The sequence below is a fragment of the Alexandromys fortis genome, unplaced genomic scaffold (assembly GCF_014885135.2).
Source record: "Alexandromys fortis isolate MF-2015 unplaced genomic scaffold, M_Fortis_MF-2015_v1.1 scaffold_44, whole genome shotgun sequence".
Classification (NCBI taxonomy): Eukaryota; Metazoa; Chordata; class Mammalia; order Rodentia; family Cricetidae; genus Alexandromys; species Alexandromys fortis.
Window position 1 is genome coordinate 9,114,022 of NW_026067921.1, and position 130,963 is coordinate 9,244,984.

The following is a 130,963-nucleotide window of genomic DNA, read 5'->3' on the forward strand; positions in this document are numbered from 1 at the left end:
AATATGGGAAAAGCGGGCTGCCGCGGTCACGTTCGCCTCCCCCGCTCCCCGGGTCTACGCTTCCCGCCAGTTCTCTGGCCCAGCTGGCTTAGTGTTGGGTGAGGGTGCAACCCTATCCTGGTGGGCAGCCAGATCGCCTTACACTGCCTGGGGCCAGAGCGGTGTCAGAGCTGGGCAATCTGAGCCGGGCCAACAGATGGAGTTGCTTGGGGTGGCGGTGGGGGTCACCATCTGTAGGGCCTGCTTCTGTGATGCCACGAGGAAGAAGTGCCCTGCTTGGCTCCTAGCACACCCTCGGGGTGAGACCTCTTCTGGCAGAATGGGGCCTGGCCTTCTGCTACGGGCTTCCAAGGAGGCAATGCCAGCCAGGCAATGAGGATGTCCCTTTCCCAAGATGGATATTTATTTTATGAGGGACACTGTCCCTAGAGTCCACCTGAAGCTCACCTCTGGCCATGCTGAGAGGAGGGGAAACTAGGACTGTTTGACCGTGGAGCGCTGGGGAGGTTCTGGGGCAGGGTCAGTTGTGGCCTTCATAGCCACACTGGTGGTTTCCCCCATCCTTAGATTCCCCAGCCCATGCCTGTGTCAGATAACATTGCTATATATCTCCCACAACCACATGGGACGAGCAGTTTAGAGCCAGCTTACAGATGGAGAATAGAGGCCTGGGGAAGAGCGCCAGGCTAGAGGTCCATGGGGAGTGAGTGGAGCAGGGTTAATGTGGCTCTTCAGCCGCCACAGGGTACTGACCCCAGTGGCCTTGCTCTGTGGGGATTGCTTCCACACCCCAGGGCTGGGTGAATCTTGCCTCTGACCCTGAATATATCCCTGGTCTCTGAGGTGAGGCGAGAGCTGGACCTGATGCAAGGCTGGGAGGAGCCCACCAGCTGGGTGACCGGCAGGCAGTGGGGTCAGCTGGCTGACCTGGTCCACTGACCATCTGGTAGCCATCATACCTGAAGTGACTGGGCCGGCATCTGATGAGGCTGCTTCTGCCTGGGGAACCTCAGGCAAGGGCTGGTCACTCAATCCCCTTACAGAGTCATTTTAGGTTGCTGAGCTAAAGAGGGCTGGTGTGGTTGAGACTAGAAGTTAGAAATCAGCCAATCCAGCTAGCTGCCCATCAGGAAGGGCCAAGCTTCCAGGGCTGCCTGCTGGTGCCCAAAGGAGGGTGTGGGTTAGCCAGGCTCCCCTGAATCTCTGCTAGTGTGTCCCGTGCAGAAGGCCTTCTGAGAACCTGTGGAAAGGGGGCCGGTTGCTTATTTCACAATAGGAAGAGACTACTGCCCCGGTGAAGGCTCTTCCAGGTCTTGCTCTGTAGGCCCTGGGTCTCTGGGAGACTTGGCTTTGGCTGTTTGAGTCCACACCTAACTCTGAGTCCCTTCCATATCATCTCCACTCCGCCCACCACTCTGAGAGCACTCCAGGCTGGTTCCCTGACCCCCCACAACCAAAGCAGCCTCAGACCCTGGGTGGTCCCACCGGGAGAGGCTTTGCTGAGCCCTCTCCAGCAGGTGCAGGCATGGCCAATTCTGTAGTTCCTGCCAGGCTGGAACCTCTGGGGCCTGCAGTCCCAGAGGACGACCTCAGGCCATAGCTCTCTGGTTCACCCACAGTAGTGCCTGCAGGTGTGTGGAGGCTACCAGGCTGGCTGGACTCCCCAGGGAATCAGCTTCCTGAGGACCATTTGGTAAGGGCAGGTGGGAGAGGGCTCACCTTGTCAAGCAGGATCGGCTTCTTCCTGGCTGTCTGTGATACAACCAAGGATTTACCCTCTCAGAGGGCACCAAGTCAGCTAGTGAGGTTTAACTCCTCTGGCACCACTCTGCCCTGAATTTTTTGTGTGTTCCAGGCACGGTGGCCCCTGTGTGCCTGGGTTACTGGGTTACTGCTTTGGGGGCAGCAGGCCCCCTGTTGCCTAGTGTTGGGTCTGCCTGGGCCTGTGGCTCCCCAGAGCCCCTGAGCAGTGGATTTTCCAGACTAGCCCTCCCCCATTGCTCCATTCGCTTATTCAATCCAGGCCATTATCCAGGTCCCTGCACCAGCTCTGCCGTCCTCGGGCTCTGGAAATGTGATCTGGCTCCATTGATCGCAGGCAGGCAGCGGGGACTGTCTGCTCCCAGCCTAGGTAGCCTGGCCTGAGATTGAGCAGTGGGGGGGGAAGGGGGGGATGGGACAGGACCCTCTCATTCACACTGGGGTGGAGGGAGTGACCCACTCAACCAAGTAGCTTTGCTGAGTCTTTTCTGATAAAAATGGCTGGCCTGTGGGAAGTATGGGACCAAGAAACGCGGGTCCCGCTCCTGTCCCCAAAGGTTTCACTTACTCTAGGTCAAGGATTCAAGGACCTTCCTTGCCAAGTAGATCACCTAGACCTTGAACTCAGGACTGGGATCACGTGCGTTGCCCACAGTCCTGGCCCAGCTATAACACAAATTTCTTGCTGGACAGTGGCATCTCAGTCCTCAAGCCTAGTACACTGGCAGCACCCAGCCTCAGAGTGTCCTGGCTTTATTTGCAGCTCTGTCCTTCCAAGATGTCATCCTGGAATCCTTGGTCCACCTTGCAGAGCAGGGAGGACAGGAGGGGTTGTGGCCTTGCTGTCACGGGCCCTGTGAGCCAGCAGCTCCCCCGGGCCGCACCTGTTTGGAAACGAACATACATGATGTGTGGGCAAAGACACGTGCTGTTACTGGGTAAGTTCCTCGAAGCCTGGAGGAGTGCGTGGGTCCTACGGAAGGATGGGTAAGGAGATTCTTCTCTTGGGACAATGCTGTGTGTACAGGTTATGCAGCTGTGTTTGGTTGGCTGGCCCTGCTGGCCTGCAGTGGTGGCTTCCTATGCTCTCCAGAGAGGGTCTTAGCCTCGGTGCTCCTCTTTCCCAGCCTCAGGGAGGAGGCCAGGGGCCGAGCACTGGCTGCCTGTGACTTGACAAGGAGGTGGGATATGTGAATTAACTCTTACTTCCCTCCCTGTGGAGTGGAGCAGCTGGGGAGCTTTAGACTCTGGGGAAGAGATAGGACTGGATTAAACAGGATGTCACCTGGGGCCCTTGGTAGATGGCAGAGCTGGCGGCCTACAACTCTCTCCCTTGGTTACCAAGCAGGAGACTCCCTGGCCTAGAGCACAGCCAGTCCCTAGCCCCTGCTGTCAGGTGCCTGGGGTGGAGTCACCCTCTAGAGCGAGTCCCTTTGAGAGCAATGGTTGTGGCTCCATCACTGCCTAGCGAAACCTGCAAAGGGACCGCGGGTCTCAGGGGGTTTCCATGCTGGAGCAGCTGGACAGGACCATATATCCTGGACCTTTGGTCTTAACTGTGGGGATAGAATGCCCTCCTCAACCGCCCTAATATCTTCTTCTTCAGCACAGGCTCCCTGGTCTGGCCTCCCACCATTTTTGGCAATGGTAGAACTCACACCGGTGAGGTAATGGGACCCGGTGGTTCTAGACTTGCCAACTATGGTGTAAGTGCTGAGCTGCCAAAGGAGGGTCTGCACCATGCTGGAACCTGCTCGTCACCAGGAAGGAGGAGACCACTGGCCCCAGACCAGCAGGCAGTGGCAGAGGGTGGGCGCAGCTGGAAGTGACCCTTAGTGTTTCCCTGCGCCCCCCTGAGGTCACAAGTCTTCAAGTCAGCTGGGAAGCCTGCCTCCGAGCCCTCAGGAACTGGCAAGGGCTTGGGATCCAGCCTTGCTCCAGGCTTGTTCCTCTTGGGGAAGGTGGGGAACCCTAAGCTTGGTGAGGAAGGGACATTGGTGTTCAAGAGCGCATATCTGGTTCTCCTAGGTGATTTATCTCCCCCCCCTCAGCCCCCAAGGGCTGTTTTCTCAGGTAGGCGTCTGATCCATGCCTAGAGTGTGGTGTGGGTCTCTCCGGGCTTCCAGCTATGGGGATAAGGGTGGAGGTGGCAGGTTGTGTGCACTCAGACATCCAGAACCCAGAGGAGCAGAAGGAACGACGGCTCCACGTGGAGGGAGCATGCTGAGGTCACCTGCATAGGAAGACAGGACTGGGTTCTGGAACTACAGCCTCCGCCAGCCCTGAGCTCTACTTTGCAGACAGACTGCTCATTCCTCTGAGCCCGTGTTCCCAGAGGGAGTCACTCAGGCTGTGCCGACAGCCTAGGCTGGAGGTTCGCACAACTCTGCCTGGGAGCTGGGGTGAGTGACAGTTCTCAGAGGGCAGAGCTTGGTGGGTGGGCCTCACGGGTGATTCCCTGTCTTTTAAGATGGCCAAGACATCTGACTTGGGGCTATAGGTGTGCATGCGATTGTGCAATGCACATCTGGGTGTGTGACCCTCAGTTAAGGCCTTCCCTTTCTCTGAGGACAGCCCAAACCTCTACTCGGTTACGGTTACGGCAGCTGAACTCACTCTTTCCTCCTCTGCTCTCAGGTCATTAGTGGCTCCAGCCTCTGGGGCTGATGGGAGGAGTACAACCTCTTCCCTGCCCCTGGGCTGTACAACTCCCTAGGAAGAGATAGGCCAGGGAGCAGGGACCACCCCAGAAGAGAAAGGTACCTTTCTTCCACGCACTCAGGGTGTAGGTGGGAAGAGGCTGGGCTGTTTGGTAACCACACAGGCCTCACCCATCAGAGACGGGCTTAGCACTGCGCTGTGCTAAAGGCAGGCCGTTTTGATCAACTTTAGAAGACTTTCACCGTTACTCTGCTGCATTTGTACCGGTTTCTCGCCTCTCCTTTGTTGCGGACTCCATTTATTTGTACAGTGTTTGTTAAATCAAGGCTCACTGAATTTTTTGTTCTTTTGTGACAGGGTCTTGCCATGTAGCCCAGACTGGCTTCAAACTTAAGATCCTCCTGTCTCCACCTCCCGAGTTCTGGTATTGCAGAATCTATCATTAGGCAAGTAGGTTTTTTTGTTTTTTGTTTTTTTTTTTTTTTTTTTTTTTTTGAGACAGGGTCACACTATGTAGCCCTGGCTGTCCTGGAACTCACTCTGTAGACCAGGCTGGCCTTCATCTCACAGAGATCCACCTGGTGCTGGGATTAAAGATGTGTGCCACCATGCCTAACAAGGCAACTGTTTTGTAGGTCATATTCGTTCTTGGAACTGAAGGCTATGGGAGCCACAGCAAGCAGTGGGGAAGAAGCTTGCTTTATGAGAGGGGTTTTTGTGGGAAATCAGAGGAGCAAATGGAGCCGCGGTTCCAGCATCCTGGAGCAGGGAAGGCTGATTGCCATGGGCTCAAGGTCTACGTTCCAAGGCATCCGAGGCTATAGAGCAAGACCCTGCTGCAGAAAACAAGACAGACCAAGTCCAGGGTCAGTGGAGGGCACAGGGTTAATCCAGAGGGGAAGTGGAGGATAGACCACAGAGGGAACTGGGCGGTGGTGGTGCACGCCTTTAATCCCAGCACTCGGGAGGCAGAGGCAGGTGGATCTCTGAGTTTGAGACCAGCCTGGTGTACAGAGTGAGTTCCAGAACACACTCCAAAACTACATAGAGAAATCCTGTCTCGAAAAACAAACAAACAAAAAAGTACTACCATACCTGGGTATGGTGGCCCATACCTTTGATCCCAGCTCTGGGGAAGCAGAGGCAGATGAATCTCTGGGAGTTCAAGGCCAGCCTAGTTTATGAGTGAGTTCCAGGACAGTCAGGGCTACACAGAGAAACCCTGTCTCAAAAAACAATTATTACTGAATGGGACCACTTGCTGCGTGCTGTGCAGGGCGTAGGTGAGCGGAGAAGGGGAGGTGGGCCAAAGGGCAGTGAGGAACAGGGGGACTTGAGTTCTACCAGAAGGGGCTGGGTGGTGGCCCTTTTGCCCCTGCAGGTAGCCCTGTCCTATCCTGAAAGCTGTGGTTGTTGGGGATGGAACAGAAACAGGGTAGTGACCCAGGGACAGTCACTACCTCCCCTCTGGGCTTCCGCCCTGCCACAGGCTGCTAACTGTTCTCTAAGCTGATCTCACCAGTCGCCTTCCCTGGGTTATGACCTGGTAGGACTGGCCTGCTCTGGGCTCTGATGTCCTCTGCTGGCCAGGAGGAGGCAAGTGAGTTTCTCAGACCTGCTCCTCTTCCTGAGGTCCTTGTGCTTTGGGGCTCTCTGCAGCTGTCAGGGGCTCCCCACTTCTGAGCCTGATGATTTCACCCCCAAAGGCCAGGAGTGGGCCAGGAGTCTCAGTCCTGTTTTTTGTTTTGTTTTGTTTTTTAATAAAGACACCTTGTCCCCACCCCAGACAGGTTCTCTGTGTACCCTTGGCTGTCCTGGAACTTGCTCTGTAGACCAGGATGGCCTCGAACTCAGAGATCCACCTCCCTCTGCCTCTCGAGTGCTGGGATTAAAGGCGTGCACCATTACTGCCTGGCTCCTTTTCTATGTTCTTATTGTGTTTATTTATTTGGGGGAGAGTACTATTGTACACCTGTGGAGGCCAGTACAACTTGCCAGGGTAGATTCTTTCTTACCCGTAGGTTCTGGGGATCAAACTCAGGTTGTTAGGCCTGGTGGCAAGTGCTTTTACCTACGAGCCATCTTTTATGAAGGCCTTCCTTTTGAGACAGGATCTCACCAGCTGGACTGGCTAAACAGCAAGCTCTGGGGATCTTACCTCCAGTCATTATGGTGGATATGCACTGGGGTTACAGGGGCAATGCAGCTAAGCCTGGCTTTTTCTTAACATGGGTTCTGGGAGTCCAAACTCAGGTCCTCACAGTTTCACAGCCGGCTTCTAACTAACAGCCACACCCTAGCGCATCCTCCCCCATCTCAGGATTTATTTTTAGATGGTCTCGTGTGGTCCAGCCTGGTGCTAAACTCACAGAAGCCAACGATGACCTTGGATTTATGACCCTCCTGCCTCTACCTCCAGTGCTGGGACTCCCTTGGAAGGCCTCCCTGGCTCTGACCTTCCAAAAGGAGGCTGTGTCCCAGGGCCGGGGCTGGCAGGTGTTTGTAGCGGGAGGACTAAGGACGGAAGCCTCCCTAAAGTAGCTGTCCAGAGCAGGGAGCTGGGGCCTGGCTTTCAGAGCACAGGTAAGTATTCCGAGGCTAATGGCCTTTTGACCCCCCAGGGAGAGGCTCAGCCTGGCCTAGCCTGGCCAGCAGCTGGGTGAGCATACACTGGGCTTGTCTCTGCTCACATTAGAGGGTGTGTTTGGATGGAGGCCTTCTACATTTAGCTGGGCTGGGGAGGTGGACCAGGTGAGGCGATACCTGTGCAGGGTGGGGAGGATATGGGGCAACCACACCCAGTACAGACAGGCTCAGCACCTTGACACTGGGTCCTATGGTTCGGGTATAGACAGCAGCTAGATTGGGCGTTAGAGGAGACAGGATAGGAGTGGGTGGCAGGAGGAGCAGCTGGTGGCCACGTGGCAGGGCACCCACAGGATGCTGCCTTTGGCGAGTGGGCTCAGTCTAGAAGAGCTGAGGAAAGTGCCCTGTTGAACCTCTTCAGTCATTTGGCGCTATGGTAGAGCCTGGGGTCAAATGTCAGGCTGGTACAGGACAGCACATCTCTGGAAGCGAGTTTTACGCCTTTTGAGGATGTATGTAGGACAGTGTCTAGAGATCTGTCCATTGTTGGCTGTGGGGGAGGAGCCACTGGCAAGACAAAGGCCAAGGGCGTTGAACGCAATAATCTGTCAGTAGAAGCCAGGCACAGGGGCATTCTTGTGATCTAGCTCTCTGCAGGCTGGGGCAGGAGGCCTGGGCTACAGAGTGGGGCCTGTTTTGAAAGGTGTCAGCTGAGAAATGGCATAGGATGACCTCTGAGAGCAAGGACAGCACCCCAGTGAGGGTAGAGGAAAATCAATTGCACAAAGGCCGGACCTTGAGACAGGGATGAGCTGAGGAAGGTCTCTAGATGCAGTGACTTTGGCAGAGCATGTATTTGTGTGGGACAGTCCTGGAGGAGGTGGGTGACCATCCCTGTGCCCTGGTCAGGTTCCAGCACCTTTTTTTTTTTTTTTTTTTTGTTTGTTTGTTTTTTCGAGACAGGGTTTCTCTGTGGCTTTGGAGCCTGTCCTGGAACTAGCTCTGTAGACCAGGCTGGTCTCAAACTCACAGAGATCTGCCTGCCTCCCGAGTGCTGGGATTAAAGGCGTGCGCAACCATCGCCCGGCTGTCCCAGCACCTTCTGAGTGCCTTTGATCTGAACCAGACCAGTGGCAGCGTGTGTACCTAGGGGACTCTTGTGGGTTACTTACTTTGCTCTTGTACACTTAGAGAGATATTTAATCTTCTAGCCTCGAAGTTGTGACTCTGTGATAGAATTTGCTTAGTTTGGGTGAGGTCATGGGTTCAAGTCCCAGCACAAGAAAGAGATCTTGGCTGTTGGGTTTTGTGAGGAGTGCTGTCCTGGAAATGGCATGTGTTCTGTGTTTGATGGAGGCCTTTCCACTGCATTTAGAGACACATCAGCCCTTGCCAGGAACAACTTACCCAGAAGAGATGGGAAGTTGAGGCCTCAAGAGCACAAGAGGAGGTGCTCTGGGCAGAGGAATGGGGGGGCATCTCTGTACCCCCAGGACATCCTTACTGGTAGGTGGAGCCTCGGTGGCCTTAGAAGGATGACTGATCTGTTCACAAAGATGACTTTGCAAGGGGCAGGGGTGTTGCGGTGGGCTGCTGACCTTGGAGACGGTTGACAGCAGAGCTGTCTTTAGGTCAGTTTCTCCTCTAGCGGGGTCTCAGTCCCTGTGCCCGGGGCATCACTCAGCTAGCTCGCCTCATTCTCTGAGTGCCGTGGCGGGAGAGCTAACACAAAGCACTGATTTCAAAACAGATGTGTCTTTTCTCACACTGCAGATGCTGGGAGCTGATCCTCTGTCTCAAAGTGGGTTCGTCCTGGATGTGGGTTCTGGACGCCATTACGGGCAATGGTATGATCGGATCTTCCCAGAATGAAGGCATCCCCCCTGCAGTAGTTCTGCAGAGTTTCCTGGAGTGAAGTCTGACTGGAAAGGCAGAATGCAGGCCTATGAGTGGTGGTAGGGGCAGCCATTACGGCTTCCTCTTCCCAGCCGGAGCTCATGCCCATCTCTACCAATGGATAGTTCTGGAAGTCTCCTGCGTGTGCTCCTCCAGACCCAGTGACATCATCTCCTGGGGGTCCCTGCCATTTTTGGAAGCTAGTCTTCTAACTCCCCAGCTCTTCTGGGAAGGTGGTGTGGGAGCAGGGTGCGGAGTGGGAGCAGACATCTTCGGGACCAGAAGAGGAAGGCTACTGTCAGTAGAGGAGGCTGCAGGAATCCCCCTGCATCGACAGGAGGGGGCGGGTGGGGCTTGTCTTTTCAGGGAACCAGACTTGTGTCTTTTTTTTTTTTTTAAGATTTATTTATTTATTATGTATACAACATTCTGCTTCGATGTATGCCTACACGCCAGAGGAGGGCACCAGATCTCAGTACAGATGGTTGTGAGCCACCATGTGGTTGCTGGGAATTGAACTCAGGTCCTTTGGAAGAACAGCCAGTGTTCTTAACCTCTGAGCCATCTCTCCAGCCCCCCAGACTTGTGTCTTAATTTTGTGGAAATATGGAGCCTTGTTGCAGACTAACCTACAACCCTGAGGTGCCGTTTGTTTATGGACAAAAAAGGCGCTTTATCTGGTCAATCTGAACGCAGAAACTCCTTTACTGTGCTTGACTGACTATCTTCTTGGACATTTGGAGTGAAGTTCACAACTGTAAACGACTTCATTCTCAAGCCAGAGTTCATTCCACTGATTGTCTGTCTGCGGGAGTCAGTCAGGTCCTGACGTGCTGGCCCCAAGGGTACCTGTCTCTTGCAGATGTCTTCCTGGCCCAGAACCTCCAGGACTGGGGATGGAGGGTGGTGGGTAGGAGGGGGACACAGGAAAGGGGTGGAGAAATCTTTAAGCACTTCCCTCACGGCCAAGGAGAAGAGCAGCTGCCACTTCCGGAAGGTCTTGGAGGCATCCGGGCAGGCACCTTGGCTGCAGGGTGGTTTTGCTGCCTGCTTCTAGGTCGGTGTTTCTCCTGAACCCGGGTTCTGGTGTGGGGAAGAAGTCTCTGTCCTCACTTGTATCTCTGAGCAGCGTCCCACAGAGGGGAAACCTCACATCATTTCTTGTTGCCACCATTTCAGAAAGACCCAGCTAACCGGTTCCCTCCTACCTGTTCTAGTCACAACCTAGAACAGGCGCTTGAAGACTCCTCGCGGAGTGAACCCCTCTCAGAATACCCTTGCAAAGGAGGTATTTTGAAGGTTTTCAAATCCTAAGGGAATAAAGCTATCCCTTAGCTATGAAATGTGGAGGATTCCGAATATACCATAACTTAGGCCGGGCGGTGGTGGCGCACGCCTTCAATCCCAGCACTCAGGGGGCAGAGGCAGGCGGATCGCTTCAAGTGGAGGCCAGCCTGGTTTACATAGAGGATTACTGAGATCCTGTTTCAAACTAACACTATTTTTTGTTTGTTTCTTTTTGTTTTTTTTCAAGGCAGGGTTTCTCTGTAGTTCTAGAGCCTGTCCTGGAACTCACTTCAGTTTGAGACCAGGCTGGCCTCGAACTCACAGAGATCCAAGTGCTGGGATTAAAGATGTGTGCCACTACCTCCTGGCCCAATCTTGCTTTTCAAGACAAAGTTTCATATAGCCCAGGCTAGCTGGCTTCATTATGTAGCTAAGGCTGGCCTTGAAGTCTGAATCCTTTTGACTTCATAAATCAAGTGCTAGGGTTTGTGCTACCATGCCTTTTTTTTTTTTTTTTTTTTGTTTTTTTTTTTTTTTTTTTTGTTATTTTTGTTTGTTTCTGAGGCTTTGTGGCTCTGGCTGGCTTGGAATTTGCTATGTAGACCAGGCTGGCCTCAAACTCCCAGAGATCCACCTGTCTCTGCCTCCTAAGTGCTAGGATTAATAAAGGTATGTGCCACCACTGCTTGGACTTCCTGTCTTGTTTGAACCAGTGACACCATTTAGCCTCTTCAGACCAGATCTAATGGAACCCTTTATTCTACCAAGGTTGACTTGAGTTGGTATGTGTGCGGTTTCTGGTCTCTGGCTTCTTATTCATGTTGATTTCCTCTTTAAACATAAATATCTTTCATGTAACCTGCTCCAAGACATTTTTTTTGAAAAAAGTACTTAAAAATGGCCTCTAATTGTAAAAATTGTAAAAATGTCCTAAAATTAGATTGTGATGGTGTATAGTTTTATAAAGCACCAAGGTTACAGGGATGGTGGGCACGGGAGGCTGGGGCACACTGTTGTCATAAGGGCTCCTAATGTACCGACTCAGACTGGTACAGACCTCAGGCTCCATTTGGGCCATTAGGCCCCATGCTCCTTGGTGCTGCCTTTGCGTCACAGCCCTGATCCCCCCTGGGTTTGGACTTTGTGGCTGAACCCCTGGCCACCACTGAGTGGGTCACAGTGGGCATGTATCCCCAGCTGGTCACCAGACTACACTCTCCAACACTGTAGCAGAGAGGCGAGCTTCCCAGGGGCTGCCAACTTCAGGGGAAGCCTCCAACTCCAGCAGGTGGATGGGAGCCTGGCCACCTGCACGGTCCTTCACAGATGAGGTCATCCTGGCATCCTTCCGGTCAGTCTCAGCTGGATCAGATGGGTGGAAACAGAAGCCAGGCCCCATGGTCATCAGAGGCCCCACCCGAGTCCACTGCATAGATTGCTCACCGTCTGGAATGCCAGAACGGGAGCCAGCTCAGTTTAAGTTGAGGAAGAGCATTTGGAGGTGCCATGTGACCCCGGGCTTCTTCCTCCCTCTGGACAGGCATTTGAAACATAGTTCATTTTATTTGTATGTCTGTGTCTGCATGTGTACCCTTGTGCCCATCCTGGAGCTGGAGTTACAGGCAATTGTAAGCTGCTGACCAAACCTCTGCTAACTGCTCAGCCATCTCTCTAGCCTCTCTGGCTAGGCCTTCACCTTGACAGGTAAAAGGGATTGGGTGCCTGCTAAGCTATCCTCAAATCTAACGCTACCTTGCACCCACGGGCAAGCCTGTGGCTTAGCCCCAACTGACTTCACAATCCAGTGACTTCCATGTTTGGCCTGGCCTCCTTGTTTGATACCTCTTGAGTTTTGTTGCTCAAGTGGGTCCTGGAGCTTTTAAAGATAACAAAATCTGGTGGCAACAAGGCCCTTCAGCCCTTGCGGGTCTGAATTAAATCGACATTTTTACACCAAATTGTTCAACAGTGTATAGTGAGACCCTGACTCTATATAGAATCTACTCTACTATGCAGTTTGTTCTGTGTGGCCTGAGTGCCGGCATACACAGTAAGGCTGCTGGAGACAGTCACACACGTGTACTTCAACCCTCCATTTGTGAGTTCACACTTAGTTGGGGAAGATGCTGAGTCTCAGTGGCCACAGCTGTAAGCTGGGCTCCTCACAGCTGGAGCGGACAGAGCTGAGGGTCAAGGCGTCTGACTGACGGCACCGTGCAGAGCCGTTTACAACACAGTACCGTAGGACTGTTTAACGGTTAGCATCTTTCCTTTCTGAGACATGGTCTCATGTAACCCAGACTATACTTAGTAGCCTTTTTCTTGTTTTTGTCTTTTCTTGAGGCAGGGTCTCTTTCTGCATAGCCCTGGCTGTCCTGGAACTCACTGTATAGCTGGCCTTGAACTCAAAAGATCCACCTGCCTCTGCCTCCCGAGTGCTGGGATTAAAGGCGTGAGCCACCACCTCCTGGCCCCACTGCTAGTTTCTTAAAAGGTACATAAATCCAGAAGAAATTTAAGTGGAACCCAGTGAATTAATTAACTGATTAGTTTTTGAGGCTGTGTCTTACTCTGCAGCCCAGCCTGCTCTGGAAGTCTGTATCCAAACTGGCCTCTAATGGCAATTCTGTCAGCCTCCCACACACTGGGATTTTGCACATGGGCCATCACACCTGGCGGGACCCAGTTCATTGAGTTTTGCTCCCAGTCCTCCCTCCACCAGCTGTGCTGGGTTTTGAACCTGGGGCCTTGCAAATGCTAGGCAGGTAACCTGCAAGAAGCTGCACCCTCAGCCTCACGACTTCATCTACAAGGGCATTAAATTTGGGGGAAGGCACCTAGTTCTCCCCACAAATTATAGCTCAGCCACTTAAAAATACAACTGTGCCCTTGCACACGCCACATTTCCCCAGCTCAAGCATATGAAGTAATATTTCTGGGCACGGATTCTAGGCTAGCCCGTCCTGGCTCTCTCTGGCTGAGTGAACTTGGTGTGGTGATTTAACTTGCCCTATTTGGAGCTCGTTGCGCAGGATGATAGTACTTCATCCAGGTTTAGTTGGTTAGTAGCGTAAGGACTGAAAACTGTTGTTATTGCTCTAGAAGTCCTCTAATTGCAGGCAAGCCTGTGTTCATAGTAAGGACTAGGAGCGCCTGTGGCAGGGTTAGGGCCCAGCCTGACCTCACCTGTCTCCTTAAGGCGGCTCCAGAGACCCCAGGTTCTCTGTGGACCGCCCTACCCCCACTCACCCTGCAGATGATACTACCTTACCCCTTCTTTTCCTTCCCTGCTCTGGAGAAATGCATTTCAGGCCCTAGCACTAAAAATTAAAAAAACAAACAAACAACAACAACAACAACAATAAAAAAAAAAAACCACTCAATGGTCTTCAGGAGGGAGAAGCTCCTGAGGAAGCACAGCCCCAAGAACGGATGGCAGGTGGAGAGCCTCCACTCTGTAGCTGCTTCAGTGCAGCCGCAGCTCAAAATTCGGGCTCCTTTCTATCACCCCACCTTCTTCTTTGTGTGTGTGTGTGTGTGTGTTTTGAGACAGGGTTTCCATGTGTAAACAGGTTTGGTGGTCCTGGAACTCGCTCTGCAGACCAGCAGGCTGGCCTCAGAACGCACAGATATCCGCCTGTTTCTGCCTCCCAAAGGATGGGACTAAAGACGTGCACCACTGCCCAGCTTCCTTACTTCAAGGGCTGCAGGTGTGGACAATGATCTCAGCGACAAGCAGCTGAGGCCTGGGCCAGTGACCTGTGTGACCCACAGCTGCAGTGTGGGGTGGGGGTAATGGGGATGTGGACCCTGTTCCACAATCAAGTTGGTTTCCTCCCAGATATGTCTGGCGCTCACCACCCTGGTTGTACCCTGCAGCCCGAGCTGCTCAGCGATCTCAGTTTGGTCACTGGAGTGTAGAGGACCCCAGCGTCAAGCACACCAGGGCGAAGCTCTAGCTGCAAGACCACCAAGAATTCCTAGATCACAGGTCTCTTGGCTTCTGTGAGCTCCGGATACCTGTCTGCAGCACAATGACGGGCTTTTTAACATGGTGGATGCCCAGGATACAACACACTGGCTGGCGCAGGTTCCACTCAGCACACTCCAGGCCCCACCATGTTGGGCTGTGGCAGTCTGGTAACAGGACCATCTTCTCTTTGTTCCTGTGAGTGCTGGACCAAGGGCTTTGTGCACACTGGGCAAATGTTCTACGACTTAGCTACAACCCATTCCCTCTTCTCATGGACAACTGCCGTGTGTGTGTGTGTGTGTGTGTGTGTGTGTGTGTGTACTCACACGTGTCATGCTACACACGTGGAGGTCAGGGGACCACCCTAGGAAATCAGTTCTCTCCTATGTGAGCTTCAGGGACCAAACTCAGATCATGAGGCTTGGCAGCAAACATTTCTAACTGGCCAAGCTACTTCCCAGGCCCACGCCAGGCTTTCTTTACGTGGGACATGCCAGTATTTGTGAATTTAGCCTAACAGACCCTCAGGTCAGCTCTAGATGACAGAACAGATTGTGTTGTGCCTGCAGAGCACATTCTGAATTTTATCTTGCTAATAAAATCACATTTCATATAAAACCCGATTCCCCAGATCCTTTTGAAAGTAGCAAGGCCTACTGCCTTCGAGGTGACATTCAGCTAGAACCAATTTTGGAGACGCTATCCATTGGTTGCCACTTCGCCTGTCTCGTGCCCATCTCTACGGCTGCTCTTCCTCATTGACTAGACTTAGCTGGCCGCTGGGAACAGATCAGTTTAGTGGCCCCCGGCTAGTGGCTTAGGCAGGAGTGGAAGGAGAAGCTTGGCATCACCTGTGGAAGACAGTGTCGACAGAAGCCTGGAGGAAGGCACTGTCTGGGTCCGGCTGGCAAACAGCAGGCTAGTAACAAGTGTCTTGGAAAGGCTGATGCCCAGATAACCTGTGTTCTGGGCAGCTGCACCCACTCTGGCCCACCCTCTCTGGAGAACATGGATGGCGTATGCACGCGGAAAGAAGCAGGCACCTGACATTACTGAGCCAAGGTTAAACACCAAAGGAAAACGCGTCCTTGTTTTGTTACTCTTTAATCCTACCAGAAGGAAACGCAGAGCCGTCTACCAACAAAAATGGGCAGAGAACGGGCATTCGGGCTGAGTACGAAGACCAGAGACTTTTGGGAAGTGTCCAAGCTGGGGTGTGGCAGGAGACAGCGGAGAGAGTGGCAGTTGCCACCTTAAAACAGCGAGGGAGGGAGGTCTGTGGCTGTGTGAGAAACCAAGACATGAGAACATAGGAACAACGCAGGGCCTCGTGCTCTGAGGACATTCCTGGATCAAACACTCACTGGGGGGACCCTCCACACCCCTCGAGTGGAGCCCTCACACTGTGACCTTGAGGCTTTCTTTTTTCTTTCTTTTTTCTTTTTTGAGACAGGGTTTCTCTGTAGCTTTGGAGCCTGTCCTAGAACTTACTTGGTAGACCAGAATGGCCTCTGCCTCCCACGTGCTGGGATTAAAGGCCTGCACCACCGCTGCCTGGCTTATCATGAGGTTTGCTGTTCCACAACACCGTAATAGAGAAAACAAGAGTTCACCCAGCACACTCCTGGAGCCTCCCGGATCCCCTGGAACGTTCCAGGTAAAGACCTCTAGTGCACATCTTTTCAAAAGGACAATGAGCCACCCTCCCCTACCCCCAAGAGGCCGAGGCTGCTGCAGAGAGGGGCACGTCTTATTGCCACATTTAAACTATTTATTGAATGAGGCAGTTTAGACAGAATGGAGAACAACACAGAATCCATGCTCTGCTACTGGGGTCTTGCTTGTTTCTTCTTGGCAATTTCTCAAACTATTGGGAGGTTATTTTACCACAAAGGAACACGGACCTTAAAGCCCCTGAACGGCTTCACAATATATGATAAAAATAATTAAAAAAATAACAAATTGTAGAACCAGGACTGTTTATATGCAAATCTCCCGCTCCTCCCCCATTACGTACAGAAAAGAACATACAAAAAACATTGGATAGTTTTATATAAAACAAGCAAATATAAGAAGAATTGGAAACTTTTCTCAAAGGCTGAGCAAGACATGAAGAATCTTTTAATGTCTCATTAAAAAACAAAAAAACCAGAACAGCACATTAAATACAGTATCACACACATGGGAGGACCCGGGAGGAGGGAGGAAGAGTTGTCCCTGTATGCGAGGAGCGGAGATTTGGCTTGTCAAGAAGTCAGATGAATTAGCCCCTGTAAACTCGGGGCTGGTGGCTGAAGAAGCACAGGCCACACCGGCAGAGAAGGCTCAGTCCAATCCACTCTGGGAGCAGGAAAGCTGTGCCAGGCCTGGGCTGCCGGGATGTGCCTGGGAAAACGGTCCTTGCAGAGTCCTCCTGGAGCAGGGCCACACCAGGAACATGGTCCCTTTTCTCCTGACGCCCTATGACGGCCAGGCCAGCCTTCAGGCAGAGGTCCTTTGCGTGGCAGTCTCCTCTGCTAATGTACTAGATAGTGGGAGAGCACGGCTCCCATGGGTGCACCCTGGTTTAAGTTTTCTCCCTCCTTCCCTTCCTGCTCTCCCATACTCTCCTCAATCTCTCCCAAGCGCACACACAGACACGCACACACACCCCTGCATTTACACCCGCCTGCTCCACAAGCATTTCCTCAGCCCCCCAACACTCCTGTTGCCTTCAGTTCACAGGGAACTGGTTCCGGACTGCCCTGGCAACCAGAGCAACTCTTTATTAGTCACCAGACCAAGGATTCCCGGGAAGGGAGGAGGTGGGAACCGGAGGGCAGATTTCTTGCCACTGCCAGGAGCCTGTAGGGCATTTACCTGCCTGAGGCAAGGTCAGCACCTGGGCCAGCCTGAAAAGTCTCTGCTGGCAAAACGCGTGGTGACTGGACTCCCATAAGCACTTTCTGGACCGCATTGCGTCCCGGATCTTCCTCCCCTCGCTTGAATCTGGCAGAGTTCTAGGCGGCCACTGGGAGGCAGCTTTGGTGAAGGACGTGGTCACCTCTGCCTGAGTTTGTCAGTAGCTCAATGCATGACCCTGGTATGAACGAAAACCAGGTGACTGTGTCTGGCCATGTACCCTACCACCCACTAAACTGGGTGGGTTAATTGTCCACAGTTCACCTTGATTTCATACAGTTAATTCCATGCGGGTTTCATACATATATATGTATGTACATATATACTTTATACACATATGCAAATGTGTATGTCCATATGTACACATATACATATATTCACACTCACACATACACACACATAAGTATACACACGTTTCCGCACAATATGTCCGGCCACAATTTGGCTTTTTTGGGACAGTGAAATCGGTGTGGTTTCTCGCTCCACCAAATCCCAGAAGTGGTGCTTTAAAAAAATGTGATTCCAAAATCTGCTGCCTTTCCTTTTTAAAAAAAAGGTTACCAAAACTTTTCTTTCCAAGCCGAGAGACTTAATTCCATTTGATTGCACCTCTGCAAACATGTAAAAAAATTGAAGTAGACTAGAAAACGATGCCATGATAGGGCTGCGTGTCACTGTTCCAATGTCACCACTTCCACAGCCTGGCCGTCCATGGTGACTGCGCTGTCCGATATCCTGGTGGTTACTGGGGCCATGGCCACCTGCACTGGCCCGTTGCCTTGGGCGAGGCTGGTTACCACAGTCTGGTACATGCTCACAGGGATCTGGACCAGGCCTGGAGAGACAAAGCAAGACCATTGGTAGGGCTGGTGCTCAGGACCCAGGTGCTGGCGGGGGCAACTGGCGCTGTTCCTTCAGGCTGCCAGTGTCTGCCAGCCCCAGCTAGTGACTCACCTGCCTCCCAGGCACAGATAAGTTTCAATTCTTTTCTTTCCTTTAAGTTAGAGAGGGGCTGGTTGTGGGGCCCACGTTGGCCTTGAACTCTGGATCCTACCATCTCAGCCTCCTATATGCTGTGTGTGTGTGGGCCATGGCAGTTCGTTTTAGTTCTTTAAGAAACTTCTAGGAAAGAGAAGTGTGGAGACACTTCCACACAGACCTGCCTGCCTCCATCTTTAGCAAGCCAGCCATAGGTCGCCCGCCGGCTCTGATCCTCTGCTACGCTGCTGTCTCTTTCAGCTCTCTAGTGCCCAAGCTTGAGCTTCCATCAGCTTGAAAAGAAAGAACGAAAACACACATTTCTGTCTTCTACCTTGTTGTTTGGCCACTGGTCCATCTATGCCCCTTCCTCCAAAGTCAAGCGTATAGAAGAAACAAAACCAAACTAAACTAGCCTATTTATCTACTAATTTTAGAATTTCATAGGCTGGTATAATTTTAAAACCATTTTAGGGTTAACTAAAAAAAAAAAAAAATCAACAACAACCCCCCTCCCCAAATCTATCATCTCCCAGCGCCACCACTGCACAAACAACCAGCATGGAACCTTCGAGAAGGGTGGCCCAGTTCCAGTTAAGTTGGTCCAGATAATTATGCGCTTTGGTCTTGTCTTCCAATTGTCAGGGAAGGGCTGTGCTTGGGAAGCTGCACAGCACAGGAGCAGTTCTGTCAGTGAAGCAGAGCTATAACCCCTGCCTCAATCCCCGCGGGATCTTCCAGGAAGGCGGAGGAGGCTGATAGCAGGAGTTAGTCATGAGTGTTTAGCTGAGTGGGTTGGTAACACCTAGACCACTCAGACAGGACATCTGAGATTTAGCCCGAAGAAAATACTTCTAGTGAGACAAGGGGAGTGGAGTGGCTGTGGTAAGACGTAGCTAGCCCTAACGTCCACAAGCTGCCTAGCTCTGGCCCTGGACAACCTGGGAAGCAGCATTCTGATGTATCCCTCTTAAGGGGCACAGAACTATACAAAGACAACTTAGGAAGAAAACAAAATAAATGCTGGCACAGCCTAGTATCCTCAGAGATTGTCTTAAAATGGGATGCTGTTAAAAACAAAACAAAGCAAAACAAAAAACAAACCCACACCTGCTGTGGGAGTCTGAGACAGGAGCATCACCTGAGGCCAAGAGTTTAAGGCTAGCCTAAGACACAACATAGGGAACTCCATTTTAGAAATACAAAATATAAGCAGGGCGGTGGGGGCGCACGCCTTTAATCCCAGCACTTGGAAGGCAGAGGCAGGCGGATCTCTGTGAGTTCGAGACCAGCCTGGTCTACAAGAGCTAGTTCCAGGACAGGCTCCAAAAACACAGAGAAACCCTGTCTCGAAAAACCAAAAAAAAAAAAAAAAAAAAAAAAAAAAAAAAAAAACAAAAAAAAAAAAAAAAAAAAAAAAAAAAAAAAAAAAAAAAAAAAAAAAAACACCTAGAAATACAAAACATAGAGTTGGGAGTATAGCTCAGTGGAAGAAATCTTACCCAACGCTAAGTTAGATCCCTATAGCCACAAACAACAGCTACTCAAACTAACCAGTCAGTCAGTCAGCCAACCAATCAACCATCCATCCATACAAGAAACCAGCCAATCAACCAATCAACCTCAAACCCCAAGACTTGTGATGGGGTATGTCTATAATCCTAGCATCCAGGAGACTGAGACAGGAGAATTATGAGTTTGAAACCAATCTGGGCTACACATAGACCCTGTCACATAAGAATAAGAGCAGCAACAACAAACCCCTAAACAACTCCTCCAAAATCCTACAACTAACTAGAAAAATGTGAGGTATTTTAAAAATAAAAAGTATAATAAATTAAACACATTCCAAAAGTTGTAAGATAACAAAGAAATCTTCCAAATTGAGAAAAGATTAGAAAGTAGGGAAATTAGAAAACACACAAGAAAACTTCTGTTACTGAGAAAATGAACTTGTCACGGAAAAGGCCACTTGGTACACCTGGTACAATGGATGACGAGAGACCCAGACACCCAGACAAATCTCAGAACATGAGGGAAACAGTGAGAAGCCCAAAAGATTCCAGAAAGAATGAAGTATGGAATGGAAGCATATGAAAAAACTGGGCATGAGAATAACACTGGACTCCGTGGTAAACCTAGAAGCTAAGATGATGGAGTCATGCCTTCAAGTACTCTGGCTCAAGCATTCCAGAATAGCCTGCAGCCTAGAATCCCATACCCAGCTACAGTGATCTGTATCAACTACAGACCACACAGCTTTAGATAGGGCTCAACACTCGGGCTGCCCACGCACACTTTCTCAGGAAGCTTGGAAGAATGTGCACAGAAACTTCAGATGGCAGCCACACGGACTTTGGAGACCCTGAAGAGAGAAATGGGAGTGAGGCAAGGAACAGAGCTGGGCCTCAGCGCCAGGAGCCACTGGAAGGAGCAAAGCCAGGTACTGGCAGTTATAGTAGGCCATGGCACTGCTTCTGTGCCCAGTCCATATTCAAGTACCAAGACTGGTTATCTATCTAGCAGCTCGACTTTAAGACCCCCATAAAAGCGGCCATGAATTTGGGTCCCCTCTCATGCTCTCCAGCTGTATGTGACTTTATGCGGTACCATACTTGGGCTGGTTTTATCAAGCTCTTTGATGCTGCCAGAGGCTGCAATCCTGGCTAGAGTCGTGGCACCTGGGAAGTAGAGGCGGGTGGACCTCTGGGAGCTGGAGGCAAATCTGATATACACAGTGAGTTCGGAGTCAGCCAAGGCAAATAATGAGACCTTAACTCAAAAGAGAGAGAGAGAGAAGGGTGGAGTGGGGGAGGCGGAGGCTTTGGGCCAGTTAGTAGGCCCAGTGAGTGAGTCCTTGTCACCAAGCCTGATAACCTGAGTTCAATTCCTGGAACCCATGTGGTGGCGAGCACTCACTCCTACAAGTTGTCTTCTGACCATCACCTACATTTGGTGGCATGCATCCACGTGTGTGTGCCTGCCCAGGTGGTGGAGGGAGAGGGGGATCCAAACCAAAAGAAATCAATGCAAAAGAAAATCTGATTTCGTAGTATTAACTGTGTGTGAGCATTTTCTAGCAATTAGCCTTGCCAATTTAGGGATAAGCACTTGATGGCACAACACGAAGCAGGGCTTGACAGGTTGGTTTTGATGACAGTCATTTTTGAAACCCCACTTATACAGGTGTGTTAACAAGACAAAGGCGGAGTCAGTGAGAGTCCAGGGAAAAGCCAGCAGAGGAAGGAACGAGAGCTGTGACTTTGGGTTTCTTCTGAACCAGACCAAATGGGTTTTGTTTTGGTATTTTTGAGACAGGGTTTCTCTGTAGCTTTGGAGCCTATCCTGGCACTAGCTCTTGTAGACCACAAGAGAACACAGAGATCTGCCTGCCTCTGAGTGCTGAGTGCTAAGATTAAAGGTGTGTACCACCACACCGCCAGGCTCCAAATGGCTTTTAAGTGCTGAATCAATTCTGTCCCTTCACCCTGCCTTGCCACAGAAGTTACTTTTATATATACAACGTTGCTTAGCCGTCTAGTCTCCCAGTCAGTGATGTTAACATGAGCCCAAAGCCCACAGCAGTCTGCTGCTTTGGCGGGGTGCTCAGGGCACTCAAGATTGCTCTAGGCAATCTTCTTGCTTTGAGGCAGGATCTCAGTATGGAGCACAAGCTGGCCTTGACCCTTCGATCCTTCTGCCAAGTGCTAGGAAGAGAGGCTGCGCCCGCTAGGCTTCGGCGTGTAAAGGCTTTGATGCACTTGATCTTCACACAAGCAGCTCCATGCTAGTGCACCATGACTTCTGTGGCACCTGTCCTTGACCTGTTCGCTGGTTCTTCCAGTCTCTGCCCTCCAGTGGTTTGGGTCCTTTTCCCTGGTAACTCCATGGCACTGTGCCCAGTCTTCTACAGAGGAACAATCTTACATATCATCATTGTTTGCATATTTTGGTTTCAATTGATTGCAAATTCCTTAAGAAGTGACCAAGTCTATCACCGAGTCCCTAACAGTGAGCAGGTGCTCCACGCATTTTCCCACACTCACAAATGAAAACTCAAATGTCAATCACAGCTAAGACTGGTTGCTTCAGGGTGATCTCAGCAATCAGTAGGGCTGCCTCAAGTTCAAGACCAGCCTGGAATAAATAGTGAGACATTTTCTCCTAAAAACAAAAACAAAGTAAAAATACCATCCCCAAGACCTATCCAAATAAAATCATTTTTACAGACTGCATTTTGTGTATTTCACATAACTCAGGGAAGAAGTCAGTTCAGCCCCAACAGCTGAGTTCTGAAATGACTTCCACAGAAGCCGTCTCAAGGTGAGTAACTGTGACAGGCACCACATAGCTTAAAGGAGTCTCAAAGACAGAAATTCCATATACAGGGTCATTGCATAACCTCAAAGGCCTTGAAAACAACTCCTGCCTTTTTTTTTTTTACACGTACATTTGGTCTACATCCACCTTAAATAACATAAATGTATCGCCATTTTCATGTGCTGATTTTAAGATCTCTCTCCCACACAAACACCCACGCAGGCATTTGGACATGGGATTAGATTAAATCTCCCCAGTCTCTGACCTAGCAGCCTTTATGTCCACGGCATGGGGGAGGGGCCGAAAGCGTTGAAACCCAGTACACACTAAGTCAGGCGGCTGCCCTTGGAAGAGATGATTAAATGCTGAGGTACAGTAATCAGGCTGGGAGTGTCCCTGCATCTGCTCAGCCTGCCCCTATTAGCCCTAATCTAGGGGCACATGCTAATCCATACTTGCGTTCTGGGTCATTTCAATTGATTAAGCAACAGGAAGCCCTTCATGTTCTACTTTAAGGGCCTGAAGTTCTTTTTCCTTTTCAGGGAGACCCAGTGCTGTCTTAGTAACCAGACTCCTTGCTGTGTGTGGCTGCATGCTCCTGGATTTGTGCTAGGACCCCAGAGAGGGATGCAGGATAAAATCTTTCATAAATGAGCACTCTATCAGCAGAACCTTGGACCTTTGGACCTATCAGGAAGGCACAGACTCACAATATCCTCAAGACTCGCTTCCAAAACGTCAAAGTCACACACATACCAGAGTTTAGCAAATCTAAACTGTTTCTTTAAATTCAAAGTTAATTATAATTTTGTTTTGTTTTTCGAGACAGGGTTTCTCTGTGGCTTTGGAGCCTGTCCTGGAACTAGCTCTGTAGACCAGGCTGGTCTCGAACTCACAGAGATCCACCTGCCTCCGCCTCCCGAGTGCTGGGATTAAAGGCGTGCGCCACCATCGCCCGGCTACCAAAGTTTATTATAATTTGACCTGAGCTGGTATCAAATTCATGGCACTCTTCCTGTCTCAGCCTTCCAGGTGTTCTGATTACAGCTATGATGCCCAGCTGTAAATCATTTATACAATCCCAGTACCTGGGAGGCAGAAGCAGGTGAATTTCTGTATGAGGCCAGTCTGGTCTACACAGCCAGTTTTAGGTCCATTAGAGCCACAAAATGAGACTCCCCCACAAAAAAAGTCTACCAAAAAACAAAATGCAAGGACAAGCAAGATGGCTCAGCAGGTGAAGGTGCTTACCACCAAACCTAACAACCCAAGTTCAATCCCCAGGACTCACGTGAGGGAGAGAATGGACTTCAATAAGTTGTTTTCTGATCTCCACCTGTGTGCTCTGGGATGCGCGCCTGTGCACGTGACACGCACACACCGAACAAGTAATGTGATACCAACAACACCCAGCAGTTACAGATCGTGGAGTTAGACTTCCAAGATAAGCACTAGAGCCGGGCGGTGGTGGTGCACACCTTTAATCCCAGCACTCAGGAGGCAGAGGCAGGCGGATCTCTGTGAGTTTGAGGCCAGCCTGGTCTACAAGAGCTAGTTCTTGGACAGGTTCCAAAGCTACAGAGAAAGAAATCCTTCTCAAAACAACAACCAAAACCCAACCAAAAAAACAAAACAAAAACCCAAACAAACAAACAAACAAAAAAAACAAAACAAAAAAAGATAAGCAAAGGCAGGAGGATTTGAAGTCAGCCCAGGCTACAAGGTGAAATCATGTCTCAAAGTCAAAACCAACCCCCACACCCCAAAGCCTTTTCATGCACCAGAACACCCTCGACAACTAGCAATCCTTCCAGGGCTCACTGCTGCCTCTTCAGGCTCCATGGTAAACCATGGCAGCAATGTCCAAATGAGAACAGAGGTGAAAGGGGAATTCAGGGAGCCAGGTCTCACCACTAGGATCTAATTAACACTCTAACCCCCTGAAGGAATGGTTAGCCCTAGGAAATGTTTCCTCTGAAATGAGACCTAAGCCTGCCCTGTCTTGATAAGCAGAGACACGGAGCCCCGCCTTCCCTCTCCTCCTTACCTCAGTACAGGGCAATTACATCCTTCCCGTTGCTCAGGTTCAAGTTTCTGAAGCCTCCCTCACCACCCTTGACTTCACATCCTATACACAAACTTCTGCCAGCTCTTCTTCCTTTCCCCCTTTTAAAAAAATGTTTTTATTAACTTGTGTGTCTATATGCATCCGTGTAAGCAAATGGCAAGTGTGAGGTACCCCCAGAAGCCAGAAGAGGGTGCTAGGTCCCTTGGACCAGACCCACTGATGCTCATGGGTTCTTCGTTAGGACAGTGAGCACTCCTGACTGTTGTGTCCACTCCAACCAAACTCTCCTTCCAAAAGGAAACCAGAACTCAACTTCTATTTTAATGTAACAATTTTTACAAGATTACAAGAGTCCCACGGCAACTATGTGCCTTCAGGTGTCAGACACTTGAGCTAAAAACAAAACTACCCCGAAGTCAAAACCAAAACCATACATATGCTAAAGAGCTAAAGTTTATTTCTTTTTCAGGTGCTGAGGCGAATTAAATTTGAAGAAGATAATATCTCCATCTTCAACAACGTAAGTTCTGCCTTGTTGTCTGTACTTCCCAGCAGCCATAGCTGCATTGTCAGAACTTTCCTCTTTAAGATCTTCGTCTTTCATTACTTCCGCCATAATGAATCCCTTTCCAAAATCTGTGTGAATCTTTCCTGCAGCCCGAGGAGCCTTCACGGCTTTCCTGATGGTCCATGCATGCACGTCATCTGGGCCTGCAGTGAGAAAGTATTCTAGTTGGCGTGCAGTCAACCCAGCCTTAGTGGTCTCCGGTAAAGCACTCAAGCTCATGTCCGGGTACTTCTGCTTCTCCTCAGCACTTTCAGTAACCCAGGGTAGTCTCAAACTCTCAATGCTACTGCCTCCGCTTCCGCTTCCCAGATGCTGAGACCACACAACCACCATGCCAGGTTAGCTGGCCCCAAATTCCTGGCACTGTCCCTCCATCACAAGCATGTTTGTTCCGGCAACACCCTAAATGCTACACACACTTGTTCAGGCACATTTCCCTGCCCTAGGGCTCTTTTTCTTTTTGAGACAGGGTTTCTCTGTGTAACTGTCCTGGCTGTCCTGGAACTTGCTTTGTAGACCAGGCTGGCCTCAAACTCACTGAGATCCCCTGCCTCTGCCTCCCAAGTGCTGGGATTAAAGGTGTGCGCCTCCACTGCCCGGCCCCTCCCTGCCTAGATTATTCCTGCAGATTGAAGTCAGACTCTTTTGACAATCCAGGGGGTTTGAGCAGACACACAGTTCACTCTGTTCTCTGCCTCCTGTGATGTCGTGGGCTGCACCATTCACTCAAGCTCGTATGGACCTGCCCTGCTTTCGAGTAGCTGCTGGGTCTCTCTTTAGAAGTCTGCTCGTTTCAGTTGCTGACAGGCCTGTCACTAAATACTGAGCAGCCTAAGCACAGTAGCGGCTCACTAATGGGACACATTATGACAGAATCGATCACGTTCTTCGCGACTCTTTAGAAACTGGGTTCCACCCCTTACAGCCCTGCCCTCTGCAGACTGCTTTGCTCTTTGCTCTGCTCTAGAATGACCCGCTTTCTTCACAGCACCCTTAAGGTGCTGTGGTCAAATTTTTGTGGAAATCTAGGACTTTGCATGGGAAAGCCACTTTACCCTATAGGCTATCTTATTAAAGGGTTCTTAGTCACAAAGACCTGTTTGGTTTCTGTCCTTCAAAGTCTGTGGGCATTAGCTCCCTTATATGTAAAATGCTAATTACTAATCTCACGGGGATGCTGAACCCTTGGAACAGTGTCCGGCACACAGAGGTCTACAGTACTTGTCCGTTCCTTTTCAAGACGACTGTGAGAAGTCTAGCGCTCCCAGGGAGCAGCACACGAGTGGAAACAGCACACACTTTGCAACATATCATTTGCCAAAGGCCTCCAAAATCACGGATCTGAGCTAAAGGCCGTGGAATCACGCAGAGAGAAGCAGCAGGCAATCTCCATCTGCAGCACAGCAGCGGTCTCAAAAGCACGGGAACCATGTGAGGGAGACAAAGCAGCCCCAACCCAGTGCACAGGTGATCGAGCAATCCTGGGCAAACTAAAGTTAAACACAGGACGGGGGCGGGAGCTGGGGATGTAGCTCTGCAGTAAAATACTTGTCTAACATATGCAGGCCTCTGGGCACAATCCCTGGCGCTGACCTAAGTGTGTTATATATACGCGTGATCAGGTATAATATATTATCAACAACTCTTCAGCAGTAAAAAGGATAGACATGAACCAAACAGAACCCAGGGCATCAGGACTGGCTGGCCACTAGGCACCACAGCTTGCTCTCCCCGCACCCCATGACAAGATAGGGCAGGGCAGACAGCTTTCAGAAGAATGGGCCTTTCATTTGCCCTCCAAGCTGGGAAACCTTTGGGAATTGTTGTTTGCTGTAATTCAACCTTTCAGGCCAAAGGTCTTGTGAGTTGGCTGTGGAAATACCTTTAGTTGGGAGAACATGGATGGTCATGAGAGAGAGAGAAAAAAATCTACACAAAATAAACACAATAGGGCTGGAGAGATGGCTCAGTGATTAAGAGCATTGCCTGCTCTTCCATAGGTCCTGAGTTCAGTTCCCAGCAACCACATGGTGGCTCACAACCATCTGTAGAGAGGTCTGGCGCCCTCTTCTGGCCTTCGGGCATACAGACAGAATATTGTATACATAATAAATAAATAAATAAATAAATAAATAAATAAATAAATAAATAAATAAATAAATAAAAACACAATAGTTGGTGGAAAAATTTATTTTTTTCTTTTGGAGACAGGTTTCATACTGTAGACTTGGCTGGTCTGGAAATCACTATATGGTGTAGGCTGGCCTTACACTCAGCTATCCTCCGGCCTCAGTCTCCTGAGTGCTGCAATTACAGGTATGAGCCACCACACTTAACTGAGAAATGATTCTTAAAACTAAAAGGAAATGATGTTGTAATGCCTTCTGTATTTATTTTATTCTTTATTTTTTGTCTTTTTAGACAGGGTTTCTCTGTTTAACAGCCCTGGTTGTCCTGGAACTAGCTCTGTAGACCAGGCTGGCCTCAAACTCAAGAGATCCACCTGGCCCTGCTTCCCAAGTGCTGGGATTAAAGACTTGTGCCACCACACCTGGCTTCCTTCTGTGACTCGTTAACTAGAAGGCTAATAATATATATAGAAGAACACTGGTGGAGAATCAAGTCTATGACCAGGACAGATAATGAACAAGAAAGAGCTGGAGAGATGGCTTATTTCTCAGCACCCACATGATGGCTCACAACTAACCTCAACTCCAGTTCCAGCGAATCTGATGCCTTCTTCTGACCTGCGGGCACCATTTGCACATGTGTATACATATATGTAGGGAAAACACTCATTCATACAAAATTAAATATATCTGAAAAAGTGGGGGAGAACAAAGAATTAAACCAACCACTCTCCCGTCATAAAACTTCTCAAGTTCTTGCCAGGTGGTGGTGGCGCAGGCCGTTACTCCCAGCACTTGGGAGACAGAGGCAGGTGAATCTCTGTGAGTTCAAGGTCAGCCTGGTCTACAAAGGACAGCCAACACTGTAGAGAGACCCTGTCTTGAAAAATCAAAACCAAAAAAAACTTGTCATGTTCTTAGGACAAGCAAGGGGAGGAAAATCTTTTTCGAAAAAATACACCAGTGGCTGATGTCTAAAGAAAGGCACCATCGCCGGGCGATGGTGGCGCACGCCTTTAATCCCAGCACTCGGGAGGCAGAGGCAGGCGGATCTCTGCGAGTTCGAGACTAGCCTGGTCTACAGAGCTAGTTCCAGGACAGGCTCCAAAGCCACAGAGAAACCCTGTCTCGAAAAACCAAAAAAAAAAAAAAAAAAAAAGAAAAAGAAAAAGAAAGAAAGGCACCGTCACACAAATCAAATTAAGACTGGTTACCTGGCAGGGAAGGTAGTCCAGCAGGTGGGAGACAGAGGCGGAGGTCTAAATGAAGACCAAACAGAAAGAAGACGGACAGAGGGCAAGAATAGAAAGTCATGAAAAGAATGCCAACCTCAAACTGAAGAGAGGCCCAGGCAGCCCTATGCTAGCAAGGCAGGGAGCAAGGGGCCATTTAGCCTTCATTTGTGTGCTGTCTTGGTAGAAACTCCTCTTGCCCCCGACATAAATAAAGTATTAAAACTGAATTTATCTTTAATTTTTAGTACATATATCTCAGAAGAGAGCTTGGAAATATACACTCATTATTTCCTCTTGACCACTGTGGATATGCTCGGGAACACTATGAAATGAGGTCTGGGCTTTGGTACTGGATCCCCTGTGGTTCTTATCCTGTAGACTGAACTCTAGGCTTGCTGACTCTAAAGGCTCTCCTGAAAATATAAGCAGGGACCAGCCTTCAATTGGAATGTGCAGAATTGCCAGGCGATGGTGGTGCACGTCTTTAATCCCAGCACTCGGGAGGCAGAGGCAGGCGGATCTCTGTGAGTTCGAGGCCAGCCTGGTCTACAGAGCTAGTTACAGGACAGGCTCCAAAGCTACAGAGAAAGAAACCCTTCTCAAAAAAAAAAAAAAAAAAAAAAAGGAATGTGCAGAACACAGCTCAGAATGTGTGTTCACACTACACAGAGAAGGCAGGGGAGTGAGAGCAGGGCTACAAACCACACAGCAGTGGTTTGCATCTGCTCAGAAGTCACCACGCTGAGTTTTACTGCAGAGATGAGGAGTTCCCCGGAGTGCGGAAAGGAGTGGTAACTGGACAATTTCACAGCTCGACAGTCACCCAGAAAGACAGCTACCTCAGTAAAGCCTCATCTTTTCCGTAAAAACAGTCACTTTTTATTGGGTGTCAATTGTGAGGGTAGGAAATGAGTCAGCAAAGTCAGCAAAAACGGAGTTCCCCACACAGGCACTGGGGCGAGGCGATCGTGGTTCAGAGTGCACCCTGGGCACTGTCCCCTCTTCAGTGGTTATATGGTTGCTGTTCAGGTTTGGTTCTTCGTAGTTGAAAAGGATGTAGGCTGCCAGCACCAAGCCACCCAAGCAGCACTTCCTTTCTTCTGACTCCTGCATGTGTTGTAGTGACCTCTTTGGAATGCTCCACAATGCCTTTAGGAGTGAAATCCCATATCCATGGCTAGCACGGCAGCTGCTTCACTTTGACATCTAAAGGTTTCTTTTTCTTCTTCACTGGTAGGACTGGCACCATCTTGGAGTCCACGTATTCGCCAAGCCTAGTAAACTTCATCTTGACCGGAGAGTCATTCTTTCTGAACTGTGCTTGCATAGCCAACTTGTCTCAGAGACAAGGCTTTATAGCAAGGACTCCAGCCAATCAACAACCAAAAGAGCAACAACACTAAAGGTAGCAGTTAGCAACAGTTACTAAAGCTAGTAGGTGACTAGGTGAGGGAGGCTGTATCGTAGGGAAGGAGGGCATCCACGGAAGACAGCCTGGGAAGGCCTGCTGCAGTTACTGTGCCCTCAGCTGCTTCCTTCTCTCCCCACAGATGAACCCACCTGCAGCCTTCTTGCCAGGATCCACTTGGAACCTCCATAGTCTGCCATAAAAAGGCCTGACAAGAACATAGAACTGTTAAAAGGCACTGGCCAAGATGGTCCACCAGAACCTGCCAGACTTCTGCAGCTTCCCATACACCCCAGTGCACAGCGTTCTGTGAAACAGTGACCAGACCCCGTTCATCTGAACACACCAGCTCACTGAGCATGAATGGTGTACGTGTTTACAAAAGTGTATCTTACAGCCAGCTCCTACCTGGGCCAAAGGGGAGTAGATGACTCCCGCTCACCTCCTTCCTAAAGTAGCCTTTTGACATGGTTTTCTTGTAGCAGATCTACCTTCCTAATTACGTCTTCCTTAAGCTAATATGAAAACTAATTTGTGTTTCCTAAGCTCCTAGCAGCTGGGCCGAGAATGGTGGGGATGGCCTAGGCTTACACTGGCCTGCTTAGCTCGAAATTGCCCAAGGATTTAGAATGTGTCACAAGCAATCTACATGAGAGATAATCTGTATGTGACAGCTAAGACTTCTAACTGTCAGAGTTGACCTGTGCTAAGTAACATTACATGCATTAGGAATACATTAGAAAAATAAAATACTGCAGGGCAGTGGTGGCGTACGCCTTTAATCCCAGCACTGGGGAGTCAGAGGCAGGCAGATATCTGTGAGTTCAAGGTCAGCCTGGTCTACAAGAGCAAGTTCCAGGAGAGGCATCAAAGCTATGGAGAGCTGGAGAGATAGTTCAGTGGTTAAGAGCATTGCCTGCTCTTCCAAAGGTCCTGAGTTCAATTCCCAGCAACCACATAGTGGCTCACAACCATCTGAAATGAGATCTGGTGCCCTCTTCTGGCCTACAGGCAGGATACTGTACAAATAAACAAACAAACAAATCTTTAAAAAAAAAAAGCTACAGAGAAACCCTGTCTTGATAAACAAAAAACAAACGGGGGAAAAAAAGAGAAAAATAAGATAGTCTAAACTTGAGATAACAGTATTTATTTTATTTGAGCCTTCTCCCAGGAGACAAAGCAACCACGTAGTGGCTACTGGAAGCAGAATGAGGAGGAATGATTAAAAGCCACTTACACATTGGGCTTAAAGTCTACTGGGAAGGGAAGGTGCCAACAACCTACATTTGAACTTTTTGCTGTCTATACAATGTCACTTCCTACACATTTGTGGCCCCCGAGTTTCACATGGCCTCTTGTTAGAGGCTGCTCACGAGAAAAGTGTTCTCTAGTCCTCACAGCTGGGCCATCAAAGCTGAGGGGAGAGAAGAGAAGGCTGGGGAGAGGAGTTGAAAACAGACATTCATTCCTGCTGGTGGTGGTGACACACACCTTGAGTCTTAGCACTGGGAGGCAGAGTTGGGTGGGGTTCCAGGATTGCCTGGTCTACAGAGCGAGTTCCAAGCCAGCCAGGGCTGCACAGAGAGTCTGTCTTAAACAAAACAAAGTAGGCATTCCTAAAATCAGCATTTCCCCTTCCTTTTGTGAGGTTGGTGGTGAAATTCTTGGAGGTAAACATTTTGTAGAACTTGAGAATACAGTCTGGGTAGCATAGCTAGAAGGAGGTATTCTACATGTTCAGACACTCCTTCCTTTCTCTCTCTATTTTTTTTTTATTATTATTTTTAAAGATTTGTTTATTTATTGTGTACACGGCGTTCAGCCTCCTGTAGGCCAGAAGAGGGCACCAGACCTCATTACAGATGGTTGTGAGCCACCATGTGGTTGCTGGGAATTGAACTCAGGAAGGACCTCCGGAAGATCAGCCAGTGCTTTTAACCACTGAGCCATCTCTCCAGCGCCTGCCCCCCCCCCCCTCTCTCTCTCATGTTTTCTTGAGACAGGGTTTCTCTTTAGCTTTGGAACCTGTCCTGGAACGCGCCTGCCTCTGCCTCCTGAGTTCTGGGATTAAAGGCGTGCACCACCACAGCCTGGCTTCCTTCCTCCTCTTTCACCAAGACTGCACTAGATACTCCAAGGACTCTAAAGCAACCAACACATTTCCAGTTCAGACCAGTGTCTCAGAGAATTCCTCATGACAGGAGACATTCAGTCTGTGTGCTCGCTACCATATGGAGGGTGACTAAGGAATCACATTTTAAATCTTATTTCATTTTAATTAACCTAAATAGTTACAATATTAAAAACCTTTCTAGAGTTTCTAGTATGCCGATTCCACATCATAGATGTGTATCAGTCACACACACACACACACACACACACACACACACACACACTCACACACACACAGAGACATACACCGTGGAAGAGCTGCCTTTGTTTAGATGGAAACTCAGTCTGAAAATGGACACTTTGTATTACCCAGAAATATATTTCCTGGACATTTCCTTGTTTTATACCACAATTCTTTCTTTCCTTTTCTTCCCTACCTTATCAATTTAGGTTAACATTTTCTTGCTCCTTGGGCCTGCCCAGGAGAGACTACACCATCATTACAAGCACCTAGTACCTTAGGTGCACCTTATGTTAGTACTGAGCACCACGGAGAGGCTGGGGCGGGCAGAGTCAGAAGAGCCAATCTGAGAGCACTGCCTTTGTTGCCCTCTCAGAGTCGATGTCTCTGTTCCCATACTTAGATCCCTTCAGTGATTCTCAGATCCAATTGCTGGCTTTACAACAGCAAAGATTTTTTTAAAAAATCAATTTCACTTTGAAAACCCCATTTAGGTTTTCAAAATCTCTAAATTGGAGCCCTTCTGACAATGAAGATTTGGTGTAATTATAATGTCACAGGCAATTGTGCTGACAAAGCAGAACCAGCATGTCTTCTTGCTGGGCCCTTGCTCTCAGTCTGACCAACAGGAGGAGAAAGGGGCTTTGTCAGGAGCAGATGTGCAGTGGGAGGCCCAGGAAAGCAGATCTATTGAATGAAGCAGGTGCCACTTAGACATTCATAGTCCCGACTCCAGCCACAGCCTTCCCTTCATTTGATACCCTACTCCTGGAGGAGACGGAGAGAGCGCCACACAAAAAGGAAGCATGCTTATCCTGCTCAGACTACTTCTCCTGCCAGACTGCTGCTGCTGGGCTCTGCACATTTGCTCTTTATTAAGCAAATGGAATAGCTGGATGCAGGGAAGTGAATCCTGTATTTATACAGGTAACCTGAGAGTCAGAAGGCCCCAAAGCAACCACACTGTGCTGTGCAAGTTATTAGAGTTAATAACAGGCATGCTGACATTCCTTCAAAGTTCTAACAGAAGCATAAACTAGAGGAAGGTCTTCTCTTTTACCCAAGATCTTTGAGAACTTTATTCTCCAAAAGCTTGTCCTGTTATGATGTGGGTCCCTGTGTGAACAGTAGCTAAGGCCCCTTGTATACAATTACTAAACCTGCAAGAATATGGAGAAAAACCAAATAACTACTTTCTAATCATGAATCCAACAGAAATGACTACAATTAAATTTGTTCAATTATGTATCTTAATTTGATATTAAAAAAGAAAAAAATCTCTTTGTAGAGTACTGACTTTTAAGTGTGTCAGGCTGGCTTGCTGGCATCTGCTAATACCCTTTGGAGTGCTAAGGAACCAAATGGAAGGCATCTAGCTTTAAACATTAGAACAGCTAAGCACTACATTTGAAGGCCATAGCACAGATCAAATGAGCACTTAGAGTAGAGATGAAGGCACAACAGTCTAACATTTCACACAAAGGATCCCAACGCACACTAGCAGTCTACCATCTTAAGGTAGAGATGAGAATCAATTTCTCATTTTCTTTCTCTCCCTCTTTCCTTCCTCCATTCCCTGCTGTGCATCCCAGAAAGGTCAGAACTTACGATGTGGTCTATACCCAAACTTGTAAGCTCCCTGCCTCAGCCTCCTCAGTGCAGGAATTACAGGTAGAACAACATGCCATACTAAACGATGTGCTAGCCCATAGGAAGTGACAGGAGATCTTGCAAAAGGCACTGTTACTTCTTTTGAAGGTGTCCACAGCACTCTGTTTGCAGGGGCAGAGTGAATAGCTAGGTCCCAGGGACAGGAAGGCCTGAGACCTCAGAAGAACACAAACCCGGCATGCCTGAGGGATATAATTCCATCCGAGGCTTCCTGAAGTAGGCTCTTGCCTCCCTTCCCTGTTAAGTCCTTTTTCTCTAGTGACAATGGTAGTTACTTCCACAGTGGTAACTGAGGGCAGATATTATGCGCATAGACATCCCAGGCACTAAAAAACTGCGACAAAACAGTTTCTGCTGTCCCTTAATTAGTGTAAATATTACACCTCCCTGGATGGGAAAAACTGAAGAGTTAGGAAAACTACCTTCTATACAGAGCTATTCTGGAAGGCACTTTGGATTTCAGAATCAGAAGGGAGGGAGAAGAGGCTTCTGGGATGAAGACTCACTAAGTAGTAATGGCTACTTTCAGACTCAGGACCCTCCAGGCTTTCCATATTTGGTTGTGGGTACCACTACAAATGCATTAGGGCACCTGGCTCCAAGGACCTATAACTACAAGGAAGAACTCGCACTAACATGAGGATTCTAAGCAGAAATAAGCAAGTGGCTGCGCCATGAAGAATGGAGCAGACTAGGAAGTGGGACTAGGTGTTGCCACTGTCTCCTGCCTCAAGTTTTCCTACTCTGCTGTCTGCAGTCTGTGAATTACTGTCGTCATATGGGTGAAGACATATGGCTTTTTCTTTTCTCTGTTTCTCTCCTTCTTTTTCTCTTAAACAGACAAACAAAGCAAAGCTGTGATAGCCAGGTGGTGATAGTGCATGCCTTTAATCCCAGCACTTGGGAGGAAGAGGCAGGGCGGATCTCTGTGAGTTCAAGACTGGGCTGGTCTACAGAGTGAATTCCAGGAGAGTGAATTCAGAATGGCTCTAAGAAGAATCATTTTTATTTGGGTTGTTCTTTAGCCTTCTCTAGAGTCTGTGATACACTTCCCCCAGGGAGTGTCCATTTTCAAGTCAGGACTTTATTCTATCATTATTAGTCTTCCTGATAATAAACTTTCTGATTTAAAAACAAACAAAAAAAATCTTATTGGCTTACTGGCAGATACTTTGAGTTTATCAATACACAAGTGACAAGGATCACAAGAACACACACAGAAAGAATGAAGAATGGTCTGGCCAGCCACCATTAGCTGGATGAGGAGGACACCCAACTCTAATCCGGAGTAAAACCCAACTCTAATCCGGAGTAAACCGTACAGCACTCTAGGTGAAAAGTGTCAGCACAGAAGAAAGTCAGAGCCATCGGGATCGTTCCCACATCACACCCGTTGTCTGAGTTCCTAAGAGCAGATAAAGATGACCGGCTTTTGCCTGAAATCAATGAGATGAGGCACAAGGCACTAGTTTAGTTTGATTGAGAAAGGGACAAGCCCAGGTCAAAGGTCCTCAGTTAGGCAAGCACTGGCTTGTTTGGGAGACTAATGATAGCTTTTTAATTAATTAATCTACTTATTATTATTTAGAGGGGGTTCAAGACAGGGTTTCTCTGTAGCTTTGGAGCAAGTCCTGTAACTTCCTCTGTAGACCAGGCTGGCCTCAAACTCAAAGATCCGCCTGCCTCTGCCTCGAGTGCTGGGATTAAAGGCGTGCGCCACCACTGCCCGGCTTTTTATACTATTCTTATCATATTGCCTAGGATGTTCTCTAACTCATGGGCGTGAGTGGCCCTCCATTCTCAGCTTTCTGAGAAGTAGGACTACAGGCACGGTCACTATGCTTGGCTGGAACTATGGGCTCTTGGGGCGTAGATCACAAATGTGCTCTTATTAAGAATATAGCCAACAACATGAAGACTACTAGACAAGAGGCAACTTCCAGCACTGCTAATGAATAGCAGAGAATGTGATTCAATATTATTATATTGCCCATCTATTCTCTCTAAGTTTGTCACCCTGAAAAGGGGAGGCTGGGGAGGAGAGTGACAGCACCTGTACTTGAGGAGAATGTCCTGGCTAGAGAGCCTACCTTCCTCTCTGAGTAGATGAGGAAGGGAAAAGGTAAAGAAACAGAGGCAGGGTCCTAGCCACAAAGGGAGCTTTTCCTTACTTCTCTGCATGGTCCACTATATCCTGAATACACAGGTGTAAGATATCCTTTATCCTGCAGTATTCTGGCTAAAGCCAACCCTATGTCCACTCAGGTTAGTAGAGGAAAGCCCCCCAGCCTCAGAGAGAAGAGCCTGTGGTTGTAGTATGTAATTTGGGAAACTGCTTCTCAGAAGTGCTAATAGCTCTGGACTTCCTACATCTCTGTCCCCAGGAGAACTGAATACTCTCCTATTGCAAAGAGGACACGGCACTGTGTCTTCCTTAGACTCCCCGACTAGCAGGGTACCAGCTCTTACGGGCTGACTAGGAAAACAAACAGTGCTAACCCCCCCCCCCCCCCTTCCTCCAGACAGAGTCTCATTGCATAGCTCTGGCTGTCCTTGAACTCATCGGTCTGCCTGCCTCTGCTTCCCCAGTGCTGAGATTAAAGAAGAGTGCCACTATGCCCAGCTGAAAGTTTTCTTTCAGGCACTTAATGCCAAAAAGAAACTTTCTGTATGAATAGGGCTGGTTGTTCTTTGACCCAGACTTCTGAGGCACAGACCTGGGAAGCCCAGATCTTGGCCACTGTCTCCCAGAGGCTGCTGAAGTGGATCCAAAGAGCTGGGCTGGGGCTGTAAGCCTTTGTCACCATAATTCTATGAACTTTATCCCTTTTGTTTATCTGGGATAGTCACCAATATCCAGGAGGTCAAAGAGCTGGGAAAGAAGGGCGGGGTGGTGGCAGGTTACTGGCTAAATCCAGATGTTCTTGCTAAGGCCACACACATAACAAGAAACAGGACCCATAGGACCAACCAGAAAAGTGCCTTCATCACAGCCTGCTGTATAGCCTGGGACAGACAGTGACGTGGTGGAGCCTTTATGGGTGTCAGTGCATTCTATCCACATGCAAATCTCTGCCCGCAAGACAGTAAAGACAGGAAATGCCCCACAGCAAATTCTAAAGTAGTCCTCAGCAAGTCTCATTTATCAAAACAGCTAATTTTTTAAAAGCAGTCCAATTAGGTAGTCATTATAGAGGCATTTTCCTTCAGGGAACCTCAAGGATCCTATTAGTAAGAGGAATCAGAGGACCCTCAACTTTCCTAGGCGTCAACTGCCGAGCTATGAAGAAAATCTAAAACCAAGCTCAACCTCTTCCTAAAGGGTTTGTTGCCGGCTATATCAGGAAGGTTTAAGTGGAAAGAGGGAATAAATTCAATAAAATATTTATGATCTCTTACCATTAGCATCTTGGACTCCAGTAAGTGCTCCAACGGCTGCTGCAGTTTCTCCAGACAGGACTATCTGTCCCCCGCCTTGTAAGGTGGCTTCAGCCAGTGTGGCAACAGCATGGGCGGCAGCTTCACTGTGGGCACAGGGACAGGACAGATGCAGGATGAGTGCAGGCACCAGGGGTAAGAGCCAAGAGTAATTTTCACTATCAGATGGCTAGAGAAGTCTCAAGTCTTACATCTCTCTGAAGCTAATGTGAAATTTTCTTTAAAACGAGGTCACGAGTGTTTGAGGACTTCATTGAGGTGTTCATTGTCAGTCTTTCCCTATCATCATCAACTGAACCCAAAGTGGAAGCCCCGTTCACAGTCACACAAAACCATCTCGGCTGTCAATCACAAGGTACCATAAGACAGACAATCAGAAAGTGTTCCTCTAACTCAAAGATGGATGATAATCCGAGGAGTCCGCAAGCTGGACGTGCTCTCCGATAGTTTACACACTCCCTTTTCAAACACGAAGCCATGGCTGACCACTAATGTGAATAATCCAGCTCTTCCTTTTGTTTCATTAAAAATGACGTCTTAGTTTAAAATCATTACTGTAAACCAAAGTTCTGGCCTCTCAAGTTCAAGGAAATCAACAATTCCCTTTCCTACAAAGCCAACACTGCATAGAGCAGAGAAATCTGTTTAAAGGTAACACATGGTTCTAGCAGTTTGGTCCCGTTCCCCCCCCCCCCAATCATTGCTATCTGCTTTTACTATATATAAGCATTCATTTTTTTATGACTCTGTAATGCCATGCACTATTTTTTTGTTTGTTTGGTTTTTTTTTCGAGACAGGGTTTTTCTGTAGCTTTGGAGCCTGTCCAGGAACTAGCTCTCGTAGACCAGGCTGACCTCGAATTTACAGAGATCTTTCTGTCTTTGCCTCCTGAGTGCTGGGATTAAAGGTGTGCACCACCGTCAGGCCTAGACTTTTTTTTTTTTTTTTTTTTTTTTTTACTACGCCAGGAAGGAAGAAATTTCCTGAAGATGGAATTTTAAGACTAAAAATTGTCATCCGAATTTCAATGATTTTAAAAACAAAATAAAAGAGCTCAGAAATCTCAGAATCTCGCCTATGAAGATGGAGGTCATCAGCTGACAACTGGAGTCCCTGAGGGAGCATGAGGAGATAAGGCAGTTTGCTCTGCAAGCTCAAGGATCTGATTTGAACTGAGCACCCATAAGAAAAAAGCTGGCATGGCTGTGTGTGTCCCGTCACCCAGTGCTGTTGGGGCAGATAGCAGGATCAGAGGGGTTTTCTGCCTGCCAGCTTGGCTCTAATTCAGTGACAGACCCTGTCTGAAACAGAGTGACAGAGCAGGACACCCACCACTCTCCTCTAGCCCCCATGTGCACACAGAAACAAGTAACTGCGGCCCCGAAGAAACACCACACACAAACTAAAAACATTTTTTTAAGTAAGCGAACACTGGCCAGCAAGATGGCTCAATAGGTGAAAGCATTTGTCACCCAAGTTTGATCCCCAGAACCCACAAGGTGAAAGCAGAGAATCAACTCCTACAAACCATCCTCTCATCTCCACATGTGTACTGTGGCATATGCAAATGTGCACATACATACGTAATAAGCAAATATTCAAAACTGCCTGAGTGAGCACACAGTAGAGAAGCTAGTGCCATTTAATTTAGCAGAGGTGGGCTAAGGCCTGGTTCCATCTTCACATAAGGTAACAGATGCAGTTCTGCTCTGAAACTGCAGGCTCTGCACCAATAAAGCTGTTTTCTTGCAATCCCAGGCTCTAGTGGGGACTGGTGAGGGAAGAGGACTGGCTGGTATAGACCTGTCACTGACTGGGGCAAAGCAATGCACACCCTATTAAATACAGTTCTTTTATTGAAGCTCAACAGGTAAGGCAATGGGCACAGTAACTCCTCAGGGAAGAGAGACAGACCCAAAAGACAGAAAACCTCAGAAGTGACAGCTGTAGCAGGTGCCTTTTAGAAGATGAGAAGAGTTATTTATTCTTGAGAACAAAGGTAAAGCCTATGTTTTATATAGAAAAATTACAAATCTTATGAATCCACAGAGTAAAGGGCCTGTACAATACAGACACTGGTGGAAACATTACATCCAGACAGCTGTAAGCAGATCCTGCTTTTAATTTCTCATTTGGGAGGACGAGGAAGGAGGAATGCCACAAGTTTGAAGCTAGCCAGGGCTATCTTGCAAGATCTTGTTCTGGGGTAGTTGGAGTAGGGAAAGCCCTGTCTGGGACCTCTAATCCTAGTTATTCAACAGGCTGAGCAGGAATAGCCAAACTGTAGACTATAGAGTAAGTTCAAGGCCAGCCCTGGAACCTTTGTGACACGTACCAGAAAATCATTAAAACTTAAAGTACTGAGGAGATTATGTATGTATGTATCCATCTACCCACCTATCTACCTACCTATCTACCTATCTATCTGCCTGCCTATCTATCTATCTACCTATCTATCTATCTATCTATCTATCTATCTATCTATCTATCTATCTCTATGAAATAGATAGATATACTATAGGTGGCGCACGCCTTTAATACCAGCAGAGGCAGAGGCAGGCGGATCTCTGTGAGTTCAAGACCAGCCTGGTCTGTAAGAACTAGTTCCAGGACAGCTATGGCTGTTACAAAGAGAAACCCTGTTTCGAAGAACCAAAAATAAACAAATAAATATAGGTTAAGCGCTCAGTGGGAGAACATGTGCCCAGCATGTGTGAAGTCCTAGGTTCAGTTCTCTGTTGAGGAGAAATCTTTAACTTGGGCTGGGGAGAAGGCCTGGTGGTTAAGACTACTGCTGCTCTTGCAGAGGACTCAGGTTTGATCCCCAGCACCCACACAGTGGCTCACAACCACCTGTAAATCCAGTTCCAGGGGATCTGAAGCTCTCTTCTGACTTCTAATAGAACTAGCATGCATGTGGCATACATATATATATATGCAGGCAGAATACTTATACACAGAAAATAAATAAACCTAATTTTTTGATTACTTAAAAATATAAATTGGGATTAAATAATGTTCCTAAGCTACCACTTTGTAAATTTTAGTCAAAACCCATTTTCAAAGCAGAACTCTAAAAGACTGATTCCGATCAGTGTGTGTGTGTTGGCCAGAGGCCCACCTTGTTTTCTGAGGCAGGGTCTCTCATTGGCCTGGTGTTCACCCATGAGGCTAGGCTGTCTGGTTACCAAGTCCCAGGGATCTGCTGTCTCTACTTCCTCAGTGCTGAGTCACAAAAGCAAGACACCATACTCTGTAGCCGGGGGATGAGGTTCAAACTCAGGTCTGTGGGTCTGCTACACACCCCCAAACACTTTACTAAGTTATCGCCAAGACCCCTCATTAGTCCCCCCTCCCATCCCACCTGAGACAGGGTTTTCTCTGTGTAGCTTTGGTTGGTGTCTGTCCTCCTGGATTAAAGTCACGCACTACCATTGCCTGGCCCCCAACCTTTTATTTGTAGATGTCCATTTTTTTTTTTTTTTTTTTGTTTTTTTGAGACAGGGTTTCTCTGTGGTTTTGGAGCCTGTCCTGGAACTAGCTCTTGTAGACCAGGCTGGTCTTGAACTCACAGAGATCCGCCTGCCTCTGCCTCCCAAGTGCCAGGATTAAAGGCGTGCGCCACCACTGCCCGGCTAGATGTCCAATTTTAATCTAAAGGAAAGCGCATAGTTCTTACCTATTATAGATAAGGACCACCTGATTCACATTCTCCACCCCATCTTATTGGACCAATGCCAATCTATATACTAGAGCAACATTATATTTTAATGATATCTCTAATAATATTTTCAGTTTGGAGAGTAAACAATATACTGAAATGTCACAATACTCCCCTAAGTATGTATATTTGTGTATCAGTTAAAAATAAAAAGAGAATGAACTTTATTTCAAAATGGTTTACTTCTTTTCCTTCCTCCTTCCTGCCCCTTGTTTTGTTTGCAGCTGTTTGTTTGAGATAGGGCTTTGCTAAGTAACCCTGGCATGTGCTTATTTATAAAATACCATGCTATTTTACTTCTTTTTTAAAGCAGTTTCCACAGCTAAAGAAGGGCACATTCTAAGTTTCCCGAAAAGAATCAACCCAAGCAGCAGCTTCCTCACAATGCTGAGTGGAAGCACCGTGCTCAGCAGAACACAAAAACCACATTGACAACACAGGGTAAACACAGGCCCAGCCTACTAATCCCCACCACGTATCTCTATGCAGGGCTGCGCTGGAGACTGGAGAAGTATCTTTGCGGGGGCCTGGTTAAGAGGGACTGTAAGTACAGAAGAGCCGACCAATTACGCAAAGCGTCAACCTCATCAGGTGTCATGACATCACTACCTTTCCCTGCTTGTCTAAGCTGAAAAGCTATTTTTTTTGTTTGGTGTATGTGCGCACGTGCATGTGTGATGCTGTGTTCTGTATTTGTTAACCACGATTCCCTTCCCATCTCCTTCCTAAAAGTGCTGGCTTATTCTTTATTTGAATTATTAAAATGAACACCACTTCCCATTTTTAATACGGTAACTTTTCCACAGCCCTTTGGGTTGTTATGATGCTAGGGTGGGCTAAGGTTGTGCATCCCTGGGTCCTGTTCTGACTTGCAGTAAAAATTCTTTTAGCAGCATAGTTGAAAAACAGGTCTGCCTACAGTTGTCCTGACCCCGTCCCCTCTAGTGAATGAAGGAACCTTGTGCCTTCTTAGGCCCCCACTGCCTTTCCCCACAGCTGGCTTCTCCTTTCTCGCCCTGCACTCACATCTGCTGTTTACAGTGCAGCAGACGTGCAGGTGCTTATTAGAGAATCATGCTTCTTCCATCTGCACCTGAAACAGAGACTGGCGACAGATTATGAAATCACTTTGTTACCATAGGAACAAAGACCAGTGTTCTCTGTGTATTTTTTTTTCCAAGAGGACTTCCAACAATAAATTTTGTGGGGATAAAGGATTTCATTGCATCTCATGCAATGAGTAAGGGGTTGTCTTGGACCCACCTAACCTCACAAAACCATTCACTCGTGGGGTACAACTTGCTTTGCTGCCAGGCTCGGCTTCTGCCAGAGGCTGAACCTATCACCCCAAGACTCACTGAGCACTGGACTGTCTGATTGCAGACAGATTTCAACATCCCTCTGCTCCTCCTTCAAGCCACAAGGAACCACACTCACCTTTCTGGAATTAACACTGTAGCCGCCTCGGCTGCACCTGAGGTGCAGCTAACAAGCCCTCAGGGGACACCATTATACTCATGGCCTTTAGAAATAAGCGTGTCCTCACACAAAGGGAGCCAGAATGCGCTTCAGATTTTCCACTATGTGCAGGCTTCCCAGGACACCACAAGTCAAGGTGTTGACTAGAAGGCTAGGGTCTTGTTGGTCTTTAGTGATGGTTTGTTAGAAACAAAGTAACAGTAAGGGGACACCAGATTGAAGGAGGGGCTCTCCCTCTGAGGAGCCCTTTGGGAAATTTATCTGAGTACCTGAAGGGAAGGGGTGGAAGAGGGCCAAAGTGTACAGAAGCTGTGAGTTCCATGATTCTGAACAGTACACGAATCACTGGGCTGGGAAGTTTCAGCTCCAGGTCACACGGAAATTCATTTGGTAAGTGTGAGAGGCAGAGAGTGAGCGCAAGCCTGTGTCTCAGTATTAGGAGTCTGACCAACTACACCCGAGTCATGGCTTCCTTCAAATGCCTGGTTTCCAGGCCTTTAACAAAGCACCCCTGGATTCTAGGTTGCCTCATCCTGACTGCTTTTATAATCACACTCCACGATCACAATTCTGACTAGACAAGTCTTAAAGCACAGCTTGAACCCAGGCCTCGCACACACCAGACTCTCCATTGATCTAAACCCTTGAAGTGTAATTTAGTAAGATGAACAAGGTGGCTCATACCTATAATCTCAGGAGGCTAAGGATCACCTGTGTTTGAGACCAGCCTGGCTTATAGTGAGACCCTCTGGAAAGAAAGAGAGAAGGGGCCAGGTGGTCGTGGCGCACGCCTTTAATCTCAGCATTTGGGAGGCAGAGGCAGGCGGATCTCTCTAAGTTCCAGGCCAGCCTGGTCTACACAGTGAGTTCCAGGACAGCTACGACTGTTACACAAAGAAACCGTATCTCTAAAAATCAAAATCAAAACAAAGCAACTAAAACAAACAAAAAACAAAGAAGGAATTAAGGGTAGAAACAAAGTTTCTCAGAGTCAAAAAGATAACAAATGGTTTAGCTGCGATTCAATCCAGAAATCTATGGGGCTTTGGAATCTTCTTCTCAAACAACACACTGTACAGCGCTATACACACTGCACACAGACACATCATTGCTCTCCAGTCATCTGTATCTACCAAGCTAATTTAACAAAAATAGGTCTCTCCAAATCTACACGTCAGCTTATTTTTGTATGTCAGGGAAAGTGACCCCTCTCTCTGGATCTCTACAATGTCCAGTCAGAGTTCCACAATTTAATAGTGAAGAACATTCTAGTATCACCTGGTAGGTGGTTTGCTGAAATTAGAGCCTCTCCTCATGGCCTCCCCCAGGAAGAGTGCTGGCTTGTAGGGAGGTCAAGGACTATGTGAGACTAAGAGCCACACAGATGACTAGCAGCAGCTCTTATCATATGCCAGGCACTGATCCAAAGATCTCACCCAAAGTGACTTAGTTGTCTTAACACTTCCTTAAGGCAGGTATTGGTATTACTCCCAGTCTACAAAAAAAGACACCTTGGGCAATGAGAGTTTAAAAAACTGTCCAGGGTCAGCCGGTTAGCAAGTGACAGGGCAGTCCCTGTTCTTAACGATTAATCAAAGTCTGGGTCTCTGAAAATAAAATTGTGTCAACAATGAAGAATAATATGGGCATGATCTTTCCTGTCAATAACCAGCAGGAAGTGGCCAGAAGGAAACTTGTAATTCTGTTTTGGAAAAGGCTTCTCTTCCTACATTGCTCTTCTTAACTAGCCCTAAAGAGAAAGGGTTCAATTTTCCTTGGCGAGGGCTGATTAGGAACCAAAGTGCAGTAACTCAGTATTAGAATGTTAGTCTAGCTCGTACAGGGGCCTGGGAGCTCTACTCCCAGGACTGTAGAAAACAAAACAACCCAGCCTCCAGTGTTTGATGACCTTGAAGATATCCCTAACTGTCACCTCTGACTGAGAAAGAATGAGTCTCTCTTAGGACAGACCTGCAATCCCATTTATTCCCCACCCCTGCCTCCACCTGTTGAGCGCCATGGTGACAGTAGCTCCCTGTTGCATTTCCTGAGAAGCTGCCACTGCGGCCTCTGCCAGTGATGCCACCGCCTGAGTGGCCTCTGATGCTTGTGTTGTCTGGATGGTCATTTCACCTCCCTGTAACGTGGCCCAATTTTGTTCCACCTGAAGCAGAAAGGACAAGGACAGTCAAAAGTCAAAACATGGAACACTATGTTTTCAGCCAAATGAAAGCACACATGTCCTATAATATATGGGGAGAGTTTCAGTATGCTATAGTTTGTGTAAAAAAGGGGACCGTTAGAATTTACATTTGAATTTGTGTCTGTATCAAGAAGTTCTGGAAACACACAAGAGAAATCACTGAAAATACTTTGAGTCAAGTATGGTCACACACACCTAAATCCCAGTATTGGGGAGGCCCCCAAGTCCCCGGTCAGCCTGGGCTACATAGCAAGACCTTATCAAGAAAGGAAAAGAAGGAGGCCAGGGGAAAGAAACAGAGAAAACTGTTGGGCTTGGATGGGAGGCAGAAGGTAGACTTGGCACTACGTACTTCTAAGCAGTGCTTCCCTTGGCCATGTTTGCTTGAGTGCCTGCTATGTTACTCTTCCCTCCTGCATGTAACTGTATGTGCCTGCAGGCTACCATGTTCCAAAGAGAGCTCTAAGCCCAAGAGGTAAAGCTATCCAGAAGATGTCCTATTGCTGAGAGAAACGCACTGTGCTGAAGCCTTTCAAATGGTAGCTCCTCTTACATCTAGCTAGAGCAAACCACTGTAGCCATTTCACACTTTCAAAACTCAGGGCATTTCCATGTTTGCTGCCTTGGCTAGGACATACCCCTAACCCTGTAGCCTTTGCTTTTGCTTGCTTCCCCTAATCTGAGCTCAGGTCTATTATTCCTCTGGAGAGCACTCAAGCAAATCCACAGCACTACACGCGGGCCCCATCTCTCCCCCTGCTGCTGTTCACTGAATGGCTGACCATGGTTTCCCCACCACCTCTTACTGTCCTGTCTCTAGACGGCAAAGCCTGGCATTTACTGAAGGTGAGGGTGGAGAACACACTCCTTTATTTTCCTACTTGTTATTGAGCCTACCCATATTTCAGCTGAACTGACAGTCACTAAGAACCTACCAAAATATGTAATATAATTTCAAACTCATCACATGTGCTGGTGTCCCACTTTGAAATTCAGATCTTTAATGTCTTTGTACTTGGATGTCTTTTTCCTTTGCAGCAGAATTATGTATGCCATCATCATCAGAAATCATTTGATTTTTCTAATGTCTAATGTAATCAACATGACCAATAGCAACTGGTGGTCCCATTGTGCAAGATAACTGTTTCTTAATTGCATCTTCAAATAAACTACATATTTTTATTTATTTTTTTTAAATATTTATTAATTTATTTATTATGTATACAATATCCTGTCTGTATGCCTGAAGGCCAGAAGAGGGCGCCAGACCTCTTTACAGATGGTTGTGAGCCACCATGTGGTTGCTGGGAATTGAACTCAGGACCTTCGGAAGAGCAGGCAATGCTCTAAACCACTGAGCCATCTCTCCAGCCCCAAACTACATATTTTTAAAAGCAACATAGTTCACTTTACAATTTAATGTGAAATTCTAAATGTCCATGTAATTTGTACAGTGTCCCTAAATAACTTTAAACTGCTTAAGGTTAGAGATGTTTTTCTTTGCAACTACTTACTTAGCTGTGGTCAGCAAGGGAACCCTGAAATGGCTTTTCTTATAAAAATACTGAAAGGATAATCCCTTTTATTGTGTATATAATATATGAAATACATTACTAATGTGAAATTCTAAGTTTGTATCAGGTCAATTTAGGTTGTAGTGATCCACAAATTTTAATTGTTACAATTAACATAGTATAAAATACTTCTCCAAACTTTCATAGTCTGCTATTACATGGGTTCAAATAATACATGCTGCTCTTTTGTCTTCTGGGCCCTTACTTCTCCATGCACTACTTCAATAGGGGCATACCGAAACCTTTTTCTTACCTCTCCATCAGCCACAGCAGAATAATTCACTTGGGCAACAGTGACTGTGGTTGGCAGTTCTGAAGCATCGGCCAATGTAGCGACTGTTGCCCCCGTACCCACCTAAGAAACACGGAAAGTTAAGTGTCTGTAGATGGGCCCTCTGCCCGGCCCCTACAAAGAAGCTAAGTCTCCCTGCATTCAGCACAACATGCCTGGGATATGAAGAGATTACTAAAATCATCTCTCAGGGACCAGCATGAGTTCAGTATTAGAAGAGTGAGTGCATCTTATTCCAGCACTTGGTGGCAACCAACATTCTCCTCTAACCCAACGTGAACTTCAGAGATTCATCTGTCAATAAATGGCGTTTTGATGTGGGAGTGTCATCAATCTGTTGATTTCATTGGCTGAGCAATAAAGAAACTGCTTGGCCCTGATAGGTTAAAGCATTGGTGGGAGGAGAAAACAGAATAGGATGCTGGGCGGAAGAGGAAGTGAGGTCAGACTCTGCTCTGCTTCCAGAGGGACCCGACAGCTCTGCTGGAGCAGAGACGCCATGCTCAGCTCTCCCAGGCAGATGCACGCAATCAAGCAGCTGCAACCCACGATGGACTTAGGCTAGAATCTTCCCGGTAAGCGCACCTTGGGGTGCTTACACAGATCATTAGAAATGGGCTAGTCCAGGTGCGAGAATTGGCCTGTAAGGGCTAGAGTTCATGGGCCAAGCAGTTCTTTAAATGAATACAGTTTGTGTGTTGTTATTTCGGGCATGAGCTAGCCGAGCGGCCGGGGTGTTGGGGACGCAGCCCCGCCGCTCTTATTTCAACAGCGTTTCACCTCAGAAAAGGTATTTTCCTGATGTGCGTGTTCTCAAGTACCCTTATCTGTTTTTCATTCCCTTTCTTCCTCCCTAAATCCTCCTCTTTAATTCTCGCTACAGGCGATAAGCAGGCATTCTACCACTAAAGTGGACCCTAACCCAAGAAACCATTTTCAAATGCTTTGTTTGGAAATGTCCCAAAAGCTATTGATAGCTCTGAATTAAACAAAATGCAAGCAATGTAAAATACTATATGTGGTAGAGTACTTTCCTAGTGTGGGTGAGGCCTCGGTCGCATTCCAAGCATCACAAGAAAATGAAATAAAAAATAAATAAACAGAGCACTGTTTAGAAGTTATCTCTAGGTAAGAAGACCAGAGCAGCTGTATGATACCTAGAGAAGAGTGTCTGCATAAGAAACTTCTCCAGTCTGAGGCAAGATGCCATTTGCCCACCTCCCCAAAGCCCGGGCTTACCTGGATGAGCGACACGGTGCCATCAGGGTTACTGAAGGTTTGTACTACGGTCTGTGATGGTACGAGGTGAGCTATACTATGTGTGGTGGTGGCCTGTGTTTGTGTTTGCTGATCTTCAAAAGCATATAAAAGATCTTCCCGTCCATGTTGCTTATAACAATTTTTAACTATGGTCCGTAATGCCTGGGTCCATGAAACCTGTCACCAAAAGACCAGGAAAGCACAATAAGTCACAAAGAATTTTGGTATTTAGGCCACTACGAAATAATCATCTGTGTATTTATTGAACCTTTTGTAGAGTTCATCACAGGATTTCTCACAGAATTATTCTGGAACAAAAAACTGATTTTTTTTTTTCGGGCTTTCATTCCTAACCAAAGTCTGGTTTAGTATTGGTTTTATGTTTTAAGTCCTAGTCCAAACTCTCAAATTTCTCATAAGAGATCTCACTCTGATCAAGAATTATATATTAAGTCTCTTAATAAACTTCCAGATAAAGTAAAAAACCAAATGTATAGAAAAAGGATGAAGGTTATCTAGATCAGCCATTCTTCTCCAAGTGCTGGGTAACTAGTACACACTTGGCAGACTTCCCTACACTGATTTCAGAAGTGACACAAGTTGAGGCAACTGATTCAGAATGGCAAAGCAACGGGCAGCTCAGATGAACTTACCCTCTGTTTTTGCTCTTCTGTGCGGACATCACTGCGGACATTGGCCCATGGGATGTCTTCTGGCCACCAGATAGGTTTGCAGCTTTCTTTTCCCCAGCCTGGTTTTCCCCGACCTGTGGAATACTTGAGCATCTCTGGGATAAATGCCCGGAGCTGAGCCTGAAAGAGAAGAGCATGGTTATCACAATGAAGTCATGACAGACACCTGGGATGTGCTTGTGGCCCCCACCAAAATCTAAGATCATGAAACAGGTAGTGTTCCTGAGAGTGCCAGAAAATCCCAAGTGTGACAGCTGACAGCCCATTGCTTCCTCCAGGTTACTTCTGCTCCACGGATGACTGGGGAGGATACATCTGTTGATTAAGGAGACCTTAAAAGCTGCCATTTGTAGACTTGTTCTTCAAAGGGCAACAATGTCTCTCTCCAAACTTGACTTCTGCTACTGGAGACACTACTGGCAATAGGGCCTATTTTTCTTATGAGCTAACTAGCAGTTCATAGCAAGGAGTGCAGCACTGTTCTGGAGGTGGCAGTCAAGTCACAGCAGAAGAAGAAAATGAGCAACAGGTTAACCATCAGTATCTGTACATGAGAGAACTCTGGAGCAGGAACGTCTCAGAGGAAAATGAAAAACAGTACGAGGGGCTGGAGAGATGGCTCAGTGGTTAAGAGCGTTGCCTGCTCTTCCAAAGGTCCTGAGTTCAATTCCCAGCAACCACATGGTGGCTCACAACCATCTGTAATGAGGTCTGGTGCCCTCTTCTGGCCTGCAAGCATACACAGAGAAAGAATATTGTATACATAATAAATAATAAAAATTAAAAAAAAAAGAGACCAAAGAAAATATTTAAAAAAAAAAAAAAGAAAAACAGTATGAACACTAAAAGATGGGTTATATCCACGAAGAGGTGGATGCCTATAAAATAAATGAAAATAAATTGCTTTTCAGTTAATAAGGTGAAAATAACCCAAGAATTCTTCTATCAAGTTCCTTGGAAGCCAGGCCAGTGTGCACAAGTCTCAAAGTTAGATGTATTGACACTTGTGTACTTTAAATACATGGACTTCATTCAGCTTGAATCTGCAGAGCTGAGATTTAAACCACAGTGGGTTTAAACCACAGTCAGCTGACATATACTTCCTGGCACAGTAACTAGTGCACATGCTCAGAAAGGTTTGTGCTATGAATATTCTTCAGCAAGGGTGAAGATTTGTGGCTAGAAAAGCAGTTAAGATTTTAGACCCTGCACAGAGAGCAGTATATGCCAAGAACACATCTGTGCTGCCTTTGTACCATACAACCAGGAGAAGCCATTCTGAGCAAAGAGTCAGAATGAGTACATCAATACTGTCATATGGAAGAATGTATCTTCCAGGTGTATCTATAATTCTTCATATAAAATGGAATCCCATTCTACCAGAAGACAATACAAATTGCTATATAGTAGGGAACCATAAATCCAAATCATCTGTGCTTATGTAACCAAGACAGGTCTGGTTAATTCCTGTGCAGATAATGCCACTTCATCTCTTCCTAATTTCTTCCTACTCAGACAGTCTCCTGCCCACAAGTTCTGATTTAATACACTCCAGGTATATTTGACTCTGAAGCATCAAGTAGCAGACTAATAGAAATGTATCCAATTGCAAACCCATGCTATCAGCTGGCTCATGAGGTCACTCCTCCAGTTATTTTAAGAAAGTACATCTCAAAGTCATTTTCCCCTTTATCCTGGTTTCTTGAGTGTCTTTCTCTAACCTCAGATACATGCAGCAGAAAAGGGATTATATACATTTTATATTTCTTCACATACAAAACAATAGCTATCTAAAATGCACAAATGAAATAAACACACTATAAACTTAAAAGTTCCCCTTTTAGTCTCATTAGTAGCCCCTCCACAGATACACAAAGGAAGACTATCTTTTTATATTGTTGTTACTGTTTGTTTGGTTTTTGGTTTTCAAGGCAGGGTTTCTGTGTAGCCCAAGCTGGTATTGAATTTAGAGATCACCTGCCTCTGCCTAAGTACTGAGATTAAAAGTGTGTGCTACCACCACCCAGCTGAGACTACTTTTAAACTGTCCCAAATAAATGCTAAGACTTTTTAAAAGACTTAGAAACACTCCCCCCCCCCTCAAAATAGGCAGTAACAATAACAACATTCTTTATATATCAGCCTGGTTTTGAACTTGAGATTCTCCTGCCTCAGCCTCTTCAGTGCTGGGACTAAAGGTGTGGATCATCATGCCTGACCTGAAAGGATTACAAAGGAAAATAAGCTATCAACTGTTTAGCATGGAAAGAGTTAAATAATGCCTTTCCAGACTTTAACTCTGTGTCTTCATTACCAGCTGGATTAATTACTGGTCCTAGAGAGTTTGGGAAAGCAAAGCTTCTCAATGTGCTTGTTAAGGAAGGTTCGTTTATAATCCACAGGGAGCCAATCAACAGAGTCAGTAAAGGCAAGGCCTTACTTCTCAGGCTGGGCTTTAATTGGGCTAGAACATGCTAGCTTGGTGTCTCATTCTGACGTAGGTCTCTTTGTGAGCTTATAGGACACTAGGTTGGCCAGTAAACTTACTCCAAGTAGAAAATACTACTCCTTCCAGGGCACAACTGGAGAGAAAAGGGTATCAAATTCATGTAAGCAGCAATTAAAAGTAAAGATTATAGGAGCTAGAGAAAGGGCTCACTGAAGAACACTGGCTGCTCTTCCAGAGGACCCAAGTTTGATTCCTAGAATCCACATGGTAGCTCATAAGTCTGCTAAGTGCAGTCCCAGGGGATCCGATGCCCTCTTCTGGTATTACAGGCACTGTATGCATGTGACGCAGATACACATATGAAGGCAAAACACTCACACATATAAACATAGAGATTATGTGGAAACTAAACTGTGCATGGTGACCTATGTCTAATCCCAGAACTTGTGACAGGAAGGCATGAAATCAGTTCAAGGTCATCCTTAGCTACATAGTAAATTCAAGGACGGCCTAGGTTACATGACATCCAGCCACAAAAGAGCCAAACACACATACATCATAGGTGGTTTTAAAATAAGATTTTATAAAATGCTAAATAGTCTATTTGAAGGGCTGGGGACATGTCACTAAATGGTAGAACACTTCATTCGCATACTCAAGACATGAGTTTTGATTTAGCATTTGGATATATAACAAAAGCCTAAACTAGCTATAATGAATTAATAGCTCTTACTATGTCAGAAATCTGTCATTTGTAAACTCGATTACTTATCTACTGTTCAGCAAATGTAGTATCCTCAACACATTCCAAAATGCCATTCACCGCTCATTCCCTGTATCTTTAAACTCCAGAGATTTTGAGGATCCTCATTGGTATTTAGGCTCAATTGTAAGGTAAGAACTCTGAAGTTAGGATGCCTCCCAAATCCATCTCTACTGTACTGGTCTGACAATATAAAGTCAGGGTTCCATATCTGTGAGTTAGGTATCTAAAGATTCAATCAATTATGAAACAATTACTCGGGGTTAAAAAAAAAAGTCACCTATACTGAATATGCACCACCTGGTCTTTTCTGTCATTATTTCCTAGATAATACAGTGCTCTGAGAGAATGATCTGTACCTTGTAAAGTTTTGTTACTTGTATTTTAATAAAACACGGATTGGCCAGTAGCCAGGCAGGAAGTAGAGGCAGGCAACGAGAACAGGAGACTCCTGGGAAGAGGAGAGGGTGTGTCTGCGACAGAGGAAGCAAGATGAGAATGCCTCATTGATAAAGGTACCAAGGCATGTGGCTAACACAGACAAGACTTATGGGCTAATAAAAGTTATAAGAGTTAATAAGAAGTCTGAGCTAACAGGCCAACCAGTTTATAATTAATGTAGGCCTCTGTGTGTTTTCTTTGGGACTGAATGGCTGCAGGACCAGGCGGGACAGAAACCACGGTCAACAATACAGTCTTAACAATTACTTATATGGCATTTATATTCTATTAGATGATATTATAGATAATGTAGAGATGACTTAAAGTATATGGAAAGATTCAGATAGATTTCATACAAACACTATGTACCATTTTCTGTAAGGGTATGTATAATGAGTCCTCTATGGACACTGAGGATAACTGTGTAACTACGAAGAAAAGGAAGATTTCTATAGTCGTCAAGAAAATCGTGATGTGGTAGAGAAGGTAAACTGGAGACTGGAGTTTTTTTTTTTTTTTTTAAGGGTTTCTCTGTATAGTCCTAGTTGTCCTGAAACTAGCTCTTGTAGACCAGGCTGGCCTCAACTCACAGAGATTCACCTGCCTCTGCCTCCCAAGTGCTGGGATTAAAAGCATGTGCCACCACCCAGTTCAACTGGAGACTTTTGTCTTCTGTGTGTGTATGATTCATGCTATGGCATTTGTGTGGAGGACAAAGTATAACCTTGGATGAAGGTCCCCACTTTCTACTACTTGAAAAAAGGTCTCTCTCATTCTTGCTCACCACTGTGCTCACCAGCCAAGTTGGCCTGTGAGCTCCTGGGATTCTCCAGTCTCTGCCTCCAATCTTTCTGTAAGAGGTGGGATTGCAGACATGTATTACGCATGCCTGACTTTATGTCAGTCTGGGTATTTGATCAGGTCCCCACACTTGTGAGACAAGCCTTTTATCCAGAGACACACCTTCCCAACCAGATGTTGTTATTTTAATTTGAAATGAGGAATTCAAAGTTGACAGACCAGTTTATAACAAAATGTGTATTTCAAGGGCATTAGAGAACTAAAGCCCAATGATTTTCTTGCTCACTATCTGGATTATCTGCACTACCAACTCTGATCAGAGATGATAAAGTGGCTAATCCTAAAGAGAAATATAGCTGCCAACACAAACACTGGCATCTTTGGAACACTAGGTTTTCTCTATCTCATTCTCTCCTCACTCAAAACAGAGGAAGCATGGGAAGAGCCAGTGTGAAAGTGTTGACTCAGAATGAGTGAAGTCATGGCTGGGCAAATAGAGACACTCATTCAAAGACTTGGTCAGAAAGTCAAACTTCTGCTTCCCATTCTCACTGCCCAGGAAACTCTTAAGTGCTGCCTTCAAATGCCACCTTTCTTCCTCTCAGATTGGTCAGTCTCTGCTGGCTTGTGGTAGTTGTATTCTTTTTGTAAACCACACACTAAAATAACAGGCCAGCTTAACCTGCCAATTCAGTGCCCCGCCTGGAAGCCTTGACTGAAGAATAGCTTTCCCTGTAGACCAAATTCTACAAATTCTTTGGACGAGAAAGTGTTGTCTCGTCCAAAACTTAGGATGTGCTTTTTCACTTAACATTTTGCTGTATGAATCTTCTTTGTATGAACAGCTCATTTCTTTTCTCTAACAGTTGCTAATATCTGTTTCTCATGTTATTGAACCACTCTTCTATTGATAGGCATTTAAGTTATCTAGGGAGTTTTGTGCCACCACTGCCTCCTGCTCCTTCCCTGACCCTCCCATCCAATTCTTCTTCCTCCTCAAACTTGGAGATCTTTCAGCCTCTGCCTCTAGAGTAACGGGTTAAAGGCATGCACCACTAAGTCTATTGTGTATGTGTGTTCTTAAGAAGAAACTCTGGAAAGTGAAACTGCACCCAACACTGACAGACACCATCTGTCCTGCTCCCACCCACCGTCATAGCACCCACTCGTTCACACGTGCTTGTTATTTTATTTGATATGTCCAAGTGTTTTCCCTGCAAGTATGACTGTGTACCACATGCATGCCTGATGCCCATATTGGTCAGAAAAGATACTGTATCCCCAGAACAGGAGTTACAGAAGGTTGTGGGCTGTCATGTAGGTGCCGGGAATTCATCCCAGGTCCCCTGCAAGATCAACAAATGCTCTTAACAATTGAGTCATCTCTTTTGTCAAACTTTCCCATACTTTTCATTAGCTATTTATAATAATTAGCATATTTTCCAAATTTTTTCTTATTAATCTGAAGCGTTAATCTGTTCTGCATATTAATTCTTTTACCATATAAGCTGCAAGTATTTCCTTGGTCTTACAGTATCCTAAATGTATAATTTACACGGTCATTATCCCTTTCCTTATTAATATTCTTGATATACCTTATGCTTCTCTGCTTAACGTCTAAAAAGTTATTGTTGATTTTTTTGATTTTTTTTATTGGTCTGCCATGCATGCCATGGCATGAGGACAACTTTTAAGAGTCAGTTTCACTTTCTACCATGTGGGTCTCCAGTATTGAATTTTGGTTCTTAGGCTTAGAGACAAGTGCCCCCCCCCCCCCCCCCCCCCCCCGCCCTTTTCTGCTTTTTTGAGACAGGGTTTCTCTGTATAACAGCTCTGGTATCCTGAAACTTACTCTGTAGACCAGGCTGGTCTTGAACTCACAGGAACTCACACTCACAGAGATCCACCTGCCTCTGCCTTCCAAGTGCTGGGATTAAAGGTGTGACCACCACTGCCAGGCTTGAGGCAAGTCCCTTTAACTGCTGAACTAACTTGCTGGCCTACACCATATATTTTTGTTATCTCTTTTTTTTTGCCCTTCGAGACAGGGTTTCCCCGTGTTAACAGTCCTAGTTGGATTAGCTCTTATAGACCAGGCTGTACTCGAACTCACAGGGATTCACCTGCCTCTGCCTCCGGAGTGCTGGGATTAAAGGCGTGTACCACCACTGCCTGGCATTATCTTCTAATTCTAATCTGCCTATCATACAGACACACACACACACACACACACACACACACACACACGCACGCACGCACGCACGCACGCACGCACGCACGCACGCACATTCTGGCTATTTGAATTTAGGACCTCATACTTGTGTGACAAGCCCTTATACAATCTCTCTAGCCAGGTGAAGGCCACAAAGGAAGATGTTTCCCTCCTCCCTTCCTTCCTTCTTCCTTCCTTCCAGTGGCACTGAAGCATGAGCTAGGGTATGGTGCATGTTAGGCATATATCTATCATCAAGCTATATCCCCTCTACCTAATTATTTTACAAAGCATGGCATATTACACATTCATACTCTGAAAACTTCAGACAGCAGGAAAACCTCACTGAGTGTGGCAGCATATGTCTGTAAACCAAGTATTTGGGAGTCAGAGACAGGAGAACCAGGAGTTCAAAGTCAACCTGCCTGAGTTATATGACACCCTACCCACAAAAAAGGAAGTCTGCTTTTAATGGAGAGGCAGTTTGGAACTACTGTTTATAACAGTGGATAATACAAAATCTGAGGGTTTAAAACTACAGCTAGCCGGGTGGCGGTGTGCACTTTTAATCCCAGCACTTGGGAGGTTGAGGCAGGCTATGTGAGTGTGAGTTTGAGGCCAGCCTGGTCTACAGAGTGAGTTCCAGGACAGGCTCCAAAGCTACAGGGAAACCCTGTTTAGGAAAGATAAATANAAGGAAAGATAAATAAATAAATAAATAAATAAATAAATAAATAAATAAATAAATCCACAAAGATTCACTTAGCTGGCCTGGAGTGTGAAGCCATCCTTGAAGACCACCAAACTAGAACACAGCCTAGTCCAGCTGCCCCTTCCTCTCCTTTAAATCCTTTACAACACGAAATCCACTGCGCTGACATGCACAATTCAAGGACATTTGAGCACTCACCATGTGTGATCTCATCACTATTTCCAGAATTACTTTCATCATCATCACAATAGAAACTATGTTAAAACTTCAACTGCATTTGGATTTCCCCGGTCCCTGGTAACCTTTACTTTTTATCTCCATGGCTTTACCTATTGGAGAACACTCACTTTTGTGAGATCTTCTGCTTATTTCCCTTACTTTATGTAACATAATGTTTTCTGCTCTTTGTGTAGGAAAGACCCGACCTACGTTTCATGGAAACAAACAAACAAACAAACAAACAAAAAACCTTCAAAAAACCCAGACTGACAATAGACTGACAGTTCTCTAAGGAAAATGAGCAGAGTTTGTGAGCGTCTTCCTAATGAAGCAGCTGCAGAGTGGACTATTTCGAAGGCTTTCCTGAAACTCGTGAATTACTGCCCGGTTGCATCACCACTCCCAGGGACTACTTACTAATGCAAGGAAGATGGCCCAGTGAGGATAGAGGAAGACAGCAAGTTCAAGGGGCAGGAGAGCCAAGGGAAAGAGGAGGAGAATGAACCAGTGATACTGCAGGCTTTCCAGGGATGAGGAGTTTTCTATAATTCCACCTATAATACACTCTTTACCTCTATCTTTTCAAACAGCTCTCTCAAAAATGTCTAAACTCTACAGACTAAGAGCCCTTTCGTACTCACCTGGGGCACAGGGAACTGTCTCTTTCTCTCCTCTCCCCTAGCGCACTACAGAGCTCTGGTTAGCTTGGAACTCACTGTGTAGACCAGGCTATCCTCAAATTAAGAGATCCACTTCCCTTCTCCCAAGTGCTGGGGTCAAAGGCTGTGTCATTCCCTTCCCCCCAACCACCAAGAAGACTGTTTTAAGTGATAAAAACCCTTCAGGAAACAATGTAATTCTCAGGCTCCGAATGCAGCTGAGAACTAGCAGCATTGGCTAGCATCAGCTGGAGCTAGGCCCCAGGCCTCGTTCCAACCACAGCAGGCATCTGACAAGATGCAGGGCAATGTCTGAGCATAGATGAAGCCCACTCTCTGGACCCTGGTCTGACTGACACACCTACAACAATTTATTAACACAACACTCCAAGTTCCTGAAAAACAAGGCATACGCAGCAACACACAACTAGACTCTCTGTTACCTGGCAGATGGAGGCAGAACTGTTTGAACTCAAAAAGTTCAAGACATTCTGGTTATGGTGGCACATACCTTTAATTCCAACACTTGGGAGGCAGAGGCAGGCCCAGAGCTATATAATGAGGCCATATCTCAAAACAAAACACAAACCAATTTAAGGAAGTCATAAATTACCCACAGAGTCTGAAATCCAGGCCATACTTGTATTTTTATTTTTTGGCTATAGTCATATATGAATTCTGCTTTCTTGCCTATAGTTCTCTCTCTCTCTCTCTCTCTCTCTCTCTCTCTCTCTCTCTCTCTCTCTCTCTCTCACACACACACACACACACACACAAAATAAATGAATAATTTAATAGTGTGCCTTCCAACACTTGGTAGCTCTAAAGAAATCCAAGCTGGTAAAAAGAATTCTTGCCATTTTTTGTTCCAATATAAAGAAGAAAAGTGTTCTTTGGTTAAAACAGAGCAGAAACATTATCAAACTTGCACCCTAAAAAAAAATTCAAGCTTATGATGAAAACAAAAAAAATTGATTTGTGATTATAAAAACAATCCATAAGGGAAAAAAATCACAAAATAATTGGTGTTTATCTATCTACAAAGATAATGAAAATCATTCATGATGTCATCATGCAATAGTAAATAATCACTATAGTTTGAGGTACATTCTTATAAACTTTAGTGCACACACCTGGGCATGTTTTGTATATATGTTTTAGAAAATAAGGTCAACCAACTCTAACTTTGTGTTCTCTGAATTAAAAAAACAAAAGTCTACCCTTTGAAAAGAAGTGAAAAAAACAATAACCTAACCTCTTATAATTAAGTACATGAGAAATGCAGTTTTACAAGTTGCTTGTTATACATCCCAGGTACTACTCTACTCCAAATACAGAGCACTCTTTTTCGTACCTACTAGGTCACTGACCAGTATAGAACCGTCATCTTTGCGTCATGGCATGCCTCCTCCCGTGTAAGCAGTTGGCATTCCTATTATAATTTAACCCACTAGTTAAGTTATATATTCTCAAACTTTCCTAATGTAAACAATGCTGCCACAAACAGTAAACAATCACCCCAGCTTTACTAGAGAGCAAACCATATACCTTTTAAAGATTATTTATATTTTTATTTTCAATTACATGCACGAGCTGTCAGGTCTGCTGGAACTGCAGTTATAGGCAGTTGCAAGCTACCCAACACAGGAGCTGAGAAGCAAATTCAGATTAAATGCTGAGCCATCTGTCCAATCCTGGACACGCACACTTTAAACTTCATTCTGCACTACTCTGTTCCTGCCAGCTTACATTCTCAGGGGCAGTACGTAGAAGTACTTTTCCCAAACATGGCTCTTGTCTATCTATTCAGGCTTGGTTTGAAATTAAACACTCTTTCATTACTACTATTAAAAGGGAAAGGCTTTTAGATCATTTAAAATTGAGAGATATTTGGCTCAGCTTAAGATGAATGTATATGAGGAAAGGAAAGCAATAAAAGGTAGAGGAAGAAAATGCCAGTTTCTGAATACTTAAGAGATTTCCATCCAATTAGGATTGGTCTTTTATCACCCTACTTATTCCTCCTCACTGTAATTACTGTTTATTCACTGTAGGGGCAGAAGACAACTCTGGAGGTCAGTTCTCTCTGTCCACCATGTGGACTCCCCAGCTCCTTTAGACTGTCGAGGCCCCCAGCTATCTGTTATGTTCGTTTCCTGTCGTCGTCTGTAGCGAGAGGGACAGCAGGAGTGCACGGAGTGAACACGCAGGCTTACGACAAAGCACCATCTTTCCTTGGCTCTGTCACTGTGCCATGATCTATCTACCGAGTGTGTGGCACGGAATGGAGCACACTGAGGTTCCAATGTTTTCCTTTCAAGCAGTAGCTGTTTGCTCTAACTTCTGTGATATTAAATGTTCTTTATGAAAATCAGCACTTAGGCATGTTCATTACCATCAAAACCTTGGACTATTTCAACTAACACATCAAACACGGCAGTAAGGGAGAAAAACCCACGCAGAAAGGGTTCTACACTAGTATCCTACACCAGAGAAAAGCTGGTTTTACATGTATTTCATGGCTGAGAGAGCAGATTCTTAAAGGTAACCATGCACAATGGAACCAGCAAAAGAATGTAACACCAACTATGAAAACCTAGGAATATGCCTTTCTTTCTAAGCCATTACTGAAATACTCTTCATGTCCACAGAAAGGTCACAGTTCAGGTTTAATATTATTTTCTTTAGACAGGGTCTCAGCTTTCTATTTATAAAATGCAATGTTACCCAAGTTCAGACCTATTCACGGAACCAGCTGACCACGACATTACTGAACTCAGTTTTGTTCCAATAGTCTTAAGTCATTTCCTAAACAGGTACTATTGTTCAGATGGCCTGAGATTTTAGGTGCTGGACATCTGAACTGAACAGCAGTAAAAAATTAAAGTTATTGCTCTAAAATTGTACATGGAGAAACAGACCAAAACCAAAAGTTAGTGAAAAAGTCAAGTGTGGTGGCACATGCCATTAGTCCCAGCACTTGAGACAGCTGCTTTGAATTTGAGGTCAGCAAGGTCTCCATAGCAAGTTCCAGTAGTCAGGGCTACATAGAGGGACCCTGCCTCAAAAGCCTGTTTGGAGGGTGAAGGTGCAGCCCAGCCTCTTACACTCATCTCCCTTGACACCTGAACTGTCTAAGAGTTTCCAGGTCAAACCATTCCCAAGCAGAAAGCTTCCTTCCCTAGCACAGAGACCCCAGAGAGGGTGGTCAGCAGAGAGGAGAGGGCATGTATGTGCTCGGTCAGGAGGCGCCCCCTGGGACTCTGTCTTCTCCAAGGCTGCCACACATTCTAATGTGTATGTCTGTGTGTGACCACACTACCCAAGACAAAGCTAGAAAAGTGAAAAGAGGCCCGCCCACGACTGCATCTCTTGTCTTTGCATCTCCTCCTCACTTCCCGCCCTGTACCTGGGTCATTTTGTCCACAGAGACAGGAATCCCGTCTATGGTGAGAGGTGGCAGCTCTGAATTAACCTCCTGTGGCGCAGGGGCGTGTTCTGCCAGAGCAGACTCCAAGTCTTCCAGGATCATGCTCTTGTACTTTCGCACCTGCAGGGAATTAGGAGCAGAAATAAACAAGATGCTCAACAGCCAGGGAGGGCTGGTGCTAAGCAACAAGAAGGTGGTTGGGCTGGTGTCCCTTAGCCACCGCAGAGCCCCAAGAACAAACACTCCTCCAAGTAGAAGGTGAAAATACCCATTGGCCCCAAAGACACTACTGAACAGAATCAAATAAAAAGATGATGAAATTTTAGGTTTACAACAATAGGAAAGAGCCAGTAGAAAAGTTCTGTAGAACTTAAAAGTCATGGTTTCTCAATCCACAGAGATCCATCACTTGTTCCAGGTACAATGTAAATAATATTCATTACTCTGCATTTCCCAGGCCAGTTGTACAGGTCACATCAAATATGACAGTTCACTGTCAAAATCATTTTCAAGATCTGAGAACTTACGCCTCTAAACTCTAATGTATTTGAAACTGCTTCTATTGTTTAAGAATGCCAGGTACCACATGGACAGGAGATCTAAGTGCTTAAGAGGCTGGACTGAAAAGAATCAGACAAAGCAAGAGATGGATAATACATTTCAGTGCCAAAAGTACCATTACTAGTAAGGCCTGAGGCTAGGGAGCCCCATTGGTCAACCTCTCCTCCCTTCAGGTACTCCCCGGAGACAGTGGTGAACTCCAAAGCCATGTGCCTCACTGCGTGTCAGTGCAGTTCTGAATCAGTGTTGTTCCCTGACTCTATTCTTCACCAGTGTAGTAAACGGTTATCTCAAGACAGCAGATCCTCCTGCAGAGACAGTGCAGAGTGCAGTGCACATCCTTCTATTATGAGCAAGAAAAGGAGGCATGCTGGCTAATGGTGGTGCACACCTTTAATCCCAGCATTTGGGAGGCAGAGGCAGGTGAGTTTGAGGCTAGCCTGGTCTACAGAGCAAGTTCCAGACAGCTAGGGCTACACAGAGAAACCGAGAAACCCTGCCTCAAAAAACAAAAACAAAACCAAAACACATACACACCAAAAAAATTATAACCCAACTAATTCAGTTTTATACTAAAACAAAAAAGTTTCAAATGCATCATCAGTATGTTTATTATGGCATATGCACTGGCAATATATAGGCTTCTAATCCAAAAGGGGATTGGGGCATGGAATAAAGTCTGACTCTTCCAAGTCTGGACTTTTTAAATTTAGTGTATCAAATTGAATTTATGCGTGCAGGCCCATAGGAGGAATGAAAATGGTATAAAAACACCTTTGATTGTGCTGGCAATACCTGGCATTTAAAGATGAGAAAATACTGAGTTATTATTACATTAGTCAGTATCAAATAGTTTCAGTCTTTTGGATGGGGGAGGTTGAGATAGGATTTCTCTGTGTAGCCCTGGCTATCCTCGAACTCCCTCTGTAGGCTGGCCTTGAACTCACAGGGATCCACTCGCCTCTGCCTCCCAAGTGCTGGGATTAAAGACGTGCACCATCACTGCCTGCTAATTTCAGCCAATTTTATGGATCAGGAAAAGCCATATTCTGGTATTTTGCTAAACTTAACAATGCTCATTTAAAAATGCCAATGGAGTACGTTTTAGAGTAATTTGCAACAAAACAATTCCAGGTGTACATAGCACTCCCATCTAAGCTTGCTTGGTAAAGTAGATTTCTGAGAATCATAAAGCCAGTGTTTCAATTCCATCTGATTGCTCAATTCTGAGATGTATCCCTACCTCCTACTCACAAACCTCATCTTCCAGTCCTCTAAAATCTCAGTGCATCTAAAACTGCTGGCCAGCCTCCTCACTAGTTTTTGCTTCTAGCAAGTTCTTTTCTACTTCTTATCCAAATATTGCCTATTTTTCAAAGTCCAACTCAATTTCCACATATGTTCTGAAAGACCTTCTCAAGTGTTCCTGTCTTTACCTTCCTGCTTTAAATTTCTGGTCTCAAATTATTATGTGTCATTTATAGTATTGTTCCCAGAATACAGTGTGCACAATGACTACATGATCTGCTGAGCAGTCGTTTTTAACACGTATCATGAAATATTTCATGTATTCAGATACACAGGAAGGTACATTACCACATATTCTCATGAATACCAGGGATGGAAGGTTAGGTTTAGGGTGTTTATACAAATCATTACAATTTTGTACGGATTTACTGTTGAAAATTTAGAAACTGGCCTTTAGTCGGGTTGCAAATAAATAACCTTGAAGAATACACTGTGATTCTTCTGTATTTCTGAAGCACTCTGGACAGGAGTAGTCTTTGGAAAGCTCTATAAAGATCTTTTTAAACTGTACACAGAAGCCACTGAGACTGCAAGTATCTGGGGTGTGTGACTGAGAGCTGCAAGAGCAAGGAGCAGGCCTCACACTGGACTCTGGATGACCAGGAGCCTGCTCCAGCTCCCCCACCAACTCTGGACTCCTAGGTTCGTTTGTTTTACAACAAGATTTTGTACTTATTTTCTCCTGCCTCTCTATATGCACGTGCTGTGGCACTGTGTGTGAAGGTCAGAGGACAGCATGTAGAAACGGATTTCCCCCCTCCACCATGTGGATTCCAGGTACTGAACTCAAGTCATTGGGCTTGTCAGCAAGAGCCTTTATCCATGGAGCTGTATCAGTAGCACAGATATCTGGTGTCAAGACTTGAAAATTAAAGCACTTATATGTGAGTGTGGGTCCACACACAGGTCAGGACTCAGCAGTCTCAGTCTCTTATCTCTCTGCAGGAGCAGGGGATCACAGACGCAGGCTACCACACCCAGCTTGAATTCTGAGGATTCAAATAAGGCTTGCATGCTAAAGTGATTCACCAAAGGAGCAATCTCCCCAGCTATACTTTTAAAACATTTTTCTACATTTTATAAGTGAAACCACTTTCTAAAACCTATATAACCAAATGAAGGACATAGTCCACTTACCTATCAGGAAGAGGAAGGAAATAAAGGTAGGCAGCTGGTGATCATTCCAGAGCTACCTCAGCCCTTTCTGATTGAGTAGCTTGTCCTCAGTGGGCTCAGCTAAATACTCCAGGCGCCTGGCTCTGACTAAAGAGTTCTACCTTCAGAAGCCCGGGAGTTCTTGAGAAGTTTTTATTATGTTATTCAAGAAAATATTTTAGGCTATTTCTAAAAAGCTCAAGAAAGTCCATGGTCCACACAGTCCCAGCAATTCAGCTGCATCACCGCCTAGGCCCAGCGCTCTCACACCACTCCCCTTTAGGAGTTTATGTTGGCAGACAGATTCACGTCTGTTCCCAGGGAAGAAGGAACTCTTGTCCTCATTGTACATACAGGACATCGAGGGAAAATGCAAGTGGAAAATATTTCCTTTCTTCCTTGCTTAAATTAGGGGGTGTGGAAAGATGGCTCAGTGGTTAAGAATGCTGGCTGTTCTTCTAGATGACCTGTGTTCAACCTCCAGCACCCACATCACATGGTGGCTTACAACTATCTGTAACTCTAGTGCCAGGGGACCTCATGCCTTCATTGGGCCTCCAAGAGCACACATGCACGAGGCATGCACCTACCAGCCACACACACACACACACACACACACACACACACACAACAAAAACAACAACAAAACGCAAGAGTAAAATTATGTAGACCAAGCTGGTCTTGAACCCACAAAGATCTATCTGCCTCTCCTGCTGGGAATAAAGGCATGTGTCACCATGCCCAACTAAACCAACTTTTTTGAAAAAAGCAAAAGATATTTTTAAAAGATATACCCAAATATGTGATTAATAATACGCTTCCAGTTTAACTCATAAAATCATTATCCTGGAATCATCTAGTGTTTTGTTTCAGATATGAATATTGTAGCCAAGAACAAATGACCTTGAATACCTGACCCTCTTGTGTTTCCACACTTCCTGGATGTGAGACTACTTGTACCATGGCAGGAGGTAAAGTGCTTAGGATGGAAACTAAGACCTCAGGCATATTAGGCAAGGGCTCTCCCAACTGGGCTACCTCCTCAGTCCTGTACTGGTTTCATAAGAAATCAAATATTGTCCTTTTGTTCACTGCTTCTGGTGGGGTACAATACCTTGAGTTAGCAATAAGAAACAGCAATGAACATTTTTTATAAAAATCATCATTCTATGTACACAAGGCATAAAACAGCTCTGGTCAAGTCAAGCATCAAACTAGGTTCAAGGTTCTACCATCTGCTCTTTTTTTTTTTTTTTTTTTTTTTTTTTTTTTTTGGTTTTTCAAGACAGGGTTTTCTCTGTGGTTTTGGAGCCTGTCCTGGAACTAGCTCTTTTTTTAAAGATTTGTTTATTTATTATGTATACAACGTTCTGCCTCCATGTATGCCCGCACACCAGAGGAGGGCGCCAGATCTCATTACAGATGGTTGTGAGCCACCATGTGGTTGCTGGGAATTGAACTCAGGACCTTTGGAAGAACAGCAAGTGCTCTTAACCACTGAGCCATTTCTCCAGCCCCCATCTGCTCTGTTCTTGATTGACAAATGAACACAAGCAATAAGGTATCTTTCCGACTATCACCAAGGTGCTGATCTTTTTGGTTTCAACCTGCACAAAGTTGTGGGAAACACTATTTTAAGGTGTGTTACTTTTATTTATATTTGTTTAACTCTGGGAAGCTGTGATACTTTGCCTGTCTTGAACAACTGATGGTCTGAATGGCCAATAATGAGGCAGGAGAAAGGATAGACGGGGCTAGCAGGCAGAAAGAATATATAGAAGAAGAAAACTAGAAAGGGATTCTGAGTAGTGGCCCGAGAAGGAGGAGGATATCAGGGGCCAGCTACCCAGCAATCCACAGAGTAAGAGTTACGGTATTAAGAAAACGGGAGGCCAGGCGATGGTGGCGCATGCCTTTAATCCCAGCACTCGGGGAGGCAGAGACAGGCGAATCTTTGTGAGTTCGAGGCCAGCCTGGTCTACAAGAGCTAGTTCCAGGACAGGCTCCAAAGCTACAGAGAGACCCTGTCTCGAAAAACCAACAAAGAAAGAAAAAAGCAAAGCAGGCAAGAAACAAGGCAAGCTAAGGCCAGGTGTTTATAAATAAGAATAAGATTCCGGGGGTGATTCATTTGGGCGCTGGATGGTGGGCTCCCAAATCAGTCCAAAGAGCATAATATCATATTACTACATAAAGTAGTTTAAAAACCAGTCGCCACCTTCCATCCCTAGAGAGGTGGGAGAAAATATTGAGCACTGAACTGGAAAGAGGAATAAAAAGAGAAAAATCTACACAAAGCAAAGGGCTTCTGGGAACACAGCTGAGATCTGACTTACCACGTTCTCCAGAGGTGCCGCTCCAAACACCTTAAAGACGGGGTTGGGTTTGGAGGGTGAGATACAGAGAACGATAGCTTGCTGTCCCACTCGAGTAGTATATTCATCTAACGTGGCTCTCAGCTTCCTGAAGAGAATACAAATAAAAGGTTACAGGATGATAGAAAATACCGTGATGGAACAGACTAAACTTGCTATGATTTGAGACAATTCTGATCGGATATGTTATGAAATTTGAGAAAGGAAAGGAGAGTGAAGTACGGATTCTGTCAGAGAAACTGCACATACTCTCTTAACCTACCACATACGGATGGATGTACTGGGCTTATGCCTCAAGACACAGACATGACAACTTTTAATGCAGTAAGTTACATCTTTTTTCCTTTTTTTTTTTTAAAGATTTATTATTTATTTATTATGTATACAACATTCTGCCTCCATGTATGCCCGCACGCCAGAAGAGGGCGCCAGATCTCATTACAGATGGTTGAGAGCCACCATGTGGTTGCTGGGAATTGAACTCAGGACCTCTAGAAGAGCAGGCAGTGCTCTTAACCACTGAGCCATCTCTCCAGCCCCTTTCTTTTTCTTTTTTTTTTTTTTTTTAAAGATTTATTTATTTATTATGTATCCAGTATTCTGTCTGACTGTATGCTTGCTGGCCAGAAGAGGGCATCAGATCTCATTAAAGATGGTTGTGAGCCACCATGTGGATGCTGGGAATTGAACTCAGAACCTCTGGAAGAGCAGTCAGTGCTCCTAACCTCTGAGCCATCGCTCCAGCCCCTTCTTTTCTTTTTTTAAAACAGGATTTCTCTATAGCTTTGGTGCCTGTCTTGGAACTCCCTCTGTAGAACAGGTTGGCCTCAAACTCACAGAGATCTGCCTGCCTCTGCTGGGATTAAAGGCCTGCACCACCACCATCTGGCTCATCTTTTTTTCTTGAGGCAAGGTCTCTACATAGCTCTGGTTGTCCTAGAACTCGATATGCAGACCAGGCTGGCCTCAAACTCAGAGATCTGCCTGCCTCTGCCTACCAAGTGCTCCAATCAAAGGTATAACCAATACACCCAGCTAAGCTTCAACATCAATTTATTTACAATTTTAAGTATGACTGTTGAGATGTCACTCCCTGACTTATTTTGTTATCTCTATAATTAATAAAGGTGGTCCAAATGACAATTTTTTACTGATACAGTCATTATCCATTTCACACTGATATATTTTATCCAAAGAAACTCCTGATCCTCTGCCTCCATCCTCCAGGTCAGGTTTGCAGGTGGGCACCACAATGCCTAGCCACAGCTTTATATTTTATTGTGACACAGACACACTGTCCTAGTTAGTTTTACTGTCAACGTGACACAGCCTAGAGTCACCTAGAAGGGAGTCTCATTGAGTTCAGACTGGCTTATGGGCAAGTCTGTTAACTGAGGACCCAGTTCTTATGGCAGCACTATTCCCTGGACAGGTGGTCCTGGACTGCGTTAGAAAGCACTTAAAGCCGGGCAGTGGTGGTGCACGCGTTTAATCCCAGCACTCGGGAGGCAGAGGCAGGAGGATCTTTATGAGTTTGAGGCCAGCCTGGTCTACAAGAGCTAGTTCCAGGATAGGCTCCAAGGCTACAGAGAAACCCTGTCTCGAACACCGCCCCCCCCCCCCCAGCAAAAAAAGAAAGCACTTAAAGTACAAGTGGTGTGGTGGTGCATGCTTTTAATCCCAGCACATGGGAAACCAAGGCAGGCATCCTCGTAAATTCAAGGCCAACCTGGTCTACATGGTGGCTTCCCACATAGCGAAGAATAATAAAAATAAAAACAAATACCAACAATACAAAACAAAGCCTATAAAGCCTGTAAGGGAGCAAGCTGGCAGTATTTCTGGTTTCTACTACAAGTTCCTGCTCTGACTTCCCTCACTGATGACCTATGACCCTCCACTGCTTGTCATCAGAGTACTTACCACAGCTACAGAAAAGAAACTAGAACACAAACCCACAGTGCTTTCCACAGGAGGATGAAATGAGAATCCCTGCAGTTCCCCACTATCTGTGGGGTCTGCTCCAAAGCAGATACCACTGGATACCTACCTGTAAATTGAGATAGAATCAAACCCTTTGCATATTGTGTTTTTATCCTGTACATACAGACCAATGATAAAGTTTAATTTATAAGCTAAGTACAGTAAAAGATGAGTAATAACTAATCATAGAAACAGCTGAAACAGAAGCTAAAGAGATGGCTCAGTGGTTAAGAGTACTTACTGCTTTTTCAGAGGACCCGAGTTTGAATCCTAGTACACCTGTTAGGTACCTCACAACTATATGTAACTTCAGCTTCAGGGAATTCAATGCCTCTGGTCTCCTAAAGCACACATAAACCGATGTAGGCACACAGACCCCTCTTCTGATCTCTGTGGGCACCAGCCACTTATACTGGGCAAACATACACACAGGCAAACACTCTTACACATAAAATAATTAAACTAAAATCTTAAAAATATTCAAATTATAACAATGTTTAATAAAATTATTTAAAACTTATTACTTATTTTAGAACCTTCCATTTAATATTTTTGGACTAGTTGACCATCTGAGATAACTACAGTCACAGAAACAATCCCTGATACAGTGAGAATTCAGGGTAGGAGCAATAAATGAACAGAATACCACACTTCTCCACTATCTTACAGGGATTATCCGGTGACTCAGGATCCTACATTTCACAATACCAAACAGAAACTCAGGCATCATTTCTTAAATGAATGATTGATAGTGACTGCCTCCAGTTCTTTCTCTACTTTCCCTTGAGGTAAGAACTTGGAATGTAGCCCAGGCTAGCTCAAAGATCATGACCTGCCTACCTCAGTCTCTTGAGTGCAAGGATTATAGGTGTGTGCTAACCATGCCTTGAATCCGTTGGCAATCCTCCAACCTCAGCCCTCATCCCCAGGGCTGGACCTGTAAGCATGAACCGTCACAGAGGCTGGCCAGCCTCCTGATGGGCTGGGCTTTCCTTTATTCTTCTAATCACTCCTCTCATACCTTCCCTGGCAGTTTTTAAAAAATAACTGCCTTGACAGAGGTTTGGTAGTGCAGGGATTTAATGCAAGGCAGAGGCAGGTGGATCTCTGCGTTCAAGGACAGCCTTGGTCTACAGAGTGAGTTTCAGGACAGCCAGAGCTACTTAGTGAGAGCCTGTCTCCAAAAACAAACAAACAATAAAATAACTACATTGGCTCTTAATACTCCCTCTGCCTGCAATGCTCTTCCTAGGACTTAAACATAGTCACTCTGTTAGTTCCTTCCAGCTCTGTGCAAAAGTTGCCTCATCCAAAGGATTTCCCAGAGCATTCTCAGAATAGAGAAACAACTATGTTCTTTGACTTCCTGATACACTTGCTCTTTTTTCCCCACAGCACTCTCTCTGATTTAATACAGTGTATGTTTGTTTTCTTTCTCCTTCATATAAATTCTTTAAGGGCCTTTGTTGCTCAGTGTTACTCTCCACCTGGCACGCAGCAGACACACAAACTTCCTCTGGATGGATTAATGTGACAATAGACATTTTCTTTCCGTCCTTATTTTGAGACAGGTCTCACTATGTAGTTCTGCTTGACCTGAAACTTACTATGCAGACCAGGCTGGCCTCGAACTCACAGAAATCCAACTGCCTCTATCTCCCTGGGATTAAAGGCGTATACTACCATAGCCAGCAAATGTTATACATCCATTATGTCTTATTTTCTAGATTTTCATCCACTTAATTTAATGGGAATGATTCTAAGTCTAACGAGGAACCTAGTAAAAAATGTTCTTGTCCTGCCATCCACACAGGAAGACTATGAGGAACAGCAAGATGAGGTAGCACAACCCTCACCGAAGCAAACGTGTCTGCTGTCTCTTCCGGATAGACGGATTAGACTCAAACACATGAGGACGTTTCCGTTTTTTCCCGGTTGCCACAGCAGCAGCAGCAGCCATTCCCACAGGACCTGAAATAATAAGTATGTGCTGAGATTAGGCAGGAGCCTGCAAGGGCACAAGACAGAAAACAACACACTCGGTGAAAATAGAATGTTTCTGTATTATCAATGTTCTTCAATATATTGTCTCACAAACCATTTAAATTTACAATAAGTCTTTTAAGAAGCAAAATGGTTTATACCTTCCTGCCACACACCATCTTGAATTCTATACAATGCTGTTGCTTTATTTTGCCAGCATGCCCACACTATTAGGACAGTGTTCTCAAAGGCACCAGGAAATACTGCAGCATTGAGAGAAAGGCCTATCTACACTGAAACTGCATCTCTAGCTCCCTCGACTGCTCCAAGACTCTGCCAAGTTATGGAACTGGGAGAACTGCGAGTGAACAGGCACACTCCCACCTATACAGGCCATCTGAAAGAATACTAACTAGGCTGGAAACTATGCCAGGGAACGAAGACAGCAGCCATAAGGTCCAGATGATCAAAGGATCCTGGCCAAGGAGACAACACTTCTTTACTCCAACAAGAGAATGTTAATAAAGGCTGGGCTAGCTGCCCTGCACCTGCTGCACAAAGGCCTTGGGGTGAGGGTGAGGGATAAACCAAGGGCAATTCTAAGAAACCACAATTGCAGTCTAGACACCTAGGAGTTTCAACATATCAAAGACAAAATTTCACCTTTATCCTTTCTTGTCCGCCCTACAAAAGATGAAAATTCAACTGCTAACAATTAAATTTGCATGTGTATTCTAAATGGGCGAACTACAGTAAGCCTTTCTGTAAATCTAGACAGGCTTCTGTCTGCAGGCTACTCAGTACTAGCATAGTCTTGATGAAATGGCACCCTCTAAACAACCCCAGAGCAAGCAAAAGCCAGATGACCGCTCGCTTTCTATTATAAACATATGGTAGGGAATTTTCTTTCTTTCTTTTTCCGGGTCTTACTATGTAACCCAGACTAGCCTGGAACCCCAAGTGACCCTCCTACCTCAGCTCCCAAAAGTGCTGGAATTGCAGGCATTCCATTACCATTGTACCCAGCTAACTATAAGGGGGAAATTGTGCCCACCCCCCATTTTATTGTAAAACCGTGGCAATATTTTAATAGAAGATCTGTCATTGAATAAAACTGTGTGCAAAACAGTATTATTAACTACACTCACAATGTATAGATTTCTAGAGTTTATCATCTTACATACTGAAATCATCCCTCCCTCTCATCCTTTCAGATTTTAGAGACAATTTCCAGTAGGACAGGTGACCTTAGAGTCCCCGACTGAGGATGACCTTGAACTCCTGCACTTACGGCCAGGTTCCTGCTACCTTCCCACTTAGTCTGCCTCCAGGCAAGCCTTCTCTCCCTCCTTCCACATTTCCTTTCCCCTCCCCGGATTCCTCCAGCTCTGGTGCAGGCTAGTCAAGCATTCTGGCTCTACTACTTGTGGCTTTAACACTAAGCTCCATCTCCAGCCCAGAAACGATCTCCTGAAGAGCAATTTCTCACACCTCCTTTCTCTCAGCCCTGGCAACCATTCTATTGTATTGTTTCTATGAATTTGCCTATTTCAATCCCTTACATAAGTGGAATTATACAGTATCTGTCCTTCTGTGAGTTGCCTATTACTGTTAGCTAGTACATCTTTAAGGTTGACCTATGTTGTCACATATGGCAAGATTTCCCATTGTGAAGGCTGAGGGTATGACTATATGTGTTTATCTCCTCGGGCCTTTCATCCACAGAAAGACATCTAGGTCGTCTTCCCATACTGGCCACTGTGTATAGCAATCAATATCTCTTTGGGATCCAGTTCATTGGCTTACTTACAACTGCCATATGAGCCAGAGGCCTACTTCTTCTATCTTTTAACCTCTTGGAGGAAACTCCAAATTTCTTCTATAGTGGCTTTATTTTATATTACCATGTGATGTACAAAGGACCCAACTGTTCCACAGTCTTGCCAATATATTATAGTTATCTCTTGTAACTTTGGTTAACAGCTACCCTCTTAGGCACATATCATCTCATTGTGTTTTCTATGACATTGAACACCTTTTCATGAGAAATTTCTCTTCAAATCCTTTGACCATTTTAAAATATTAGGTTGGTTTTCTCACTGTATTGCTATTTTATCATAAAAATTTTTAATGTATTAAGAAAGCTTAAAGAATTTTTAACATTTTACCATACATATCTATTCTCTATGTAAATCCATGTTTTTTTGCATTTCAAAGTAATTTGCAAATGTCAATATTAATACCCTTAAAGTCAGGCAGTGGTGACACATATCTTTAATCCCAGCATTTAGGAGGCAGAGGTAGGCAGATCTTTGTGAGTTCCAGGACAGCCAGGGCTACACAGAGAAACCCTATCTCAAAAAAAAAAATTACATCAAGCTAAACCAAATAAACAACAAGCAAAATTATACACACACACAAACCATTAAATACCTCAGCAGGTTTGTCATTAGCTAGATTCACCAACATCTGTTTGGAACTCTTTTTTTTAATTAATTAATTATTGTTTGTTTGTTTGTTTTGAAAAAGGACTTCTCTGTGTAGCCCTAGCTGTCCTGGAACTAGCTCTGTTGACCAGGCTGGCCTTGAACTCAGAGATCTGGCTGCCTCTGCTTCCTGAGTGCTGGAATTAAAGATGTGTGCCCCTACCATCTGCTCTTATTCTGAGGTGTGTGAGACTGAGCAGTGTGGGTGTGCACTCCACCTTTCTGGAAAGCACCTCTCACAGAACTTGAATCCTCAGTCAGCAAGCCTGAGGGGCTTTGATTTGGTCCATTACAAATGCAAATATAAATTCCAGAGAGTGTTTTTAGAAGTTGATAAACTAATCCACTTATTTAAATGTAAATACAAGGGCTAAGAGTAGGCAAAACAATTTAGAAGATACTAAACAGGTACTGATTCTATCACATATTACTATAAAGCTTGAGTTATTAAAAGTGAGGGACAGCTCCTGGATAGACAAGTGCACATAACTGAACTGCAAAGACTCTATGTCAGAAGACAAGGGTGAGAAGGGTAGGCTATCAAAGACAAGGAGAATTAAATTTTAACTATGTAATTCCAGGTCTGAGACAAATATCTACAAATGGTGAAACATCTGATAATAAATCCAACAGCAACTTTATCAATATAACCAAATCTCATAAAAATACTAATAAATGTCATTATGAAACTCATCAATTTGTACAATGGATATATATATGTTAATAATTAAAAAAAGAAAAAGCCCAGCGGGCAGTAGTAGTGCAGATCTTTAATCCCAGCATTTGGGAGGCAGAAACAGGCAGGTCGAGGCCAGTCTGGTCTAGGACAGCCAGAAGGCTCAGTGGGTAGGGTGGGTAGAGGTGCTCATCTCTGGAGCCCATGTAAAGGTAGAAGGAAAGCACCAGTTCCAGTTTGTTCTCTGAACTCCGTGTATGTCATGGCACTCACGTTTCACAAACTCCTGTACCTCTGGCCTACACACACATACACAGTATCTCTCTCTCTCTCTCTCTCTCTCTCTCTCTCTCTCTCTCTCTCTCTCTCTCTCTCTCTCTCTTTAAAGGAGAGCTACTGATTTGAGTCAACAAATAAAGTCACGTGAAGTATAAGCATGACTTGGGTTCTGATCCCTGGAGCCCATGTAGAAGCCCTACACATATGTAACAATGAACTTTTTGTGTGTTTATACAGTTTTGAGAAAGGATCTCATCATGTAGTCCTGGATGGCTTGGAACTCCCTATGTAGATCAAGCTGACCTGGAACTCAGAGATCTGCCTGCCTCTGCCTTTCACCATTCCTAGCTTTAAATAGTTTTTAAAAAAAATTTTATAGAAAATTAATGTTAAACATAAAATGCTAAACAGAAACAAAAGTTCAAAGTAGTATCATGAATATAAAATTTATTTTATCTTTTATGAATATAAAATTTAAAGCATGCAAAACAATGCCAACTATTATTTAATGATACATGCACGTATAGCAAAAGTGTAAAGAAAGTCAAGAGACTAAAGGTGAAATGCAGAATAGTTGTGACCTCGTCAGAAGGAAGGAGAACAAGGTTAAGAGGAGGTACACTAGCAGGACATGATTCTGCGCACCTCTAACCCCAATATTTAGAAGCTGAGGCAAGGTGACCATCCTGGGTTAGATGGCAAAACACTGTCTCAAACAAATGGGTTGGGAGAGCACCAGAAGTTTCAACTGCATCCATAATGCTTACTCCTAAATAAGCCATCCTGGCATGGTGGCGCACGCCTTTAATCCTAGTATCTGGGGGAGACAGAGAGGGGCAGCTCTCTGAGTTCCAGGACACCAGGGCTACAAAGAAACTGTCTGGAAAAAACAAAACCAAACAACATCAACAACAAAACAAAACAAAAAACCAATCTGATGACCCAGTAAGAGGGCTGAGTGGGTAAAGATGATTACTGCCAAGTTCAACAAACAGAATTCCATCTCTAGGACCCACATGGTAGAAGGAGATTTGATTCCAACAGTGATTACACATGCACTGTGGCATGCAAACACGCACCGACATAGTCTTTTAAAAGCCAGAAGTGAGCTGGGTGGTGGTGGTGCACGCCTTTAATCCCAGCACTTGGAAGGCAGAGATGGGCAGATCTCTGTGTGTTTGAGGCCAGCCTGGTCTACAGAGAGGACAGCTAGGACTGTCACACAGAGAAACCCTATCTCAAAAAGCCAAAAAGCCCGAAGTGAACACGTTAAAACTGTAGCAATGTCTGACAAAGGTGGGCATTGTTTGCTTTTACCATGATTCTTTCCTATATTCCAGTGTCGGGTTATTGTCCAAGATTTGAGATTTTATATTCTACAACAGACAATTCATCAAACTCTATTCTTTTTTTTTTTTTTTTTGAATTTTCGAGACAGGGTTTCTCAGTAGTTTTTGGTTCCTGTCCTGGAACTAGCTCTTGTAGACCAGGCTGACCTCGAACTCACAGAGATCCGCCTGCCTCTGCCTCCCAAGTGCTGGGATTAAACGCGTGCACCACCACTGCCCGGCTTTAAGTGCTTTCTAACGCAGTCCAGGACCACCTGTCCAGGGAATAGTACTGCCATAAGAACTGGGTCCTCAGTTAACAGACTTGCCCATAAGCCAGTCTGAACTCAATGAGACTCCCTTCTAGGTGACTCTAGGCTGTGTCTCAAACTCTATTCTTAAGGTAGCAATTATCTCTACAGATCATGTGACTCTGCTTCTATCCATATCCACTGCCTTAGAGAAAATAATTCAATTTTGATTAAAATGAAGTTCCCTGGGGGTGGGTGAGAGAGATGGCTCAGCAGTTAAGAGCACTTATTACTCTTCCAGAGGGTCTACCATTGTCTCCAGTACCCCATGGCGGCTCACAACCATCTCTAACTCTAGGTCCAGGGGCTCCAACAGCATCTTGTAACTTTTGTAGGCTCCAGGCACATATGGTACACTTACATACATGCGGCAAAACATGTATAAATCTAAAAAAACAAAATATGAAGTCCTCTGAAACTGATACTGGAAACTGTGCATGTATATGTCCAATCACAGTGTACACATGTGTGTTCCTCATATGTGGAAGAGTAGCAACTGGACTAGGCTACCTGGCCAGCAGGCCCCAGGGGCCTTTCTGTACTGGGATTATAAATGCAGGCCACCACACCAGCTTCTTAACTGGGTCCTAGAGGTCAAACTCAGCTCCTCATGCTTGTATGGTAAGCACTTTGCTGACGGAGCCACCTCCCTAGGCCCTTCTTAACTTTTTTTTTTTTCATTTCCTGAAAAGCAACATGATCAAGAGCTCTTGTTCTGGGTTGAAGAGAATCAGAAACAGTTTCTGACACGCAACATGACACAAATGGCCATTCAACTTTTCTGAGTTGCCTTTTAGATATGATGATACTACAGTCCAGCCCTCAGAAAGAATTCTCTAGTGTGCGACAAGTTAGGATCGATCATAAACCTGGGCAGTTAATAAGGCACTCTGTCACCTCTGCAAATTCTCCTTTGCTTACTGTGATTACAGGTGTGTGTGCCTCTACACCCAGCTGCTTGTGCAAACTCCACACTGCAGAAGCCCCGCATGGTTTGACTCATGCCAGCCCTCTTGATTAGTTTCTCTTCCTGCTCACAAAGAGTAGCCACAATGGCCTCCTTCCCATTTTTCATCTGAAAGTCCCTGCCTTTGAAACTTCCTCAGTCTGAAGTGCCCTCTTCTTGGCACTTCCCTACACCAATAACCTGCCACTAGTGGTCTGACAGTATCTTCAGAAGTAAGCTCTGGGGGGCTGGAGAGATGGCTCAGAGGTTAAGAGCATTGCCTGCTCTTCCAGAGGTCCTGAGTTCAATTCCCAGCAACCACATGGTAGCTCACAACCATCTATAATGGGGTCTGGTGCCCTCTTCTGGCCTGCAGACATACACACAGACAGAATATTGTATACATAATAAATAAATAAATATTTTAAAAAAAAAGAAGTAAGCTCTTAGTCAAAGAATCTATACCTTGTAGTCTATATAATCACAATTCCTTAGTAGCTACTCATTAGAAATTTGAAGGGCCTCTGTTTACACACTAGACAGATGATAAACTCTAGTCCTTTCCTGTTCTTTTGTTTTGTGTGTTGTTTGTTTTTAAAACAAGGTCTCATTGTGATTATCTAGGTTGGTCTTGAACACCTTAGCTCAAGTGTTCCTCCTGCCTCAACCTCCTGAGTAGTAAAGACTCCAGATACAGGCAATTATACCTAGTCACTTCTAATCTTTTCTTTAGTCATGCTGGAAGCTGAACGCAGGGTGTCACACAAGCTAGGCGAGTACTCAAGCCCTGAACCAGTCTCTGCCATCCCCACACTATGATGACAGTGCAGGATGGCACAACAAAGCCTTTTCTCAAAAGCATCTGCCCTCACAGGAACCAAGTTGGGCTCGGTTCATTGTATTAGGATGCCCTCTTCTGGGAAGTCTAAACATTTCACAAAATATATGTTATAAACACTTAAACCCAGTGCCTTGCACATGCTAGCTAGGCAAGTGCTCTACCTCTGAGCTGTACCCTAGCCCCTCCCTTACTTTTTAAGTTCACCTTTTGCTGGGTGGGGGTGGCACATACCTTTAATCCCACCACTCAGAGGAGGCAAAGGCAGGTGGATCTCTGTGAGTGAGACCAGCCTGGTCTACAGGACAGGTTCTAAAGCTACAGAGAAGCCCCACCTCGGGGGAAAAAAAATTCACCTTTCCAGAAATAACACAGTGCATAATAAATTATAGTATGAGACTATTATACTTTTCTTCCTCACTTTAATTAAATACAGCTATATTGGCCATACCTGATAATTGGTTCCCTGTCCTGCTTTTCCTAAATAAAACCCACGTATGATTGATGAGTGTCCTCACCATAATACACATACTGTACACAGAACTATACAAGACACAGCTAGTTTTAAATCACTTGGTATTCTGGAAAACTTCAACCCACAAGCTGGACTGTGACAAGGTCACTAGTGGTCTTGGTCCTATCTAGCAGAATCAAACAGAAACCATGTTCAGCAGACTATTTTAGACCCCAAATTATTTTTTAAAATGATTTCAAAATGTCGTGTGGTGGAGGCATACACCTTTAATCCCAGCTATCTGGAGACAGAGGCAGGCGAATCCCTGTGAGTTCAAGGCCAGCATAGTCTACAGTGAGAGTTCCAGAACAGGTGCCATAGCTACAGAGAAATCCTGTCTCAGCCCCCCCCCCCCCCATTTCAAAACACATCACATAACATTCATTCACATATAAGTAGCATATGAAGCAAGGAGCCAGCATAAACAAGACCTATCACTAAGAAAAGCCAGCAACAGATCCACAGGTCCCTTAGAAAGAATTCCCACATGAACTGTAAAATCAGATTATTGTGGAAAGCTAAACACAATAGTAATAAATTTTCACACAACTGGAAACTCAAGTCCATGTCTGGACAGGTGGAGAGATGCACTCTCATTAGAAAGTCTAGGACTGAGATACACCGCTCAAGGTAGGACTTCTGTCTAGTATGCAAAAGCTTGGGGTTTATCCCCAGCACAAAGGGAAAGAAAAGACAATACTAGAAAATTTTTTTCTTAACCTTAAGAATATTAAAATCTAAATATGCCAGTCCTTGCATTTAATGTGAATAAATACTTCAGCTAAAAACCAGAAGACTGTCAGATGGATGAGAAAAGACAACCAACGCTACCACACTAGTAAGAAGTGACCCCAGAACTCAACTCTCCCGGAACAGGCTAAAGTTGGAGATGCAGGTTTAAAATGTATGGTGAAGGGCTTGGGATGTAGCTCAGTGGTAGAGTACTTGCCTAGTATATGCGAGGCCCTGGGTTTGATCCCCAGCACTGAAAAAAAAAAATGATGAAAAGAAATGTGAGCGTGCTTGAATCCCAGGCCCTTCAGACAGGCATGGCCACAAGTCAGGAAAGAGGAGCTTCCAGGGCAAACATTACCTGCGGCGGCCAGGTGGGCAGTTACCTCATCCGCTGCCGTGGAGTTGAGGATATCCGAGTCATCGTAAGAAGTGTCCTCAGGGGAGGAAGGGGAGTCTTCATCAGCACTGAGCATACTGTGCTCGGTGTATGTGGCTACATGGACCTGCTGGACTTGCTGAGCCACTGCATGGGCTTCTATGGTAGCCATGTGTTCAGTTTGGGTCACTCCGTGGTCCTCCATGAAGATCTACTGCTAGAAAAGAAGAGGAGGAGGAGGAAGAAGAAGAAGAAGAGGCGATTCAGTGTACAATGTAACAGAATGCTTAAACTAAGTCTTTTTAGGAGCAGAAAATCTTTTACAAACCTCTAATTTTATTCCTTCCTTGACCACAGCAAGGTGTGGGAAATTCAAATGGCACAAAATAGCAGAATACTATGGCTGTGGGACAATGCTCTATACCCTGTGAAGATTTGTCACTCATAGTGGTTTAATAAAATGCTGAATGGCCAATAGCCAGATAGGAAGTATAGGTAGAGCGACCAGACTAAGAGAATTCTGGGAAGAGGAAAGGCTCAGTCTGCAGTCTCCAGCCAGACACAGAGGAAGTAAGATGAGAATGTCTCGCTGAATAAGGACAGAAACTTCCGTCTACAAATGACACCCAAACATTTGGCAAGAATTTCCACATAAAGCCTGAGAAAGGATTTGAGACAGACAAAAGAACAAAGTCAAGCCGCTTCTCGGTAGCAGCACTGCCTCAGGTGGGCTGCTTGCTAGAGGTGAGCAGAGGCACAGTTCCTTTAAGACAGGTTTTCCTGACTCAGCGTTAGCAGCAAAAACCATGTAGCTCTTTTAAGAGGCCCTGCCACCAAACACTTAAATGCCGTCCATGAGAGCTGGCGGCATGCTTCTTGGTGGTAGCATGAGCCTAGAAACTGCACAGAGCTGTGGTTCAAAAAAATAAAAATGAAAATGGCTCCCCACCAGCACCTCTGCCATGAGCTAATCTCCCAGGAAGCCAAAGTGGGGCAGATCCAGCCCTGAAAGCAGCTTTAATCCTAGTAATGTTGCAGTCAGAAAAGATAGAGATACACAGTAAAGACAGATTCAGAGGGGAAAAAAAGAGAAGAAACCCTTTAAACAGTTACAGTGTAATTAAAAAATATACGTAGGCTTGGGAGAGAAAAGAAAAGAATAAAGAAAGTCCTTTTTAAAAAAGGGAAGAAATATAAACCAGGTGTTTGTTTGGCAGCACACACTTTTAATCCCTGCACTGGGGGAGTCAGAGAGAGGCAGGTGGGTCTTTGTAAGTTTGAGGTCAGTCTGGTCTACAGAGTGAGTTCTAGTACAAGCTAAAAAACTACAGAGAAACCCTGTCTCAAAAAACAAAAACAAAAATTAAAAATAAAAGAAATAGTAAAAAAAAATATTAAAACCCCACATAATGATAGAAAATACACACAGATTCTGGATACTGTGTTATTATTTGTCTTAGCTGAGATGGATCCAGCCTCAAAGAATATTCCAGTTAGGATTTGACCACAATCCTAAATTTTCTTTGGTTCGCCATAAGATTATCAGCATCCCCAATCAGCAGGAAACAGTCTAGAAAACTATGTCCACATTCCCAAAAAATGGATTATGGATGTTTGTCTCAGTTTAGAGTGTTGGTTACAAGTTATTATGAATAATGGTCAGGAAAAAAGCTAAACAAAGGAGATTAGATTCAGAGTTCTTGTGAAAAGAAAAAAAAAGGGGGGGGGTACTGTGGGATAATGTTCTTGTACCCTGTAAAAATTTGACACTTGTATTGGTTTAATAAAATGCTGATTGGCCAGGCAGTAAGTATAGGCAGTGACCAGACTCAGTGAATTCTGGGACGAGGAAAGGCTCAGTCTGCAGTCACCAGCCAGACACAGAAGAAGCAAGATGACAATGTCTCACTGAGTAAGGACAGAAACTACATACTATGTGAAATCATTTTGACAGAAATTCACTATTATATAGAAACATACATACATGAGTCAAGTCACAAAACATTAAAAATCTTTGATATGTGTCTAACAATAAAAACATTTAATAGCCAGTAACCAGCATTTGTTATTGTGATATAAAAATACTTAATAAGCAAAACAGAATTATCTTTGTATTTCAAAGACAAATGGGAACAGCCTCTCCCATACAATAATTCAATTTTGTTGTATAATTAAAAAACTGTGTTCCTTGTAAGCCCTGAAACAGTGCCTTATGGTAAAAGCTGACTCTCCTATCAGTCTCTCTCCTCCCTTTCTCCACAAGCTCATAATTCGTTCGAAAAAAATGAAGGCAAACGTGTACAGATTTAAAACAGGTTTACAATGACATAACGTTTTTCTCATTTTAATATGCCTAGCCATTTTGACATATTGAAACACACAAACCTACCCTGCTCGTTTAAAATAGCTACAGAATACTTTATTCTATAGCTATGCTGATGAAGCAAGACTGCTTTCAAAGTTTTGCTGATATAAACATTAGTGCAGTGAATATATGAAATTCTATGTACTGGTTCCTAAAATGTTTTTTAATTAGAACCATTATGTAATTGGGTAACCCAATTTCTGGTACTTACCCAGAAAAACTGAAAGCAGGGTCTCATAGAGCTATGCATACACCCATGTTCATAGGAGCATCATTCACAACAGCCGAAAGATGGGAGCTACCCAAGTGTCCATCAGTGGGTGGATGGGAAACAATGCGTGGTACACTCAAATCACATATCATTCCACCTTAAAAAGGAAAAAAATTCAAATTAGGAATAAAGGGAATTTCTGGACTTGATAGAAAACATCTATAAGAATGTCTATGCCCATTATACTTAAAGAGAGGAAAAACTGGAAGCTTTCCCATAAAAATCAGAAGACAAGGATGTCTCCTCTCACTACATCTTTTCAACATTATGACAAGAAAGACAGAAGAGAAAGATAAAAGAAAAGAGGGAAGGGAAGGGGAGAGAGAGGAAGGAGCAAAGAGGAAGAAAAGGCAGGACGGGATCTCTGGGAAGGAAAAACTACTATCTCTGCATGGCAGGACCATCTATGCATATCCAGTTTCAGCTGCCTGCTGGGGGTCAGGGAACATATCCCCTGCAATAAACAGGAGACATTGCAAATTCTTTTCAAATTTTTATATTTATTTCAAATAGACATATAAAACTGTATATATTTATCATGCACAGCATGATATTTGAAAGTACATACACATTGAAAAATGGTAAAATCTAGTCACCTAAAATATGCATTACCTCATACAGTACCATTTTGGAAATGAAAGCATTTAACTTCAGTCATAAACTATAGTCACCATGTTATACAATAAATCTCTTGAACTTACTTCCATCCTTTAAAATCACACAACTCTTGTGAAGAAACCAAAGGATTGAATACATAAAGAGCTACTGCATGCCCACTGATAGAAAGATATAATACAGCTAGGCATGGTGGTGCATGCCTTTAATCCCAGTGCTTGGGAGGCAGAGGCAGGTAGATCTCTGTGAGTTCGAGGTCAGCCTGGTCTACATAGCTATTTCTAGAACAGTAAGGACTACAGTGAGAGACTCTATCTCAAAAACAAACAAAACAAAAAAAAAAAACCTGGTCTCTAAATTCAACATTTTTTTTTTTTTTTGAGACATGGTCTCACTCTGGAGCCCTGATTTACTATGTAGACCAGGCTGGCCTCCAATTCATACTTTATCCAGATAAAAACTTTTAAATGGCTCAGTGGTTAAGGGCACTAGAGACTCTTCCAGAGGATTCAGTTTCAGCTTCAGGTACCACAACTAGTTACAGGCTAACTGTCTGTAGTTATAGTTACAGGGGATCTGAATCCCTCTTGTGGCCTCTGAAGATACTACACAACACACAGGCAGACAACCGCCCCCCCCCCACAATTAAAAAACAAATAAAACTGGGCGGTGATGGCGCACGCCTTTAATCCCAGCACTTGGAAGGCAGAGGCAGGTGGATCTGTGAGTTCGAGGCTAGCCTACTCTACAAGAGCTAGTTCCAGGACAAGCTCCAAAAGCTTCAGAGAAACCCTGTCTTGAAAAAACAGAACAAAACAAAACAAACAAACAACAAATCTTTTGCTCTTTGAACATATTAAGTATTGAGTAGCTATTTCTTCTGGATCAAAACTTTCCCTCCTGAAGGAGCAGGGATACTCCTAGGCTAATCAAACTGCAGCAGCTTAAGTTCAGGAAACTTATAAGAGTCAAGGAGGCTCAGAAAGTTATAGGACCCACAAGCCCCACCTCTGAGGTCATCTGAGTAGTCACAATTGCTGAAGGAAGAGGGATTTCTTCAATGGAACCACCTGCAAGTTGAGCTAGGGCTTCCAGAGGTGCAGCTTCCATGACCCATCATCCACACTGAGTGGGCTTCAGTGCTGCAGTGACCTTCTAGGTGCCTGGTGTGTGCAAATCCTCACCCAGACTCCTGCAGTGACCCCAAGAAACTCACTGGCTCACCAAACTAGACTTGCTTGGGTAGGATCATGTCTCTGGTTTGTTGCTGTTGTCCTACCTGAAGTCAATAGACATTAGTTTACATCTCCCCACAAAAGGTCACATAATAGTAACACACTGTCAAAAAACTAAGTCCCAAACAGGGAAAAGCATTTACCAAAAGATAAAGGGTTGTTATTCAAAATTTAAAAAATAACTCAAACTCAACATTAAGAATATAACTAACTCATTTTTAAAATGGACAAAACGCTGCCTCACCAGGAGGGTATGGTGAACAAGCATATATAAAAGTGTTGACTATCATGTCCCTATGGCATTGCACAATAAGCCACAGTAATACACAACTATATACCTATTGCATGGGTAAAACTCCGCAACAGCTCCCTCATTCTCTTCACTGCCAGACCTCTGCAATCATGGTTGCATGCATGCTGCCAGGAAGAGATTGTCCCAGTCGGCTCTGCCCTACAGCTTTAGCGTCCCCACCCGGCTGAAGTTGACGTCTGAAGGAACAGATTTACAAACTGGCCAAGAAAGGCCTGACTTCCTCCCAAATAGACATGATCCTGAGGGACTCACATGGAGTGGCACAGGTCCGTTTTGTGACTGATAATAAGATCTTGAGAAACTTAAAAGTCCAAAGGCCTTGCCCCTGATCTCCCTAAGGATCGCTACCATTTGATTAAGAAAGTGGTCACTGTCTGAAAGCATCCTGAGAGGAACAGGAAGGATAAAGATGTTAAATTCAGTCAGACTGAAATAGAGAGAAGAATTTGCTAGTTGCCTCATTACTCTAAGACTAGGCGGGTCCTCCCACCCAATTGGAAATGAGTTGTCCACAGTCTGCTCTAGAGGCACAAATTCTCTGTGTGCACGAGCAATAAAATCACTTTTAAAAAAAGAAAAAGGAAAAAAAAAAAAACCCTCCACAAAGCAACAGTGAACTGCCAAGGGTTTGCTACAGGGACTCTCACTCATTGCTGGTAGGCACTTTTTTAAAGACAGTCTAGCAGTTTCTCCCAAAACTGAGCAAACACACTCCTCCCATATGACCCCATAATTAACTCCTTGGTATTTAGTCAAAGGAGCTGACAACCTACATCTACACAGCAATTCACACACAATGTTTACCCCAGCTTTGTCTGCAGCAGCTAGACCTTGAATACCACCAGATGTCCTTCAGTAAGTGACTGGATACAAAAGTTTAGTTCATCTGGACAATGAAATATTGTTCAGCACTAGAAAGAAATGGGCCATTGAGCTAGGCATGGGGCACACATCTATAATCTTGGCACTTAGGAGACAGAGACAGAAGTGTCACAAGACAGGCCAGCCTGGTCTACATATCAAATTCCATATGAGCCAGAGCTATACAGAAGGAACCTGTCAAGAGGCAGTGGTGGGGGTGAGTTCCTAAGACATGAAAAAAAATAAAAACCCTTACACGGATATCACTAGGCGAAAGTCAGTCTAAAAGGTTATACACTGTATGAGCACAACTACAGGACCTTCTAGAAAAGGCAAGATTATGTAGTCAGTAAAAGGAGTACTGGGGGTAGGGGTAACGAGGGGATAAACAGGCAGAGCAGAGTGATTTTCACTAAACTGATGCATGTCACTATGCATCTGTTCAAATTCATAGAACGAACCATAAGATAATATAGACGACTCTGGGTGATAACGACATGTCAACACATATTCATGAGTACTGCCATCCTATAGGATGCTGACAGAGGGGGTAGGCAATGTATTAAGCATAGGAGACATGTAGGAAACCTCTGTACCATCTACTGTATTTTGTTGTACTCTATTTAAAACTATTGTTTTGGTTTAACATGAACACACACTACACTATGTGAAACATGAAGATTCTTTACTCAGTCAAAGCTCCCCACAAAGACAAATACTGTATGTCTCCATTGGGCTTTATTTATGCTTATATGCGCATGGTGGGGAAGGGTGATACAGCCTGCTGTAGAGGTCACATCTGCCCTACTACCCTGAGTTCTGCAGATTTTTTTTTAAAAATTTTATTTATTTATTTATTTATTTAGTATGTGTGTATGTATGTATGTATGTATGTATGTATGTATGTATGTATGTATGTATGTATACAGCTAGCCAGAAGAGGGCACCAGACCTCATTACAGAGCCACCATGTAGTTGCTGAGAATTGCCTTTGGAAGAGCAGGCAATGCTCTTAACCACTGAGCCATCTCTCCAGCCCCTGAGTTCTGGAGATTCAATTTAGATGAATTTACATGGCAAGGGCTTTCACCTGCTGAGCCCTGGCCCTCTAGTCTATCTTTGCAAAGTAATTAGAACAGTCTATAGAGAAGTAGCTGGCAGGAGCCAAGTGCAAGCAGGTAGGAGTTGTCTTAGATGCACAAATTCTGCAGACTGGATACACAATTAACAGAAACATGCTTAACTTTACTGAACTGTGCACCTAAAATTTATTGTTACATATACTTTGCCACATGTGAAAATTAAAACACAATCATCCTTCACTCATCATCCCTCAGTAACTTCTGCATAAAGAATATATGAGCAATCTCCCAGCAAAATAAGTTCTTATCTTTATAAAAATTTGTAATTATTTGATAACTATTAAAAATAAATTCTTGACATTTCTGGCAGCTGTGGCAGTGTAGAAGGAAGAGGGCTGGCTCTGAAGAGGGGAGGATGGTGGTAGGCATAGCGCTGGATCTACCACAAGCTGGCTCCGGAGACTTTCAGCTGCATGGTGGAAGCTAGGCATAAGAAGGGTGTTTCACACAAGTCTGACGCTGTGGCCATGCTCTGTGAGTCAGATGTTGTGATCCAACTGTTTATGATCTCTGTTTTGGTTTAACTCAAATTTAGTAGTTAAAGAAAAAAGGTTCTTAGCTAGGTGTGGTGGCACATGCCTTTAATCCTAGCAGAGGCAGAGGTAGGTGGGTCTCTGAGTTCATGTTTAGCCTAGTCTACCGAGCAAGTTCCTGGACAGCCAGAGCTACACAGAGAAATCAATCAATCAAACAAATTGAAAAACCAGACAAACAAACAAGAAAACCACCACAACAACATCAAAAAAGGATTCTTGACAGAAAAAAAGAGAACTAAAGGTGAACTTGTTGGACTGACAGATGAACATGCACAGAGATCTGACATGTGTTTGAAGTTATGATCCATAGTTGAAGGATTCGCTTGTGTGCTAACATCACCTCTCCTCATACAGACCGATGCAAATGTACTGTCAAACGTGACTGTTAGAGTAATAATATAGCACAGCATTCTAGAATGTACCAAAAGAAATGGCAACCATATATGTACAGAAATATGACCTTTATTGCCATATGTGGAAAGAATATTATTCATATATGTCTTCTTTTATACTGCTCTACTGTACAAGTCTCTGAGAATGTCTAAAAACTTTTGTTCCTCTAATTAGCTGCTCCCCCCCACCCCCACCTCGTTTGTTTTCTGAGACAGGATCTCACTACGTAACCTTGGCTGGCCTAGAACTTGCTATGTGGATTAGCCTGCCTCTGTTGAGATTAAAGGTGTGTGCAGCTGTGTGCAGGGCACCTGGTAAAGCACTAGACAAAGAGAAAATGAAGAAGAAAACAAAGTATTAACACGCGGGAACTCTGAGTAAAGAGTATTTGAAGATCTTTGTAACTTTTCAAAAAGCCTGAAATTACGTGCGCCATGCGTTTATACTTATTTGCTGTGACAGGGTTTGAACTTGCAATATATTTTCAAAGAAAAAAAGTGAAGTGTCTGGCAGGGTTTCTTTCCTATATTATCTTTGTTGTGAGTTTTTCAAAAGTATACAAGGATATATCTTAGCCCCCTTGTTGGGACTTCTCTAAAGCACAAATGAATACACCAGGTCACACAAACAGCATATAAGAGGAAGATACCAATAAAGAGTTAATTTCCCATTATTTCACGGTTCTAGTCCGAGACAAATTGCTTAGGGCGTTTTAGAATTCTGGGTACTTCAAAACTATTTTTAAATGATTTGGGATTAGATGGCATCTAAACTGCTTTTCAAAGGGATTTGAAAGCTATGTGCTTGGCATAATGGATTTCAATTCTTTGCTCCAGAATGCAGCTTGCAGCATAAATCAATAGGGCTGTCTGCTTCACAGGCTTGTCACTTCTGCCTGGTGCCTGCCTCTTCTCTTTCCACCCTCCCCTCATCCGCCAGCTTCTCTAGCCGCTTATATTCTGAACACTCTAAAAAAGCAAAGGTGGAGGCTTTTCTGAACCAGAATGAAGTACTTGTAAATACTGCTTTCACAAACCATAAATAAGTAAAGGTTATCTAAGTCAGTTATGAGTAACATACACATGACTGGAGATTATTAGATTTCCACTTCCATAGTTAACAGAGAAAAATGAAGAAGGAAAGATCACACCACTCCCCTAAGTCAATTTTATTCTAAGATTGTTCTGGTCCAGGCATGGTACACACCTTTAATCTCAGCACTCTGATGGCAGAGGCAAGAAGAGGCAGACAGATCTCTGAAGACAGCCTGATCTAATAGTGAGGTCCAAGTCAATCAAGACTACATAATGTACTCCTGCCTCAAACAAAACAAACCAAACAAAACACTAAAAAGATTTATTTATTTTATATCATGTGTATGAGTATTTTGCTTGCATGTGCGTGTATCACATGTCTGTCTGGTGCCCATGGAAGCCAGAAGAGGGTGTCGGATCCCTTAAAAAATGGAATTATGGGCAGTGTGGGCCACCATACGGTTGCTGGGAATTGAGCCCAGGTCATCTGCAAGAGCAGCAAGTGCTCTTAACCACTGAGCCATCTCTCCAATCCCCTTCCCCACGTGTCAATCTTAATAAAGCACTTCAGCTTTTATCTTCAAGGGCAGGGTCTCTGGCTAACAAAAGTAATGGAACTTGCTAATGGGGGAAAGATATGAAATAATGTACATTTGAAGAGAGAGCGGACTCTTACCAAGATACCCTGGACCAGTTACTTAATGACCACTAAGCCACAATCCTGTCACTGTCTCTAAGGTAAGAAGTAGTACCCAGTAGATATTCTCCAAAGGATGATGTGAGAATCAAATAAAGAGATCCCAGCAAAGTCTAGAACACAGAACCCAGCACCTAAGTGTTTAATATTAATGATGACAATGCCAAAACTCTCAGGCTTTAGAGTCTATCTTTCTTAGCTCATTTCCCAGTCTCACGTGCACCATGCACTGTGCCTCAATTTCTTCGAAACTAGATTCCTGTTCCTGAGGTCTGTGTTATGATGCACATATTATATCAATCTGAGCAGTTAACACTGGTTAGTTAGTGAGAACGTCAACACACCCAATAAAACTTAAGACAGTGCACAAAATGGAGAAGAGAGGGGAATTGGGGGGGGGGGGAGCTAGAACCTTCTGAACCAGAGAAGAAAAATGGTGCATCTGCCTATCCCACTACAGACAGTGGTATTCAGCAAACTTCTCAAAAGAATTTAAAAGTATTCCTGGGTTAAGAGTTATATCCTGCTCCAGCAGAGGACAGAGTTTGGCTCCCAGGACTTACGTCAGGTGGCATCTGTAAATCCAGCTCACAGGTATCTGATGCTTCTGGCTTCTTTGGGTACCCATATTCACATACACATACCCACACATACGTTATTATTTTTAGAGGGGGATCTTTGCTAGACACAGTAGCCACGACTATAACCCTACACTGGGCAGGCTAAGGCCTAGGCTACATAGTAAGTTTAAGGCCAGTGTGATCTACATCAGTGGTTCTCAGCCTTTGGGTCATGACCCCAGGGTTGAACAACCTTACTACAGGGGTTGCCTAAGACTATCAGATATTTACATTATAATACATAACAGCAGCAAAAATTACAGTTACGAAGTAGCAACAAAACAACTTTACGGCTGGGGGTCACAACATAAGGAATGGCATTAATTAATCATTGAGCTATAAAATGAGACTGTCTTTAAAAAGAAAAAAAAGTTCAAACTGTAAGAGGTGTAGTTTCTGTTTTCTTCTCGCAGACAGACCATCTAAGACCAAAGGACAGTAGCAGAGAACACAGCGGGACTGCTGGTATACAGCGCCCTGGTGACATGATCTCTATACAGTACCGGAGGGGGGTGGGGTGGGGGGGTGGATACTGGAATTTGGAGGAGCCAATCAAGGGGCTTAAATTCAGTCTAATCCACACATAATGGATGAGATTAAGCAAAGAGCATTTAAAATTCAAAAGGAAAGATCAAGCCAGGAAATCTAATCAAAGCATAACAAAGTATAATAGAGAGCATTAGTCTAATCAATAGCATTATCATTTCAAAAGAAAAAGAAATCAGTAAGATCGTCTAAAAATCTCAATCCAAGATTGTGTCCATGGGAAAAGAGGCTCAAATTATATCCCTGGACACATCTGGAGCCCAAAATTTATCACTAGAATAGAAATCATACTCAAAAGTCAATAAACACTAATGTTAACAACAGGATTTGCTTCATGGGAAACAAATAGATCAAGTTTGTACCACAGCAAAAAAATTAGCAATCACCCCCTCCCCAAAGCCAGATTGTAACTAGAAACAAGGCAAAATATGTCTTAAAACTCGGTGCAAGTAGAATCTAAGAACAGAAGAATGTGTCTGTCAAGAGTGACATTAAAGTTACAGAGAAAAGCAATTAGCCTCCCACAAAACTAACCTGGGCTCCGGTTTAAAAAAAAAAAAAGTCATATTCATGTAGTCTGGATTTGCTTTCTGTTTCCAGACTTCAATTATAGAATGAACAAAATGCAAAAAAAAATTAAGATGGCTCAGCAAAGCACTTGGCCCCAAATCTGACAACCTGAATTCAATCCCCAGAACCCACATGGTGGAGAGAACCGTCTCCTGCAAGCTGTCCTTTGACCTCCACATTGCATTATGGCATGTGCATGTATATTTTAATTAAAGAAACTAATGATACCAAACATAACATAAAAGTTAGGACTGTACAAGTGAAATAAAGCTGATACAAAAGGGCCGAGAGGGGTGGAGAGGTAAAAAAAGATAGGAGCATTAATAGCCTATTTTTCAAGATGAAGACTGCAGATGAAAAAGAATATTACAATATCATTATCAAAAAAGGGGATGGTGTGATTAACCCTCACACCTCTGAGGAAGAAGTCCATAGTGCTCAAGACTGATAAATCAAGAAAAGTGGTATTATTAGGGTTACAGAGTTTAAGGGATCAGCAGTTTAAGAGCACTTGCTGCTTTTGCAGAGGGCCCAGGTTCAATTCCCTTCACCCACATAGCGGCTCACTGGCATCTGCAATTCTAGTTCTTGGTGGACTACAATAGCCTGCACATATCTGTGAGTGTCACATTCCAAGGCCACAGAGGATCCCTGAAACTGTAGGCAGTGCCAAACTCTATATTATCCGTCTATTCTGTATAACACTGATGAACTTTACCCTCCCACTTGTAGGAAGCTCTTGAAGATTTTCTCTGACCCATCTGCCCATATTGCTACTCTTACAATGTTGGGCTTTTATTAAGTAAATGACAATTACTTGAAAGAAAGCAGCGTGGTACCTGTACACCTGAGCTGGAATTTAAGGCAGTTAGTAAGCAACAAATGGGAAGACAGAGTACATGGCATGGCCAGGCTGAAGCTGGACAAAGGATGCTAACATACCTGGTGAGACAGAAGGGGATGGTGTAGTATTCTCTCTGCTCAGAACATTATTCAAGTTAAAAACTGTGAATCACTTACTTCTGGAATTTTCCATTTCATACTTTTAGACTAGGGGCAATTAAAACCAAAGGAAACAAGATGGGGCGGGGCCGCTACACACTTATCTACTAAAAATCAGTAGTGGATTGTGACTACAATTTCATGCATGGTCAGCAGTAACTTAATAGTTCCATTATTATTATTAGTGTTTTGTTACTGCTACAACACTGGCCCCAGGGTCTGCAGTTTCCTCTCCATCCACCAGACCCACTTCAGGGCAGAACCTCACTGTGCCTACAGGGTGGTTGTGAGTACATACTCTGGAGCCACAATAGTGGCTCTACCACTTCCTGACACCTTAGACAAGTTTCATTTGGTGCGTATGCTGTAGTTTCATCATCTAAGTGCAGAAGAACAGATGGGCTCACTGTGAGGACAAAACGAATTGCTCTTTGTAAATACCCAGTATGGGATGCGGCACGCGTTGAGTGTGACTCAGAAGTTCACATATAAGGGCAGGTATAAACCTTCAGGTTACATTACACTCTCCTTTTTAAAGACACTACAAGAGTTCTGACCACACAAGGACTTGTATCAAAGAGCAAGTCTTAGTCTTTTTTTTTTTTTTTTTTAAATCTCAGAATCTCAGGTCCTTTGGAGGATGGGTAAAAGGTACAGACACTTCCCCAAGGAAGGGAAGAGACAAGAGAGGGAAGGAGATGTTGGGGAGAAAGGAAAGAGATTTCCAAAATGTTTTAAGTTTCTTTGACTGCAATCAAAAAGAACATTTCAAGATGGCATTGCTACAAAGTTGAAGCACTAGAGGGCGCCACAGCCAAAGGGAAAAGGAATGTAAAGTCCTTAAATTGTTCCACTAGAACAAGCTTTAAAGAGCTAGGGCTGGAGAGAGGGCTCACTGGGTAAGAATACTTAACTGTTCTTGCAGAGAACTCAGGTTAGATTCCTAACAGCCTCTTAGTGGCTCACATGAGTAAGTCCCGTTTCAAGAGATCCAGGGGGAAAACCCGTGGTGCACGTACATACATGCAGGCTAAACACACACACACACAAAGTAAACACAAATCTTCTTTGTTTTTCGAGACAGGTTTCTCTGTAGCTTTGGAGTCTGTCCTGGAACTCACTCTGTAGACCAGGCTGGCCTTGAACTCACAGAGATCTGCCTGCCTCTGTCTCCCAAGTGCTAGGATTAAAAGTGTGTGCCACCACTGCCCAGCCAAATCTTTTTTTTTTCTTTTTAAAGCACAGTTAAGCTAATTCACTTCACCAAATGCTTTAAAGACATACCTACTCGGGGCTGGAGAGATAGCTCAGTGGTTAAGAGCACTGACTGCTCTTCTAGAGGACCTGGGTTCAATTCCCAGCACCTACATTGACAACTTGTCTGTAACTCCAGGATCCAGCAACCTCACACAGATAATACATACAGGCTAAAAGAAAAAAAAAAACCAAAAACAATAAAATAATTTTAAAAAACTTGCAAAAAAAAAGACATGCCTACTCTTCTATAGGCTCTAGATTATGCCATTTAACAGAATTTTTAGCATGACATTTTTGATCTGCCATGTACAAGGAAACAGCCACTACACTCCTGTGGCAACTGACCATATTGAAATGTGACTACTGTTACTTAGCAATTAAAGTTGTCAATTCAATTTAATTTTCATTAATCTTCAGGTTAATGTGGTTCTAGCTTCCATAACAAATGGGACAGTTCTACATTGTATTTTATCTTGAAAAAGACTTGCTTCTAATTATAGGCCACGTTGCATCATTGTTAAAGAAATTTGTAATAGAGAAATTCATACAATAACTCAGGCCAATCTGATGTGGTGATTTAACATTTTAGAGATCTGAAGATTGCCAAAGCCTCTTGCAATCTGCGGACACAAATTCAAAAGCAATGCTTTCTTTTACTTCCTATAGAAGACTTTACCTACCCAGTTCCTTTTGCTACTTTATTAAACAAATGTTTAAACTCCTAGGTCATAATAGCTTTTAAATTATGTTTATGTGCATCTGTATATGCAAGTGTGTGATGGTGTCCACAGATCAGAGGGTGTGTTAGAACCCCTGAAGCTACAGTTAGACAGAAGCTGTTGTGAGCTGTCTGTTGTGGCTAGTGAGAACTCAATTCCAGTCCTCTGGAAGAGCACTCTCGAACTGCTAAACCATTTCTCCAGCCCCTAGAACAACTTTTATTAAAGTGTATATTAAAAGACTAAACCAACAAGAAAGTAGGCATTGCCATTTTCAAAAAAAGGAACAAATCCCATGCTAGCAAGAGCTGCCAAGGGCTAAGGAACATTGTGAGGACAGGGTTGCAGGGACATGAGCAGCATCTTGAAGGAGACAGTCTTTGGGCTCCAGAATGAAAGGGTGCTGTAGGCAGAGGCAACAGCTTGGTAAAGTACACAGCATGGTACAGAGGTATCAATGAATACCAGACAGCAGACATGGGGGAAGTCTGTGACCAAAGGAAAACAGCCCTCTGATGCCTTTCATGCCAGACTCTTTAGCAACTTACTGTGTAAAAATAAACCTAACGCCGACCCACCTGTCAGAGAGGAAAGTGAGCGTCCACACTCAATACCACATTACAATTACAGCCAGGGTCAGACACAGCACCTTCAATGAAACAGGTGCCTAATAAATGTTGGTGACGGTGATAAAGGAAATTAGAAAAATGCCTCCTTGCCAAGTATGGTAGCACAGGCCTTTAATCCTGGCACTTCGGAGGCAAAAACAGGTTTATCTCTATGAGCTCCAGCCAGCTAGAGCTACACAGAAAGACTGTCTCAAAAGAAAGAAAAGAGGCAGGTGAGGAAAAGAAACCCGTAGGTGCTTAAGCAGGAAAGTTGCCAAAGTTATCTATAAGATCCTAGTTTTAAAAAAGCAATAGAAGGCCGGGCGGTGGTGGCGCACGCCTTTAATCCCAGCACTTGGGAGGCAGAGGCAGGCGGATCTCTGTGAGTTCGAGACCAGCCTGGTCTATAAGAGCTAGTTCCAGGACAGGCTCCAAAAAACCACAGAGAAACCCTGTCTCAAAAAACCAAAACCAAAAAAGAAAAAAAAAAAAAAAAGCAATAGAAGGGAAGTTTGGTATGACTAACCACTTGGTGACTGGATCTGAATGTGGCTGTTTGGCTCTTCCACCCTGGTCTGCGCACACACTGAGATCCAGGCCAACCAGGGAAACATAGTAAAACCCTGTCTCCAAGGAGGGGGCGGGGAGAGTGGGAGAGGAGGGCAGAGAAGAGGAAAAGAAAATGTATTTTCAACCCCATGGGCGCTTAGAAAGCAGGTGAGCTGCTGAAACGATACCTGCTTGGGAAGGCTGTGGAAGGAAGTTTGCTGTTTCAAGCCACCACTTGGTGACAGGGTCTGAATACAGCTGCTTGGCTCTTTCTGTAGAATAATTGTTTGTCTGCAGCTGCTCCCAAATTACCAAAAATCAAATAAGTAGCTGTCATGTGATAGCAGATTAGAGGCTGCCTCAATTTCCATTAAGCAGAAATAGCATAAATGGCCACAAGCCCCGCCCCTCAGTCTGAGACCAGCACAAAGAGCACTTTATTCAAACTCTGCATACTGTGAATAGCACTGTGGCCTAGCTGCTTCTGTGGCAGGCCTCAATTCTGCTGGATCTGTCACCACACAATCGACACTCAGTGAAAGCTGTTTCCTAATTTCTGAAGAACCGTTCAATGCATGAATTTTCCTTTTCCTCTTTGTTTTGGGTTTTTACTAACAAGGTCTCACTATATATGTTGTCTTGGCTGTCCTGGAACTCACTCTGTAGACCAGATTGCCCTACACCACACAGAGATCCACCTGTTTCTGCCTCCTGAGTGCTAGGATTAAGGAGGTGAGTTACTACACCAGGCTCTTTTTTAAAGCAGAGTCTCACAACATAAAACAAGCTAGCCTTGAACTCACCAGGCTAGCCTTGAGCTCCAGACCTTGCAGACTCAGCACCCAGTGCTGGGATTATAGGGAGAGGCTCAACGATACTGGCAGGGCTTTAAATTTTGAGATAGCTGAGCCAAGGATTTTTTTCTTGCATACAATTAGGAGAGATGGCTAATTGGTGCAGCAGTGCCTGCTGTAGGACCTGAAGATCAGAGTTCAGAATCACAGGACCCACATGCAAGCAGGGCACGGTGGCACCTGTGTCTTTAACCCCAGCACCAAGGAAGAGGAGGGTAGGAGCTTAGAGGAGTGGGTTCTGAAGATGGCTCACTGGCCAGTCAGCCCAGCAAAAGGATGAGCTCAGGTTTAGTGAGAGGCTCTGTCTAAAAACAAGGTGGAGAGCAATGGAGGAAGACACCCAAAGTGAACCTTGGGTACCCACACACTCACATACACATACCCATGAGCACACACATACATGCATATGTAAATACCTGTGTACCTACAAGCATGTGCAAATATGCAAGTACGTAAACCACACAAAAACCATGGGAGTATTATAATGTGAACGGCATTCATCTAGGAATATCTACAATTCAATCACTTATTCATTTAACAAATATGTGCTGAATTCTTGTCAGGCATTATATCATTTTAGCATACAATTCTGAGAAAAACTGTGGCCCTCAACTCTCACATTTTAACCATTTTAATGTATTCTCATAGTAAAGTAACGACACATATCCTTTGGGGGTAACTGAGAAAATAGAGGCATTGAAAACCAAAAAGCACTGAACAGTGGTGGCACACACCCTTAATCCCAGCACTCCGAAGACAGAGGCAGACAGATCTCTATGAGTTCGAGGCCACCCTGGTCTACAGAGCAAGTTCCAGGACAGGCTCCAAAGCTACAGAGAAATCCTGTCTTGTGGGGAGAGAGTGCGGGAGGAAGGGATGACAGACCAAAAAGCCTGATCCTGGTCCAATCCTCAGACCCCTACATACATCCCAAAAGGAAACAAAACAAAAACCTAGAGGCATCTTTAAATCACTACCCCAGAACACCTTTGCCAGGTCCATTGTGTATCCTGATCTCTATCGTCTCTTCTCTAACATTTAAATTTTTTTCTTTTTCAATGTGTCTGGTTTGGCCTGCAGCTATGTATTCTACCATGTGACTATGTGATGCCTGCAAAGGGCAGAAGAGAGCATCAGACCCCCTGGAACTGGGGTTACAAACCAATGGTTGTGAGCTGCCATGTGGTGCTAGGAAATGAACTTGGGTCTTCTGTAGTGCTCTTAACTGCTAATCCATCTCTGTAACCCCTACTAGCGTCTTCTATGTGTTGTTTTGAACAAAAACTAGCCTATACTATAGACTGTCTTCTTTAAATTTTTCTTATTTTCTATTTATGTGTGTGTCTATTTTTATGTGAATGTGTGTTCTGTGTGTGTGTGTGTGCAGCGTGCATGGCTCCCTGGAAGGCCAGAAGAAAAAGACTCAGTCCCCTGCAGCTAGTTATGGGCAGCTATAAGCTACTGAAGTGTATGATAGGAACCAAACTCCATCCCTATGTACTTATAGTGCTTTTTGCATTTGATACAAATTAAAAAGAGAGGGGGCTGGAGAGATGGCTCAGAGGTTAAGAGCACTGGCTGCTCTTCCAGAGGTCCTGAGTTCAATTCCCAGCAACCACATGGTGGCTCACAACCATCTGTACTGAGATCTGGCGCCCTCTTCTGGCGTGCGGGCATACATTGAGGCAGAATGTTGTATACATAATAAATAAATAAATCTTTAAAAAAAAGTCTGTATGTTTACAAAAAAAAGAGAAAAAATTAATCACACTATTAAAATGTTTCATATCATTCTAAAACTTTTAATGAAGTCTAGCTCAGTGGTACACCAAGCTTCTGAGAGATAAAGGCAGGTCAAGGTCACTGTTGTTACAACCTGAAAAAAGTTGAGCAGATCTACGGGGTGGGGGTGGGGGGCTAGAAACATCTCAGAAGTTACAAGCATTTGCTGCTCTTGTAGAGGACCTGGCTTTGGCTCCCAGGTCCCCAATGGTGGCTCACCACCATCTGTAAATCCAGATCTGATGCTCTCTTTTGGCCTCCTTGGACGGGTTTGTGTAATTCACAGACATGTCTCAGGCAAAACACCCAGGCACATAAAAGAAAAATAAAAACCCCAAACTCTATTCTTCATTTTTAAAGACCAGGTTTCTCTGTAGCTTGTCCTGGAACTTGCTCTGATGACCAGGTTGGCCTTAAACTTACAGAGCTCAACCGACGACTGACAAAAGACATGAGGCTAACTTTTTCTAATGGAAAATGTGGCTCACAATTTTTACATTTGTAGTCACATCAATATGTAAAATATTTAAACTGAGCCAGGCGGTTGTGGCACACACTTTTAACCCCAGCACTTGGGACCAATATATATAAACTGACTTGTTTTTACGCACACAGATGTTTTGCCTGCATGTGTGTATACACCACGTGTATGTCTGGAGGTCAGACATCAGATCTCCTAGAACTAAGTTGTGAGCCTCCATGTAGATGAGGAATCAGCTATTCTGGAAGAGCAGTCAGTCAGTTACCTCTAACCATTGAGTCATCTCTCCAGTCACCTAAACTGATTTTTTTTTTTTTTTGAGACATGTCTTGCTAAGTAGCCCAGGCTGATTTCAAATTCATAACTCTACTTTCTCAGTCTTCGGGGTGGTAGGATGGGATTACAGTGTTGTACCACTTTGCCTAGATCTTAAATGGTGTTTTGAAAGTATAAATGCCACTGAAGTTATTATTCTTTATAAATTTAAGAACAATGAACAAAAACTAACATAAAAACAGTTTCAAACCACCGACTTAAAATATGTATACTGAAGGGCTGGAGAGATGGCTCAGAGGTTAAGAGCATTGCCTGCTCTTCCAAAGGTCCTGAGTTCAATTCCCAGCAACCACATGGTGGCTCACAACCATCTGTAATGGGGCCTGGTGCCCTCTTCTGGTGTGAAGGCATAAACACAGACAGAATATTGTATGCATAATAAATAAATAAACAAATAAATAAATAAAGGAAAAAATTATGTATATTGAACACTTAAAACACTTGTCTTCTCACATGACCTGAGCAAAAGGAGGTCTACGTGACTGCAGCACAGTGAGAATTTGGGCGGGGGAGAAGAAAAGATAGACAGAATCATAGGCCTTGCAAAGGAGTTTAGATTTCACACTGGCAGGAAAGCGCTCTGAAATGGATATGGAAGAGCTGTTTTGGGGGAAGCAGTGGGACCCAGAACGGTAGCCTCTGATTGGAAGAAATGGTATGCATACCCTTTGGAGTACAATCAATGGATTCAGCTGGGGGGGGGGGCGCTGAAGACTGGGAGTCCATTTCACTGTGCAAACTAACCTGTAGGTATTCTGATTCCTCAGTGGTACTTTAAAAAAAAAATTTCTTTCTGTTCTAAAGAAAGTAAAGATAAATTTCTACTATGAGGTTTCAAGACTATTTTCAATTTATAATAGCACTTATTATGACTATAAAGTAAGAATATAAAATAATATATGAATTTTATGAATATAAAATAAGAGAAGAGGGGCTGGACACATGGCTCAACAGTCAAGAGTGCATACTGCTCTTGCAGAGGACCCAAATTCTGTCCCCAGTACCTGTATCCGGCAACTCACAGCCACCTGTTAGTACAGGGATCTGACACCTCTGGCATCTGCAGACACCTGCACTCGAATGTACATATCCAAACATATAAAATAGCAAATCTTTTTCAAAACTGAGGTAAGAGGCCTATGTTAAACATTATTTACAGGGGCTGGAGAGATGGCTCAGAGGTTAAGAGCACTGGCTGCTCTTCCAGAGGTCCTGAGTTCAATTCCCAGCAACCACATGGTGGCTCACAACCATCTATGAGATCTGGTGCCCTCTTCTGGCCGGCAGGCATACGTGCAGACAGAACATTGTATACATTAAAAAGAAAAGAAAAAAGAAAAAAAAAACATTATTTACAGCAAGCAGTATATCTGAGAGACAATATAATCCAGTCTGCCCAGGGACTCCAGGTCTGCAGTGACCCCAGGCTTTGCTATAAAGATGAGGGCTGTTTCCCATATCCCAGCTGTGTGGACAATGGGGAGGACTGAGGAGATTAATCAGGTGACTATGCAATGACCCTGGAGGAACCTACTAGAGGTGTGAATTAAAACAATGAAGACAATGTTGGGTAAGGTGGCCCATGCCTTGACTCCTAGCACAGGAGAGACAGAGGCCGAGGTAGATGGCCCAGTCTATACTGCCAGCTCAGGTCAGCCAGGACCACATAAGGACACTCTGTCTAAAAATGAAACAAAACAAAATAAAACAGAAAGACCTGAGATATGTAAGTAGTGAAAAGCACAAAAACTTAGTGAAGTAGATGTGTCCAGAGTGAAGAACATCAGGACTGCCTTCTGCTGCTGGAGTGAGAGTGATCATTGGGAGAGCACATCTGTGGAGAAAGACGGTAACTAGGAGCTGTCCCACAGATGCTCACATCTGGAACCTGGAACACGGGTGGAAGTACTGGACTCATCAACAAGAGAAGAGAGCTGACTGAGAATAAAACAGAAAGCAAAACAATAAAAGAAGCAACCGCAGACTCTCACATCTTTACAACATTTGGGATGCTGAAGCAGGAGGATTGCCATGGACTCCAAGCCAGCCTGGCCTAGAGAACGATAACCTACTCATAGATAGATAGATAGATAGATAGATAGATAGATAGATAGATAGATAGACAGACAGACAGACAGACAGACAAAATAATGGTTTCAGATGGAGGGGACACCAAAAAACATAAAAGCCAGGTGTGACCGAACATGTCTTTAATTCCAGACAGAATAAATGTCCACCCAGAAGACAGAGGCAGATGGATCTCTGAATTTAAGACCAGTCTGGTCTACGTAGTGAGTTCCAGGCCAGCCAGGGCTACAAAGTAACCCTGTCTCCATAATAAAATAAAATAAAATAAAAATTAAACCAAACCAAATAAATAAGTAAAGAAGCAAAAAACTTGGGGGACAGCTGAGATGTCATGGAAGGGTAGAAGGGAAAACATAAAGCAATATCAAGAAAAATGAGAAGCAGGAGACTGGTGTGGTGTTGCAAAGTCAAGACAAGAGATCCAAGTTCAGCAAAAGAAGAAAAAGAACAGAAGTAACTTATCGAAGTTTCACACACTCATTTCTAAGGCTAATGTGACCCAACCCACCCCTGACTTCTAGGATTTCACATCCGTTAGAGGAAGGAGATAGTAATAAGCATACATGTAAATTTAGGCACAGTAAGAGGAAAAGTAATAAGATCAGGGAGATGGCAAAGTGAGAGCAGGAGTGTGCTCAAACAATGCCCCCCATTCGTGTGTGTGTGTGATGTACGCATATATTTGTACACGTGTGTGCAGGGGGAGGAAAGTAGGTATGGTTGGGGTGTTGGTGCCTGCAGAGGCCTAAAACCGATGTCTTAACTCATCTTCTGACTGTTCTCCCACCTTAGCCATTGAGACTTGCTGATATGGCTGGTCTCACCAGCCAGCTTGTGCTGGGTATCCCTTGTCTCCACCTTTAGAGGCTGAAATTACAAGTGGAGCGCAGTATTTACATGGGTACTGGGTATCCAAACTGGATCTCTGGTGTGTTCCTGTGTGGATACCAGGACACAAAATTGACCCTGTATGTGGACAGGAGTGACAGATGAGACCAGAGGAGCAGCACCGTGATCAAAACTGCATGGCTTTCAGCAGTGGTGCGCACGCCTTTCATCCCAGCACTCAGGAGGCAGAGGCAGGCGGATCTCTGTGAGTTTGAGGCCAGCCCGGTCTACAGAGCGAGTTCCAGAACAGGCTCAATTGCTATTGAGAAACCCTGTCTTGAAAAACAAAACAAAACAAGACAACAACAACAAATGCATGGCCTTGTGGGCTAGGTAAGATCCTTAGCTTTTACTCAGAGCAAGAAGGAAAGTCTGGAAAATTTTGATCAGGTGGGTTATGATCTACGTCTTAGCTAGGGTTTCTATTGCTGCAACAAAACACGATGACCAAAAAGCAAGCTGGAGAGGAAAGTGCTTATTCTGCCTACACTTCCATATGGCTCTTCATTAGTGAAGGACGTCAGGACAGGAACCCACATAGGGCAGGAACCTGATGCAGAGGTCATAGAGGGAAACTGTCTACTGGCTTGATGTGAATGGCTTGTTCAGCACACTTTCTTATAGAACCCAGGCCTGCCAGCCCAGGGTTGGCTCCTCCCACAATGGGCTGGACCCTCTCCACATTGATCACTAATTAAGAAAATGTGCTATGGGCTTGCCTACAGCCCAACCTTATGGAGGCGCTTTCTCAATTGAGGGTCCCTCCTCTCGGATAACTTTAGTTTTATTATGTTGTCATTAAACTAGGCAGCAAGATCTAATTTTGAAATTTGTGTTTCTAGATGAGCACTGTGGTGACGTGTAAGGGAGCAGCAGCGGGTGGGGAGAAGTATCAGACGTCACACGCTTTGAGGGCAGAGCCGCCAAGATTTCCTGATGATCTGATGAAAGAATGGAAGAGCAATCAAAAGTGTTTTTTTTAATTTATTTCCATGCTGTTTCTATTTTTGAAATACTTTTTGTTTCTTCAGTGATGGGAATTGAAACCAGGAGTTCTGTCCATGCTAAGTAAGTTTTCTACCACAGAGTCAAGCACACCTGCAGTCCCCAAACTCCCAAGGTTTGGTTTGGTAATTGGAAGAACTCAATAGTCATTTTTTTATCAGCTGAGATGCCAACTTCTAAAGGGAAACATTGAGCAGAATGTCAGTTGTTGGCCCTTTTGTAAAGAACATTGAGAAAAAATTTACTTCTGTTCCCATTTTGAACACTATAATTAAGAGCTGTCTTTTTCCCTCATTGGCCAGCTGAAGGCAAGAGGGTCACCCACAGCTGTACTGAGTCACCAGGTGGAAGTTTCACTTGACACGATCTGATGTGGGAGAGGGTTGAACATATGCCGGAAAGACGTTGGTGTCATTCATTACATGGGACTGAGTGACCTTCCTTGTATGGCTTATTCAAGACTATCTACCAGTGAAAGAAATCATTATCTTCATACATAAAAAATTAAGAAAATTTTAAGATGAGAGAGAGAATTGCACGTATATTTTTCAAAGTATTACCAACATTTATTATCCAAGACCATTAATTTCTTGGCAAATTGATTACAGAAAAACCACTGTTAACTTTTTCAAAGGCAGCAGTATCACAATGATAGTTTATAAACATTTTGGATCTGTTTATGACTTGTGTCAAATTTTCTTTTTCAAAGAAGGTTTGCTATGTAGCCCTCCTGCCTCCATTTCTGGAATGCTGGGATTCCTGACTTAAATATTCTTCTTGATGAATGCTAATAGGACAGTCCAGGCTGGAGGTGGGGCTCAGTTGGCCATACTTGCCTAGCAGCAGAAAGTCCTGGGCTCAACATTCCCTAAACCGCACAAACCTATCATGGTAGCACTTGCGATCCCAGTGCTGAGCAGGTGGAGGCAGGAGAATCATAAATTTAAAGTTATCCTCAGATACATAGGGAGACAAGGCCAACCTGGGTATCATGAGACCCTGTCTCAAAAACTACACACCCCCAAAAGACAAATGAGGCAAACTAACTGCTCTGGGGAAAACAGAAAATGCCAGAAACAATCTGTATCTTGGCAATATGCGTAAAACTCTTTGAGGTTTATAAGACAGTTTCATATTTTAATTACACTAAACAATATGAAATTGAGTTCTGTATGTCTAAATATCAATAACTTCTTTCTTAAGTTATTGATCTTTTTGATTTTTTTGAGATGAAATCTTGCTATTATACTATGGGCTGACCTCAAGATCAGGGTCTTCTCATGTCCACCTTCCAAGTACAGGCACTACTGGTGTACCCCAGCACAGCTGCCTCACACCCCAGGACAGCACAGGGAGCATTGCTGCCACGCTACACTTTAGGGAAAGAAAGACGCCTGAGAAGGTTCGCTGTAAATCACACTGGAAACATTACTTCTTTGCTGCTCTCCTTCTTATGCAGTCTCACTGTGTAGCCCTGGGTTGGGCTGGAACTTGCCAGTGTAGACCAGGTTGGCCTCAAGCGTGTGTTGATTCTCCATCTCTGCCCTATGATTGCTGGAATTACAGATGTGAGCCACCATGTCCAGAGGAAGGTATCAATTTATGTAGTAATAAATGAAAAACGTAATTGTGAAAGTAGCCGGCAGTATGAAAGAAAACACACAATTAAGTATGGAAAACCGTCAATCCCTCAAACTCATTTGTTACATGGATATGAAGTAGAACTACCTAAATTAGTTGAAGAAAACACATATAAATTAAGGCAGATAAACAGTACCGATTTTGTTACTTAATAATAAAACAAACCTTTCGAATGACATATAACAAAAATGTTTTCAAGAACTCCAAACAGTACCAGAAATGTAAATATAAACTTTTCTGGTTGATCAAAAGTTAAAATTTCAGGGCTGGAGAGATGGCTCAGAGGTTAAGAGCATTGCCTGCTCTTCCAAAGGTCCTGAGTTCAATTCCCGACAACCACATGGTGGCTCACAACCATCTGTAATGGGGTCTGGTGCCCTCTTCTGGCCTGCAGGCATACACACAGACAGACTATTGTATACATAATAAATAAATATTTTTTAAAAATTATATAAAAGTTAAAAGTTCAGCTGGAGAGATGGCTCTGTGGTTAGGAGCACTGTCTGCCCTTCCAAAGGTCCTGAGTTCAATTCCCAGCAACTACACAGTGGCTCACAATCTATAATGTGACCAGATGCCCCCTACTGGCATATGTGTGTATGTGCAGACAGAGAATTCATTTAAAAAAAGAAATTTCTGCAGGGTCTTGTAGACAGTCCCTTTAATCCCAGCACCAGGAGAATAGAAGCAGGTGGAACTCTTTGAGTTCAAGGGCCAGCAGGTCAACATATTGAGTTTCCATCTTTACTTTGTAATTCACTAATCTATCTAGAATTGCTTAAAAAATAAATTTAGTATAGCATAAAATCAAGACAAAAAGCACAGCAGTATAAAGAAAAACTCACATTAGATTTCTGAAAGATAAGGAAAATAAAACAGGATTCAAGAGTAAGGGCAATGAAATTTAGAAAGTGGCTGATTATAAAACTAAAACACGGGCAGCGGTGGCACACGCCTTTAATCTCAGCACTCGGGAGGCAGAGACAGGCAGATCTCTGTAAGTTTAAGGCCAGTCTGGTCTACAAGTTCTAGGACAGCCCAAAGCTACACAGAGAAAGCCTGTCTCAAAACAACAACAAAAAAGAAAAAAAGAAAAAAAAAAAGAAAGAAAAAACTAAAACAACTCCACCTAAAATTAAATTTAACATCGCCATTGTGGGCTTGGTTTAACCTGTAAGAGAGATCCGTAAATCTAAAAGGGTATAAATTTCTAAAATGTTATCCCAGATTTTAAAGAAACCTAAACTGCCTACACACTGTTTACACAGCATCAATTAAAAAAAAAATCCTCATAAGTAAAAGTATGCAGCCATTCAGATTAAGCATTTTAATCTGCCTTAGACAAGAGAAGGTGAAAATTAGAAGAATGAAATATTCTTCTCACTGCTATTTCTTGATGTGATCTTTGATACACTACCACAGGAGGGAGAGGCACCAGGTGTCATTAATCTCTTGGTCCTGGTCACAGAGGGGCAGGCAGCTATCAACCCACCAAAGCTGCTCGTCCAACTTTCCTAGTCGCTTAGAACCAAGCTCATCTGGGTCAAAACAAGGCAGCACCCTTTCTCACTGTAGAAATATCTAGAATAAAAGTGTTGAGTACAAGCCTGGCTGCCAAGCTATGACTCTACAAGAGAGGAATAGTGCAGAGACAGTGGGTACGGCAGTGTACAGTCATCGCCATGTCTCGTGGGAGGCAGGGTACAGCTCTGCCGGCACGGAGGAATACCACACAAGTCCTGAAGGAAAAGTAGCTTTATTCATAAATAATGTCCACAGTATGCTACAGGAAATGGCAAAACACTATAAATGTATTCCTAGTGCTGAATCTATGTGAATGTATAGACTGACTGACAGGAGACAGTGGATCCCATTTCTCCATTAGAGGCACGGCTGCTGGCAGCTTTCCCACCACAGCCATCAGGGAGAGGCTCTGCAGGCTCTGCTCTGTGTTCCTCCTCTTCTCTGCCTGATACAAATTTAACTAAAGGTGCACAAGACACATAGTACAAAGGCACCCAGCTGAAGAAAATCCCAATACAGGGCAGTAGCTTGCTTTCCACAGTGACCTCAAGCGGCCAAAATTATAAGCAATATATAGATAGTCCTCTGGTTAAGAAATTTCTCTAATGTTTCATTTTTGGGGTTTCCTAAAAACAAGCAAAAAAATAAAACAAAAACCCTTAAGACAGCCAGACATATGGGCTACGCCTCTGAGTTCAGCACTCAGGAGACAGAGGCAGGCAGACCTCTGTGACTTTGAAACCAGCCTGGGCTACAAGAGCTAGTTCCAGTACAGCTAGGACTGTTATACAGAAAACCCTGTCTCAAAAAATGAATCAATCAATATAAAACTAAAATAGCACTTAATATTTAAAAGGTTAAGTATCATTAATCTGGTAAATATGTTTACTAGAAAAATCTTGTAAAGTTGTAAAAATGTGTGGCTTATTTTAAGTGTGTGTATAAGTGTAGGCATGCACACCCTAGCACAGAAAACAACTTTAAGGGAGCTGGTTCTCTCCTTTTCCCTGGGTCAAGGGGTCTCATTGTTTGAGCCCATACTGATATACGTTCTAGGCTGGTTGGCCAGCAAGATTCCAGGGGTTTCTCCTATCTCTACCTCCCAGACAAGTGCTGGGACGATGGATGTGTATCACCACATCTGGTTTTTATGTGGGTTCTGGGAACTAAACTCAGGTCAGGCTGGTGTGGCGAATAGCTTTACCCATTTAGTCACCTCCCAGCACCCTAACAGGATTTTTAAAATATGCTACACAATATAAGATTCCGTAGATGTTATTAAAAGATGTCTCTCTATAGTAATACACTGTCAATATTTGGTACAATAAATTTCCTAGGTATGTCTCATAGGGAATACTCCTTCATTTTCTGTTCCTTTTCAACTAAAATTAGATTACAACTTTATGTGACTACTTTCCAATTTTATGTAATCCCAAAAAATCAGACCCCTTTGGCATTAAAAGGCACAAAAAGAACACACACACAAAGTGGGTAAACAAAGGAAAATACCAATACATTAGGATGGTAGATTTACAAATCTTTATCTTTTGAACTAGTGTTTAAGGTTCCAGCATGCTTTAAAACAAACAAACAAAAACTATACACACCCTTAGGATTTTTAGCTGGGCGTCGTGGTTTCTGCCTGTAATCTTTGCTCTTGCAGGCTGAAGGAGGAGGATCAATACAGTGAATTCCATGTTAGTCAGACCCAGGGGGTGTGTGGAGGGGGGAGTGCAGCAAGAAAGAAAATCATTAACTTACTATCCTTTATGATTTTCCTTTGTCTTGAGACGGGGTAAAAGTGGGGAACAGATGGCAAGCAATATGGCACAGTGGGTAAAGGCAGTTGTCCAGCAAGCCATGTAACCAGAGTCAATCCCAGAACCCACAAAGTTGTCCTCTGACCTTCAAACAGACATTGTAGCACACATGACTCCCTCTTGGTAATAGTAGTAATAATAAAATGGGGGATGGAGGCTAAAGATAGGCCAGCAGTAAAAGCACTAGCCAAGTGTGCATATGCTCAGACGTACATAAACAGTCCTAAAGGTAAGGGTGGGGGAGGGAAAACAGGATGTTTTAGATTTACCATTATTTCCACCTTTGATTTTAACACTCATCCCTACAGAAATAAAGCCCACAACAGCCACCTAAAACCAAAACAGAGGTATGCGTTATTTAAGTGACGGAGATTATAAAAATGCAGGCAGGTAGATGAAGGCTCTCATCCTAAAAGTGGACAGGATGTCTTCATGTCACCCTGTCCTTTGCCGAAAACACCAATGATAAGAAAAAGGAATAGTCTCTTACGCACAAGGGTATCCCACAGTGAACAGGTAAATTATTTAATACTACACAGATCTGTGGTTTATATGGATGTAAGATTTCTATTCACTATCTAATAAGAAGTGCTCACACAAATGACATCAGGGATTTCTTGGGGTTATTCATTTTACTTCTGTAGTTAAGCTAATTCTATTAAAGTAGAATCAGTATTGCTTTCCTGGTTACCAGGTGGTTTTATATATTCTACAGAAACCAGGTAGAAACCAAGAAAATAATAAAATAGGTTTTTCTCTAAAACTCAAGTTCTGAGGAAAACTCAGAAATATTCAAAGATGTTTCCCGGTTTCCTGCTATAATCTCACTTAACTTTATGAATAAGGATTAAGCAAAATTACAATAGCACATAAAAATGCCTCTCATAAACCAGCTCAAATACTGTATCAGTTTGATCAGGTTATAATATATACTTTTAAACTGATTCCCCCCCTTGAGTAAGACAGGGCCTCATGTACCCCAGGAGAGGTTTGGACTTAAGCTAAGGATGATCTTGAATTCCTGGTCCTATTGCCTCCACCTCCCAAGTGCGGAGATTACAGGTGAGCCACCATGCCCAGCGCTCACTTGCTGTCTCTCTTACCACACATATGCACACACACAAGTGTGCACAATTTTACTTTTATTACTGTGAATATGTGTGTGATGTGTTCTAAGTTCAGACATGTGCCTCAGCACACATGTGGAGGTCAGAGGACAACTTTAGGAAGTTGGTTCTCTCCTTCCACGTGCTTTCACCCGCTGAGTCATCTTACTGGCACTACAACTTTGTAATATAAAACTCTTACTCAGGGGGCTGAAGAGATGGCTCAGCGGTTAAGAGCACAGCACTGGCTGCTCTTTCAGAGGTCCTGAGTTCAATTCCCAGCAGCACATGTCAGCGCACAACCATCTGTAACTGTAGTCTCATGGGAACAGATGACCTCTTGTGATGTGCAGACAGATGTATATGAAGATAAGGCCTCCCTATATATAAAATAAGTAAATCTTACTTTAAGAAATATTTGCAATAGCCAATCCCTTCATTAATTTCTATTAAGAGAATAAATCAACAGTCCCTGTTTTGAAGCAATGTCTTTACTCAATTTTTATATCTATGAGGATGAAATAAAATTTATCCTATGTAATCTCTTTCTTCCTTTTTGTTCACTGATATTTTACTTACATGTATGTCTGTGTGAGCATGTCAGATCCCCTGGAACTGGAGTCACAGACAGTTGTGAGCTACCATGTGGGTGCTGGGAATTGAACCAGGTACTCTAGAAAAACAGCCAATGCTCTTAAATGCTGAGTCATCTCTCCAGTCTTCCAGATTCTTCCTTAAAAATTTTTTTTTTTTAAACGAGACAAGTTTTTCTCTGTGTAACAGTCCTAGCTGTCCTAGAACTATCTCTTGTAGACCAGGCTGGCCTGATCTGCCTGCCTCTACCTCCCGAGTGCTGGGATTAAAGGTGTGCACCACTACCACCTGGCACCTTATAATTAATTTTGTAGGTAAACACAGAGTAATGAGCTTCATGGAGGCATCTTGACACATACTATACTTTGTTCTAATTCCCTTCCCATAGGCCCTCCTTCCAAGTGCGTTTTTCTGAGTGAGGACTGCCAGGGCCTGCAAACACCAGGTAAGCACTCCATCACTAAATTATAGCCCCTCTTCAGAAATAGCTTAAATCCAAAGAACATTTATAGTAAACAATGTTCCCTAAAACTAAGTCCCCCAACAACAATTAAAGGAGGGATTGTTTAGAAAACCAGAAAGAAGCAGCACTGTGTACTAACGCTCACATTTCACCTTCTGTGGTCCCTTATCAACAGACTTTAACAAATCAACAAAACAGACTTTATTGTGAACTTCAGACTGGTGTTTGCTTTTTTGATCAGCTCCATCTTACTTGATGAGCTGTCATGGGATTCCCCTCTGTATGCTATGAATGCTTGATTACCATTGGTTAATAAAGAAACAGGTTTGGCCTAAGAAAGAAGGCAAAGTCAGGCAGAAGCCATGTAGCCGTCTAAGAAACAAGAGGCAACAAACCACGAGTCTTGTGGTAAAATATAAAATAACAGAAATGGGTTAATTTTAGATGTAAGAGCTAGCTAGAAATGTGCCTGAGCCTATAAGTAGGCCAAAGAATATGTAATTAATGTTAATCCTCAAAATGTTTATTTCCTAAGCGGCTGCAGAATCCAGGGGGACCAGCAGGATGGAGAATATTTATAGCTACATCTGGCACTGGAAAACAAAAGAGTAGCATCCATTTACAAGGGGCACCCCACCTTTCCAAACTAGACAAAAAATAGAACCATTAATAGAACCTTAACAAGGCTTGAAATGTTGGCAGTGAAAAATTTTCAAACTGTATTTGTCGTGGTCGGAGATATGGAGACATACAATCTACACTCTGTCTGCTCACACTGTTGTCACAGCAGCAGCAGAAATTCCGCTCTCCAATCAGGCTGCCTGGATGGACATAAGGTTGCCCACAAACTGTACTCAGTGAGCTTTGTCCTGTTTAAATGCTAGCATATCGAGTTCATTAATGTCCGTACCATATTTTCTGTGCATAAAGTTCAGGATCAGTCTGTAAGTGACCATGGAACTGAAGACTCTTTCAAGGAAACAATGGTGTTAAAACTACTTCCATGGGGCTGGAGAGATGGCTCAGGGGTTAAGAGCACTGGCTGCTCTTCCAGAGGACCTGAGATCACTTCTCAGCACCCACATCTAAATGAAATTTGGTGCCCTCTTCTGGCATGCAGACAGAACACCATACATAGTAAAAAAAATAAATAATTAATTAAAAAAAAAACCTTGCATGGCAGCTAAGATGCCCAACACCCCCCCCCCCACACCACCACCACTGTTTGAATTAACACTCAAGATGTAGGAGCAATGATGGGGTAAAAGTACCCAACAGAACAATTCAATGCAACAGTGCCACAGTAGCCATTATAATCTTCATTTTCATCTGCTCACAGTAAGAAGAGGTTTGTTTAATTTAAGCATGCACTTGATGAAAGAGCAAAATTTATTTACTTTGGGGGGATAGGGTTCCACTATGTAGCCCTGGCAGATCTGGAACTTCAAATGCAGACAAGGCTGGCCTTGAACTCACAGATAATCTGCCAGTCCCTCCTGAGTGCTGGGATTAAATGTCAACACACCATCTTTCTTTGGTTTTTTTGAGACAGTCCCTGATGTATGTAGTCCCCACTATGTAGGCCTTGAACTCATGATAATCCTACTGTCTTAGCCTCCTGAGTATTGGGTTAACACACACAACAGATATGAACCACTCTACTTGGTTCCAAATACTACTAGTTCCAACACCTTTCATGCTTCCCCTCAACAAACGCAAAGTATGCACCAAGTATTTCTGTCCTTTTGACAGCAGTCACAGGTCACCAAAGCATGGTGAGGCATGGTTTGAGTTGCAAACTAAATTAGTAACATTTTTCTCCCACTTATCATTTTTCATTGATAAAAGGGCCAACAAACTATATAACATTAAGTCCTGCACAGGATTTTTCTCAACAACTTAAAGTGAACCTGTATCACTTGAAGTGTCAGATATACAAGTGATAGTCAGAATTTTGGAAAATTTTCTATCTGTTCCAGTAGTTTTCATTACTTAAAAGTCTTTTCTAATTAAATAATGGAGTTATTAATAAATGCTTGTGTCAATATTTACAAGATCTGCATAACTCAGTAAACTATTTTCCAAATTTCTCTTGTCAGATACCACAAGATCATTCTTGAGTTGAAAGACCCATTCTGGCTAGGCTTGGTGACAGGTCCAGCAAAAGGGACACAGAGGCATCACATGAGCCTAGGAAATGGAGGCAGCGGGACAACAGTCAGGCTGTCACAGCAAACATGCATCCAAAGTGTCTGACAATCCATAGATTTTAAATGAGTTTGTATTCTACTTTATACCTCATGTTCAAGAAGCTAATGTTACGCAGTTTGGGTTTAATATCTAAGAAAATAATATCCACAAACACCTAAAAAGGCTCTTAAATACCCAATTTGTGGTGTATGTGTGATCTGATGGAGATAAATCCTTATACTTTAAACCAAAGAAATAAAAAAATATTTCAACATGCTATATGTTATTTGTAGTTTTAAATTAACATTTTTGAAATATCCATTTTAGTATTTAACATGGCGAATATAAAAAATATGACCCACATTAAACAAAAGCTTTTTACAATACTCAATAATTTGTCTGTGTGTGGTACATATGTAGTTGCAAGTGTCCCAATAAGCATGCATGATGGGTACATCCATGTGACAGTCCAGTCGATGCCAGGTGTCTTCCTCAAAGGAGCTCCACTTCACTGACACACCCAGAGCTGGTCAGTTCCAACTAGTCTCACCAGCCAGTTTACCCTAGGATTCCACTTCTGCCTCCTGCCCAGCTGCTATATAAGCAGAGCATCCCAACTTTTGCTCCTAAGCTTGTGCCACGATCACTTTACCCACTCACTCATCTCTCTGGAGCTAAGAGATACATTTCTTTCAAAGCACTAAGCTTTTATCAATTTGATGACAGTCCTCAGAGAGGACTGCAGCCCTTCCTTCCCAACTTTACCTTTCTAACTATACCTGCTTTTCTTCCCAGGAAGGTTGCAGGACATAGGATATCTGAACTAGAATGGAGACACTATTGTAACAAAATGTAAGTTAGACTTGTTTTTGGAAACCCTAGAGAACAAAAAGATCCACAGAAAAAAGTTCCAAGGTACAATTTCAGTTGAAATTTTATTTTCTTTAAAAATATTTTTGTGGAGCTGGAGAGATGCCTCAGTAGTTAAGAGCACTGGCTATTCTTCCAGAGGACCTGGGTTCAATTTCCAGCACCCACATGGCATCTTACAACTGCCTGTAACTCTACCTCCAGGGGATCGATCCAATGCCTTCACACAGATATACATGTAGGCAAAATATCAATACACATAAAACAAAAAATATATCATTTTTAAAAAAGATTAAAAAATACTTTTGTACCGTCTTGAAAAACATACACATACACAAATGCATGTTTATTTTAATATATTTATATATGGGGGTGGAGAGATGGCTCAGCAGCTAAAGGCACTGCCTGTTCTTCCACAGGTCCCAAATTCAATACCCAACAACCACACAGTGGCTCATAACTGTCTATAATGGGATTGATGTCCTCTTCTGGAATGGAAACATACATTCAAGTAAAGCACCCATAAATACATCTTTTTTAAGAAGTATTTTTGTGTGAGCGTCTGGGCAGGAATATGCTTGGTAGAAGTACCAAGATTACAGATGCACACCATAGCATACAACTTTCTTATGTGGGCCCTGGGAATTAAACATGGATCATTGGGCTTGCCTGTCAGGTGGTTTTACCATCCCAAGCCTGAATTTAAATTTCTAGCCACCTCAAGGTCTCAAAGAGTAGCTGAATTCTGGCAGGCAATAGTTAGACTGTCACTGAATATGCTCAAAGAGAAAGGGAAAACTTTTTGTGTAGCCCCTGTTATCCTGGAACTTGCTTTGTAGACCAGGCTGGCCTTGAACTCCCAAGAGATCTGTCAGCCTCTGCCTCCCAAGTGCTGGTATAGAAAGTGTGACCATCACACACTCTCACTTTGAGAAGACACTCACTCGATCTTGCCTCCATGTACGCTGGAATTACAGGCATGTGCCTCCAAGTCTAGCTCTGGATCTTCTCTAACTTCACAGACCTAATCATATTCCCAACAAACTGAGGATGAAGACAAAACTCATTCTGTAGCAGTCATGTTTCATTGAACCTGACTACTGTTTCTTCTACCCTCAGCTCTTGGTTCTATCATTTCCCCAGGGGTTTTGCCCAAACGCCTTCATTTTCCAGACTTTTCTTAACCACGTGTATCCATGTATGTAATTTTACGATTATATGTCTTGTAATCCTAGAGCCAAAAGATTTTTAATACTTGAGTAAATGTTCATGGTGTATTTTCTGCTTACCAACAGCAAAAAAATAAATGAATGAATAAAATAAAAAGGTAAATAAGCCACTATGTACATTTTCTGAGGAAATAGATCTCAGTGCCTGCGAGCCTTCAGGAAAGATCCAGAAGGCAGCTCTGTAGCACTGTCATTACAAGATAACAATCCCTGGACTTTAAGTGGGACAGAGGCAGAGGTAGAGGATAGTGATATTACCCCAACCCTGTGTAGGTCTAGACTAAAATACTCTGAGTGAAATTTATTTAGGCAGAATCTCATATAGCCCACATTGGTCTTGGACTCCCTGTGTAGCTCAGGTTGACCTTGAACTTCCAATCCTACTAAACTTACTACAGAATATAGACAAGATTATGCCACCATGCCCAGCTTATGTGGGTTTTAAACAAAATCTCTTAAAACATTTTTAAAATTTGAAAATAGATGAATGGAATAAAGATATAAAGCACTAGCCAAGCAGTGGTGGCTCACACCTTAAATCCCAGCAGTTGGGAGGCAGAGGAAGGCAGGCAGATCTGAGTTCAAGGCCACCACAGTCTACAAACTGAGTTCCAGGACGTCCAGGACTACACAGTGAAATCCTGTCTCGAACCACCACCCCCTCAAAAAGGATCTACAATACTGTATGTTCAATGTATGGGCAGTGCTGTGGACAGTGTCTGCCTGAGTGCTGGGATTTAAGCATGCACACTACATCCAGCTTAATGCATGTTTTATGCTTAGTGTTCCAAGAGTAAAAAAAGTTTAGAAAGTGGCAATAAATAACTTATTGAAGAAATTCTTTTCATAAATTTAGCCTAGTCTAAGTGCACACCATTTATTCAACAGTGCCCACTAAGGTGCAGCACACAGCACCTAAGCAAGAGCAGCTCTTCTCCAGTCCCACCCTTAAGTCTTCACAATGCATCACAAAAACCCTGGAAGCTGTATTTTACTGTGCCTCTTGTTAGATGTGCTGAACTGCTTGTGTCTTGTACGCTAGTATGATAACAGGTTTGATGGCAGTAGACAATATAAGACAATGCAGAAGAGAAACTGAGGTTAAGTGGAGGCACAGTTTTACTGAGCCCTCCTGAAGAGACCTTGACTCTGACTCCAAGTCACCCTTACCTCAGCCGAGAGCAGACAAACAGTACTGAAAGGAACAAATACACATTTCCCACTAAACAAAAGCATTTGCTACTGTCCCATTAAGAGTATCTGAGAACTAGGTGTGCTGGTGCACATCTTTAACCCAGCAGAGGGAAAGGCAAAGGCAGGTGATCTCTGGGAGTTCAAGGCCAGCCTAGTCTTCAAATTGGGATCCAGGATACTCAGGGCTGTTACACAGGGAAACCCTATCTCAAAAAAGGGGAAAAAAATAGAAGGGAGGAAGGGAGAGAGAGAAGGAATATTTCAGGAAGTCTGGTATAGTGTTGCCTTTAATCCCAGCACACCGGAGGCAGCAACTCAAGGATCTCCGAGTTCTAAGACATCCAGGACTACATAGAGAGATCCTGTCTCAGAAAGAAAATAGAAGTTTCAGAACAAAAATAAATTGGTGATGTCAAATACACTGAAGATGATCTAGGTCAGTATACACGATATTATTCTCTGTCAAATACAGTGATGCGAGTACTGTGTGTACACGCATGCTTAGGAATGATCTGGAATCTATCTATTGAGCTGGCAATGGCTCAGTGGGTAAAGGCCCTATCACCAAGTCTGAGGACTTAAGTTACTCCCCCTCACAAATATAATTTAAAAAAAAATTAAAATCAAATATATTAAAGTGTTCTTTACATGGTAGGGTTATGTTTCTTTTACTTTTCTATAGTGAATTCATATTACATGTATGTTTACATCCAGTAAGTATAGTTATTAACATGCCAGGCTCAGTTTATTTTAGAAGTAACTTTTATTTAGAAGAAATTTTATAAAGCCAAGAATTAAAGAAAGGTAAATTTTCAACAGTCACACAATTAGCGATGGACTAGGACCACTTCTTCCTTTTATTTAGTAACTGAAGTCCACTGTAGGCCGAGATGCTGGGTCAGTGATGGTTCACCTACTTAGCAAACCCTGGTTGATTCTGTGATACATGGGCTTTTTTATATAGGAAGTTGATCACTAAGACTTTTATTTCCCATCTACTTAAAGACAAAGAACAAAAGAAAAAAGGAAGGGGCCCTAAGAAACCTACAAATACTTTCTTCAGTTTGGATCCTCGTAGATTAGCGCATACAATAATCTACTCTAGAGCAGCATGCATGACCTGTTATAACAAGTGAAAAAAGCCAGGCACAGGAAGATAAATACCACATGTGAAGAGGAAAGAAGCAGAGTGGTTGCCAGAGGGAAGGCAGCAGCAAAAAGGATACACGAAGGTTGGCTAACAGGCACAAAAATACAACTAGGCTGAAGTTCCTATGTTCTACCGCATAGTACAGCAACCATAATAGGTAGGAAAGAGGATTTTGAGTATTTACAACATAAAGAAATGTTTTTGATGTTGAATGAGCTAACTACTCTGACTGAAATATTGTATATTGTTTACATTTAAGTCAATACAACTACAGCCCCAAATAAGTATAATTGTGTCAAAAGTAATCAACACAAGCTTTCTCTGTTTAAGATTACCCAAAATTTATCTATCCATCATTCCTGTATTTACCAATATTTCTTTTTTTATTTATTAATATTTATTTTTTTAATTTTTATTTTATTGGTTTTTTTATATTTTTTTATTAAAGATTTCTGTCTCTTCCCCACCGCCGCCTCCCCTTTCCCTCCCCCTCCCCCAATCAAGTCCCCCTCCCTCGTCAGCCCAAAGAGCAATCAGGGTTCTCTGCCCTGTGGGAAGTCCAAGGACCACCCTCCTCCATCCAGGTCTAGTAAGGTGAGCATCCAAACTGCCTAGGCTCCCACAAAGCCAATACGTGCAGTAGGATCAAAAACCCATTGCCATTGTTCTTGAGGTCTCAGTAGTCCTCATTGTCTGCTATGTTCAGCGAGACTGGTTTTAACCCAGGCTTTTTCAGACCCAGGCCAGCTGGCCTTGGTGAGTTCCCGATAGAACATCCCCATTGTCTCAGTGTGTGGGTGCACCCCTCGCGGTCCTGGGTTCCTTGCTCGTGCTCTCTCTCCTTCTGCTCCTGATTTGGACCTTGAGATTTCAGTCCGGTGCTCCAATGTGGGTCTCTGCCTCTGTCTCCTTTCATCGCCTGATGAAGGTTAATATTCAGGAGGATGCCTATATGTTTTTCTTTGGGTTCTCCTTATTTAGCTTCTCTAAGAATATTTAGCTTCTCTAAGAATATTTATTTATTATATATACAATATTCTATCTGTGTGTATGTCTGCAGGCCAGAAGAGGGCACCAGACCTCATTACAGATGGTTGTGAGCCACCATGTGGTTGCCGGGAATTGAACTCAGGACCTTTGGAAGAGCAGGCAATGCTCTTAACCACTGAGCCATCTCTCCAGCCCCCTATTTACCAATATATCTGCAGGACAGCCTATAAACAATGTCAGCTAAACTAGGTGGTGGTAGCTTAACACCTTTAACCTCAGCACTTGGGAGGCAAAGGCAATCAGATCTCTGAGTTTGAGGCCAGCCTGGTCTACAAAGCCAGTTCTAGTACAGGTTCAAAAGCTATAGAGAAACCCTGTCTAGAAAACAAAACAAAACAAAACAAAACAAACAAAACCTGCAAGGAGCTGGCAAATCTATGCAACTCCCTTAGCTTTGCTCTGGTTCTCCTCCCGCCCTCCATCAAGTGTCCCCACTCCATCTCTAAGAAGTACCTCAGAGCAGATCTCCTCACTTAAGAGGCCCACTCAAAGTCCCTCCCTGGAACTTACTTCAGCCAACTGGCCAACACAACCATCACTGGATTTCATCATTAACATTACTGAAAAGGCCCTTGACTTTTTTGTGACAAGAGTCACCAAGAATCTTCTAAAAGTAAGACTGGGTCCTTCTCAGAAATAGGGATTAGACATACAAATTTTTGCATGTCATTTCAAGACTCAGAGTTACACAGTTACAATACATCCCTGGACTTCAGAACTAAAAACTTTATAGAATATATTTAGCATACTAATATCATAAATCTTCAAAGCTCAAGATATATTTGTGTCTGAAGAGATGCAGGGCACTCTCAGCACCAGCAACACAAAGTTAAAACCAGAAGGTCCGCTTTGCTGAAACCCCCTGATGGCCCCAGACTGCCTACAGAAATCCATCTCTATTAATGAGTGCCGATTACCAACTTCCCAAACTTCCTTACTCAAATTTCCAAGTGGAAATTTCGTTTTCTATATTCTTCAAGTACAAGTAAAATCCACTCACTATTTCTCAGGTCAAACTGCTGTTGTAGCCTCCCTCTAGCCTCTCAGTCCTTCCCAAACACTATTTAATACACATAAAGTCTTACCTAATTTCTGTTGTCCCTGTGTCATGGTCCCTTCTCCAAACAAACTCCTCCCTATTCCCATACCACTTTCTTTACCCTATTTTAGTTTCTACAAGTTGTAGAAAGCTTGAGCTCATCTTTCCCGTCCTGGATAAGGCCCAAGGTTTGAGACTCTGTACCCCAAATGGGTCTAAAATACAGACTGTCTTTAATTTAGTTTAACAATAGCAAAACTCTCAAGTGAGGCCACACTTGAGTTTAATTCTCAATGGGGGGTATGCTTCACTCTCTTTTAAACACAAAACAAGAATGCAGCTCTGTGTTTCCTGCTCCCCATTTCTAGTCCACTGCTTAACAGCTTTCAGCAATGTTTCACAGAGACATTTCTTCACTTCCTCTTGTTCTTTGTAGCTTAGCTGCAAGCCTGACATTAACATTCAAGAGCAGCAGCAGCAACTCTCTTAAGTTCCAAAAAGCTTCCAACTGCCAACAGTAAAACCAGGCGCTTTAAAAAATGGTCTTAACATATATGCATACAGCTTGGGCATAAGGACCACATAATGAAGCCTTTGATGTCTTGATAACAAGTAAATTAGGGAGAGGTTGAAACACATTAACCTAATTCTCAACTGTATGGGGGAGGGTAATAATCCAAGATATACACACACACACACACACACACACACACACACACACACACACAAATAATTTACTTTCCTTGAGCAGTCAAAAAACAAAGTCACTTTCCAAATTTTCACCACATAACATTAAAGTAACTTCAAAACATTTCTGTTGTTCCAAGATTAAGTTTCCAACAGTTTAGGGTAGCTGTGATCTGAAAATGCCTGTAATTTGTTTCAATTCCTATTTCTCTTCAGCCTGTTCACCTTAGAATAATGATGGACAAGTATTAACCAATGGCTAGGATGTACCTCAAATGTTTAAAGTGCTTGCCTACCACACAGAAAAGCACACATCTTTAATCCCAGCATTTGGAAGGTGGTAGCAGAAGGATTAAAAATTCAATGTCAATTTTAGCTACACAACAAGTTCTAGGCCAGCCAAGGATACACAAATTCTTATCTTTAAAACAAAACAACAGGCTGGAGATGGCTCAGTGGTTAAGACCACTGCCTGCTCTTCCAGAGGACCACAGCGCTCTTGCTGGGTAGGTCACTACCACCTGTAACTCCAGCTCCAGGAGATGATGCCCTTTTAGACTCCACAGGCAATTGTACTCACATGTACATTCCCATATATAAACAAAGATACATTAAGCACACAGACACATAATCAAAAAATAAAAGCAGGGGTCTGAAGAGGTAACTCAACGATTAGAGTATGTACTGCTATTCCCAAGGACCCAAGTTTGGTTCCCAGAATCCGCATGACGGCTCATAACTGCCGCAAATCCTGGGGGATGTGATGCCTTCTCCTGCTTCCCCAGCACCACATATACACAGATTCAACGCTCATATATATATTACATAATACACACACACAACCCACTAGACTTAGTTTAAGCAATTCTTGTGCTAGAGATTGAACCCAATGCCCTGCTCAAGTTAAGCACTCCTTCTATCATTGATCTATACCACCAGGCCCCAGTTTATCTCTGAAAGAAACTTATAAACGTGCCTTTTTAGCTGCTGCTAGTTTACTAAGGGATAGTGGAAAATTGTCTGGGAAGCTTGGGCTTAAAAAATGCTCCCATGTTCTAATGAACTCAAAAAAGTACAAATAACTAACATTCTGTAACAGAGCATTTCCTTAAATGCCTTTCACAAGACTACAGCCTGGCGTTTGGGAGACTGATTTTCAAAATATATACGTGTACACACAAGTGCGTGTATGCAAGTGTGTATGTGTATCGATGAACATTATACACAGTCCCAGAGTAAATGAGTAAAAGATCTCATTTTCTGGAGAGACAGGACATCTCAGCAGTACAGAGTCCCCCTCAGCCTCCAACTTTGAGAGGATGAGCAGTGTGTTTCAGCATGGTGCACTGCACTTGTCCAAGAACCTGACAGTCGCTGACAGGTTAACTTCCTGGAGAGTGTCCTAAAACTGACAGATTATCTTCCCCACCCAAACAAAAATAAATCAACAGGCCCTTTTATGCTGATTTTTTGTCCTGAAACAAAATCCAACTTCAATAATTGTTGTTCAGCATCACTATTATTCCAACAAACATTTACTGAAATGTCTTATTGCAAAAATAAAGAACTGTCAGCTGGGCATGGTGGTGCACGCCTTTAATCCACTCCTGAGGCAGAGACAGGCAGATCCTTAGAGGCCAGCCTGGTCTCTACAAGTTCCAGGATGACCAAGACTATGCTATATAACCAAGATATAAAAATGTAATTCTAAGCCACAAGAACCTTAATTTTCCCTTAAAAGTCACCTGCTTGTGGTTGTTTCACATAAAATGCTTTGAACAGACAACGCAGGGGTCTGGTTAAACCTGCAGTATACCAGCAATAACAATTCATGCATTTACTTAAGTGGCCTTCACCTCCCTAAGTAAATTAGCAACGGGTGTGTAATTATGCCTTAATTAAAAAAAAAGCCACACAACCTTGGATTCCACTGACACATATATGAATATCGAGGGAAATCTAAAATTTCTTCTAAAATTCTGTAGGTTCTTTTAACAGTATTTTTTGTGAAAGCACCTAGCTTCAGTTGGCTAGTCTTGGCTAAAGAGAATATGAACCACTTACTACTAGGCAGAAAGTCATTTTCCCTTCTGCACGTTGAGTTTGAGATTATAATGAAGCCAAGAGACTTTAAATAAGGTGGACTAAAAGACTCATAATCTGATTATTGTTTTATTTTTGTTTGGATCAAGTACCCAACTGAAAGAAACAGTCTAACTCCTATCAGGAAAAAGAAAAAAACAAAACAAGGCTGCCAGTGTAGGTTAGCAGCAACAGGTTCTTTGCATGTCCAATGCCCTGGGTTAGATTCCTAAGCAGAGAACAAAAAATAGAGGAAGATTAAAAAAAAAAAAAGCCCCCCCCCAAATCTGCACACAATTCAGCACCCAAATTAAAAGTAAATACACAGTATGACTATATATTTCCTTTCGTGCTCATAACTAACCATATTTTTACTACCTTATAGGGTAACTGGTCAAGAACTTTGAAACAATGTTAAGAAGTTAGGACACAACTGAAAAAAAAAATAAAAGCAAAACCAACACACCTATTAAAAAAAGTTTCTCCAATGTTCCCCTCTTCTCTTCCCTTGAGTGAGAACAATCCAATAACTTAGTGTTCAAGACCAAAGAGAAAAGAATTTAAGAGGAATGGCTGAAGACTAGGAAAAGGACCACTCCTCCCAGGACAAAAGCGTTCCCACTCTCCTCCAGAGCACTGTCCCAACTGACAGGTTCACTCCCACTAACTTTCACCCAAAAACACCGTTTAAACACTCAGTAAAATGTGAATTTTTGCTCTGCCTAGGGAAAAGAATTCAGCCCAACCGATACCAACTCTAACGTAAACAATTAGTACACGATATTTTAATGGCTGGGAAGATGGGATGAACTGTTAACAGCTCCTCCAACTGGTCAGAGCGGATAGCCTTTGAGGTCCTAACAACATTAAGATAATTTAACAATTCCAAGTTCTGGTGGGCAGTCAGGTGCACCGTACCAAGTTTGGGACCAGCAGCAATGACACAACAGGTGAGAACCGCAGTGAACATCATCACTACAAATCATGCAATGGCAAACCCCTGAATCCACAAAACCTGGGATACGGGACAGGATCAAGCACAAGACCATCCCCATCCCAGACCCCGTTTTAACCGAGGCAAAGGTTCCGTTCTTTCCGAGGGGTGCGCCGCCTCCCTGCTCCCCTACCCCGGGAACCACCACGCCAGGCCCGGGAAGAACCCAGACCCCTCGGTGGGCATCTCCGCCGTGGAGGAAAACACAATGTCGCTCCTTAATTCTGCCTACAAAAGGACTTTGCGCCCTCCTCCTCGAACTGCCGCCTAGGCGCCTCATCCCAACTTGCAGGAAGGTGGGCAGCGCGCCATATTCAGCGCCCCCCAGTCCACCTGGGGAAGCAGCCCACGCCACCCCGGCGGGAGGGAAGCTTCGGAGGTCGCCCGGCCGAGCCACCAGCCTCCTTCTCCCGCCAGAGACAGCCACTCCCGCGCCCCGCCCGGCCGGCCGTGCCGCCGGCGGACGAGACCCGGGAAGAGCCGAGGGGGCGAGAGCCGAGCCGCCGCTCCGGTCCCGCGCAGCCCACCCACCTCCCGCTCCCGGGCCCGGCGCGCTCTCCCGGGCCGCCCGCTCCCGAGCCCGTGGGGGAAGGCCAGGCCCCGGGGTTCCACGGCGCGGAGAAGGCCGCGGCCCGGAGAACCCGAGGCGGCAAGGGAGGCCGGAACCCTGGGGCTCTCGGGAGGGCAGCCGCCTCCCTCTCGAGCCCGCCAGGACGCCTGGGGCCTAGTGCGGCCTGCGCATCCTCGGGGTGGCGGTTTGGCTGGGCCGGGCCCGGGTCCCCCGCCCCAGGCAGGCCGAATCCGGCGGGGGCCCAGGCCCCGAGCCGGGGGCGGCAGGGTGCCGGCTGCGGGGCGGGCCGGCCGGCCGGCGGGCGGGCGGCGTGTTGCGGCTGCGCCGGGGCTGAAATAGCTGGAGATTGCGCGGTAGGGCACTCACCTCAGAGCGGCTGCGCTACCGTGGGCCTGCGCCGTGGAGACTGCGACCGCGCCGGCTCCTCGCAGCCTCCTGCCACCAGCGGCAATGGCGAGCGCTGCCGCCTCTGCCGCCGCCGCCGCCGCCGAGGAGGGGGAGGGGAGGGAGGAGGCACGCACGCGACGCACGGCTCAGTTTCCCCGCCCGGAGACCGCCATGATGGCGAGGCCGGCGCGGCTCTGGCGACCCCGGGGAGGGGGCTCTCGGCGGTGCCCTCGCAGCCCCGGCCGCCTCGTCGGCCTCTCGTGCCGCTGTGCAGCCTTAGCTGGGGCCGGGAGGCGTCTGGATGAGCGAACCGGGGCCGCGGCGGCCGAGAGTCTCATGCGGCCCAAAATGGTTGCTAATCCGAAGGGGACTCCGCTCAGTCCCCGGCGCGGGGAACTGGGACCTCCGCTCCAAAGGGGCTCCCCCACATTTTCCTCCGCGCGGCCTGGGTCGCAGCCTCGACCCCCTCTCTGAAAGAAGACTTCCTTCTCTCTTTCAAAGCCCTAACCAGACCTTTCAGCGAAAAAGTTTAGTACAAAGCAATATGATAATTTATTCTCTCGTTATTAGATGAACATTTCTAAGGAACCCCTTCTGTACTGGATGCTGTTGAGGGGGGGGGGTGCTCCGAAGTGCACCTGTTAGCAAACCAAGGCCCTTTTTAAGAAAAAATAAAAAATTCAGTTCTTACCTTTTTTTTTTTTTTTTTTTTTTTTTTTTTTTTTTTTTTTTTTTTTTTTTTTTTTTGAGCTTTACTTGAAGCCTTAAGGACTTTAGTTGCGTGCCTAACAAATGAGGTTGGAGCCATGAGGGTTTGGGTTGGTTTTTTGTGTCATCAGGAGTCACCATCAGAATCACCTAGAATCTCAGCTGTTACCCCGAGAGCCTGCATTTTTAACACTTCCTGGAAATTTTTATGCACCCTAAATAATTTTTAAATGTCCCAGAGGGTGTCAGAAAACAGCTTAACAAATAAGGAAGCATCCTTTTTTACTAACGTTTTCTTCAAAAATTGAATGTCTTTTTTTCCTTGATGCCTCCTAAAACAGCGTCGAAGATACCACCCATCGCTGTGGGAACAATTCCTACTCCTTTACCTCAACTTTACATACTCCGTGCAATCTTTTCTATTTCTTTATTTTTGAGACAGGGTCTCAACTATGTAGCCCTGGATGGCCTGAAACTCGATATAAAGGCCAGGCTGGTCTCCAGCTCGGAGATTTTGCCTGTGCTTGCCATCCAGGTACTGTAATTAAAAACGTGCCCCTGTGCCCAGACATTCCAGTGAAATCCTTCAAACTGTTGCTGCCTGTCATTTCTTAATTCAGTTCAGGCTGCACTTAGACACCTCATGGTCTCCCTGTCACTAGACTGGCCCCCTCTAGTCCATTCTGCACACTTCAACTTGGACAATCTTTTTTTTTTTTTAAGCAAATCATTCAAATCAAGTTCCCTGCTTGAGATGTTTAATTAGATCCCATTACTCCTAGGCTAATGTCTAAAATTTTTGAAGGTGGGTTTAAGGTTTTTGATCTTAAACCCACGTCTCTCTCAGACTGTAGAAGACCTGGGAAGCCTTGGGCCATATCAGCCTAGGAATTCTGACATTTTACAGTTTTTGCAAACACTGTTCCTCTTGCTCAGAACTTTTTTTTTCTCTTCCGTCTTCTCAACCTGCTAGAAAAATTCATCAAAATAACTGTTAGTCTTTTAGTCTCAAAATTTCCTTCATCCCTCGTTCCCCAAGATGGGGTGCTTTGTCCTTTCCTCATTAGACCCAGGACTTCCCCCCCCCCTTCTCCGTTTATTTATCCTGGGCCTCACGTAGCCCAGGCTAGCCTCCATTGTACAGCTGAGAATGCTGTTCAACTGCTAAGCCTTCTGCCCCCACCGGTTGCTGGGATTCCAGGCCTGTGCTACCATGCCTGGTTAAAGTGTGCTGGGGACCAAACCCAGGACTTTTTGCATGTGAGAATAGCAGTCTTAACAGCTGAGCAGCACCCCCAGCCCACACTTTATTCCCCTTCTCGTTTCCTTCTCAGATGCAGCCCACATAAGTACATTTGACAGATAAAGAAACCAGAATATGTAGATGTTAGGTGCCCAAAATCAGACGGTAAGAGATGGAACCAGTTCTGAGCCTAACCTCAGAGCTGCACTCTTACCGTCACCAGAGCTTTTGGATGGCAACTCAGAGCCGCTCACAAGGCACAAGAGAAATTTAGCGGGCCATGGCCAACATTCCATAAAAGAAAGATAATATCAGAGGGCATTAACTTAGCCCTTTCTGAAATTTTCACAGATTTTTCTACTATAAATTTTCTAATTTTACAAATATTAAAATAGCAATTAGACACTATTTATTACCAAGGTTTGTATAATGGGATGACTGTTACATATGGCTTTAACTTCTTTATCATCCTTATATTAATTCTGTACATCCTTAAGATTCAATGCCTGGTCTACAAGAGCTAGTTCCAGGACAGGCTCCAAAGCTACAGAGAAACCCCGTCTCAGAAAAACAAAAACAAACAAACAAACAAAAAGATTTAATGATATTTAGCATCTCAAACAAATTGAAATGACTGCCCCCAAACCAACCTGGCTGACCTTTGCAAGAGAATGGGGATTCATGTCTTAGCAGGCCAAGGCTGCCCGTTAGCCAGATATTTGGCTCAGATATATCAGAGTATTCTGTCAGTGCAGTGAACACACCGAGTCCTTTGTATGCAAATCCTGTGTCAACAGGTTCTCAGACCGCCCTACACATTCAGTTCTGGTTCCTCTGGCCTGTCTCCTGAGCTTATTGATTGGGTTATCAATGAAATTCTGGAAGCCTCCACCCAGATACCTTACCCACCTGGTTAGATCTGACTGACCTCATCATGACTGCGTTCGGCGTTCTTTTCTACTCTCGCTGTGGAAGGAGAGAACCTCCACCCGAAAGTTGTCCTCTGACCTCTGTGTACCTGCCATGCTGCGCACAAACACACAAACACAATCGTTTCTTTTAGGGCAGGTGACCCTAATGGCCTCTTTGAGCACCAATGCTTAACTTAGCATCAGAGACAGCTTTTTGTCAATGCTGAGCAAGGGCTAAGATGGTAACAGTGCGGCTTCACTGGGGATCAAACATGAGTTCAGCAGGACTCTCATGTCTCTCTACTTCTCATGACTCAGGAAGACTGTGAGCACATTTTATCCGCCCTCCCCAACCTGTCCCCCAAACAGAAAGAAAATCGTGCTCAATGGGAGACTATGAAGCAAGTTCCATTTTCCTGGGTAGAACATTTACAAGATTAAGAGTTAGCCGTCCTATTATTTCCGCACAGCCTGAGAGGTGACAAGGGCTATCTCTGGCCTTGGAAGAGGCAATCCAGCCAGGTCATGCGGCACATGCGCGCACACATGGTCACCAAATCCTAGGGCAACACAGGCTTGGACAACTCCAGCCTTGGACAGAGGCTACCAATTACAATCCTGTCTAAACCAGTTTCTCGGTTTGGGGTGACTCTGTCTTGCTAAGAAGTAAACTTAGACTGCTGTTTGAGGGATCTGGAGAGGTGGCTCAGCAATTAAAAACACTGACTGTTCTTCCAAAGGACCTGGCTTCAATTCCCAGCACCCATATGGCATCTTGCAACGGTCAGTAACTCCAGTTTCAGGGGACCCAATGCGCTCACACAGACATACCTGCAGGCAAAACATCAATGCACACAAGAAGGTAAATAAATAAAAGTTATCTTTTAAAAAGCACTCACTTTAATCCCAGCAGCACCGAAACGTGGATCAGTGAGTTTGAGGCCAGCATGGTCTACATAGAGGGCTACACTGAGAAATGCTGTATTGAAAACCAAAACAGGGCTGGAGAGATGGCTTTGAGGTTAAGAGCACTGACTGCCTTTCCAAAGGTCCTGAGTTCAATTCCCACCAACCACATGGTGACTCACAGTAATGAGATCTGGTGCCCTCTTCTGGCCTACAGGCATACTCGCGAACAGAACACTCTATACCTAATAAATAAAACTTAAAAAAGAAAAGAAAACAAAAAGACTCCTGTTGGGTATTGATGGGGTGGGAGTGGGGAACAGACAGAAATGCCAGCGTCTAGCCTATTCTGCATCGTGGGGGGAGGAGAGGCAAACGTTCAGATAATTATTAAGTTTCTCTTTGTTTGAGTGTATCATTGTTCCCGGGACTTCCCTGAGTAGAGACGCCTGGTAAACACAGAACAGCAGTATTCCTAGGTGTCCAAGAATATCTTTTCCATCCTGTCTTCCTCTCAGCCACTAAAAGATGCCCTGAAATTCCTCACTGGTGGGGATTAGGGTGGAGATAGCTAACTGAAGCAAAATGGAAAGGGTCAGTGTAAACAAAGAAAATCCAGTGCCACTCGGTGAGGGATGAGACTCCTGAAAGGCTACAAGGGCAGAGGGCAGAGGGCAGAGGTAAGTCAAGGTATTCAGGACTGGAGGTCAGGGTTGGGCCTGAAAGTGTCGTGTCAGGTTGGGCCTGAAAGTGTCGTTGACCCTCGCCTGACGGGAGCCTGTGAAGGGAGAGGATCTGTCAGGTTTCAAACAGATTGAAGGATGGCTGGCAATAAAAAAGGGAAGCCTGCTGCTTCGGGAAATTACCCTGGCGCAGCAGGCAGCTTGGAGTAGAATTGGGAAGATAATCGGGAAGATAATCAAGCAAAGGGCAGAAGGAAGAATTTGAGAGAGGCTGGGAAGTTTCCTATATCGCTATAGTGGAGTGTGTTTTCCAATCGCTCCCTAATGCTTAGCTAATAGTGTTGAACAATTGCCCCCTTTAAAAGGAGATCATAGTCGGCAGTGGTGGCGCAGGCCTTTAATCCCAGCACTGGGGAGGCGGAGGCAGGTGGATCTCTGTGAATTTGAAGCCAGCCTGATCTACATAGTGAGTTCCAGGACAGCCAGGGCTACACAAAAGAAACCCTGTCTAGAAAAAAAAAAATGAGATCATTCCATCAATTTATTCAACTACTCAGTAACAGTCACCTTTAGGCATGACTCGCCAGCTGTCTGCCGGTTCGGGAAACTGTCCTCATGCAGGGAACACGCCGATTATCTTTCCTATACTATAAAGCCTCCCTCTCCCTGGTTCCCATTCCCGTGGTCTCTTGACCAGAACTGTGTCAGAATGTGTTTTTTGTGCCAGGACTTTCGAGTGATTGGCTAAGACACAGAGACTAGGAACTGAGAGTTGAATCACATTCATGATGAAGCTATGGAGAGAAGGTCATGAACACTACTAGGGTACCCAGGATTGTCCTCTTCCTTCCTTCATTGCCTTCTGATCGCAGATGACTGGTCCAAAAATAGGTTCCTTGTTCAAAGTAGCCAATCAGATCCTTCCATGGAGATTTTGAAACCGGAATTGAAAAAGTTCAAGCAGTCTCTCTCCAACTTCCCCCTTCTTCCCTCTCCCTTCTCCCTCCTTTCTCTATTTCTATACTTCAGTTACATCGTAGCTGGCCTGGGAGCTGCAGCCAGAGGCCATTTTCTACCAAAATAACTGAGAAACAGGAAGTCTATCAGTATCAAGAGGGAGACAAATGCGGGCGGGGGGGGGGGGGGGGGCGGGGGGGGTGGGGGGGGGGGGGGGGGGGGGGGGGGGGGGGGGGGGGTCCCTGGTGCTTTGGTTAATCTTCGTTGTCCCCTTGACTGGACTTTAGAATCTGTAGCAGGGGGCTGGAGAGATGGCTCAGAGGTTAAGAGCATTGCCTGCTCTTCCAAAGGTCCTGAGTTCAGTTCCCAGTAACCACATGGTGGCTCACAACCATCTGTAATGAGGTCTGGTGCCCTCTTCTGGCCCTGAATAGAATCTGTGGGAGATACCCTTCTGGGCATGCTTGTGGGGTGTCTCCAGAGAGGTTAACTGGGGAAGACTGACCAGCCTGGAGGTTGACAGCACCATCCCGTGGACTAGGTAGGTACTTGGACCAAATAAAGCGGAGAAAACCAGATGAACACCAGCATTTTGCTGTGTGTTTCCTGACTGTGGGTGTGATGTGACGGGCCTGGCCTATCAGGTCGCACCTCAAAGTCAACCTTTGCACCTTAAGCATGAACAGCAGAGCAGCAGGCACTCAAGGCTCCCGCTGTCCTCTTCCTAAGCTGCAGGACCCCTGCCTATGGGCTTCCCGAGTGACCCCTCATAGTTACCCTTTTGCTGAAAGCGTTCCCACCGGGTTTCTAACGGACAGGCACTTCCAGTGCAGTTTATTCTCATATCTGCTGGCTGATGTACCCCGTGAGGCGCCAAGGAGCCAGCAAGAACCAGGGGTGCCTCCATAGAGGAGCTTAGCAGAGGGCAACAGACCTACTTTGTCTTCCAACAGTCACGGCAGAGATACGATCAGCACACTCATTGGAGTGCCAACCAAACTCTCGGGGTTTAGAGGAGGCCTGGGGCAAGGCTCGGACTGGGGAGACACAAGCAAGGCATGGACGGCACGGAATCATTTGAAAGATTTATTTGTATTGTCTTTAATCATGTGTAAATGTGTGTTTGTACGTGGGTTTGTGCAAGTAAGCACAAGTACGTGAGGAGGCCAGAGGTGTCAGCTCCTCTGCAGCTGGAGTTCTAGAAGGTTGTGAACCATCTGACCTAGGTGCTGGGAACCAAACTTGGGTGGTCTAGAAGAGCAGTAAGCGCCCCTGAGCACCAGCACCGTGCCATCTCGTCCTTCCAGTTGGCACAAACTTAAGGAGCCACCTGCTTTCAGAAGTTGTGAGCGCAGGGCCGAGTCTTAGGGAAGCATCTTCCACCGTCTTGTACACTGGGCGGCTTGTGAGGCTCACTGTGCCTGAGATCCTCATAGTGGTGTTTGGGAAGACTTCCTCAGAAAGTTAGCTGTAGGAGGAGACTCCTTGTTCATTCCCGGAAGCCAAGGCATAAATAAACACATAGAAACTGTATTAATTACAACACTATTTGGCCAATAGCTTGGACATATTTCTAGCTAACTTATATCTTAAATTAACCCGTTTCTGTTATGCTGTGTTGCCACGAGGCTGTGGCCTACCGGGTAAGGTTTCACTGTGTCCTCCTTCAGCAGCTACATGGCGTCCCCTTGACTCTGCCCCTCCCCCGTACCCCCCCTCTTTGTCTCTGTTCTGATTTCCTGCCTGGCTTTATTCTGCTAAGCCATTGGCCCAAACAGCTTTATTCATCAACCAATAAAAGCAACGCATGTACAGAAGGACAAGGACATCCCACATCAGTCAGCAATCAACTGGGCAGCGGCGGCACACACCTCAAATCCCAGCACTCAGGAGGCAGAGGCGTGCTGATCAGTGAGTTGGAGTTGAGCTTGGTCTACAAAGGGAGTGCCAGGACAGCCAGGCCTATACACAGAGAAACCATGTCTCTAAACCGGTCCACACCCCCACCCCCAAGAGAAAGCAATCTGAGCTGAACCTGGGAGGAAAAACACTTGGACTTGGGGCAGTGTTGAGTGCCTCAAAGTAAAGTAGTGAAGTTCCATCTCTCAGGCAAGGATCCCCCAAGATCATCAGACTCCAGTGTTCTCTAAGTACCCAAGGCAGGAAGGAAGAGCGAGAAGAAAGAACAGAGATTCTGTAGGCAGGCATGTTGCTAAATTCCTTCCCAGGGCGAAGATGGAAGCAGAGTCTACTCCTCCTCCCAAGAGCCTAGCAACAAACACAAGCACAATTCCACCACAGCTTTGGTGAGTTCATTGGGCTTTCTTACAGAGCACAGGTGAGAGGCAACCTATAAGGGTGTGGGGTGTGGGTATCCCTCCCCTAAAGGCCAGGAAGTCTTTTTTTTTTTTTCTAGTTTTTTGAGACAGGGTTTCTCTGTAGCTTTGGAGCCTGTCCTGGAACTAGCTCTTGTAGACCAGGCTGGCCTCGAACTTACAAAGATCCACCTGCCTCTGCCTCCCGAGTGCTGAGATTAAAGGCTTGCACCGCCACCACCACCACTTGGTTGGTCAGGAAGTCTTTAGCCAGCAGGAATGAGGACTTTCCCGTAGCTTGTAAATGGAGCCCCACCCCCCAGTCAGCCCGGGCCTTTCCCTAAGGCCACGTAAAACTAAGGCAGAGTTGCCTACACAGGTGTTAGTGAGCAAATGGACACTAAGATGAGGGTCTTGCACTCTCCCCAACCCTCCCTGAGGGGATGCAAATAGTCAACAAGCTCAGTTGGAACAATCTGTTTGCAAGGGAAGGTGCAGCTGACCTCAAGATGGCAGTTGCGTGGCTTGGAGGGCAGTCATACACGAGGCAATCAGAAAAATGTGATGATGATTACTTGGGTAGGGGATGGAGGTTTTGAGACAGGGTCTTGCTATATGGCTCTGGCTGTCCTAGAACTCACTATGTAGCCCAGGCTTGCCTCAGACTCACAGAAATTCTCCTGCCTCTGCCTCCCGAGTGCTGCTAGGATTAAAGGCATGAGCCACGGTGTCTGGCAAAAGCGGTGATTACTAAACTAGGAAATGATGCAATCAGAACAGAACATGGGATGAACCAAACAGAGCAGTGTAAATCTAAGAAGCTGCTAAGGTCAGGGCATACAGGAGGCCATTGTGCCAATGCAGGCAGATGGCTGAAAGTCTAAACTAATTAGCACTGAGAATAGAAACATTGTAAGAAAAACAATATACAATTAATATAATTTGGCAGTTGATTGGGGGGACAAGAAAGTGGAAAATAATTAGAAGTGCAGTTAAGTACAATAAGCTACAACAAAGGAAATAAATCATGTTTATACACACACACACACATATATATATATGAAAATTATAAGGGTGCATAGGATTTTTTAGGAAAAGCTCTTTAAGTGGACAAGCTTTCTAATGGGCTCTTTCTTTCTTTCTTTCTTTCTTTCTTTCTTTCTTTCTTTCTTTCTTTCTTTCTTTCTTTCTTTCGAGACCAGGTTTCTCTGTAGCTTCAGAGTCTATGCTAGAACTTCCTCTGTAGACCAGGGTGGCCTTGAACTCACAGAGTTTTGTCAGAGCTGAGATTAAAGACTCGCACCACCACCGCCCAGTGGGCAGGCACTTTCAGTGCAAAGTTCTAATTGCTTCAGTCTGCTGGATGCAGAGCTCTGTGTAAGGCGCTGAAGGACTGACAAAGGTCAGGATGGGGGTCGGAGGTCTGTGTGTTCTGTGTGTGATCACTTAGACTTCTTATTTGTCTTTGGTTTGTTGGTTGGGTTTTGTTTTGTGAGACAAGTGTCCTGGATCTCACAGAGATCTTCTTCCCTTTGCTTCTCCCCAGGATTACAGCCATGCCCAATCACACCTATCTTAAAACATGTCCATTATCAAAAGTGACTATGTGTCCCCAAAGACATGTCCACAGAAGTGATGATAATAACAGCCTGTTAAGATAGAATATTGAGGGGTTGGAGAGATGGCTCGGTGGTTAAGAGCACTGGCTGCTCTTCCAGAGGACCCTGGTTTAATTCCCAGCAGCCACATGGCAGCTCACAATTGTCTGTAACTTTAGTCTACAAGAGCTAGTTCCAGGACAGGCTCCAAAACCACAGAGAAACCCTGTCTCGAAAAACCAAAAAAAAAAAAAAAAAAAAAAACCAACAAACTTGTCTACCCTTT

At 44.6% G+C, this 130,963-nt stretch overlaps 1 protein-coding gene and 1 pseudogene across 9 annotated transcripts; one reads left to right on the forward strand and one right to left on the reverse strand.

The window, feature by feature from the left end:
• Positions 1-16,199: 16,199 nt before the first annotated feature.
• Positions 16,200-121,485, reverse strand: Nrf1 (nuclear respiratory factor 1). Of its 9 annotated transcripts, none has more exons than XM_050141503.1 (13): positions 121,336-121,484; positions 80,575-80,731; positions 77,981-78,215; positions 69,383-69,497; positions 65,505-65,631; positions 60,124-60,264; positions 48,420-48,578; positions 47,746-47,943; positions 46,468-46,569; positions 44,444-44,601; positions 37,198-37,322; positions 29,920-29,979; positions 16,200-17,900 (listed from the first exon to the last, which is right to left on the reverse strand). In XM_050141503.1, the coding sequence occupies exons 3-13, from the start codon at positions 78,201-78,203 to the stop codon at positions 17,737-17,739; spliced, it is 1,572 nt and encodes a 523-aa protein (XP_049997460.1). In that variant the 5' UTR covers positions 78,204-78,215; positions 80,575-80,731; positions 121,336-121,484; the 3' UTR covers positions 16,200-17,736. The 9 variants fall into 9 exon arrangements, with proteins under 9 accessions (XP_049997460.1, XP_049997457.1, XP_049997458.1 ...); XM_050141500.1 differs by lacking the exon at positions 29,920-29,979 and adding an exon at positions 77,837-77,872 and having other exon boundaries at positions 121,336-121,483; XM_050141496.1 differs by lacking the exons at positions 16,200-17,900; positions 29,920-29,979 and adding exons at positions 24,536-25,142; positions 77,837-77,872 and having other exon boundaries at positions 77,981-78,212; positions 121,336-121,485.
• Positions 81,682-84,382, forward strand: LOC126501062 (40S ribosomal protein S13-like; annotated as a pseudogene).
• Positions 121,486-130,963: the final 9,478 nt, after the last annotated feature.

Coding starts and splice junctions, on each gene's coding strand:
- Nrf1 (XM_050141496.1), bottom strand. CDS start 78,203: ATGGAGGACCACGGAGTGACCCAAACTGAACACATGGCTACCATAGAA. Junction 77,873..77,980: donor TGCCCACCTGGCCGCCGCAG/GTAATGTTTGCC, acceptor TTTTTTTTTCAG/TGCTGGGGATCAAACCCAGG. Junction 44,602..46,467: donor CTGCTGTGGCTGATGGAGAG/GTAAGAAAAAGG, acceptor TTTCTGCTTCAG/GTGGAACAAAATTGGGCCAC.